This window comes from Raphanus sativus, chromosome 9 (assembly GCF_000801105.2).
Source record: "Raphanus sativus cultivar WK10039 chromosome 9, ASM80110v3, whole genome shotgun sequence".
In the NCBI taxonomy this organism is placed as follows: Eukaryota; Viridiplantae; Streptophyta; class Magnoliopsida; order Brassicales; family Brassicaceae; genus Raphanus; species Raphanus sativus.
Genome location: NC_079519.1, coordinates 36,683,988 through 36,813,214, shown reverse-complemented (window position 1 = coordinate 36,813,214; position 129,227 = coordinate 36,683,988). Strand labels below are relative to the sequence as shown.

The following is a 129,227-nucleotide window of genomic DNA, read 5'->3' as shown; positions in this document are numbered from 1 at the left end:
ATTTCGATTTCTCCTCTCCAAACCAAATCAAACCATGTTCATCCATGACCTGAACCAGAATAGATTTTGTACTTTTGGAAAAATTATCAAACGAGGAAGGAGATGGAGAAGAAGAAGAAGAGCATCAAGGTAAAAAATAAGTTTTTGTTACTTTGATTAAAACTACAAACGAAGTGGATCTACGAAGAAGTGCCCAAGAAGAAGAACAAAGAAGAATAACAGAGAACAAAATACAAAGAAGGAGGAAGAAGAAGAAACTTGATGTGCAAGAAACGGAAGTGTGAAGAAGAAGTGTGATAACAAGGAGGAAGAAGTCAAAAAAGACTATTATAAGATTATTATACAATTCTAATAAGAAAATTAAAGTTGGAGAAAGTAACCACTTAGACATACAAAAATTATCACGATCTGACCTTATTCAGTCATAAACGACATCAATTTAATGCCTTCTCACGGCCAGACTGTGTCCAAGAACAATGTATTCCTAAGACGTAAAAGTATCAATAACTACAATTTAGTATATTAGTTCCAATTTGTCAACCTAGTATAGTTTTTTTTTCCTTTCAAAACTGAATAGTTAAATAAGTTTGAATAATATAACAAGTTTAAGAATCTTAGATTTCAGACATTAAACACAACAAACACAGTTTTGTAGTCTACATATAATCATTTATTAAAGGTATAAAAGTTGAAAAACACAGAAGCGTTCACTGATCTGTCATCGAACAGAAAATATTCTTCCCTTTTAGAAAGTCAAAAACAAACACTGGCAAAGTAAGCAACAAAGCATCCGTAACCTCCTCTATTCCTATTGTTTTTCTCCTATTATTATGATCATACATATGTGTGATTCAAAAAAATTTAACAACTCTAAAAAACTATATGATCCTGAGATATGTAACAAACAATAATTAAAGTTGAGAATAATTATATTGCTCTAACAAATTGACCTGATCAAAAAATATCAATTCTAGAATTTGAAAGAGGATAAAAGAGAGTAGCAAAGTACCGATGCAAAACCTATCTTGAACTTCTGTTTGAAATCCACAATCTCTGTTTTTTTAGGGATCGAGAAGAAGCCTCCGCGTTAGAAGTTGAAACAGCCAGACTACGGCGTTAAGTTAATTGACGTCTTTTTTTTTAAAGCGATTTTCCTTTTCTTTTTTTTTTAAGTTTTACTTTTTTTTGATTAATCCTATGTAGTAGTTTAATTGGTGTATAGAGGTGAAGTGAATTAGAGGAATTCACCTCAGGGTTGAATGCAAGTATTGTTCAATTATAATCTGAATATGACAAAGTCTGGCAATGCACATTTCTGTTGAACTCAGAAATAATAATTTTTTATCTTCCTAAACAAAGTAAAACATTTATATTGATTTTATTTACAAGAAACCTAGAAAAGAACTACTGACGAAGTTATTTTTCAAAGAAAAACTACCAAAGAAGAAACCATGATATGTATTAAAAAGATCACCTGATAAGAGGCATGGTAAAAAACACTAAATAAAAGTTACTAAACTGGAAAAAGGGCAAATCTAAACTATTAAAACTGAAGTACAAAAAGAAAATAACCCAGATTTTTCCTCAATAATTACATCTCAATGCCACTTGATTTAAACTATGCCGTTTATCACATTTCCAAATCATTACTTCGCTTCTAATTAATACGCGCTATTGACGTTCTGTAGTCCAATAATTCATTGTGGGCTTGGTTTGCAAATTTATCTAATTCTCACTACGGTAATAACTTGCACACGTTATGTTTCATTAAAAAATCTGCATGTTCTCAAAAACACAAACGAAACCATCAAAATATTTACTTATTCAATACTAATGTTTGCACATAAAAGGATATTTTAATATATTAGTTGTAATGTCTTGCCATTAGGTTTTCCCTACTATTATATAAATCTGATTTGATCATAACATTAATACACTTACCATTTTGATATTAATTTTTAGGCCATTTGAGAACAATACAAGTAACTCAAAAGTTATATTACTCAATAATTAAATGACGTGAGATTATAAATAGAGATATATACTACACAATAATATGAAATATACTATGCTTTTACATATAATTACAACTATTAGCATTTGACAATACATTTTTGTATGATAGTCTAAACTACATTCTAGATGATAAGAAAAAAAATCATATATAGAAAATGTTTACATTTTAGTATGTAAATATATATATATATATATATATATATATATATTAAATTCAAGTCTATTTTTTCGAATTAAAATATGAAAGCAACCAAAATAAAGTTTAAATCAATTCAGAAAATTTAAGGTAAAATATGATCACAAATAAATTATATATAAATAATATATAAAATATTATTGATCAGAAATATAAAATCAAAAGTAGCGTTCTAAAAATGAAATAAAATTGATTTTAATATATGTGATTATTTATATGATAGTACGTATAATATACTATTCATTATATGTTTGCTCTGTTTTTAAAGGAAAAAAATAGATTGTGAGTTAGAGGTGGGTGTTCGGATATCCAATCGGGTTTGGTTTGGGTTTGTTTTGGTTTCAGATATGGGGTCAGAGATTTTAGTCACATTCGGATATTTCTAAATTTGCCTCGGATACGATTCGGATCTTTGCGGGTTTGTTTGGGTTCGGCTAACTCATTTAAATTATTTTTTTAATTTTGTTATACACTTTAAATTTCTCAAAATATATAAACAAAGTAATATATTACATATAAATTTGAATTACATATGTTAGAATACCTGAACTTAATATATAAATTGGTTTGATTTAAATATTTGGATAGAGAATCAATAAATATTTTAAGTATATTTGGTGTTTTGAGTATACTTTTGACTATTTTAGATATTTACATTTGACTATTTAAATATATTTTCAATTATTTAAACCAACTTAAAAATACTATATATATTCTGGATATTTTTATATATATTAAATCTAAAAATTAATATAAATAATTATATAAATCTATTTCAAATACATTCGAATATCTGAAATACTTCCGTTCGGATCGGATTCGGTTTCACTTCTCTAAATACCAAAATTTTGATATTTAATCAATATCAGTTTTGGTTTGGTACTTCTTTTTGGATCGGGACTGGTTCGATTTTTTGGATTGAGGTTCTTTGTCCCACTCTAATATTGACATAAAAAACAAAATATTTTATAAAAACATATCCGCACGGGCGTGCGGGTCAAAATCTAGTACAAATTTATTTCAGAATATACTGGTTGATATGAATATTATTTATTATTAAATAATATTATTTATTATTAAATAATATTCAAGGTCAATGCTCGAAGCCATGGCTGTTTCTGATTCTGATGTTTAATCAATCTTTCGTGTCTTACTTGTTCTTCAAGACTGTCGTGATTATTATTGCTTGACCCCGTAAACGAAGATGAGAAACTCCGGCGACCGGAATTTAAATTTCCGTCCATCATCTCTGGCAAAGAGTTCTTCTTATACTTCTTGTTCATTCTCATCAACTCACCACTGTAACTTGAAGGTCCAAGCGTTAGCTCGATCTCACTCTCGTCCATAATCTTTGTATTATTACCACCGGAATCTCTTCTCGCCGGCCGGTCATTCTCATGGTCAAATCTTCTGTTGAAAGTTTCTAGTCCTGAATTTATATTAGTTCCCTTGTTGATCTGCATGCTTTTCATCAAGATCTTCTGGACTTCATATAGCCTATGAAGTTCATTAACCTGAAAATGCATTTAAAAACCATATATTCATTTTCTTTTTTCATATATATGACGTTGGCTAAATAGATTAGAATCGACTAATGATCAGTAATTATGTTACCTGTTGCTTGAAAGTTTCTTCATGTTTGAGAATAGCCATTTTCATGTACTGCTTTTCGTACGGATTAAGAGGGTTCTCCATGTTCCAAGGAATATCAAGATCTCAAGAAGATTAACGAACTTGGAACTTCGCTTTGTAATAACCTGTGACAAAAAAAAACTGACTTTTGTCAGCTGGTACTTGATTTAGATTCTGCAATTTTTAGCCACTTATATTATAGATCTGAGCACACATGTACAAAAATATCATCTCTCTCTCTCTCTCTCTCTCTCTCTCTCTCTTTCTACACAGAAAAAATATTTTCATATCAACAAAATCTCACACACATTTATCGTACTTTCAATTGACCAAAAAAAAAAAAAAAAATTATCGTACTTTCAAAAATCAATTTGGTGGTTCATGTTCATTCCCTTACACGCATGTCAATCTTGTCTTTTCTTTAATATTATTCGCTCACATTCTTATGGATTTTTATGGCTTTAATCGTAAGAATTAATGTCAAGTTTGGTGAGAATAAACAACAGAGGTGTTCAATCAAAGTGAATTTAACTATTGACTTGTATACAACAAACTAAAGGAGAAATGACAACAAACAATATCATACTAAGAAATGATAATTAGGAGGACTATAATACTAACCTGATTAACAAGCTTTATGGTGAAGAACATTAAAAGGCTTCTGTTAGTGAAGAGAATAATGAGCTTGAAATCAAGCAGATGATCATGAAGCTTAGCGAAGAGATTTGAATTGATGAGTCACATTCTTCGTAATTATATATACTGGTTTTCAAAGAATGTGTACTAAATGATAATGTGTTACAAAAAGAATAATTTAAAAAGGTGTTACAAAAAAAGTGCTCTAAATGATTTTATAAAAAGGGTTTAAGTAATTGTTACAAACTCATGCCCGAATAAACAACAGTCTTTAGCCAACATAGCCTTCAAAGGTTCTTCTAAGAGACATGCCATTTACCACCTCCACCGACAGCTCCAGCAAAACCATGCTATATATATCATTTGATTCATTTTATTTACATATTTATACATGTAGCTATATATGGATGTCTACAGTCGTCGTAGACATAGATACATGCTTGACAGATGAGATAACTATTAGATTCAATTTCAGATCCACCGCACATCAACATGATCAAAATTTATCAAAATAATTTAAAAATATAACAATAATATTCATGACTTAAGGTTTATATATGTCTCTGAGTCGATAACTTATGTTTTTTTTATTATTATTGTTGGTCTCAAATTGTGTATTTTGTGACCATCTTAATATATCATGAATAGCTAATAATCGGAACTTGGTAGAGTTTCTTTTTGTTTTGTAAAATCCTCGCTTGTGTTTGTAAACATTGTCAAATAAATGTGAATAACCGGGCCTCGTGGTTTGGTGGTAAAGGAACTTCGGCTGAAGTGTCTGCCATCACGAGTTCGAGCCCCGGTCACAGCGGATTTAATATGGTTTTCGTTTGGTCTCCAGGATCTTCCTTGCCAGTTTCGGTTAGACGCGGTGGGATAGTCGGACTAAGTGAGAGGTCCGGATACCTGGATTATCAAAAAAAAAAGTGAATTTAGTGGTTGTTTGATACTTTCAAATTTTATATCTAATAAACCTTACAATAATATATAAAAGTATGATTCGATGATAATGCTGATTATGAAGTAACGCGGAACATCTTAAATCTTTCTGAGTTTGAAGCACATGCAACCCAGACTAACAAAATCAACAAACCCAGTTGTCTTAATATATTTATAATTATTCATTATACAAAGAAGTATGATTACTAATGTATAATCAATATGTAGGTATGCTAAAATAGTATGGGAAGAGAGATCTTAGCCGTTGGATTTGGTTGAGACACATAAAACTGTCCCAGCAGAATCTGATCTCCACCGTATCTACGAACACACACATAAAAGTGATCAAATAATTCTTCTATGTAATAATTACAATAATTGTTAGTATTATGTTATAAAAAGGTTTTCTTGTTAAATGTTCCTGGACTGACTTTTATTTCTCTGAAATCAAAAAGTAGTATCGCGTTGAGTTTCATGTTATGTCAAATTTTAGACGACATGGCTTTATAGTTGGCCTTTTTCGTGTTAACGTATCTTCTATATAAGTCAAATTCTTATGTGTGGTGTAATGAGAACGATCTTAAATCCTTTACAACTCAGTAATCATAATTAAATATTTTTCTGTTGATCTAGATATTCGACGAATCAAGTCCAACCGACTAATTTTTGGGTGTCTTAAGTCAGACACATTTCGTAAGGAAATTTAAATACCATGTCACCTGACTATACGATAGAGTAATCTGAAGACAAATTTCGAATCCACAACTTTTAGGAGCATTGCATCCGCGAGATGTACCACCCGACCACTATCGTGGTTATCATTAAAAATAATCAACGTGTATTATACAAACAAAAATTGTATGTATGATATAGCGTCTGGATGGATGAATGGTTTGGCTTTCATTTGCTTCATTAGATGAATTCAGATAGAGCTTTAAGGACTTGTTACTTGGAGTTCAAACTCCAAGCGAGTTTCCTATTTCGTAGGGGTTTCTCGCAACGTTACGTATGTTTTATTCTAAATTCAATTTACGTACTTATGTTCTCACATGAGTACATGTACGTGTTTGATAATGTATAAGCGCTAACAGTTCAGCAGTTGATGAGAAAAAGGAGAGGTATTTAGATATATATTTTGTTAAAATCAGATTCCAAACCTAGCCACTAACCCTCTTTCTTTTAATTTTGTTAACCAAACCACTCTCCATATAATAACTATATTGCTATTTAAAAATGTAACGACCTGTTATATATGTTACATATAGCATGTGACAGCTAGCTAATAATTTTAGTCCTATAACCACAATAAAGAAGAAACAAACGTGCTTACTAATGTGGGTTTCAACCACAATTGGAGAGACTGAGAGAGAGAGAGAAAGAGAACAAGAGGCACGCGTTGCCGGAGGAGGAGGGGCAATGACATGGAGCCGTGGGTCGATCGACGCCCACGTTCGTGGATTGTTCTCACGACTTCCTCGGAAGTTGTTGTTTACAATTATTTGAAATCAACTGTTTATATGTTTTATAAAAAATATTGTGGATCAACCCAACAAAACTAAAGATACTTGTACTCTTACGAAAGGAACGATCCAGAGTTGCGAAGAAGAGGAAGAGTGCCGTTCTTCGTAGGCTCTCGCAGCAAACGAGACACTGACTCCTGCAGTCATGTCTTGTCCCCCTATATATGCACGATCATGCGCTTTCGATAACTACCTTTAATTTGTTCAATATCAACTTTTCTTTTTCTAAAATAAGTCCTCACAAAATTCTCATTTTATATTATTAAATCAAAGCGCGACTTAGAAGGCTCTATATATATACACACACATCGTAAGAGTGTCTTTGTGTGCTTTGAGATTATTATTTATCGAACACTCTATATATATACAAACAACATGCATGTGAAATATTTCTCTATATTGCAAACTTGTAACGTTCGTTAACATATACAGTTTAGTTTAACTAAGTTTAGCTAAGTTTAACATATACAGTTTAGTTTTTTTTTTTAACTAAGTTTTGCAAAACTAAGTTTAGCTGAACAAAGTTCTTACTATTTTGCCTCCGTTTAGTTTCACATAATAAATAACACACATGTCTAAATCTAATGAAAGTAAAATGTGTGCGTAGTATTTTGTTGGTACGTATACATACACGTACGATAAAACTCAATCGAAACACTTTATGATTAAAACTGTACTCATGAAACATGGAGACTATTCTCGAAGATTGGGATTTGATCAATAATTTGTTTGTGCATAAAGATTAATAAATAATAATTACTTTTCATTTAATATATACTCCCTCCGTATCATATTAAGTGTCGTTGTAGAGATTTTTTTCGTTACAAAATAAGTGTCGTTTTAGCATTTCAATGCAAAATTTATTAATTTTATTCTGCATTTTATATTTTTATTGGTTGAGATGTATGAGTAATGATATTTTTGTATGAAATATGCAAAATTTAATGATTTCTTAATCCGTGTGCACAACTCTAAAACGACACTTATTAAGAAACAGAGGGAGTATATATCAGATATAACTTATATTTTGAAACAAGAAAATATATATATTTCTACTTATATTATAAAACAAAGAAAGTATATTACAATCAATATTTTTAATGAACCTTCACTAAATAAGGCTCTTTCTATATCTATTGAAAAATCTTCATCAAGGCTTTTTCTATCTATTTAAAAATATTATAATTACACACTACTAACACCTAAATCAATATTTTTTTCCAAAACAAACTGTATAATGTTAGGGAGTGTTTGTGGGAGCTATGCTTATAATGATTATAAGAATTTTAAATTTTTTTATGGTTATTGATTAATGGATTCTAATATTCTTAACTAAATTGAATTTTATTTGTTTGATGATTCTTTAATCATATATACAATCCATTGTTATTAAAAATGAATTTTATTAATTCTATCAAAATCTAGTGTTATTAGGATTTAAATTCTTTACATTTTAACTATGAAACAAAACTTTCAAAATATTACGTATATCGTCAAAAATTTTAAAATTATTGTAATATAATAATTTTTTAGAATTTTTAATATGAAAAACTCATTAGAATTCTTTATAAATTTAACAGATCTTTTGAGAACTCTACCGAAATTCATATTCCAATAATCCCTTCTTAATCACTCTTTCTACAATGGATAATCATTTATTAATAAATTTTACCGTTATTTTTTATTAAGGTATCAAGTATCGACAAAGATTATTATACTCATATGATCACAACATGTATGCCACTTTCACAAACTCTTGCAAGAAAACGTAAAAATTGATTTGATCTTGGCCATGAATTTTACTGTATTATTTGTAAACAAACAAAACTGTCCAATTTGCACCAAATTTTAGCAAAAAAAAAACTGTCCAATTATATTAGATGTGGACATGAATGAGAATCTTTTGGTTTCTGCTATGCACGAAGGTCACGTTTGAGTTTGTATCTTATCTTTTCTTAATTTTCCAAGTGTCAAATGTCTTGTCTCTTGTTGTCAAGGAACCTGTTAGACTCCATAACAAGAAAAAAAAATGTAAATATAACTTGTAAAAGAGTATTTATTTTTCAGTTGAAATTGCATAACCGTAAGAAGTACTTAATGTTAATGGGCCTAAATTCACAAAACAACGGAAGTCAACTTTAAAACAGAGAAAGAAGCCGGAAGAAGTAAAATACACGTACGTATACATTCTACAAAGTCAACGGTTAAAATGTCATTGGTTATACTAATTCAAAACCCCAAATTACTGCTAAGAAACTTGTCGACCATCACCAAGATCGTGGCTCCAAGTTATATAATATTCTCCGGCCCAGTTTGAAACTTTCTTTAAAATTATTTACATATTATTACAATAGAAGTATGATAAAGTCCGATTCACGATTACTATAAATACAATTCCATAGTTTCCACATTTTCATCAACTCAGACGTCATTTCTCGGAGTAAACACATAGCAACTTCTAATTCTCAGACGAAATGGCGCGGTTTGGTCTAGTTCTCGCCATGGCTCTTTGCCTCACAGTCTCTGTGTTTCCGGACACAACAACTGCTCAGCTCAAACCCAATTTCTACGGAAAGTCATGTCCAAATGTTGAAGCTATCGTGAGGAAAGTTGTCCAACAAAAAATCAAAGAGACATTCGTCACAATCCCAGCTACTCTCCGTCTCTTCTTCCATGATTGCTTCGTCAACGTAATGCTCAAAACTTTTGATTGCTTTCTCTACATTTGAAACCAATAATATTGACACTTATATGTATGTTTCTTGTTTGATATATAGGGATGTGATGCGTCGGTCATGATTCAGTCAACACCTAACAACAAGGCCGAGAAGGATCATCCAGACAACCTGTCTTTGGCCGGAGATGGATTTGATGTTGTGATCAAAGCCAAGAAAGCTATTGACGCAAACCCAGGCTGCAAAAACAAAGTTTCTTGTGCTGATATCCTAGCCTTAGCCACCCGTGATGTTATTGTCGCGGTAAGTTGTACAAAATTATTTATCGATCTTAAAAGAACTAGGTCAAAAATTCTGATAATTAAAGAAAACACAAGTTTAAGTGACAAAAAAAAAAAAAACACAAGTTTTACCATATATTATTAAAAATATTTAATGGATGTTATTTAGGCTAAAGGACCGTCGTACACAGTGGAACTCGGTAGGCGTGACGGTTTGGTATCGACCGCTGCTAGCGTCAACGGAAACTTGCCAGGTCCAAATGACAATGTTGACAAACTCAACAAGCTCTTTGCCAAAAACAAACTTACTCAAGAGGATATGATCGCCCTTTCAGGTAATTAATAATAACAACTTAATAAATTATAAGTTTCATGACTTTCGACTTCAAAACTAGTATTCCCTCCATTTCATAAAACCTAATTAGTTGAACAGTTTCCAATAAAGTTAAAGTAACTTTAAAATCTCAAAATTTCATTTAATTTGAAACAAAATTATCCTTCTAAAATATCATCTATTATGAAACGGAGGGAGTACATCATAATTATAAAAAAACTTATTTACTAATTAATAATATACCACAAAATTGCATTTACTAAATCTCCTCCAACCATGCAGGGGCTCACACCCTCGGGTTCGCTCACTGTAGCAAAGTAGCCAACAGAATCTACAACTTCAACCGCACACACCCTGTTGATCCAACCATAAACAAAGCCTACGTTAAAGAACTTCAAGCCGCTTGTCCCAAGAAAGTTGACCCAAGAATCGCTATTAACATGGACCCAGTCACTCCAAGAACGTTCGACAACGTTTACTACAAGAATCTGCAACAAGGCAAAGGACTCTTCACTTCCGACCAAGTTCTCTTCACCGACCGTCGCTCAAGACCCACCGTTGACGCTTGGGCAAATAGCTCGCCCGCTTTCAACGCCGCGTTTATAAAAGCTATGACCAAGCTCGGCCGCGTTGGCATTAAGGTTGGACGCAACGGTAACATCCGTCGTGACTGTGGAGCCTTTAACTAAAGAGGGAAAACGAAAAATTATAAACTCCGTTTTATGAACTTGTTTTTTGAGACGATTTAAAATTTTATTTTAATTGTTCTGTTTGTTTCTGCTTCCTGTGTTCTTGAAAAAACATTTAAATAATTGTTGTTTTTATTTCTCTTGGTTGTAATATTACCTTATTTCTTTTTATTGAAGTTGTTTAATAAATCAAACCTAACATACAAAATCAGCATAAGCAATTAAACACCAAGACATATATATACACACAAAAAACCTAAAAGATGTTGTCCAACTCAAACTCTGTCCTGGAAGAATCATAGTATCTATCTAGTTATATAGTTAGCTTGTCTGAAAATCTGGTGTAGCTAACCGGATCTTTTCAAGCTTTGTAGACCAGTCTTCTCCAAGTATCGACGGGTTTAACTCCATAGCTACTTGAAAATCCACCATAGATATTGAAGAAGAGCACACTTCCCCTCGGCTACTAGACCTCGAAGCAGCTAACTCTAAGCACGGTTTGATTAGTCTTTTCAAGAAGACATTGAGTCCAGCGTTCAACGAGCTAGCAAAACCAGCTGAAACCTCTAGTCCTTCTTCTTCCAGTTTCTTCTGTAAAGAAACAGAGTCAGGAAGCTCACCAGAGGAGTGACAAGTCCCTACGTGAGGTCTTCTCTCGATCACACCTCTAAGATTAACACCAAAGGGAGCTTCAATGGGTTGACTTCTCCAACATCGAGTCAACTGGTCAACTTCTTCACCGTCTTCCATTGACCATTGTTGTTTAAAACTAGAAGAAACAACCTCGGTGACTTGACTCTTCCCTTTGCTTCCATCACAATCCTTGTTAAACCTCCTCTGAGTCCTTCCTTTACGAGGCGATTTAGGAAGGTCGTTGCATAAAGATTTGACACCATTCAGTTGCTTCTTCTCTACTTCTTCAACACCATTCGATGATGATACATTCTTGATAATCCCTCTCAGCAATGCGTTGTGTAGGCTAATGTTCTCCTTCTTCACCGTGGCGACGATTAGCTTATCGAAATCGAGTTTGCTGATTTTCAAGCTCAAGAATCTAGACAAGAGGTGAAGGTAGCGCTCGGTTTTGGCCCGACCAATCTTCTTCTCGAGCTGAGACTTTAACTCCAAAGTATCTGTCCTAACGACATGATGCTGACCCGTTGGCATTTGGGTCCCTTCACAAAAAAAAAAACAGAACACAACTAAAAATAACGAATCTGGATCCGTACAAGTCAAAAAGGTCAACTCTTTGTTGCGATAAAACCAAAATTGAGATCGGAATTACGAAACCCAGATTGGGAATTGTGGAAGTAAGTAACTTTTTCAAGTTCGTTGAACTGATTCCGTTACTACACAGTACACACACAGACGATTGAACACTGAAACAGTAACCTATCACCAATAAAAAATCAAAACTTTATTTACCAGTTTCGAGTCCCGAGATCAACAGAAACTAAAACTCTAAAAAAGTTTCTCCAATCGCGCAATAATGAAGCACGCTACAAAATTTTACCAGATTCGGCAAAATTATAGTATAAAATTGATAAAATTTAACTAACCTCAGAAGAAGCGAATTGAGCTTTGAGATTGGACAGTAATCGCGACTTTGGAGTTGAGTGATTAACAGAAAAACAAAGGATGGATTTTTGGGGGAAAATTTTAGAGACGGATAGATCGCATATTCTTTTTGTTTGTGTTTTTTTTTTTCTTAAGAAGCTTCTGTTTTGTGAAAGTCAACGTTTAGTCAACGAGGCACGTGCTGAAAAACTACACAGCTGGATATTAGCTAACTGACCAATCATGTTACTTGGTTTTACAAAAAAGTAAAGTTTGAAAGTCAGCATATTCAGACACAAGTCACACAGCGAGTTGGGTCGGGTTAAAATCCCCAAAACTTTTCTATTACAGAATCAAGTCATCAACTACTTACATTTAAGTTCTAGTACTACTTAGCACTAATCCTAGATTAAAGAAGATAAACAAAGACAAAACACATCATTATCCATTTTAGGCTTGATTAATTAGTACCAAGCAGAAGTAAACAAAACACTATGTCCCTTCCATGTCAGCACTAAACTCTCTTCATTCCCCGGCCAGTGGCGTGTTCCTCTAGCATCATTTTAACGTCACTCGCCACCGTCTCGCTTAACCCCACTCCGGATAACGTAGCTTCTCTCATCCGCTCTAACCACAGGTCTTTGACTCCAATCTCTCGATCCTTTCCGCACTTTCTTTGGACACCATGTTATCTATTTTTCAACCCACCTCGTACCACCCGCCTTTTGCTCGCTACCACACGTCAAATATATGTGTCCACATGTAGTTAAAGATAGACCTTCACCTGGACATTTGATCTCACATTTTAGAATATTTACTCAAACATGTTTTACTTTGCATCGTAGAGATTTCACTTTTTTTTTGTAATATGAGCACTGCTGCATACAGAGCCGTGCCTCCATACTCCATTCACCAAAAAGAAACACTGGTTAAGGGCATCATTTTTCCAAAACAAATCTAATAACACTCTATATTTAACTTATTAGTAGTCTTAAGTAAAATATATACTTTCTTGCTATGTTTTTATTTTACATTTCTAGTTTTTATTAGCTGTAAGTTGTGATATTTTGGGATCTTTTTGGTCTCTTTTTCCAATGAAATATCAATGTAAAAAAGTAATAATATATACTTATATGGGTTTATTTTTAAACTTAATAATAATATTAGTAAGCAAGATATATGTTACAAAAAAAAAGAAGATATATGTTACAACAAAAAAGACATTTAATCCATATAATTTCACTACTAAAATTAGAATTCACGAAAATGTTTTCAGGCTTAAGATTTCATATTATCAAAGTAGCCTCATTTAATTTTCTCTTACAAATCAGTTTAATTAATGATTTTAGATTATTAGTTTTTTAACACATCTTTATATAAATGAGAACATATTTTTTATCGCTTATGATGCTATTATTGCTCGCCTGCATAGGAGCAAACTATCGTATGTTTTTTTTCCCAATGATCAAGAAAGCTATACGCTATTAATGATGCATTAAAATTCATGGGCTTTAAAACATTTGGGCTTCATTAATACATGTACACAGCTGAAAAATGAATTGATGTGCACTCCATTGGAATTAGAAATATCGGATGCTGTATTATTAATTTACAACAATTATTCGGTTCGCTTCAGAACTGATATTTCTATACTTCCGTGTATATGTCGTTAATTAAGTTGCATACGTAATATATATAGGATGCTAGAAGATTATTCAAAGCTAGCCAGTTTACAAAAAAAAAGATTATTCAAAGCTTTTTAACCCAAAAAAAAAAAAATTTATTAAAAGCTATCAATCCATTTGTAGGATTAAAGAGGCCAAGTTGGATATGAGTTCCGGCGATGCGGGAGACAGTCGGGTGACTATCACGTGTTCGCACACCGTTCCGTCATTGTCTCCATACCATGCATCGCTCCTATAGGTACCCGCTGGTCCCTAGTCCTCAGACTCTATACGCCAACCTGTCGCGTAACTTACCAAACTACCTCCGAAAAAACATCTTGATTGATGTTATGCCGTTACTTCGATTTTTATCCTTTCATTTCACGATTTTTATTTTATTAGTTCTGTCAGCTTATTTTACATATCAAGACAAAAACTCACATTAAGAAAACATCGAACCCACAGGTCTCAAGTCAATGGAACTATAAACCTTAAAACGTATATTATTAATTCCTTAGGTCAGATCCGACATGTGTGGAATCAATCAATAAACAAGTGATCAGTATTAGTTTAACGTTTATTGGGTAAACTATCTCTAGTGGTTTGATCAAAAAAAAAACTCTTGTGGATCTCCTTTGGAAATAGGAAGATCTTTGGCGCAAGAATAAAGGATTAATCCGTATCATCTTGACTTGGTTCTGATTTCTCTATTTTTTTAAGTTTAAGAAAAGAATACCGTTTCTCCTACCCGTATCGAATAGAACATGCTGAGTAAAATCTTCTTCATGTAAAACCGGCTTGATTTAGATCGGGAGAATCGTACGGTTTTATGAAACCATGTGCTATGGCTCGAATCCGTAGTCAATCCTATTTCCGATAGGAGTAGTTGACAATTGAATCCAACTTTTTCCATTATTTTCATTTCATACCCGTAATAGTGCGAAAGGAAAGCCCGGCTCCAATCCAAGTTGTTCAAGAATAGTGGCCTTGAGTTTCTCGACCCTTTGACTTAGGATTAGTCAGTTCTATTTCTTGATGGGGGAAGGGATATAACTCAGCGGTAGAGTGTCACCTTGACGTGGTGGAAGTCATCAGTTCGAGCCTGATTATCTCTAGTGGTTTGATCAAAAAAAAACTCTTGTGGATGACGTAAAACAAATTCAAAGTGCGTGGATTAGGAGATGAAAAGAGTTTAAGGGTACGACCAATAAAATCACTGAAGGGGCATATGTCTCTTGGACTCTCCCACGACGAAGGATTGCTTATTAATATTTTAAAAAAAAAAACTAATTAGTTTTCTTTTGCCTGTTCATGACGGGGAAAAACAACACTATCGAGATGGTTTGTCTTACAATCATCTCATACATTATAAAAACGATTAAAACCATAAAATCACATAAACACATGGAATTTCATCGAGAAGATGGTAGCCAAATACAAATGGTGTTACATAAGGAACAACAAGAAGATTCAGAAGACAAAATTCCTTCAGTTCTTACTCCGTGTGTTGTAATGATTTATAGTTTTAGTTTTGCATTTAATTGTAATTCTAGTATTTTATATGCTCTTGCTGTAAGTTTACTTTTTATTTAAATAAAAGTGGTTAAAAAGAAAAAAAACACATGCACACCCACAAAGTTAAACCAAATCACTTGTCTAACTCTAAACTCTTGTGTCTACCTTTCGATTTTGTTCAATTGTGATATTCTGATAACATTTTGATTAAAGCATATTTCCAGTATTGATTGAATGGATAAAGCTAAATGTTGTTAAGTCAGCAATGTGTGTTTGTAGACGTAAGATGAATGAAAAGGACTTAATGAGCCCTACCAGGTCCAATTACAGCTACGGCTTTTAACATCCACATCCAGCACGAGTCATTCTATACGTTTCTTAATATTATAGATCTGACCTCAATTTGTAACTTGAAACAAATCGTTAGTGATATCATCTTTGGATATGAGTCATGAAAAACTGAAACAAACCTTTTAAAAAAACTAACAAACCTTATTACTGTTGAATAGAACCTAGTGTTTTTTCTTTCCAGTTGTTATTTTTTAATGTTTAAATGTTTAGTATATATTTGTAACAACACGATGAACCAAGCCTCTCGAATCCTTAAAATCCCGAGCTTACTAAAATACGAATGTTTTTACTAAATTTGAGGTTGAATTCTAAATTCCAATTAATACATAAAAAAATTGTGGATAGTATGGAGGCAAGTCGTGATTGGGAATAATAAGTAAAATAAATTGTAAAAGAAGTCATAGATGTCAGAAAAAGCAAAGGAATATGACGTGAGACGTTGGCTTTGATTGCCATTGGATGGTTGGCAAAGAATATTTAAGGGTCCTACGTGACATTATTCTTTAGTGAGATCAGAAAACATTATCTAAAACGCCAAATTTCTCACAGGAGTCGAGTTATGAATTGTAACTTGTAAATTAATAGAGAGTATAACCTGAAAAGTAATCACAATGCACACGCACCTAAGAAATAATATCTAGCAAGTAATAAAATTCAAGAAAAGCGACAGCGAAGACACAGAGTACCATTGGATAATGGTTAGCATGCAGTAGTAATTGTTTGTATTATCTCAAAATGTATGACGTTAGATTGTTGAATGCACAATAATTATCACTTTGTGATCTATATCAAAAGAATGGCATATAATATGAAGTAGAGACTGTGTTTAGAATATGCTATGGGTGGCAGTGGATAATGGCTCTTTGAGTCGTCCAAAAGCTGCCTCTAAAACAAAGGGCTATGCGTCGGTGTGGCCTCCTCTCCAACCTTTTGGTCCAACCACATGCTGAGATATTGTATATCCATCTTTATTTATAGTACATGATATGGCACAACTACTTTAGTTGTTCCGATCGGTTTTGGTTGTTAAATGTGCTTCTTTTTTTTTTTTACAACGTTTGTTAAATATGCTATGATCGCCCCCACTACAATATATATACTGGTTGTTATTTGTTTTTGTTTTATAAGGACATGCTTGCTATGTAGTTTTAAACATAATGTTTATAAAGTTGAATATTCAACCAAAAAAATAACACACTGGAATTTGCATATTTATGCATTAGCATTGTGGTAAATAGCGTGATTATTTATAAAAAAATTCTGAAATAAATAGTAAACAAAATGCATGAGTCAATTTGTTGTGTAAAGTAGTATATAACTATTTCGAGTTTATTCCATATACCCAAACATTGGTTACTATTTTGTTATCATGTCACGAAGTGAGACAAACCATAGGGATAACTAAACACGGTCGAAATTTTAAATTTTCACTCAAATAAAAATTAACATTGGTTAACAAGTCTTTATCCAGTTGTTAACTTCCTGGTCTCAAATACTTGTTACCCACGAAAAAGGGAACGAAAATGTGTAAAAATACATTTCTGAACCCTAAACTAATTCAAAGAAAAAAACGACAGTTTCCTTAAACAAAAAGGTCAAGTAGCTTGCTTGTTTCTCCTCCTCCGTTACCGTATCGAGAACCAGATGCAGTGTTATCCCAAAACGTCGTTGTAGTCGTCACTGACTCCTCTGAGTTCATCGACGGTGTTACTGATCGCTGCCGTGTGGAAGAAGTCATTGTTTTCATGGGGAAAGTAGGGTTTACTGATATATCGAGCTCAGAAGATTGTCGCTTACGTTTTGTGGGAGAAGAATCTAGCATAGATCTTGACCTAGAGCTTGAGAATCTTGAATGATGGTACATGTTGCGATCTCTGGAACCATCGTTATTCTGCTGGAGCTTCAACATTTCCGTGCACATCTCAGATGCTTCTTCAGATGCAGACGGTGGAAACCCCGCGAATCCGCCGCCGTGAGTGAGAAGAATCTCAGGGACCGGTCTCAAAGAACCGCCGCGAAGCACCGTCTCAACAGCAGCTTGGCAGATTTTCCAGTTTCCAGTCCACAACATTCCTATTGCTCCGTTGACCGGATTCACTGTTCTTCCACAAGCCTCGTATAGCAGAGACTTAAACAAAGCTGCAAAATCACAAGAAACCAAAGATTAGAAAACAGGATAATATTCAAAATAAGTATTCGAAACAGTTGGGATATGGTTTAGTTTGGTTAATTACCGGGACGCTGAGATTCCGGTACGGCGGAGATAAAGGACATTAGACCGGCACGGCCGAAGAATTTAGCGACAAAGACGGTGGCGTGGCCTTGAGCATCGGCGGTTTCTATCCACTGAATACATGGCCTGAGTAAGCAGTTCTCGCTGCAACCTTTCCGGAGCACACGGCAACCATTGCAGCTCATTTTCTTCCAATTATATTTTTTTTTATAATTTATCTGATGAGTTTTGTGATTGTTATGTTTGTACTTCTTTGTCCCTGCTGGTTTGTTTGCTGAAGAAGAAGAAGATTTGCTTTAGGAGCAAGAAAGTGATTTTGTAGAGAAAGAAAGAGAGATTACATGTCTCTGAAGATAAGAAGACACACATATATAAATACATAAAATACTTAGTATTAAAATCCAAGCTGGGATTTAAAAAAAAAAATTATATTTGAACAATAAATTTAACTAAGAGAGACAAGGAACTATAGGATGGCAAGCTTGATACTCGCCGCCGTATAGAAGATTCTTATTACACGGTATATTTTTAAAATTAATAAAGGGCGATTTATTCAAAAAAAAAAAAAAAGGATCACTTCGTTTAAAACGCATTTACATTTTTATAATAATTTGTATGAATTTTTGTGACGTTTATGAAGTGTCCTTAGAGAGCGGCTCCGTTTCTCCGCGAAAAGTTGGGTCCTCTCTCAACCATTCATTTTTTTTTAAAGTATTTTTTACTTGCAATACTTATAATCTCTTTTTATTCTTTTGTAGAAATAGTTGCTCTAGTTTTTTATGCATATATGACTGTTTAAGGGTCCTTTTCTCAACGGATTCGGAATCCCCGAATCATTCAACATTATGTAGAGATTGAAGGTTTGTACTCAATGGAATTATGCATAAGAGTGTCAATAATTGCTTTACATATCTGGTAAATGAGTGGGTGAAATAATGTATAATCATGGTTTAGGCTTTATAATAATCTTATCCTTTTTCATGGAATGCTAATCATAACAACCATTTTTGGTATGATTTGTAAAAATGATCACATGCAATGCATTACAAGGGAGATAGAGAAGTAAATATTCGTTGTTGCCCCCTGATCTTCCACTACTCACCTATCTTGATCGTCATCAGCACACTACAAGATCTAAAAAGTAAAAAACTATGGGACAAAAATATAGTAATTTAGGGGACTAAGCTTTAAGTCGACCCCTGAAAGAAAGAAACGGTCGACCCTATACCATCCCTAAGAGACCTACCTATAAATAATGTACGATAAAAATATTAGTTTTGCAAGATAAGTCTTCTTCTATTGTCACTCTCCACAGTCCACACAGCTAAAATAAGGCTCTGCATAATTGGATGCAGCGATGTCATGGGTGACGCAGTGAACGTTTTCTTGTTCCCACGTACTACTAATAATTGCGAGATAAAAACCAATTCGATGATTTTTGGTACTCGATGATTTTGTAGGTTTAGCTATGTTAATGGGCTGAATCATCCTAAAATAGATGGGCTTATATTATTAATGGGCTATAATTTTCTAACAGGCCCAGTTGATCTAAAACAAGTTAGCTTAATAAAAAGCCTAATTAAGAAGCAAAAAAGAAAAGACTAAAAGTCAAGATGATGATCTTCTCCGGCGAGTCGACGGCGTTGATTTATCATCGACGGTGGTGGCCGAGCCAGGACTTTCGGAAGTAGATGAGCTACTAACATCTCCGACACCATCTCTGTCTTTACCAGTCCAAAGCTTCGAGAAAATGCGAGACATCGCAACTCCTTTATAAGCTTTAGTCTTCTCAGAACCACTTGTCTTCTCTCTCGTCGTGTCCTCCGTGGCCGTGACTGAGTCACACTCTTCTTCCGTCGTCGTCCTCGAGCTCCCGTGAGAGCCGCTAGGTGGAAGAGAAGGTTTTGAAGTGGCGCGAACCTGCTCGAAGAAGAGGATCTGCACAACGACACGTAAAGGTAACCGCTCGTTTTGCACGGCGTGAGCACATGCCTCTGGTGATAGTTTCCGGCAATCCATTAATCTGCATATCGATTTCTTGTCGCTCTTTGCCATTCCTGGATGTTCCTGTAAAACCATATAATATACATATTGAGGATAACAGTAACTAGCGGATATCCGAGGAACCAAAATTTTTGATTTTTGGTTATGGCTTTGAATTCGGTTTAGTTTTGAAATCTTTGAAAAATATTTTGGTTTCTCAGTTCGGTTTTTGGTGAGTTTGGTTTAAACAAAAAGTGGAAAACCAAAAAAAAACTGAAAATTATTTGATTATAACCGAAACTAATCGAAATAAAAATAATCAAAAACAACAGAATTTTATTGAAACAATCGAGTTTTTTTTAAATAATTAAAATTTAACCAAAATCCAAAAACAGTTATTTTAGAAAAATATAAAACCGGAAATAATATAAATCTAACTGATTTTCTCTTAGGTTTATTTTGTCGAACTGAATGAACCGAAACCGAAAATACTCAATATCCCGAATAAACCGAAACCGCAGGCCTATTAGTAACTATTTTTAAACGGAAGAACTTGGCTTCAGAGCAGAAGTTACCTTCAAGAACATGTCAATGGCACGATAAACTCCATCGTGTGATGATCTTGGGAAACACGAAACCTTTTCCGCAATCGCAATAAACTTCAAAGGAGAGAGATTCGGTTCGATTCTCGCTATTTCAGACAAGTATCCATCGACCAGCTTGGCGACAGCTGCTCTCGAGCTGTCCGAAACAATGACACTTCCTTGCTCGATGTCTGAACAACAAACCTCGTCTCTTTTCTCTGTTCGCGTAATAAACTCATCGATCAAACTCTCAACAATGTCAATGTCATAGACTGTCTCACATCCCTCATCTGAAGAACCTCTGATCAAGAGATCATCCACATTCGCTTCCTCAAGCTTCTCTCCTATTCTCCTACTCAGCTCTCTCCTCACGTCTTCTCCACACTCCAGAGAAACAGACGACTTCAACAGCTTGATCAAGAACCCGCAAGAAACACTCTGTTTCTCACCAGGCAACAACGAGATAAATGTCTCCACGTCACGATCATCCATTTGGACTCTCTTCGCCGCATACACCTCGAGAGCTTCTCCTATAACCTCAGGCGAAACCGAAACACCGCCTTTTCTTCTTATACTCGAAATAACTCTTTTGTATAAATCAATACTAAGCTCGGCGACATCCTCCACCCACCAGTCTCTAGGCACGCCGTTGTTGCTGTCGTTAACCTTTCTTCTGTTACACGTATAAGACCAATCTACTCTCGCTGGATCGGTTACAGCTCTCGAAGCGATGGACTCTAAACACCTTACGTCTATCTTCGCATCTCGAGACCACGGGTGAAACGATCTCGTCGTCTGGAGAACTATGATGGAGTCTTTCCAGCTTCTCAAAACGCTCGAGTTCAAGAAGACCTCGATCTTGTAAACAAGGTTCCCCGTTTCGATGGATTCGTACATCTCGAGATACTCGGCAGCGCAACGCGCGGATACGACGTTGTACGCGCTGAGTGTCACGGTCATTCCGTAGCAGAACTTGGCGCATATTTCGAACGCTGGAGGGCCTCCCGGGATGTCAGGAATGCTTATTTCATCATCATCTGGTTGTTCGTTGATCGTTGTAGCTATTAGTTTCTGGAGACGAGCGCTTTTGGACAGAAGAGGAAACTGTTTTTGAAAACAAAAGAACAAAACAAAGTAAAGCTAAAAGTCACACAACGGTGTATTTCTTGATTTCTTGATTTATGTTTTTTTGGGGGATTTTAATTTACCTTATGGAGATAGAACTTGACGTCTCCAACGTTTACTACAACATCTGTGGCTAAGTCAGATGCTACATACCTGTAAGCAGCCAGAAATGTAAAAGATTTAATATGAAAAGAACCATTCAGATCTTGGAAGACATTTTATTTATACCTTATGCAATCTTCATCAGACTGAAATGAATCAGGTTTGGATCCAAGCTTCATAAACTTCATTTTTTCCTTTAACCAGAAAGAGGTTTCTGAAAATTGTTGTGCTTTCTAATTTGTCTTAAGCTTTGATCTGTGGAATAGTTGTGGTAACCACAAGAGCCTTAAGGAATCAAAATTTTGAGATCCTTATTGGATGCAAAAGTATAAAACAAAAGAGTGTTGTTGAAGCAATAAGCTGTAGACTTTAAGACTTAAACTGAAAGAGAAGAAATCTATATATTGCTTTAAAGGTGGGAACATGAGCGAGAGATGCTCCACTTGTTTATAAAACCGACACGTTGTGTATTTCTTTATTACCCAAGTCTCTGTTTCTTTTTCAATGTTCTGTTCTTGTACAGAATCTTTTCAGAAAGCATCAAAGGAAGAAGAAACCAAAAACCCAGAACCCTAGAAAAAAGTGGGAATATGCGGTTTAAGAACAAAGCAGTGTTCTTGGTTAGTGTCTTGGAACAAAAGCACTAAAATTAAAAAAAAAAACAATGGAGAGATGCCAAAGGAGGAAAGAAAATGATTATGTTATGTTTTGTGAGATGTATCAATTCATCCAAAAACCTGTGGATTTTATAATCAGATCGACCCATTTATAGAAAATATGATATTTTCAAGATAGCAAAACATGTGTTTCAAGTTTCAAATCTACCAAAACCTAAGAACTAAGTGTATATATTATCAGTAGAGAAGTTTACTCTACAAACCTTTTTAAAAAATGACGTGATTTATACTGTTTTTACATGGACTTTAGAACAGGCAAGTAAAAGAACTGCAAGAAAATGAATAGAATTCATACCTTTGGTGGAAAGAGCCTTCTTTGTAATTATGGAGTGAAAAAAACACAAAGACAGGGGGGAAAAGTGTGAGCTGCTGTTTGTAGGCAGAGAACTCTAATCCAAGAGAGATCCGACAAAACACAAAACAGCAATCCAACAAAAAAAAATAAGTAAGAAACCCTTAAATGTTTTTTTTTTAAATACAGAGAGAATCAAAGAAGATGAGCTGTTTTCTTCAATCTTCTTCTTTCTCAACTTAGTGCAAATCTGAAACCCTCAGAATGTTCTGTTCCCTCTTTATTTACCCTCTCTTCTACCAATGTCCCACTCTCTGAATCAGCACCACCGCCTCCACCACTCAGCCTAACTTTATTTAAAGTTTGATTTTATATGAATAAAAACTGTTTTGATCAAAAAAAAAATATGAATAAAAACTGTTTTTTAAAAAAAATATTTACCCAGGATTTGTCTTAGTGATGCATTGCTTTTTTCTTTTATGTAATGGATACAAACTGAAACCAATGGTTTTAACTTTAAAAGTGTAGTAGTAGGAAGTAGCTACGATTTTAATGAGTTTATTTATAAACTCAGTCACGCTATATCTGACAAGTAAAAATGTAGACGGCTTCCTTTTATCAATATCCACATTCTGACTCCAAAGATAATTTTTCTAGTGAATATATTCATTCACCGATTTATGACAACTAGTTTGGTTTGATGTGTTGACCAAGGAAACCAAAGTTTTTTGGTCAAAGTAAACATGAATTCGTGAGGATAATAGTAACTATCTTTTATTTTTGACCAAAAAGATGAGAAAACACTATTATATCTTTTTCACTATTATATATTTTAGGAAATAAAAATTGATTTGATCTCTTCAATAAATGATAGGCCGATAAAACAAGTGAACCCGTCTTTTGCCCTAGTGGACAAACGGGGACCGCACGCAACATTAATTTTTCAGGCCAAAAAATATGCTCTACCATAAAATACCAAGTAACTACGTAAACAAACTATGTCTACACCACCAAACTGTTTAGCTTTCCTCTTCCTTTTGGTTCTTTCTACATACCCCAACACTGAAATCCAAAAGGATCCAATGTCAATAAAAAATAGTATGTTTCTGGACAAACATCATCATACTTAATATTTTAACATGGGCTTGTACCACGTCACCCTCGGGCGCATCCGAATGAATGTGCTTCACAAACTTTATAAGATATATCATTTAAAATTGTAAAAAGAATTGTTTATCTTCCTATATATAAAGAATCATACAGCCATCACCCTAGTTTGTAAGGCGACGTACTTAGATTAAACCTATACATGTTTTATATTGCGATTAAAGAAAAAGGTAAAGCAATTTATTTGCTTATAATGTGTTTTGTCATATCATTATGCACGATATATTTTTCCCAAAACTAATTGCCGGCTAGCTCTCCAATTATTTTTAAATGTAAAAGGCATTGATTGACATAGACAAAAACTTAAGAGGCTGAGGGTCACATGATTAAGAGTTTGGTCGGTTAGGGGAGCGCTGATGATTACTTCCAACAGTTTTGGTCAATGGACTTTAAGACTGAAAACTAGTACATGTCACATGTGCTTTGTAGATTTTTTCAACAAATATATACCAAGTCAGTAGTAGTTTATTTCCTCAATATGTTAATTTCTGCCAATTTGAATAGTGACGTTTTAGGTGCAAAACTAACAATGATAGATATAGATAACGTAGATGGAAAAAGACAGATGGGTAACATCTCTTAAAACTAGTTATGTAGAATATAACACACACAATGGTTAAAAACGTTTAATCCTGCTATGTGTTGTAGTACTTTCACTACAAGAAAACTGCTCGATTCCCAGGGAAGATATCCTCGGAATGTCGTCGGAATTCACGTATTCCGACGACAAACCCAGGAAATGATCCGTCGGAATAATATCGTCGGAATAACGTAAGTCGTCGGAATTCCCTCGGAAATTTGTGACGAAATTCCGACGGAGACTTTTTCCGAGGGAATTCCGAGGAACACCTACGGTGATCCCATTGTCGGAATATCCCTCGGAATTTTCCGAGGGAATGTCCCTCGGAAAACACTGTCGGAAAATTCCGAGGAACTCTCCCTCGGAATATTCCGAGGAACACTTCCCTCGGAAATTTCCGAGGGCCTTCGTTCCTCGGAATTTTCGTAAAATATAATTTATATTAATAAATAAATATTAATTTATTTCTTATTAATTAAATTGGAAAATTAATTATTAAATTCGAAAATTAATTATTAAATTGAAAATTAAAATAAAAAACATAATATAAATAGTTCAAAAGTAATATTCATACAAAACAGAAAATAAAAATAAAGTTTAAAACATAAATTAAAGTTAGAACTACTCGTCCTCGTCGACGTCGAAGTTCTGGTCCGGGAATTGCCTCATGAAGGCCGCCATCATCTTCTCACTCCGCCTCCTGTCTGCCTCTCTAGCTCTCTCTTGAGCCGCCATCTTCTCCTCCAACTGACGGATGCGTTCATCCTTATCCTTCAGTTGATCCATCAGAGTAGGATCAACTGGCACCTGAGACGTAGGAGGAACCGATTTGGATCGACGACCCAAACCGACCAAACGTCCCTTCTTCTTTGGAATCGCCTGAAAAAGAAAATTTAAAATCTTAATCATAGAAAAAAATTTTAAAATTAATAAGTAAATTGATATTTACAAAATATCTTACCGATTCAAGAAGCTCGTTGATTCGGACTTGAGAGAGGGCAGTGGACTCAGTAGATGTGGCGTCAAGATCGAGATCGGCCTGGATCTGGGAGAGACGGGCCTCCTCGTCTTGTGTCATACTGTCCACCAGGGAGACAACCTCCTGCGCAAGACCGTCATCAATCTGGCCCGTGGTCTTGTTGGTGTGGATCCTCTTGTACAAAGGGAAATCACCCACGGGCTCACCTTCATTTTCTTGCGCCTAGGAAAACACATAAATTCAAAAAAAACATTAGAAAGCAGAAAAATTAAAAATTTACAATTAAAAAGAAAAGGAGTTTGAACTTACCATCTTGTCTGCGAGAGTGGGAATAGACTGAGCACCCAAATTGTGCTTGTACATGCCCTTCCCGCCACGATCGCTCTTGCGGTTGGCGGAGTTGGTGTTAGAGACCTGCTTCGTCGAGTCCTTGTCCCAATGGACACACAACTCCTCCCAAGTGGTCATGTTGATCCACTTTGGGACCTTATAATGAAAAAAAATTTTTTAAAGTTAAATAGAATTAAAAAATATATTAATAAAGTTAAAAAAAAGAAAATACCTTATCCGCTAGCCACTTCTGCTTCCATTCATATATTTGCCCGGAATATGAATCCATACATTTGTGGATGAAGGCGTTGCGGATGAACGTCGTGTTATCCGGATGCCAGTTGAACTCTTGCTGGAAAAAACAAAACCTGATTAGTAGAAATAAAATTTCAAAGGAAAAAAATAGAAATTTTTAAAAGTTAGAATACTTACAGCAAACTGACGAAACCAGAGCTCCTGCTCATCCCTCGGCATCACTGTGAAGGTTGCGTATCCCTTCTTGAGGTCGGAATACATCATCCTGTTGATCCAAGCGCTGATCCCGTTATGGGATCGGTCGAACCTAATACATAGGAAACAACTTATTAAAAATGAATCTAATTTTTCAAATAAAGAAAATTAAACTTTCACTTACCAAGTCTGACCGGGTTCCCTAGGATACAGAGTGAGATAAGGGAGATGGTCACGACCTGGCTGTTGCACCAGCTGTGCAACAGTCATCACTCCTGGAGCGACATGAGGCTCGGGAATGTCTGGGAAGTCGTGAGGAAGATGAGGGGCCGCAGCGGGAGAAGGAGCCGCATGCTGAACCATAGCGGGACGGGGGCTCTGCGATGAGGATGACGAACCCCGAGACCGGCTAGACGAAACCCGAGAATCCGAAGGGGTCGTCGAAGTAGCGCGGCCTCGCGGTGGGGCCCGACGAGATCGAGCCCTCGCACTCTGGTCACTAGAATCCCTATAATTTTTTAAAAATAATGAATTAAAATTAATAAAATTTATTTTTTAAAATATATATTTATAAATTATAAAAACAGCTAAAATGATTTATAAATTAAAAAAATGTCTTAAGAATTATTAAATAACTTATAAATTATTTATAAATTTCAAAATATCTAAAAAAATATTAAATGACTTTTAAAATTATTTATAAATTATAAAATTTGCTAAAATAATTTTTAAATGACTTTTAAAATTATTTATAAATTATGAAATTTGCTAAAATAATTATAAAATGACTTTTTAAATTTTTAAAAATTTTGAAATTAACTAAAATAATTATTAAATGACTTATAAAATTTTTATAAATTATAAAGTAGCCAAAATAATTACTAAAAAATTGAAACCCTAAAATTAATCAAATCTAAAATCAAAACCTAATCAAACCCTAAAATCTAATCAAAACTTAACATCAAAACCCTAATCCTAATCAAAACCCTAATCCTAATCAAAACCCTAATCCTAATCAAACCTAATCAAACCCTAATTCTAATTAAAACCTAATCTACTCAAATTCCCTAAAATCTAACAAAATTCCCTAAAATCTAACCTAGAACTAATAAGAGAGGGGGAGAAGAGAACTTACATGGAGGAGGGAGAGATTAGGGGAGTGGGGGTGGAGGGGGAGCCCGAATATCAAGAGGGAGAGGAGGAGGAGCCGGAAATCGCCAAGGGAGAGGAGGAGGAGCCGGAAATCGCCAAGGGAAAAGAGAGAAAAGAGAGAAATGGGGAAGAAGATCCGCAGATCTGGTTTTACCCCGAAAATTCCGACGGAAAATGAAACCCTCGGAATTCTGTCGGAATTTTCGGTTTACGAACCGGTTTACCAGAATTCCGACGGAATTCCGAGGGATTCAGGAATTCCGTCGGAATTCCCTCGGAATTATGGGTTCCTCGGAATTTCCTGGGAAATTTCCCAGGAAATTCCTAGGAATCCTATGGTTCCTCAGAATTTCCTGGGAAAATTCCCAGGAAATTCCGAGGAACCATAGTTTAGGGGTTCGGATTAATGATTTACAAACTTTAGACCGTTCCTTGAACAATTTGGCAGTTTTCTCAAGACTTATATTGATAGTACATGACAAATAAACATTCAAATTACAAAATGATTGAATCGAGTATAAGTATTGTCGTTTAGGTTCATTAAAGTGTATAAGTGTTTATCTTGCATTGCTGTTTGGGGATCTCGGTGCAACAATCGGAAAAGTGGCCATTAATTGGTACAACACCAATGTCTTGTCCCATAATCAATTGAAGACACTTACTAAGGCTTACGTAAGTCTTCTGGGAACCGTAAATTGGTGTTTTCGATTCTAAATCCTTATTCCCTAGGAATTTCCTGGGAAAATTCCCAGGAAATTCCGACGAAATGCTGAATTCCTAGGAATTTCCTGGGAAAATTCCCAGGAATTTCCCACGAAATGCTGATATCCGTCGGAATTTCCTGGGAATTTTCCCAGGAAATTCCTAGGAATCTATACCCTAAAATCAAATCCCTAAAATCTGATTTTACAAGGTAAAATTCCGAGGAAATTCCGAGGAAACCCTCAAGATCCTCGGAATTTCCTCGGAATTCTGAAAAAAAAAAAAAAAAAAAAAAAAAACTATACTACTCTCCAATCTCTGGTTCATCCTCTGAACCCGAGTCACCATCATCACCACCAGATGAATCTGAATCTGGATCTTGGTGAAACTCTCCAATCTCTGGTTCATCTTCGACGTGAACAACGGCTTCGTCTCCAAAATCGGTGAAATCGATAACAAGATCAACTGCAGCTACATCTCCTGCTGCACTTAAGTTGCCGGATGTGTTTGGTTGGAGTGGGTCTTCCAACTCAGAACTTCCTTGAACTCGGCTTCTCGGGTTGAGTGCTGTAACAGTAACCCATGGATCATCTCTGTTCGTAACCCGGGGGTATTTGATATAACAAACCTGTAACATTTTTAAATTTGTTAATTAAGTATGAATGATGATGAAGCAAATATTGAAAATAATTGACATATATATTTTTAATTACCTGATCGGCCTGAGAAGCAAGAATGAAAGGATCATAATATGGCAGTTTTCGCCTCGAATGTACTGATGTGACACCAAATGCATCTGTTGTGACACCTCGATCCGGAGTGTTGTCGTACCAGTCACAATAGAAAACTGTGCACCGCAATCCAACCATGCCCGGATACACGATTTCCAAAATCTCGCGTATGTTTCCGTAGTATACATCATCTCCAGCTGCAGAGCAAACGCCAGCATTATAAGTCTTACTCGAACGTCTCCTCTTAGAAGTTGTGAATGCATATCCCCGAGAAGCAAATCTCGGATATGACTTCACAACATACTTTAGGCCCCAAATCATCTCGCGTAGCCAATCATTAATTGTTTCACCTCTGGCCATACCATCAGACACCTATTAATAAAACATATGTTAGTATAAAAATTTGGTAAATAGTATAAAAATTTATTTTCTGCACTCACATAAGTACGCATCCATCCAGCAAATTCTCTCATCTTCAGTGCTTCTAGTTCCTCCTCTGTGGCGTGTCTATATTCGAACCGCTTTTCCGCCATGAAAATCCTGTACATATTATGATAATATAAAAATTTGAACTTGCTAAAATAAATATTAAAAATAATATTTAAATTTTGTACCTCTCGTATTGAAAAACATCTTCGCAGTTGGTGAGCAAATATATTTGCAATTGACTGTGCTCCTCTTCAGTAAGTTGACGGTTCTTTGGTTTTCCGCTGAGTCGTCCAACATCTGTGAAGATGTCTGGAACCGTAACATAATATGTTGCCCTTTCGCCTCTATCATCATGCCGAGCGGGTTTTCTGCTTTTCGTCTGCACTTCTCCTGGAAAGTAGTGCTCCGCAAAGTTTGAAGTTTCTGCTCTGATAAACTGTGCCACTATAGAACCTTCTACCCTACTTAAATTTTTCACCATTTTCTTTAGATGAAACATATACCGCTCATACAGATACATCCATCTATACTGAACAGGACCACCAAGTTCCAATTCTCTTGGCAGGTGAATAACAAGATGCTCCATAACATCAAAAAATGAAGGAGGAAATATCTTCTCAAGGTTGCACTTAATCACGGCTATGTTAGTCTTCAAGTTTTCAATACATTCAGGAGTAACTGATCTCGTGCATAAATCTCGGAAGAAAGCACTTATCCCGGCAACTGCTTCATAAACATTCTTTGGTAATAGTTCCTTGAAGGCGAACGGAAGGAGGCGCTGCATCATTACATGGCAATCGTGACTCTTTAAGCCGGTAAACTTTCCTTCCCTTCTGTCGACACAGTTACCCAAATTAGATGCATAACCGTCTGGAAATTCCACATCCTTTGAAATCCAATCAAAGAACGCATCTTTGGCCGATGCATCAAGTCGGTATATGGGAAAAGGAGCCCTGCCATTCTCATCAACATGAAGTTCTTCACGAGCACATATATCGACTAAATCCAGTCTTGACTTCAAATTATCCTTGGTTTTACCTTGAACGTTAAGGATCGTGTTCATCAGGTTGTCGAAAAAGTTCTTCTCAATATGCATGACATCTAAATTATGCCTCAGCAGATGATCCTTCCAGTATGGCAGATCCCAGAAAATACTCTTTTTGTGCCAGTTATGTAGATCTCCAACAGCATCTACCGGATAATGCACATGTCCACCCACGTCTGGGGTCCTTTCTGCACCAAAATCTCTTAGTTGTGTCAACATTTCTCTCCCACTGATTTCCGGTGTTGGATCATCAAACACCCTCTTGTTCTTCGTAAATAAATTCCTACTCCTGCGATATGGATGATCTGGTGGTAGGAATCTCCTGTGACAGTCAAACCAACACGTTTTCCTTCCATGTTTTAGTTGGAAAGCATCAGTGTTATCTTGACAATATGGACATGATAGCCTTCCATGTGTTGTCCATCCAGATAACATACCATATGCTGGGAAATCACTTATTGTCCACATAAGTACTGCCCGCATTTGGAAGTTTTCTTTACATGAAACATCGTACGTTTCAGCACCTTGACCCCATAGCTGTTGCAACTCATATATTAGTGGCTGTAGAAATACATCAAGTGATCTCCTAGGATGCTCTGGTCCGGGAACAAGAATGGAGAGAAACAAAAACTCTCGACGCAAGCACAAGTTTGGCGGTAAGTTGTATGGTGTGAGAATGACTGGCCATAGAGAATATTGTCTCCCATGCTTCCCAAATGGGCTGAAACCATCCGTACATAATCCAAGGTAGACATTTCTTCTTTCATACGCAAATTCTGGATAGGTCGATTGAAAATGCTTCCAAGCTTTTGCATCTGAAGGATGTCTAATCTCACCATCCGTTGAATGCTCCGCATGCCATCTCATTGGTTGCGCTGTGCGTTCGGACAGATACAACCTCTGCAACCTTTCCGTCAATGGCAAATACCACATCCTTTTATATGGCACTGGAACTCTTCCACCCGTATCTTTATAACGAGCCTTTCCACAAAATTTGCATGCATCCAGCTGCTCATCCGCCCTCCAATAAATCATGCAGTTATCCCTGCATACATCTATTACCTGGTACGATAAACCAAGACCAGCTACCAGTTTCTGAACCTCGTAGTATGAACCAGGAGCAACATTATCCTCAGGTAGAACACCTTTTACAAAATCAGCAATCGCATCCACACAGTCTTCAGCCAAATTATAATCGGATTTAATGCTCATCAGTCTTGTTGCAGATGATAAAGCTGAATGACCATCTCTGCAACCTTCGTACAAAGGTTGCTTTCCAGCATCCAACATATCATAAAATCTCCTAGCTTGTGTATTGGGTAAATCTTCCCCTCTAAAATGATCATTTACCATCTGCTCAGTACCTACACCATAATCTACGTCCATTCTAATTGGTTCTTCTAACCTAACCGCAGGTTGAGGTTCGCTAGTACTACCATATTCATAATCAGTTTCCCCATGATGATACCAAATTTTGTAACTCCGTGTAAACCCTCGAGTATATAGATGAGTCCAAACATCTAACTGTTTTATAACCTTCCTATTTTTACAAGTAGAACAAGGACATCTTAACATACCTGATTTAGCTTCCGGTTGGTTGAGAGCTTTCCCCATGAATTCCTTTAGACCATTTTCGAACTCTGGCGTAAGCAATCTCGTGTTCGGATCCATATGAGGTCGATCTATCCAAGAGCGATGATAATTATAAGAAGACATGATTTTTTCAATCAGATTCGTGTGTGCAAAATAGAATGAGAGAGGATGAAGATATGTAGTGAATGAAGAGGATGAGGGGTGCTTGCATTTATAGATTAAATCTGCCGATATTTCCCACGACATTCCCAGGAAATTCCGACCAACTAGCCGTTGCCGTCGGAATTTCCTCGGAATAATCAACGGCTCTATTATCCCTCGGAATTTCCTCGGAAATTTCCGAGGGATCTACCAGTCCGTCGGAATTTCCTCGGAAAATTCCGAGGAAATTCCGAGGAAACACGAAAATTGTGTTTCCTCGGAATTTCCTCGGAATTTCGTGGGAATATTCCGACGGACACATAGTCCCTCGGAATTTCCCTCAGAATCCGGCAGTTTTCTAGTAGTGTTTTTTATGTTTTGTAGTATAACACGAATTAATTAGTAAAACAAGATAACATAGTTATGAGAAAGCACATGGGAGACGCAGATTCTCAAAGACAAACAAGATCGCATGCATGCATATTTGCTGATTCACCTCCGTGTGTGGGTAACATGTTCGAATCATTACGGTCAAATTAGCTCTAGTAATTTTCAATTTTACTCCCATATAACAGTTTTGCTTTATAAAAATACAACTTTGCTTTATTTTATTTCTCCTCGCTAAATTAATATTTGGGAGCAATACTATTCTCAATCATCTGATCAAGTCAAAAAAAAATCTGACCAAGTCAAATGTTAGGATCGAAATATATACATCTCTATTTCCATAGTTGGCCATTTAAGAAAAGGCCCAACAAGTAGTCATATTGGCATGTCAGACTGGTTTCGACCTTATATCACTAATTGGGTTTATATTTGAATGCTGAGGTAGTGGACGATGACGGTCCACAAAATTTGTTGTTTTATAAAATTTTTCTTTTGACCAGCTATTTTATAATCTTGTATCAGTACATGTTATATAGTTCTGTTGAATATGGTTTATATATATTTATCTATTTATATATACTAACTAAAGGGAATTATTCCAAAAATCTATTTAAAAATTGTTAATACACCTATTCATTAACTAATTAATCTTTTTTGGTCTTACCTAGGGGTGTCAAAATGGGTCATGACCCATTGGTTGACCCAATCCAAGTTGACCCATTAACCCAAATGAACTGTTTATTTTTGATTTAATGGGTTAATGGGTTAATAGGTTAATGGGTTAACAGGTTAATGGGTTAACAAGTTAATGGGTTAACAAGTTAAATAGGTCTATTGGGTTGGGTCAAATCTGACCCATTTAAAAAATTTTAATTAAAAAAAAAAATCAAAAAATCAAAAATCAAAAAACAAATTCTCAAAAAAACAGAAAAACAAAATTTTCCGCCACAACCAGAAATGCAATTTTGTCGGGAAATTGTTTTGGCGGGAAAACAATTGCGGTTTCCCGCCAAACAATTTTCCGCCAAAACCGAGAAATAGAATTTCCTGTCAAAAGCGGAAAAACGCAATTTCCCGCCAAAATCGGAAAAATGAAATTTCCCGCCAAAACCGTAAAACGCAACTTCCCGCCAAAATCGGAAAAACAATTTCCCGCCAAAACCGGGAAAAACAATTTTCCGCCAAAACCGAGAAAAACACAATTTCCCGCCAAAACCGGAAAACGCAATTTCCCGCCAAAACAGAAAAAATTGCAATTTTCCGCAAAAAACGAGAAATATAATTTCATGTCAAAACCGGAAAAACGCAATTTCCCGCCAAAACCGGAAAAATGCAATTTCCCGCCCAAACCGTAAACGCAATTTCTCACCAAAATAGGAAAAACAATTTCCCGCCAAAACCGGGAAAAACAATTTTCCGCCAGAACCGAGAAAACACAATTTCCCGCCAAAACCGAAAAACGCAATTTCCCGCCAAAACCGAAAAAACGTAATTTTCTTTCGAAAGCGGAAAAACACAATTTTCCAAAAAAGCAGAAAAATATTTTTTTTAATTCAATCAAATTGGTCTTAACTTAAAAATGATTCATTATAAAAATGTTGGGTTGATGGGTCAACCATTAATCCATCTGACCCATTCAATTTAATGGGTCATAGGTCAATCCAACCCATTTAATAAATGGATTGGGTTGACCCATGACCCTTTAACAGTCAACCCATTTGGGTTATGGGTTGGGTTGACCCATTTGACCCATTTTGACACCCCTAGTCTTACCCTATATTCTTCTAACTATTCGATGGTCTAACTAATTTAAATGATCTCATTTGAATTTAATATCATTTGATTCAGCCCGAATTATTCGTGGTTCCAATTTATTAAAATATTTCTTGCCAATATGTCACTTATCAATTCCACTACCAAAATGTGAATGATAAATCCCAAAATCAAAACGTGACTATTGAATCCCACAACAAAATTGATAGTGTTCTGTGGTGCCACCAATCCTTCGACAGTTTAATTCATCATTATCACTGATGAACTATTTTAGAAAATGAAAAATATTATGTGCTCGGCCATCCATTTTAGTTTTTACGATCTCTTACAACCAACGTTATACACCATATATATTAAACAATATTAAAGGTTTAATGTTCAGATACGGGTTATTCATCACAGCATTATATGAAATGAAACTAACATGTATTGTAAATCGTTTTCAATACTTTTATTAAAATAGAAATTAGTTTTTTCATTCAAATAAAATATTGAAAATGTGGTTGTTAAAACCAGAATCAAGTAAAAGATGTTCCAGATTTTAATTTAAAAATTACAAATTCATGCAAATTATGTGCTTTGAAATCACTGATCAAAATATAGTATTACATTACTAAGACTCAAAATAAACTAGGTGTTTGTTTGGTGTGTTATAAAACATGTTTTCTGTTTATTCGGATCGAATTTTGCTTATTGCTATCAAATTTAATAAGTGAGGATTTTACATTTTCGATAAAACCAGGATCAAGTCAGAGATGTTCGAAAGTTTAATTTACCCAGACTAAGAGTATCTCCAACCCCACTCCATAATTTACTCTAAAATTGAGAATGAAGTTGAAAATGGAGTGGAAAATGGAGGGATGACCAAAAAATAAAAGCATTACTCTATAAATGGAGTAATGCTTTTATTTTTTGGTCATCACTCCATTTTCCACTCTATTTCCAACTATATTCTTAATTTTGGAGTAAAATATGGAGTGTGGTTGGAGATGCCCTAATACGTGTCATGATAACATTGCAAATCATACTAAAATGTAAAAATATGACAGGTATTTATTGACTATTATTAATTAAGTATATACTAGATTTTGATCCGCGCTTTCAAAGCGCGAATTAGTTTTCTTACATGAGCCATAAATCTTATTATTTATTTATATGTTAAATATACTAAATTTAAAATAGTTAGAACAAAAGAAATATAATTCAATTATCGTATCGTATAAGAGTATATAAGTAGACAGAAAATACTTACATTTTCATATGCAAAGATGATTTCTATAGTTTCGTCTGACAACAAAATGTGTTGTTTACAAATGTATATGACTTTTACATGAACCAACCAATCTGATTCGAAAGGTTTCAAATCCTTATTTAAGCGCAGCGATTTTCTTATTAGGAGGCATTGGTAAATTTTTTTTATCGACTGAACATTTTGTCTAGAATGCGTTGGGCAAAGCTCTATTTATAATAACAAAAGAAAAAACATGTTTAGGTTAAGAGTATTTTTAGAGGTAAATATGCAGTATATTCGTAATCATTTAATTTGATAGATATTTTGTAACAAATAATAGTTGTTGTTATTTTTTTCCCATATTTTGTGGATCGTATACTAATGAGAAACTAATTCAGTGAGATAAGTTAGGAAACAATATTTTATTATTTTGTATTTTTGGATTGAGTTTTAAATGATTTTGAATGCTGCCCGAGTTAAAAAAAAACATGATTATGAACTAACTAAAAACTCAAGAATCCAACTAAAAGATATTCGTATGTAATATTTAAAGATATTCTGTAATTAAAAAGTTTGATTAGATATTTATTAGATATCATTTAATTTACAAACAGTATGTAAGAGACTAATTAGGAGATAATGATTGTTGCACAAGTTTGAAAATGGTGAATTAACAAAAAATATTTTTGAAAATAACTTAAAACTATGAATAATGTTAAAGCTTCACGTTATTCATAATAAATTGTAAACTGAATATTTTTGTAATGATATTTTCATTAATATGAGTTAGATTTTTGATTGCAAAACATTTAATGCACATTAATGTTGAAATAAGTTTAGGGAATAAATGATGCGTAAATTTAGGAAAAAATGTTCAATATGATTAGGCTATAAGTTATGGTCGTTTGGAGTTAATGATTTAATTTAAAAAGCAGTGACATACAAACTCTTTTTTCTGATTGGTTGAGTTAATGGAATCAAAAATTATTTAAAAAAGGAAAAATGACAATGGCAGAAGATCGTAAATAACTTGAAAATTTAAAGGCAGAATCCTAGTAGGGATTCTACTTTAATAGTATAGATCTAGTGTGAATGAACAGATCACTTGAAGCTGTGAGTAACAGAATTTAAGTGGCTCTCCTTTGCTTGCGGAGGCAAATGAAGTATAGTTTACAGAAAAATAAATAAATAAAAATTTCAGCATTACAGAACAGTCCACTATATAAATAACGTGTATGATCCAATCATCCATCTCTCTATTAATTTTTTAAGAAAATATTTCAATTGTTTCTTCTATCGAAAAACAAATAATAAACATATCTTAAAAACAATAATAATGCAACTGCAATTGCGCAAGTCCACTCCAATCATTTCTCATTACAGACTAAGTCAAGCTGAAGCAACTGGGAAAGAAACGGCCCTTGGTCTTGCGTCCACTATCCCTTCCCCATTCCTCGTTTGGAAGTTGACTTTTAATATAACCGAGTCAACGTTAAGTAATCACCACCGTGACTTGATCAGCCGGTAAATTTAAGTCAAATCCACGGTGGCCACCTATAGTAGCGCTTTGTTCTTCCGATGATCTTTCATCATCCACGTCGCTTACGTCACTACCACCGACGACTTCAACGCTGCTGTTGCTGCTACTGCCGTTACCGTTCCCGTTATTACCACCGTCGTAGTGACACCTTTTGTGTCCACCTAAGGCTTGACCAGACGAAAACGACTTGAAACATATAGAACAAGTGTGACTCTTCCCGCTCTGACTAATAACAACGGAACCGCCGTTACTGTTTCGGTGAGTATTATTATTAAACGGCTCTTGGTTACTAAGAACGTTGTCAGTGTTATTCACCGGTTTCCTGTGACTGGTCTTGTGTCCACCCAAGGCTTGGTACGAGGAAAACGACTTTCCACAGACCGTACACTTGTAACCACGGTGGGCGGATGACGGCAAGGACGGTGGAAGAGGAGATTGTACGGCGGAGCCACGAGCCAGCATGAGTAGACAAAGAGCGAGGTACTCTTCTTCGGAAGGAGTGGTTTCTTGATTGTGATGAGTCTGATCAAAACGTTGACGTTTGGTGCGTTTTCTTTTAGCCCACTGCTCGAGATTCTCCGGCTCCATTTCTTCGCGATACCGGAGAAAAGGCCGAGCGGTGGCGGTGGCTGAAGTAGGAGAATTGAGAGTCTCGAGAGCCATATATATATAAATGGTTTTGGAAGTCTGAGATGTGATCTTGAGGTATCTAAAGGAGAAAGAGGAAAGAGTGAAGTGTGTGATGTATTGAGAGCACGTCTTGTGTTTGTGTCTGTTGTGTGTTTTCGGAGCTGGTTTGATTTATATATATTTTTTGTTGAGAAATCTTTAGAATTTGGGGATTGAGAGTGGGAACGTGGGCTATGAGTGACCAAGTGGTGGTGCTCTTGCTTTCTTCAACCCATTAATTTCCTTTATTTTTATATTGTCATTAATTTTGGAATATTAATACCAAGTCCATGCATTGTTTTCTAGTTATAAATCGCCAAACTTACTGGGAAGTTTCTTAGAATAGTAGTATTAAGTTGAATCGTAGTAAAAAGATTACTATTCAGCAATGTGTATATTACGCTTTCGAGTAACCAGACTAGTTGTCATATACTCATTGACCGTTGATCCTATAAATCGTTATAGTGTAAAAATAATCAAAAATAAATTTAGGAAGACAGTTTTTTTCAGTGTCAGTCTTAGTCTTGGACCATGTTGAGTAAAAACATTTGTTATGAACTTCCAAAACTTTTGAGTAAAACTATATAGACAGAGATTTTTAAAAAGAAATTTAAACCTCCGAATTTATAAAAGAAAATTTTGTTGAAATCTTTACTAAATAGACTATAAACTTAGATTTTTTGGCTGATTCCTAGTTTTTTTTTAAATGAAGTGCTGTAATACCAGAGTTATATTTAAAGAAAAAAAAAATAAAAGATGATGCTTTTGCCAGATGGAGTATAATCTCTTTTTACGTTTTGTGATATGTGGGTGGCATTAGGCCGTTGCTTATCTGGTATTTTTCTCTGATTAGTTAAAGAAGCCTAGAGATACTTCTGGAGGCCAACGTGGCGTAATAGTAATGGTGGGACTTTTCGGTTGGATAGTTTAAAGCCGGTACGAGACTTTATGCTCAGACTACACGACGACGACAGTTCGTTGCACCACCGTCAACACTATCTACGTTTAGTTGATCGATCCTAAACTTCTATTGGTTACAACTCTCTTATAGCTTTTTATTTTAAAACAAAGAATACTTACACACTCGAATTCTCAAGAGGTGCATCATGCTTCATGCATAACTGAAAGTGATTTAAAAAACTTAGTTTATTATGCTGTGTGTGTTGTCTGTGAAACTTGTCCACTAGGGCAGTGGTCACCAACGATTGGGCTTCGTTGACGCTATAAAAAGAAAATGGAGTAAATGGCTCTTAGTCTTCGTCTTGTTGCATTATAAAGTGGGGTCGTCGTTGCTCATAAGAGCTTTGTCTACTTAGTCAACTCAACTGCCAAAACCACTTCAACTAATCTAAAAGCTGTCGTTTTAGAGTATTAGGGGATTTTTCTACTAGACTACAGCATATGGAAACAGTCTTATGAATATTCGCATAGCTAATAATTACAAAAAGAGAAAGTTAAGTTAGTGATCAATTGGTAAGACCTGCATGAACCAATAAAGCCCATCGATAATGACAAAACAGGAAGTACAGTTTTGATTAATCAACAAACATTGTACACAAAGAACAAGCAAAATCAGAGTGGCGCAGCGGAAGCGTGGTGGGCCCATAACCCACAGGTCCCAGGATCGAAACCTGGCTCTGATAATTTTTTTGCTTTCATGCAAAATAGTAGTGGGCTGAGTGATCTTGGGCTTAAATTAATAGGTGTTACTTTGATGTGGACTTATGAGGGTAAACGACCTATTTTCACACCATAACTATTATATAGTAACAGATCCACACAAACTTTCACCATCGTCCTAATTGAACACAATTCAACTATATCAACCTATTTCCCCCAAATTATAAAGTTCGAAACTCGTTTCTCCATAAACGAATATTGAGCTTGGTTTTCATGGTTTATAGCGTTAACCGATACAAAACCTGAGATATTGGTACAACCCGATCCAGATGAAAATCCAACTAAAAAGCGAATAAAACCCGACCCGGACCACTATTAATCTTCTCCAAATCGATTTTTTCTTTCTGGAACCCTAAAATCTTCTCCATCATTCCAATCAACAGGTACATTCATCCACAATTCCATTCTTAATTTCTGGAAAAAATAAGATGATGAACATGATTGCTAATGTATATATGCAATCGGAACCAGAAACAATAAACGAAGAAGAAGAGTGTTGAACTCACATTTTTCCTTCAGTTTCGAAGGCTACAACCACCAGACCAGGGATGACGTTTCTCAATCTTCGACTTTTATGGTGCTCGGTTGTATCGAAAGAGAGAGATATAGAGATTGGGGCTTTAGGAATTTTGATTTTATTTTGGGTTAATTGGTTTACTAAAACTGGTTTACTCTTTCTAATCGGGTTGTTAGGGTTCTAATCGGGTCATTTGGTATTAATTCGGTTAACCATTGGTTAACATTTTAAACAAAGGCTAGTTAACCAACAGTAAACCGTGCTATATTGATTTTAGTTCATATATCTTCGTCTATGGGGAAACGAGTTTCGAACGTTATAATTCGGGGGAAATAGGTTGATATAATTGAAATGTGTTCAATTACGACGAAGGTGAAAGTTTGTGTGGATCTGTTACTATATGATAGTTATGGTGTGGAAATAGGTCGTTCATACTTAAAGCCCTAACAAATACTAGGCCGGAACGTAGCAAAAAGTTGAAAACAACATAAAGGAAATAGAATTTTCATCCCTAGTAAATCTTGGCGAAAATTTCAAATCAGAACCAAACTGAATCTGATCCGATCTAATCCAAACAAAATTTTGCTAAATAACGAATTCAAAATTTTAATACTTAAAGAACTAAATTCGAATCCGATGCAAATCGAAATATTTTGAATATCTGTATATTTAATTTAGATTTATATACTTGAATATGTTAACTAGTTTTAGATTAATATAAAAAATATCCAAAATGCAAGATATTTTGAAATTTCCTAAACTATTTAAAAATATATACATAGTCAAAAGTAAATATCCAAAACATCTAAACAATACTCAATAAACAGAAAAAAAAAATATGTAATGATTTTTCATATAAATATTCAAAGCAAACCAATTTTTATGTTAAGTTTATATATTCTGGCATACATCATTCAAATATATATCTTATATATTATTTTAGATTTTAAGAAATTTAAATTATATAAGAATTTTAAAAATAATTTAATGGATTATCCAAATCCGCAAAATCCAAACCAAACTCAAACCAAAATTTTAAAATATACGAAAAATTTAAAATCTTTAACCACGAAAACCTGAAATCCGAATAAATTTGAACCAAATCCAATTGAAAATCCGAACGTTCAACCCTAGCCTCTAGTGTCGAACCCAAGAATCGTGCCATAAAAATAGAAAACACAAGTAATTAAATCATACATAGAAACTAAAGATTTTGAAGATATGAATCTGATTCATATATTTCGGAGTAGAGATGGTTGGACAGACTCTTCGGCGAAAGAGGCAAAAAAATCAGAGGTCATTTTTTAATCAAAATTCAGACACTAATAGACGGAAGTATTTTTCGGAGAATATGTTCGTATGATCATAATTTGGTCATGTTGGATGGGTAGCTGGCAAAAAAAAAAAAAAAACCACAAAAGCGTTTTCTTTGCCACGTGAAAGGTTGTGAGTGGGTTGTCACTAAAGAAAGCCACAGGCTGTTAATTATAGTGAAGAATATTCGCTATTTATTAAGCCTAATAAGTCGTATTTCTCTCTTTTTATCTAAACCGCTTGCTTCTCCTCCAAATCGTCGCCTCGCCTCGCCTCGCCGATCTCTCTCTGCATCTCCGATCAAAAACCATGAGCAAAGGTCCAGGTCTATTCGCTGATATCGGCAAGAAAGCCAAAGGTAACCTCATCGTAACGCATCTTCCTCTATAAATCTCGTCTCATCGTTTTGCTCCCGGTCGAAATCGCGCGAATATGATGCTGTTACCTGTTTGTTCATTGAGTGATAGTGTTTCGAATTTGATTAATCTGATTCCGTTTGTTGATTTGATGTTTCCTCTTCTTCGTGGTGTTTAGATCTGTTGACGAGAGACTACAACACCGATCAGAAATTCAGTATCTCCACCTACAGTGCTTCCGGCGTGGTACGTATTGCATCTATACTATTCTCAGATTCTCGATTTGATGCGCAGTTGGATCTATTGATTGATTATCAACGAGTGATGTGTCATTGTATATGTGTCGTTTGCATTTAGCTGCATTGAAAGGCATATGATGCCGTTCTGATCGATCTTATCTACTAGTTGTTATAACCAGTTTTATTAGTTATGGATTAGATCTTTAGTAACTGTATTAAGGATTAATGAGAGAGTAATTGGTAACTGTGTGTGACCAATTAGCTAATGGCATTTTTTGTTGCGTGACATTTCTGATTTTCTGGAAGCTAATGTAGCACAGCTTAACTCCATGAACGGATAAGCTTTATATTCTTTTGTCTCTGTGTTCGTTGTTGTTTTCAGGCACTTACGTCTACTGCTCTGAAGAAAGGAGGAGTGCATGCTGCTGATGTTACCTCCCAATACAAGTACAAGAATGCTGTCTTCGATGTCAAAGTCGACACTGATTCTACTGTAAGTGCTTTCAGTACACTGTTAGCACGTGTTTCACATCTAATAATGTTTTTGCTTTTGGCAGATTTTGACAACTGTCACATTCACCGAGATTCTCCCATCCACCAAAGCCATTGCCTCCTTCAAAGTCCCTGACAACAGCTCTGGCAAGGTTAAACAAAATAAATTAGTAACCTTTTCTGTAGCCTTTCGGTGCTTTTGAGAGCTTAACTTGATCATCTTTTTGAATTCCATTAACAGCTCGAGGTTCAATACTTCCACGACCACGCAACAGTTACCGCTGCTGCAGCTTTGAAGCAGAACCCGTTGATCGACATAACAGCCACTCTAGGCACACCAGTCATCTCATTTGGTGCTGAAGCTGGATACGATACCTCCTCCAAGACTTTCACCAAGTACAACGCTGGAATCAGTGTGACCAAACCTGATGCATGCGCTTCCATCATACTGTAAGAAGAATCTCTATTCTCAGATAAATTGATTACATCTGGTGGTGTGGTTCTGATCTGATTTTTTTTTTCTCTTACAGGGGAGACAAAGGAGACTCGATCAAAGCATCTTACCTTCACCACCTTGACGAATCCAAGAGAAGCGCAGCAGTTGGTGAGGTTTACAGGAAGTTCTCAACCAATGAAAACACGATAACGGTTGGTGGACTGTATGCGATTGATCGTACGACTACAGTGAAAGCTAAGCTGAACAACAATGGCAAACTCGGTGCTCTGCTTCAGCACGAGGTTGTGCCCAAATCACTAGTGACTGTTTCGAGTGAGATCGACACTAAGGCCTTAGACAAGCATCCAAGGTTTGGTCTTTCTCTTGTTCTCAAACCTTGAACGAGTCTCCCAAACCTTTCTCTCGTATTCTCTCACGGCAGAGGACCTCCCGAGAGTTTTCGTTTTACTATTTTGGAATAAATAGTTCCGCAGTGAAAATTGACGGTTAATTCTTTTTCGGTTATGTTTTTTTTTCTTTAACATTTTTTCACTAAGCAATATTCTTGGTACATTTTTTTTTAGCAAAGATGTCATTATCTCATCATCCTCCCATATCAAATTTGGAATTAAATTTTAACTAGGCAATATCCTCAACATATGCAACCAAGCTAAGGATTTTCTACTGTTTCTTGGCTTCCACTGGTCTGCATTTACATTATAGAAACAGAAGATCCATTTAAATATCTAATGCAGCGAATAAATCCACACGTTAATATACTCGTTTGTTTGTTATCAATTGATATTTATCCCTTAACCAATAAAACATAAACTCGCCAAACACACATTTGGACAATCTTTAAATATTGGATTAGTTGAATAAAGCTGACAAAGCCACCAATGTCGTTAACACTCGCGTCCATCATGGTTTCCACGACCACGAGCCACTAAAAACAACACATCGATTTATATAGTTTATAAAGCTGGAGAGAAACATGCTTCAGAGTCACCGTTGAGCATGTTCAATTAAATATTTGAAATCTCGAACTTTCTTTTGAACCTATTTTTCAAATTAAAATGCAGAAGAAATGTAAAAGATACAAGCATAAGCCTTAGTGTTTAGAGCCCAACCTTAGCCCAGTTAGAATGAAACAACACACATCAAGAACCCAAGAAGCCCAATAAGAAAAGCAAAAGAGAGAGGAATCGAAGAGTTGGTGATAGCAAAGACCGATGATCACGAGGTCTGCAGAGGCGATAGGAGAGAGGAGCGCAGCACTTATCAGTTGAACCAAGTCTGCATCAGTGAAGAGGAGAGCGCGGGGCTAGTGTCACGAAGCGAGAGAATTCTGTTCCTTATTTGTCTATCCAAAAGGCGGTAGATTGAATCCGGAGATCGAAAGATGTTGCGATGGATCCTTGCATTCCTCTCTGTCCAGGTCCAATACATACATCCTTGCCAACAGATTCTCAATAGTGTAGACTTCGGTGACTTTAGACCTAACGATTGCAATAGAGGCATAACTCTCGCCCACGATCTTTCAGGGATGAAACCGCAGCGCAAAGAGCAAGCTTCCCACAGATGCCAAGCAAAGGAGCAGTCAAAGAAGAGATGATTCCTGCTTTCAGCACTAGAGTTGCATAGAACACAAGACGGGTCTGTTTGCTTCTTGAGAGTGTTTGCTTTAGTCATTTTTGAGATATGGATATTGCGGCGGTGACGAGGTGTGTGGGAAGGTGCTATGTTTCGCCGTCGTTCGGAGCGTCCGAAACGCTCCGGTCATGGGAGCGGCAAAATATAAAGTTGCATGATTCCCGGATCTGGGAGAACGTCCGTAGTAGATGTTTGAAGTTTTGCGGGCGAAGTCAACGAAGACTAAGCTTCATCCGTCCGGTCATGGCGACAGATAAGTGAGTTCATCACGGTCCTCTGATTATGCAGGTAATTATCATAAAGTTCAAATATGTCTCTTTCTTCTGTTGTTATTTGGTTTGACTTAATCTCAGAACGTTACAAATGTCTTAGCATCGACGAACATACAGTATATCACTAAATGCATCTAATATTAGATTACCTTATAATTAACTAGATGAAACGCAGCATACCAACGAAACGCAGAAGAACGTCGTCTGGCATGCTTGTCGTCCCATCACTGAAAGCGACAGACAAGAACTGATAAAGCAAAAGGGTTGTGTGCCATCTGGATTACTGGCTTAAGTGGTTCAGGTTTAATTGCTTCTTAGTATGATTGATCTCTCTCTCTCCCTCGTAAAAAACAGGGCGATTTCGAAACGTTGGAAAATTTTGAAACATCAAGTTCAGCGACTCGGTAATAGTGTCCGAGAGAGTTTGGTAATTAGGGCGAACTCAGTTTAACCCAAATCCTTGATAAAATATTTTTTTTACCAAATAATTATAGAAAATCTAGAGATGAGATTTGCTACATACATAACGAGAGAGACAATGGCATGAAGAAAACACACTCTGCCTCCTAAAGTCAGAAAATGTTTGTTTGTGAATCCACAGTCTGATCTTGACTCTCTGTTCTTCCATATGCCTATCGTAAGTATCCCCGCTCCCGCAATTGCTACGACCCTGTTCTCCACCATCATCCAATCCACAAACACCACCACCATGTGTCAATTTCATAACCAAAGTTCAAGTAATACTCTGTATATGTAAAAAACATATATATATACTGTATGTGTTATATATAACAAATGTTAATGTGTTGTATATGCTCGCAAAATTTGAATCTTAAAACAATTAATGTGATGATTATGACATCTATTTTTACTTTTAGAGTATTATTATTTTAGTTACCAAGTGAGAGAAAGACAGGCCACGTGGATGCGTATCGTGGTCTTATGTTCGAATCCTGGGAGTGTATATGCATTGATCTTGGAGATAAAGCATCCTATCATAACGGCGATGAAATGAGCTGCTAACAGACATCCTAATGCTATTAACCCTAACACGAAAGCTTTTTTGCTTGGAGATTTACACTCGAGTGACCACACCCTCGTTTTCACCTGCATCATGGGCATAACATAAATGAAACAATCATCGTCATCATTAACATATAAGTACATATATATGTATGTACCTCTTGTTGGGCGACTTCGGCTTCCATTGCCACGAAACCACCGACGACATCTAATCCCACCATCAAAAATAAACAAAAAAAAAATATAAAAGTAAAGCAAATTTCATTTTTTTCCCAGTCTACCATTTTTATTATATTCAAGTTTAATCTTCAGTCTTCACTTTGAAAAAATTGGATTATTGTTGAAGTTGATAGTATTGTGTGAAGGGAGAAAGTACGGTACATCTTCTAAATAAATGGATTGATATATAAAGGCTAGAGTCTGGACTGAATCTTAGCTTACGTGGAAGGTAGCTGAGTGAGTAACTTTGTTCATTCCTATCTACATTAGTAGTCAAATAGGAATGTGCTTGTTTGACAAAAAAAAAAAAAGGAATGTGCTCATAGATAATATCAAATTAAATAATGATATTATCTTTTTGGTCAGAATTCAGAAACTTTTGTAGTCAATATTTTTTTTTTTTTTTTTTTTTTTGTAACTGATTGTAGTCAATATTTTTCTCACTTGTTTTTCCTTTTTGTTTTGGAATTCAATCAGCTTTGAGCCAAAATTTATAATTTCTTTAGACCATGAACAAGAATCGATTATTAAATCTTCTCTTTATAGTTATTTAAGAATTCAAATCTAACACTTCTACTTTTAAAGAATGTGACCAAATAAGAATCTATTGTAACATGCCTTAACCTTTGGAATGTGACCAAATAAGAATCACGTAATCAATTAGGTAGATGCAATTGACCTTGTCTATCTAATTAATAAATTAGTGCCACTCGTTCTCCACCTTTCTTCTCATGCGTTATTAAAACTTGGTTTTATAAAACGTATGACAAATACTTGTCACACTTATTACATACAAATGCTTGATATAATTAATATCATACTTACAATTCTTAAAATATTCTGTTTCACTGATTTTTTCACAAAAAAAAAGTAAATACAAAACAAAATCAGTGCATGTACACACTCAGCTCACGAGTCACCAGACTCACCACTATAAATTCACTTGTCGCATTTCTCCAGAAGATGTTGGATAAATCGTAAACCTAGCAAAACTCTTCCCTTTCTCTTGGAAAGCTTTAGCGAGGAAGAGCAGCACCGTAACCTTCATGAAAAGAGAGAGAGCAAGCATAGATGCCCAAAGCCGATACATCGAAGCCCTAAAGGGTTTACACTGGTTAGATAGGATGCTCGATAACGTGTCTTTCACGTAAAGACACTGTGTTAGGTTTTGAAGAGAAGGCAATATGTCCAGCATGCCTTGAGCTGAGTTGCTGTAAGCATAGACTCTTAGGTAAGCTGCTTCCGGAATGAATTTCCCGGTAATTCTGCAGGTTTCCGGTGGAACTTTGTCGTGGCATGTGAATCTTGAAAGAACCTAAGAACACAAAAGGAAGGTCTATATGTCTTTACGAATATAAATCTAACCAAACCTTAGTTTATACTAAGAAAGTCTCACATCGAAAGTTGGAATGACCTATTAATTTATCACCTATTAGTTTTACATTTTACAAATTTATCTAGCTTAATATGGTATTAGAATCCGATTCGATCTAGCTAAAATGGTATCTATCGATCTTTATTGGATATTCCTAAATAAATGGATTTAAATGACTTACATTTGGGAACTCGCCGATTGGAATGGCGCCATTGGAGCAGCTTTGTGGTGTGTAGCTGTTAATCTGTTGTCCAGCAAACGGATCACATACCAGTCCAGATTTCGGCACCAACGATGCAGTGTTACTCCGACCAGTCAACGCATAAGACCGCATTGAATCTGATACTTTCGAGTTTAACTGAAAGAAAAAAGACAAATACAAAATAAAAAAAAGTAGAGGATTTTATATCTTACAAACTTTGATCGATTTATTTTTTACCTCGGTGATGAAGTTACGGATCATTGAGCTGACTTCTATTAGAGTTCTATCAGAGTGAAGAGGATCCATACAAGGGGAAAGACTTGACAACGTATTCTTTTGTGGATTTTGTACAAAGCCACTGAAAGCTGAACAAAGGTCTTCTGCGAAGCTGCGTTTGAGGGTGTATAGAGGAGTAAGTGTCAAGAACAAATTGGCGTTCTTATTTTAGGGTTTGATTAACTTACGTGTGAAGGAAGAAATCAAAGCCAGTTAGAACCCAAGAAAGAGTGGTTAAGATCCAACACAAGAATATGACCCTTTTTAGAAACAACAAGAAAGAAAGAAAGAAAGAAAGGGAAACATGCATAAATAATAAATCTTTACAAAACTTAAGAAGAAAAATGTTTAATCGATCTTGATTGCTTACATGATGAATCCAGGGTGCCAATGAAGCAAGATAGGGCCTGAGATACAAAAAAAAGTCCATCGAAACCATAATTTGGCCCATAAAAGGAGATCAAGCTGTCATAACTTCGAAAAAAAAGTTGTCATACTTTTAGTGAATGTTAAATGATCTTACCAAAGGCCAGAAGCAGAACGAACAAGTTAGTTGATGCAATCATAAGATGAGTTACATACCTGAAAAACAAAAGAGCAGAATAATCAGAAACAGATGAGACCACAAAAACAAAAACAGAGAAGAAGCTATATATGTTACGAGATGTTGATGGCGAGATCAATGGTGGGACCGTTAGTGTGAACAAAGCTTTGAATAAGCAGAGATCCTTTTCTAAGTCGATGGCTAGTGACATTAAGAAGCTGAGTCGTTTTCTGATCGTACGGACGCAACAAGTACTGTATCCTCGTTAGCGATGTTATCACTGTACGTATGTTTATATCAACATCTTCTCCTGCTTTGTCTATGGTCTCTTTCATCTCCTCTGTTCTGTTCCTCGAGCTCTGGTTCGCTGCTATAACTATCCCTGACGCTGCCCTATTCCCATTTTTTACATTTATTATTAATATTGTAAACTAAGGCAGATCCAACGTAAACTAAATTAAACATGCATGTGCACAAAAGCTTACATGGAGAGAAACATGAAGAGGAGGAGAAGTAAGAAGAGAGGAAGATAGTAACGGTCCAGATATGGGCATCGCGTGGAAGAAACGCGACTTCTTTTGTCAGAGAAAGCTAGGTAAATTCCGAAACATACGCCGGCAATAAGTAACACTCCGGCGACGGCATAACCGTGTATTCCGGTAAATGCCGTAGCCTGATATAAATTATATTAACATTTTGTTAATATTGGTTGATTATGATATTACAACAAATATTACATATACCATATTTACAACCCACACCAAAAAAAAAAACTAACATATTAATCTTCTTATTAACTTAGATGTTAGTCATAAAATGAGATAGAAGAATGACTCACTGCCCAGTAATGTTTGTCTCTAACGTTGAAACTTCCGTCGTAATACGTAAAGCTGTTAAGAGGATCACGTCTTTTAAACCTCTCATGATCTCCGCCGTACGGAAAACTTGAAGCCGCTAAAATGGGAGAGATCACGGCCATTAAAAGGAGTTGAGACAGAACTCCGATGTTTCTTGGTTTTGTCATGGTGGAAAAGTTGATGAAAGAAAATCATGTTACTTATACTTATTTATTCCAAAAACTGTTATTATTATCGTTATTATGTCTTTCTTGTTCGTGTGTTTTGGCTTACTTAGTAAGGTAAGGATAGCTTGTGGCTAGATTGTTCTTAAAAGTTTTTTTTTTCTTTTTGTTAAATTGAAGAAAGGAGAGTGATTATAGAGTAACGTATCTGGGGGCGTTTTCTGTGGGCTTTTTATTTGACTCATTCTTTTTTTTTCTTTCTAAAAAGGTAAAAGATCAAAACTATACGCTATGCCTATACCTGATACTAAAGTATATATAGGTAATAAGTTATTGTTACCAAAAAAATATAGGTAATTTATATATAAAACCAAACTCCTGATTGGCGACCTGATGTGTATGAGCTTGGACCAAATGTGTATTACAAGATTCGACATACTTCTCAAATAAAAAGATGTTTTTGTATTGTACTCTCGCTCACATAATACTTGTACTACAAAAATCTTGGAGAATCTAAGAATATATGACACTGGTGTTGTCATGTGTTTGTAGACCTCTACCAACTCTTGGCATGACATTTGTTTCAGTGGATGATGAACCACGTTGAAACAGTTCTCTCACCACAATACACTTCGAATCTGGGAAATTTTCTGACTATTTATATTAGTTTACTTGTGGTTTAAATAGTTAAAAAAAACTGCTAGGAAGTGATTAGTGTTTTATATGACAATTGATTAGATAATCGTCTAAATTATTTTAGACTGCTTAAACTAATTTTTCTATAAAAATCGTTTTTAAAGTCATTTTTGTAGGCTAAACCTATTTTAATCATTTGTAAACAAAATTGAAAAAAATACAACTAGAATGGAACCTGGCCTCTAGACGTGAGTTGTATATTCTTCTTGTATAACCCATTATTATTGGGCTTGAAAACCCACATAACAAAACCCATCTATATTAGGCCATCTACATTAGTGAACCCCCCATATGGGGTTCATAAGGTATTTTTTTATTATTTTTTTATTCTGTGTGACTTTCTTTTCTAAAAAAAAAAAAAAAAAAATAAGAATCAAACTAATCGCGGGCCACCACGGGTCGTGGGGCCCGCAGAACAGTCATGGATCGGTTCAGTGGGAAGAGCTTCTCACGGCACAGGTTCAACAAATTCACTTATTTTATCCCCTTTCAATATTCTTCAATGCAGATGCCCTTACTAGCTGAAACGGAGCGTATACGTGCAGGCGTGCAGCTTCCAATCCCACTAACTACTCCAAATCCCCGCCGCCAATTTCAACCAGTAAGAAGATGGGATCAAAGTTGACTCTCGGACACACAAGCGTGTGCACGTCTGAAAGTTTCCTTCTTAAGTTCTTTTATATTTCTTTTTGTTTTGTTTTTATTTGGATGTAGCCGTTTCTTTTTTGGTTTTCGGGAAGTAGACGTTGTAACATTTCTACTTTAAAAGCTCGCTTCGAGACAAATTCACAACATCAGATGTCTCCATCAAGAAAATCAGTCTCTTTCCTTCCCAATTGCTCATATCCTAATTACAACCCGATAGAAAACAAGATCATGTTAGTAATCGGGAGCTATATCATGTACAACGACGCCGACGAAGCTCCAATCCATCGGTCGTAAGTCTTTCTTTCTCTGTTCTTTCTTAAAATGTTTTTGTTTTTATTTTCAAAAGCTTTTTTAAAAGGAGAGAGGAGAAGATTCTATGTTACCGGATTGGATTATAAGACACTTTGTAAACTCATGATGTGAAAACAAGTAGAACGGGCGTCCGGTTAGTTAGAGATCGTACCGTTTCATTTGCCTTTTTACACTTATGATTACTTAGTCCACTCATAAATAATCAATCCGCTAGTTATAATCGACTTCTCTCTCTGTTCTTTTTTTTTTATAAAAAAAATTGTCAAAAGCTTTTTTGGGGGGAAATGCTATATTACTGAATTTGATAGACACTAAAATTCATAATGTGTAAACAAATAGAATGTCGCTTCAGTCAATTTGTCCGTCAGTGATCACTAGTTTCATTTGCCTTTATTACACTTATGATCATTTAGTCACTCAAAATCAGTTCGTAAATTCTATATTTACTGGATTGATAGACACTAAATTCATAATGTGTAAGCAAATAGAACGCGTGTCCAGTCATATTTATTTGTCTGTTAGCGATCACTTGCCTTTATACTTATAATAATGATCATTTAGTCACTCAAAATCAGTTCGGCAATTAAGAGTTTCCCCCATTCGTATTTTCACGGTTTCTTTTTCAAATCTTTTGCTTGTTTGTTTGTTTGTTTGTTTGTGTGTTTCTTGTTTTCTTTTTTGGTGTTTGCTTGTTGGTCCAGTTAGAAATCAGTGACAGTTGTATTATGGAGAACTTTGACGTTTGAAGGCTTATCTGGATATGGGTTTTTAAAGAAGATGCTGTCGACACCTCTCTTCTCAATTTTACAAGAGAACAAGGTTAGCAACAACGCTAATAATAGCAAGGAATTTTTGTAAGTTGGATTTGGTCTTTACGGTTGGTTGGTTGATTGATTGATTGTTACCGCCACGCAAAGTGAATATGTGTGTAAACTAAAAACCAATCCTTTGTATTTTTGTTGTAGTTTGGCTACGATGATGTACTACTGTTTGAAACAGAGTGAAAAGAGATAGCAAAATGTAATAAAATGTTTGTTGATAGATGTACAATTTAATTGTTTAGTAGTTTGTCGTATGCTCTATACAGTGAAGACATGATTCCTACGGTGAGTCAGTCACTTCTCCCTATATGATGTTTGCTTGCTTTTTGGATTTTAATCGTATATAAGGGCTTGCTTGCTATCTATCTCTCTGTTATAGAATTTTCCCCATAATGGCTTCCTTGTGTTTTACCAAGTATGATTGATTACTACTGATCCTGAAATTCAGAGCTTTCATGGCTGACTTTGCATATATCTGAGCAGCTTCAGCTTCAGCTTCGGCTTCTGCTCTATCCGCCTCTTTTGCTGCTTCTTCAGCCTATGTGATTGCAAACTTTGCCTCTGCAACTGCTCTTGCAGCGGTTTCTGCAGCTTCTTGTGCTGTCATGCCTTTTTATCATGTATAACTCTCCGTCTGCTCTGGACTTGTTGGCGCCGTTCGTTCTCCTTGGGTTTTGGTAAGCCATTTTTGTTGTTTCCTTCTAAACAGAGTTGAGGTGTTGCTGCTGAGTTAGTAGAAAACCTGTACTTGTGCTTTATCTGAAAGTGAAGGAGTAAGTGTTTTGTGTTGATGAATCTTGAATCAAAAGCTGTTTGTGTTTGTTTACCTTGGGTAATGGTCCTCTAGATGATAGATGCTTTAGTCTTACAGCCACATGTCTTTTCATATTCGGTGGAGTCTTGAAGTTGTCCTGTTAAATTTATTTACAGCTATAAAAACCCCAGAAGAAACATAGAATCCCAAAGTTAATAGAGTTATTACCTCTATATACCATAAACATGGATGTTCTGTCAGAACCGCGTGGTTTCTTCAAGTTGGTAATAGCCTCCAAGATGATCTTGTCCAAACTACAAGAAGAAGCAAATTAGCTCCTCAAGATGTTATAATTTAATCAAATTAGAACAAAAAAAAAAAAAAAATCTTCATGAATCAGGAGGAGTTAGCATGAACCTTGTACCTTGTAATTGATTTCTTTGAAGCATGAGTTCGTGGCGATGTTGGATTTGTCCGTTCTTCTTCATTGGCCAAAGGGACAATGGTAAGAGCTCTAGTGTTGTTGTTGTTACCATCATGATCATGTTTAGGAGGTGGCAGTGCCCTTTTAAGTGCAAGTTTAGCCTTCTTCCTTTACACCCCATAACGCGGTCACACTTAATAAGATCAAGATAATTGTACCACTGGTCAATAAGTGTGTGTGAGTACTGACTAGTAAGAGTATAAACCAAAATTCATTATTCATACCCATGTTTTTATAATGGTTTTTGTTGCCTTTAATATTTGGGTTGGGGTTAGTTCAGATATAATAAAAAATAATAAAACTGGGAATATTAGAGAGTTTTTATATAATATAATACTAAGACTAATAGGATAAATATTAAATAGTTTGATGTCTGAATTGAAAGTTTCCCTGATTTTATTTTATTTTTAGTTAACTTTTCCCATTTCCCTTTCACCATTTTTCATAAAATCTTCTAACTGAAAATTGAAATTGAAGTTTCGAGATTCCTCAGGATGGCGCTTCGTGCTGCTACTCATCAAGGAACCAGCCGTATCGCGGCGACGCTACGGCGCGTCGCTCGGCCATTCTCAACAGACGCGGTGGTAGAGACGGGGGATTACAAGCGTGGGGAGATCGGCAAGGTCTCCGGAATCCCTGAGGAGCATCTCTCTCGCAAGGTAAAAAAAATGCTAAAAAGCATTATTCTATTGTTATGAGGTTTTTGTAATCGATGAATTAGGGTTTACCTACGGATTGAGATCATGTTGGAAGATTCAGTCTTTGTCTGAGAAATCGAGATTCAGTCTTTTGTCCTAAGAATTAATTAATTTTTAGTAGGTTGATGTTAATTGTCTGAGATGTTTTTGCAGGTGATAATATATTCACCAGCTAGAAGTGCTACACAGCAAGGATCTGGCAAACTTGGCAAATGGAAGATTAACTTCGTCTCCACCTTAAAGTATCCCTCAAACTTTCATTTCATTTCATTTCTTTTGTTTGTTTTGTAAAAGATTAGTTTGTGGATTTGCCTACATATACACTTGTTAATGTTATGTCCTCTTCGTTGTCTTATGATAGGTGGGAGAACCCGTTGATGGGATGGACTTCTACAGGTGACCCTTATGCCAATGTAGGCGACTCTGCTCTTTCTTTTGATTCTGAGCTTGCTGCCAAGTCCTTTGCTCAGCGTCACGGCTGGGATTATGTGGTATTACGCCTCCCTTGTTTTCTTCTTTGTTATAACCTATACACTATAATTCACTTTTTTTATGTTCCTATTCCACTCATGGCAGGTCAAGAAGCCCAAAACGCCCTTATTGAAGGTTAGTTGTCTATTCCTTTAGCTGAGAACGCCCACCTGTTTTAGCCGAAGCTGGAGTCCTTATCCCCCCCCCCCCCCCCCCTAATGTGTCTGCTCTCAATTAATAGTAACTATTTAATGTTTAAAGACTGGACTCTAGTTTAGGATTAGTTCTATTAACGGTCTACTTGAACGTTAACTCTTGTTCACTGTCTTTATACTACTCATCACGTGAATGTGTAATATGATGGGGCATGTCGTTTTCTCTCTCTGTTTCATTCTTCAGTTTGAAGTTTTCACCTATAACCTTATGATGGTTCTTCTACTATAACTGCAGCCTAAGTCTTACTCGGACAACTTCAAGTGGAAAGGCAAACCTCAACTAGATAACTGATCTTCTTCCATTTCTCGAGAAAAAAAAGGAGAAACTTCATCTGATAAATAAAAAGAAACCTCTCATGGTTTCTTTCTTGTTTTAGCATCTCTGAGCTTGTTCTCTGAACTATGTATTATACATGTTTGGATTTTATTTTTGTCTGTTTCCTTATTTTAACAATAATATGATATGATGGTAATGATAAACACTCTTATGAGGTTTCGTCAAAGCTTTCTGATCATTTACCGGTCTACTTCTTAATTGTTTGATGTCATCAAATTAAAAGACAGATGGTCAATGCTCGAGACAGTCAATAATCCATAAGATACCCTATGGTCTATGTATAATGAAGCTGAAAATGATTGCGCCGTTAATTACGTTACGTCTTGTTAACTGAACCATTGGCTTATTGACCTCATATATAGCTTATGATTGACGAAAGAGGCCGACCAAATGAGATGCCAAACATTTTTTTAAGCTAACAACCTTTTACAATTGAGATATCGAACATTTTGTGTGGCTTAACCATTCAATAATTACCGTTTGGTTAGTTGAGCGGTGGTTTACGCCTAACACCATATCATTGCATGTATCGAAAACTTTTTTGACATTAAGCAAATGATAAATCTCGTGTTCGAGAATACTTAGGCTTAAGAATCTCAAATATTTAAAACGTTAAATGTTTGTTGTAAATATTTATTGAGACTGGATCTTCAATAAAAGCATCTATGATAATAACAACATCGCTTTACATAATAACTTTTCAATGTTGTCGGATAGTGCTTTTAAAAATATCTATGCTTTCATAGAGTTCTCTCATGAGGATACAAACTCCGGAATGCTATGTAAAGCTGGCCTCCACCCACCACCTCTTCTGCTCCCCTGACTCCGCCTCGTTAACCCTTCTCCACCGTCTTCTCCGGCGACCTAATAATAACCGGTCGAGTTAATTCAAGCATCCGTAGGGACATAAATAGTTTAGCATGTCTTAGACTAAAACTAGGCATGTGAAAGATGTGCATTTGCATATGGTCATGTGGTCCGTAAAAGTCTTACACAAAATATTGCATGAGCCTAACTACAACATACATTATTTCAAATATTCTACATGACCTTATGATAATTTTACAACTACTGAACCATTCATTAAAAAATATAATGATCAAGGAAGAGCATGGACATGTGACTTACATTAGACCCGTCTTCTTTTGGATCCGGATCCGAATTCGGGTTGACCCGACCCTTTTCCTGATCCGTCTTCTTTCTATGTTTCTTCTTGTTCTTCAACTCAAACCCTCCTCCTTCTTTCAATAGCTTCCCAAGCTTCACACATTTCTTCGTCGCAAACTCGTTCAATACCTCTGCATATATATATTCATGAACACTTTTAATAAAAGATTTTAAGTATATTATTAAACACGAGGACAAAAAGAGGATCAAGTTTACAAAAAAAAAAAAAGAGAGATCAAATGTATGCGTACCTTCGAAGCTGACGAGACGGTAAACATGCCCGATGAGTAAAGTGTCATCAGGACGTAGGAGCTTGAGCTGCTTCAACGGCGATCCTTTCTCGTTCTTTAACGTCGGTGACGTCACCACCACTGCAACGTAATGACCGGGATTGGATCTCATGACGTCGCTTGCTTTCACCGACCAGTAAATCCTCTCCACCTTGTTCTCCGCCGGGTGATGGATCAAAACCGTCGCTGCCTCCGCCGCTTGACAATTCCCCATTTCTTGATGTTTTTACGTTATTTCTTTTGTTGTGTTCTTGTCTGAAAAAATGAAGTATATAAAGAAGAGACAAAAAGGGTTGTGTTGTGTTTTAATAAATAGTGACGTCAGAATTCTTGTCCTTTTGGAATTGTCAGGCTTGACAAAGAGGAAGAATATAAAAGAGAACAGAGATTATTTGTAAATTAAAGATGTCGACGAAGTGTTAAGCAAAGAGATTTAATAAATAAAGAGGTTGGAGGATGGTAGAAATATTTATTATATCTTCAATTCTAATGATACTGACAGATTAACTTATTTCTGTATGGGGGATTAATAAATGTTATTAAGGATCTTGCAAATCGTAACGAGTGATTTGATTGGTTAATTTTCTTGAATTATTAAGTTGACCAGAGTTTATGACATTATGGTATGCAGTTTAAAACTAAAGTTATTTGTAAATTTAATAACGAACCATGTTTTTTAGCTTTTTGCAAATGATATTCTAGAATTAGTTTTGTGATTTGATAATTAATCAGAAATATTTATTGAATATTCATGTGTAACAATCAAACTAAATGGTAAGAAGATGGTAACTAATTAATCGTGTTACTTTCACTAATATTTTGACTGTTAATTTTTAACGGTAATGCTATTTTTACTTGTTAAAATACAGTCAACAACATTGATGGTATGTCTATATATCTATGAGATGATATAGGCTCTTTACGTTACTTAAAGTACTTTCACTAATCCCCAGGTAATACTGAATATTGCAAATCTAGATATAGTAAATGCTGTTCCAGTTCTACAAAGGAAGCGTGTTGATTTGGAGTTAAGGTGAGACAGTGTGACAGTGGTATTCATGATGAGTCAAATCATATAGTTTTTTGACCGTTGGATTCACATAGGTTTCGTTATAGAGCGTCGGATTAAGAAACGATGCATCCATAGCTAAAAAGCCTGCCAACTCCTCAATGGACTCTCTATGTTTTTTGATAGATTCGTTCCGTTTTTTTTCTTTGGTAAAGACTACGAGCTGTTTCTCAGTCATTCTGTTTCGCAGATGTATTATTTTATATATCAAAAATGTCATTTTAATATTTTTCGCATATTAAATTTTTTATCGAAATGCATTTATATTCTTATTAAATATTATATTTAACCAATAGATACAAGATCAAAGTATTTTGTAATTATATTAAGTTCAAATTAAATACAAATTACATTTTTTTTGTCAACAATATAAATTACATTAATCTTTTTTTTTCCTAAATTGTAAATATCATTAACTGAATAATGAACGTTTGTGTCTTGTTCACCAACAAAGAAGAAAGTAATCTTAATCTTGTTTCCAACAGCTATAGAGATTGTCCTGAGTATACGTTCAGCTAAGGAAATGGCATAAAGGATTACACTTTATTTTAGGTTTATTAACTAAACAAAACGTGTAAAGCAAGGAAGTAACATCTACACAATGTTCTTCTCTATACACGATGTTCCTGTACCTGCAGTTGATAGCATCAATCTCGTGAAGAGTCACATAATGCACAACCTCTTTCCTCTTCTGCAACTCACCATCAGGGCACTGCACAAACTTAGTCTTCGCACCCATAGCATCATAATCCCTAGACCTAGAAAACTGTAATTTAACTCTCTCTCTGAGTTGATAATCCAGTTTGTCACGGCCCAATCATCTAAATACACATATGGGCTGTTCACAATGCACTCATGGACTCTGAACCAAGCCCATTTCTCTCATTTATATTGTATGAGCGTTTTTTGTGTTCTGGGCTGATCCGGGACCCATTGTCTAATATATATTTCAAATTATACACATTAAGAAAACATTATTTAAAATGAAACAAATGCCGGATGTTGTTATACTATGTGCTATATTCATCCAAAAGTATTTAGAATAACCCTACACAGCCTGTGCTTATGGTTATTAATCATGCGTAATATCACAATCAATCTTAACTTCACATGGATTAGTCTTTATTGCAAACACGTCAAAACATATCACAATCAATCTCAAATTCACATGGATTAGTCTTTATTGCAAACACGTCAAATCAAATGAAAACTCTTGCTGGTCCTTTTAAGTTTATTAGTTTGAGTGGAAAACTTATTTAAAGAAAGAAAACATCAACAGCATTGGAATCTTTCGTTGCTTATATAGTTGTGCTTTTGTTTTATCTGTGTTATCTATGGAAATTAAACTGAAATCAAGACAGTGTTATGTTACTCATTCAGTTCCATAGTATTCATCTCTATATAAACACAACTAGGGTCGACCCGCCCTACGGGCGAGATGTGGATTTTAAAATAATTTTAACAGTTAGAGTATATGTTTAATAAACATTGTTTATTTAATTTTTTATATTTTTTTACATTTGTTAAAAGCATGTATGATATCCTAATATATCATTTAATAAACATTGTTTGTTTAATTCTTTTATATTTTTACATTTTTTATTGTGAGACGTGTATGCGAGTTTGATATATCGTTTGATTTAGTTTGAAATTGGATAAGTAAGTGGTAGCTACACAATAGTTAAAACTATGAACTCTGAACACAGATAATAACTGTTTCATGTTTGCCGCCAAAAAAAACTGTTTCATGCTTCGTCTATACTGATAAATATATATTACTTTACCTTTTATGTTTTTATTCCTAAACATAAACCTGGTAAGAGGAATGTATTCATAAGAGTAATTTTTTTTCTGGTAAAAATAAAGTAACCCATATCTTGAACATTTTTTATGTTTTTCTAGATGGAAATAATCTAATTTCTTTTTTTTACTTAAAAAATAAAGCAAACAATAATATAATTTGCTATCTATAAGCAATATAATGGACAAACATCCGAACCTTAAAAAGTAGTAACATTTCTCTTAACAGAAAGTAAGTTAACCAATCTAGGTACGCATACAAATAAATATTACGATAACTGATTCACTACAATTTTCTTATATATAGAATTTTATATATACAAATAAATATAGATACCTGGATCTACAGCCAAAAGTACCGGAGTTAGCAACCGTACTTCAATCATACACATCTTCATTGATAAACATGAGAACTTATAGAAGCTTGTTTTCTTTTTTGCAGGGACTGTTTCGTCTCCGAGATCAAATGTTGCAGAGTATGAACATAACTATGTTGTGGTCTTTTAATACTTTAAACTAAACAATGACTTTCCAAATTAAGCAATGCTTATTGGCCGGAGAAAAATTCCACATTGCTAATTACACTCCTGTTAAGAGATCTAGTGTTTACACAAAACTAAAGAACCTTAGAACACAATTTTATTATTTTTATCTATGTACTGCGCAGTCTTCAGAACAAATTTAGATTAAGAGTATAAAACACTCGTTTCACTTTTATTTTAACAAAATAAATGCTCAATTCAGAAACACAAAGATATGAGTTTTAGCCTTTTAGGATATGAAATCTGCACATCTATCTATAAGGGAATCATCAAGGTTTGGATATGAAAGGACGGTGCTCTTTTGATTGAGGATCTACCTTAAGCGAGAGATTGTTACCATGAAGTAGATCGCAGATCTTTGAGTACATCAAGAACATGTGACAGGTCTCCTCCACCACCACTGCATTGTGATGCAATCCTTGAATTTTCCTTCAGCTCAACCTTCTGAAACATACACTGCTTCTCTGCCTCAGTTTGGTCAACCTCTGTTTCAGATAGTTACTTGCGCATTCCTCCTCAAACTTGTCCATTTCCGTAGTACATTCTTTACAACATCTCAGCCTCCCGTTATGCTTTGTTAGCTTTAAGCTGGAAGCCTCTGCTAGCTTTAGCTTCGCGATGCTCTCTAACTCGTCTATATCAGGTTTCTTCTTATGCCAGATCGATACTTGCAACATTTCTTTGTTTTGTATGCCTGTCCATTGAAAAAAAAATATCAGATTCCACATATGTCTCATATCCTCGTACTTCCAATAATCATGTGATGAACTCTTACACCTTCCACTCATCTAAATACAATATGTGTGAAAGAGAAAAGATTCAAAAACTGAGAAAGAATAAAGGATCTCATATGTAATCACACTCACCAGAGAAATTTGGAGAACCTCGGCCAAATACACAGACTCGCCCTTAATCCTTTGGTTAATCAATCTGAGGTGAGAAATAGTCTAGTGCTTGTTCATCCTCTGATACATGACCGTGAAACAAATTTTAATCAACAAAAGGTACACTTAAACTTAACAACAAAGAGAAAGTGTTAGCAACGAAGAACTCACTCAGACTTATACTTCTCTCTTGTTATGCGCAAGTGGGTATAATTTTTTTGAACAGAAAGTGAAGCTATTGGCAGACAATGGGAAAGTTAACATACAGATGTGATGAGATTATACCTGTATGTTCAATTACAGAATGTGCACGCACCTGAAACATGGTAGATGACCACATGCGCAATTGCAATCCAAAAGAAGCATAAAAAAAAACATCAAACAGGAAAATCATGAGATTATGCTCTAGACCGGATATAAAACAAATCCGTAAGATTGAAATACCCAATCAGATGGAGAATCAAATGCCAATATCATATGGGCCTTAGCTTTATTTCTGCGTCTACCAAGTGTTGAGACTTTTGAGCTTGTTGACACTGTCTTCAAGCATAACTAAAGGGACTGAAATCATCTTTTTCACCGGAAAGAATCAGATGCGGCTTCCGCCTAAGCAAACAAACAGCAGGAGAAGTCACCGGGAACTGCAACGGGGATGAAGACTTCACCGGAAAATTGTGCCAAATTGACGACGGGACATGGCGGAGGAGAAAGAGAGATCGTGGATATGGGTAGTTTTAATGATTATAATGAGAGTAAAGGCGTAGAAAACACAACGATTTCAGTTACAGAAACGGATTAGAATCTGGATCGTCGCCGTCTCAGCCGATCGAAGTGAAACGAAGAACACGAATCACCACGGGTTAGGGTTCGTGTAAAGTTACGTGGTCCCTGGGCTGCAAAACGAAGCGAGAGTGAAAGCCCAAGAGAAGCCCGTACGCAGCGTTTCATTAATTGAACACGTGTCAGCACGCCATGCAACGAATTTGTGAGGTGGCGGCTGATGTGTCGAGAGGAGAGAAACAACCATCTTTTATATAAATAGACTATTTGAACTTTATTATTTAAATTTTTTATTTGAATAGCAAGCACTTGCATTTCTGGCACAGGGCTGAACTCCAACAAAAACAGCACATGGGCTCAGATCTATGCTGACACTCCCATCAATTTTCGCTTATTATTATTAAAACTATCTTCATTTAGTAAATCTTTTAATCAAAACATTCAAACAATAGTTGTTTATTAGATATAATCTCGATAAAGGACGCTTGGAAGGATATAACTGGCGACAGGCCAGTCAAAGGCAAAATACTGAGACAGAGACACGATCGAGGCGTGGAGTCAAAGCAAACACTCTGTCTTTTGGTCAAAATGTCTAGCTGGAGCTTTTGCATGTAACGGGCCCCACATCCATAGTTCTTTCCTTTTTCTTTTTTTTCGTCTTTTCATAGTTTGGATATTTTTTCTACCTTTTTCAGTAATTATTGTTGTTAAAGGCTTATGATTTGTTTCATTTTCTTAACAATACAAAGACTCTAGATAAAAGAAAAGGAACACAAAGGTTGGATGAACAGGGAATAATAGCAATGATAATGATGCAAATACAGGGTTTACTCTCCCTCGTGGGTATCTATCTGGTGGTGGTAAGTGTGAGACTTGTAGCAGCTTTTTTGACTTACGTGCGGAGTTTTTTTAACTGCTCCAAATAGCAGTTTATCCTAAACTTTTTTTCATAATCACTCCAATTAATTTGAATAAATTCATTTATAAAATGGTAAATCCATAGATAAAATCTGAGCTTTGCACGTGTGGTGCACATGAGGCTGTGCATTTTTTTAGTTTAAACTTTGAAGAAAGGAAAAGAAAAAAGATTTCAACCCGAATCTTTAAGACAGAGAGAAAAAGAAAGTCTTTGGTCCAAACCAAAAGAAAACGTTTCCCTTTTTTATTTTGTCTATTTACTTCAATAATATCTTTTTTTTTTGTTTTCTCACGAAACACCAGACCAGATCCAATTCTTATCCTTCTCTTCCCATGTTCTCCAGCTCTGTCTCCCTCTTTAATTACTCTCTCTTTTCACACTCTTTCCATTTCACCGAAAATGCCAATGTTTCAACCGTTTAAAGGCGGTGGCTTCGACGGCCACGTCTTAGATCTACACACGGCGGTCAAAGACGGCGTCCACGGCGGAGGCGGAGAAGTCAAAACCTCGGCGGTGGAAACCGAACTAGATCTCAAAACGATGATCGAAGAGCTCGAATCACAAGAAACACCCTCTGTCTTCATCTGCCCGATCTCTCTAGAGCCGATGCAAGATCCGGTGACTCTCTGCACCGGTCAAACCTACGAGAGGTCGAACATTCTCAAATGGCTGAGCTTAGGACACCGCACTTGCCCCACCACGATGCAGGAGCTCTGGGACGATGCCGTCTTCACTCCGAACAAGACGCTCCACCAGCTGATCCACGCTTGGTTCTCGCAGAAGTACGTTTTGATGAAGAAACGGTCGGAGGACGTGGCGGGGAGAGTGATCGAGATCGTGGCGGCGTTGAGGAAGGCGAAAGGGAAAGGGAAACTTCACGCTTTGAGCGAGCTTAAAGGAGTGGTGACGTGTCACGAGATCGCTAGGAAGAGCGTTGTTGACGAAGGTGGAGTCTCTGTTATATCTTCTCTTCTGACTCCGTTCACTTCTCACGCCGTTGGATCAGAAGCTGTTGCGATTTTGGTTAACCTCGAGCTTGATTCTGTTTCGAGAGCTGGTCTGATGCAGCCGGCTAGGGTTTCGTTGATGGTCGACATGTTGAACGACGGTTCCATCGAGACGAAAATCAACTGCGCGAGGTTGATCGGGAGGTTAGTCGAGGAGAAAGGTTTTAGAGCAGAGCTCGTCTCTAGTCACAGTCTACTCGTCGGGTTGATGAGATTGGTCAAAGACAGACGGCGAAGAAACGGCGTCTCCCCAGCTTTAACGTTACTCAAATCTATCTCGGTTCATAGACAAGTGAGGAGCTTGATGGTTAGCGTCGAAGCGGTTCCTCAGTTAGTCGATGTGTTGCCTTGTCTAGGACCAGAGTGTTTGGAATCAGCTCTTTGCGTGTTGGACTCGTTGTGTTCTGACAGCGAAGGAGTAACGGCTTTGAGAGATTCTGTTAACACGATTCCTAACACCGTTAGGTTGCTGATGAGAGTGTCCGAGACGTGCACGGCTTACGCGGTTTCGATTCTTTGGTCGGTTTGCAGATTAGCTTCTCGAGAGTGTTCGTCTCTCGCGGTTGAGCTTGGTCTGGCTGCTAAGCTTTTGCTTGTGATACAGAGTGGATGTGATCCAGCTTTGAAGCAACGTTCGGCTGAGTTGTTGAAGCTGTGTAGTCTACATTATTCAGATACAATGTTTATTTCTAAATGTAAACTCACACCAACGATTCAGTAATGTTTGTTTTTTGACAAATTTTGCCTTTTTAAGTTTGTTTAACGAGATTAAATTCGTATTTTGTACATTGGAGGGGAGTTAAAGAAGTCTTTTCTCTTAACATGCATTTGGTCTGTTTTTTTTCTAATTGTGTGGATGATGAATGATCGAAAAAGAAAGAGATGATTTGACAAGCAAATCGTTTTCTTGACACTGTTAACTGTTTGTTTGTCCAATAATACACGTTTTATCCTGTTACTTCTTACGTTACGTCTGAAGGTGAACAATTCTCCGTGATCATTGAAACAAGTGATGTCACTGATGTGAGAGATATTGTCTCGAAATAAAATCTGAGCAGTTACCAATCTTTTTTTTTTTTTGGCTTAGTTGATCTCTTGTGAAATTGCACCCATTTAAAAAAAATGAAAAAGAGCTAAGTTTATGAGAGAACTAACAAACATCATGTCGGAACTCTTTAAATGGGCCCTAGTCGAACTAAACATAAAACCGAATGCATAACTCACGAAGTTAGTTGGACAAATACAAATGGGCTTTAAATGGGCTTATTACTTACTCGGTCCTTTCATCGCCACGTGTGTTCTTTTTCCATCTCATGTTTTCCTTTTTGTTGTGTTCCATCGTCGCCAAACTGCTTTGATCAGGTTTCTTGTCTGAACAATGGCAAGTCTCTCTGTACGAACGCCAAGTTCCATTCAGATTCTTCGTTCCTCTGTTTCTCCTATGTGCTCGAAACACTTGTTTCGATCATCATCAAACTTTTCATCTTCCATCGTTTCTACTCCTTTTGCCAGATCAAAATCCAATTCCCCGATCTCTAGACCTCGCGTTGTTCTCGCGAGAGCAGCTTCCACGGGAGTAGCTAATCCCGTCACTGAGTACAGAGAAGACATCGGTGAGATCCTCGGGGATGTCTCCATGTTTACTGCTTCAGGCCAGCCCGTGAAGTTCAGCAATCTCTTGGATCAGAACGATGTATATAATAGTTCTGTGCTAATTACTTGTTATCCAAGAAAACGAATCTGAGGATGCATATAACAACGAGTTCTTGTGATTTTTTTTAATTACACAGGGAGTTTCTGCTGTTGTGCTTTTGAGGCATTTCGGATGCGTTTGCTGGTAAATTAGTTTGAATACCGATGATTGGCAAAATCTTTTTCAAATCACCGGTGATCTTTTTGCTATATGTGAAAGTTGGGAGCTTGCCACTGCATTGAGAGAGGCGAAACCACGGTTTGATGCGGCTGGTGTTAAACTGGTTGCGGTTGGTGTTGGAACTCCTGATAAGGCTCGTATACTTGCATCTCGGGTAAACTTCTCTTCTCTTTGTTTCTGTTTCTCTGTTTTCTAGGAATATACACTGTCACTGTACCATATGGCTGCTGCTTTCTCTTTGGATGTATGTTACGTGTGTAATATTTATATGATAGATAAAAGAGATTGAAACATAAGATAGCTCACTAGAGCTTAACTACGTTCAAGAAGGTCAAAGTTACAATCAGTGGTTACAGAAAAATCCTAATCACAACTCATTATTAGTCAACTAACAGTGTTTGTTTTAATTGCTTTAGTTGCCTTTTCCAATGGAATGTCTTTACGCCGATCCTGAGCGCAAGGTAACGCAAATAAGAGAAAACAGAAACTCTACCTTGTTTTTTTTATCGACTTATCTTTGGTGTTAAGATGGTGTTTTTTTTCTCTCTTAAAAATATGCAGGCATATGATGTTCTTGGATTATACTACGGATTAGGCCGCACTTTCTTCAACCCCGCTAGCGTATGAACCGCCTCAGCGTTTTTACTGTTTGATTGTTTCTAAATACATTTACCTTGGAATATCTTAGCAGCTTTGTTTAATATACAGACTAAGGTCTTCTCAAGATTTGACGAGATACGAGAAGCTACGAAGAACTACACCATACAAGCCACTCCTGAAGACAGAAGCAGTGTGTTGCAACAGGTTTGTTTCTTCGCAACGACAAGATTTATAACAGATAAAGCATGTCTGCGCTTTGTTTGAACCTTTCTCTCCGTGTTCTTCTCAGGGAGGTACGTTTGTTTTCAGAGGCAAGAAGCTCTTGTATGGTCGAAAAGACGAAGGTACTGGTGATCACCCATCTCTAGATGATGTTCTCAATGTCTGCTGCACAACACAAGCCACTGTTGCTTGAACATTGGTTTAAAGTCTCTCTGGTTTGGTTTAATGCTTACATCACTGTATAATTGTAGCTATTAATATCTATCTTATTAAATCAGAAACATTCTGTTGGACCTAACATTTATTTTGTAAGTTTTTAAATTAAATACACATTTATACTTTATAGTTAAACATACATTAAGTCACTAATGTTCCTTTCTTTATACTACTATCCATGTTTCCAAACAATATACTTATTTCTTTATACTACTATATCAATGTTTCCAAACAATATATTTTTTTATACTACTATCCATGTTTTCCAATAATACAATAATTAATCTTAGTTATTTTATATCTATCATTTTCTCTTTTAAATTTTGTAGAAACGTCATAATTTCATAAATTGCAAAATAGTGAACTTTAAAATTTCGATTATAAGATTACAAATTATGAAACTATTACAATTTAAATCCAATTAGATTACATATCGGTCATCCATTAGTTCAATCGGTTAGTCTCGGGTGTTAGTGATTTTTTAATATGAATATTTTAAAAACATAAATTGAATTGTCAGATCTCCGGATTAACCGGTATAATCACAATCGGGTTGAATTTAAAAATACTGATTTAAATGCAAAAATATTTTAAATACACACTCTTTAAAAATAACCAAAATATTTGTTAAATTATTAGTGAAATTTTTCATCGTAAAATATTCCGCGCTTCAAAAGCGCGGGTCAAAATCTAGTATGTTTTAAAGATGATAATAAATTATAAATAGTATACATTTGAACCACACAAGTTTATAGTGTAAAGATAAGACAATAGTTTGGTATATAATTGGAGTTTGGTTGTCTTTTTTAGTAGTGCGTTTGTATTTATTTGAACTCTGAGTTACAAGTGAGTGAACTGTTAGCATCACATACATATAGAATAATTATATCATTTCAATCATGACCAACAAAATAAAAACATATACTTCAAGATATCTACATTATTTTTAGATGATTGGGATATCAATCTTCACATGATAAAAATATACTTCACTAAAGAAATCTTATATTTATTTATTTATTTAGGAAAAGACAGAGAGGCTTGTCGAATTAATACTGTAATACTCTACACGTCTCGTAAATATGGTCAAACAAATACAATTAAATTGCGAAATGCGGTGTGACATGACTAAGCAATGCATGAAACCTTGGTCTATATCCCCTACCTATAACGTTTTTAAATGCTTAAAAAGATGAAAACACACATTTTTGAAAGTGACTAGCGTGTATACGATAATGGTAATTAGATAAAATTATTGAGAAGATTAACCAATAGTCTCTAATTTACAAACAAACCATGTAATCTCATATTCTTATATATATATCAATTCTTTGTTAATTTAAGTATGCTAATAACAATTTAACAGTTGACTAAACACATAGTTAAATTAGTGTAATCTCTAAAATTTGATATTTATTCATTTTGGAAATACTTTAAAATAATTAATTTGTTCATTCATGTATTGTTTACTAATAGTATTCCTAAAATGATCCCCTAATAAATGGACAACTACTTACATATATAATCTCTATAGTGCGCACAGCCCGAAGTCATACTAACGTACGCATTAATACCCGGCCGAAAGACGATCACTCTCACAAGCAAAACAATATTTTTCCCAGCGATACGTTTTCAATCTCCTCTCTACTTTCTTTTTTGTTTTTCTTTAATATATTTTTGCTTAAACACTCACGTGAAAATCTTCATCCTTTTTTGAAAAAAAAATCCCTAACTCTAACAATGCCGGCGAATCACCACCGGTTTAGCAACCGGATAGTCTTACTCTTCCTCCTAACACTCGAAACAGCGCGGCGTCCAGCTTCCGGCGACTCAAACGACGCGGCGTGTCTCGCGAATCTCCACCAAACCCTAGAAGACCCCGCGAACAATCTCCACAACTGGACCAAACCCTTCTTCTCCAACCCCTGCCCCGCCGTCTCCGACTCCCACCTCCGCGGCGTCACCTGCAACAACGGCAGAGTCTACAAACTCTCCCTAACAAACCTCTCCCTCCGCGGCTCCATCTCCCCTCTCATCTCCAGCTGCACCAACCTCCAGTCCCTCGATCTCTCCTCCAACCAGATCTCCGGCGAGATCCCGCCGGAGATCCAGTCCCTATCCAACCTCGCCGTTCTCAACCTCTCCTCCAACCGTCTCTCCGGCGAGATCTCGCCTCAGCTCGCGCGGTGCTCTTTCCTCAACGTCATCGATCTCCACGGTAACGGACTCTCCGGCGCGATCCCGCAGCAGCTCGGGACTCTCGCGAGGCTATCGGCGTTCGACGTGTCGAATAACAGGTTGTCCGGTCAGATTCCGGCGAATCTGGGGATGATGCGTAGTGACGGAAACTCGGCGAGGTTCAATTCGAGCTCGTTCGCGGGGAATAAGAAGCTGTATGGGTATCCGTTGGAGGAGAGGGAGAGGAGCAAGGGGTTGTCGGTGATGGCGATCGTTGGGATTGGGCTTGGGAGTGGAGTCGCGAGTTTGGTGATTAGCTTCACGGGAGTGTGTATATGGTTGAAGGTCACGGAGAAGAAGATGGAGGAGGAAGAAGGAAAGATTAGTCACTCCATGCCTGTTTACTAATCCAATGTTATTATTAACAAACAAAACTAAAGATACAAAATAGGGAATTCATAAATGCGAATTTACTCTTGATAATTGCTCTAATCTTTGTTTAGATGTATTTATTTCTGTTCATCTTTTGGATTTTCTCTTTGTTTTAGTTAACTTATCCTAAAATAAATGTGATTTGTAATTGGGTATATATTAACAAGAAAAGGCAAGACTGGTTTGTGGAATACTACGCTGTCTTGTTTTACACTTGTACTATTCTTATCATGAAACTTTGATTTGTAAAATGTAATTTGGCTAAACTCCGAGTTAAGGGATTGGGACGGGGACCATTACGGGACACTTGACATGTACTGCTATGTTGGATATATGTTGGTGGATGGATAGTCTAGTCAAAGAACCGTCCGACATCTTGATGCCATCGATCAAAAGGCAAAGAATATAATTTAATTCTCTCTGTAACGTTAGAACTCTGCATAAGAATTTAGGTGGACCAGGTTTGGGGCCTTAAAAGTTGAGGGCCTGCTCTCTTATTAGTAAAACGAAACCTTCTGGAAGACCGTCATTACAAATCTCATGCATGTCCCATAGCACGGACCAGTTATCTATCGACTCTAATTGAGCTGCTTCATGGGTTCGTCATGACTCATGGCTCCAAATTACCTAATAGACCGCACGAGCAGTGATAAAAGCCCACCCAATAACCGATACAGGCCCAAACATACTTTTGAAACTTGCAAGTGTCGGCAAGAAGTCTATTATTGTTAGTTAAATGCGCAGAACAGAAACGAAGGCGTATTAAGAGTAGCACGCACTCTCCCTTCCTTTTCGCTTGACAAATAACACTGTGCTATAGGAAGCTCTCCTCCGCTTAGTAAAATTTTCTTTCTAGCTAAAAAAGCTTTCACACACGAACGTTCTCGGATCTGAGATCTTTGGATCCGAATTCGAAATCCGCTAATTCAAAGGTACGTTATACTTTTTCCTTTCATTGATTTGGTTTTCGGATTCTATCGAATTCTTCGTAGCAGTGTGAGCTCCGTGTTCCGTGGATCTAACTATATTGATTCGTTTATGTGGATATGTTAGGTAGATTAGGGGCTCTTATATATTAGAAACTCGCCGAGCATTGTGTATTCTCACAGTGCTGATTTATTGCTAAATTATATTTGTTGAAATGGTACCATTTTTTCATGGATCTGTAATTTTAATGATTGTTGTGCGTTAAATCGTGTAGATATTTGGTTTTGTGTGTTAATAATCTTTTTGAATGTTTTTTTTTCTTTGTTTTTTTCTTATGATTTTGAAAGGTGAAAGAAAAGATTTAAGCTATTTAGAGTGATGGCAAGAAGGCAAGTAGGTTCGACGAGGCGTGTAGGAGATAGTGGAAGCTTCCCTTTCGTAGGAGCTTTGCACTCTAAATCACGTTCCTCTCCTCTCTTATCTATTTGCCTTGTTCTCCTTGGAGCATGCCTTCTCATTGGTTATGCTTTCAGTGGTCCAGGTTTTTGTTTCTCTTCAAAGTTTGCTTCTGATTGATTACTACTTGAAAAGGCCTCTAATTTCAGATTCTTGTATTAATAATTAACAGGTATGTTTAAGAGTATCAGAGAGGTCAGCAAGATCACAGGTACTTCCTTGTGTTTCTCATCGACAGTGGCTCGACACGTGGCATTAACATGTCGAATGGATTTGTCTTTGTCTAACAACTTTTTTTTTCCAGGTGACTATTCATGCACATCAGAAGTTCAAAGAGCCATCCCTCTTCTCAAGACCGCTTACGGAGACAGCATGCGGAAAGTCTTGCACGTGGGTCCTGACACATGCGCGGTGGTCTCTACTCTGTTGAAGGAAGATGAGACCGAAGCGTGGGGTGTTGAACCGTACGATGTTGAGGATGCAGACTCCAGCTGCAAAAGTCTTTTGCGTAAAGGCTTGGTACGTGTGGCTGACATCAAGTTCCCTCTCCCTTACCGGGCAAAGTCGTTTTCTCTCGTCATCGTCTCGGATGCTCTGGATTACCTCTCCCCCAAGTATCTCAACAAGACCGTTCCTGAACTTGCACGTGTTGCTTCAGATGGTCTCCTTCTCTTTGCAGGTAACTAAAAACACACAGGCTTTTCAGGAAGCATCCAAAGAGATGTTGTGTAATCCATTCTAACTTTCATTAATTTATAGGTAATCCTGGTAAGCAAAAGGCCAAAGCTGCGGAACTATCCAAGTTTGGAAGACCTGTAAGTTCACCAGAACCCATGTCCTTCTGTACCTGTCCGGTTCAGGAACTTGATGCAATTTTTTTCGCTGTTTTTGCAGGCTAAAATGCGTAGCTCGTCGTGGTGGAACCGTTTCTTCTCACAGACGAATCTAGAGGAAAACGAAGCAGCGAGCAAGAAGTTCGAAAAAGCAGCTACCAAGGTTTCATACACACCAGCTTGTCAAATCTTCCACCTCAAGCCATTACATTAGAAACATTATTGTTATTACTGGGTCTTGAAAAGCATCAGAAGACCAGATATGTCTCTTCCTCTTATGTTATATGCCTTCTTCCCCTCTTATAGAAAGAAACAGAAAGTTCCACAGAGTTGTAACACAGTCTCAACAATTTGATTCATAATTTTACTATTTAATAAGTTAAGCTTGCATTTGTTTCATTTTAAGCTATGACATTATCAGATAATCAAGTTTATCAAAAACAATTATGAATAATGTTTTCTGACAAAAAAAACGAATATTATTATGTTTAGGAGATCATTATATTATATATATATATATATCAGTAACTGATACACTCCTAGATAGTAGAGAAGGCTAGGTGCAGCTCTACAAATCAAGAAGAGGCCTCCCTGGGTTCCCCTTGCTATTTGATTTGGTTATACAAACCAGGCCCAATATTAAAATCCATAATGTGTGATGTATGAGAATGACCCACGTTTCATTACGCCTACTCATATGAACGATAAATATCAGGTTTATCTGTTGACTTGAGCTGAAACAAAGCCTGGACATTTCACTATTTCAGGGCCGAGCCTGAACTACACATGCTAATCTTATGATATGCTATGTATTGCTGCCAAACTAATCATTTTCCATTTGTATAAAACTAATCTTTAGTAGGCTATAAAAGTTGAACTATTTGTCCAAAATACACAAAAAACGAACAAAAATACAACATGGGTTCTTATAAATATGGAAAAATGATATTAACAGTTAAGCAAAAAAAAAAAAAATATGGAAAACGAGAGGGGAGGGACAAACACAGACTGGTATAAAGACATAAACATAAGTTGACCTTAGTGTTTGTTAACTTGGTATCCAATGCAGGTGGGAGTTGTATTTTATCAAAGTTTTTATCTGAATTATTATTGGCCTTGATATATATATATCACATTTGTATAGACTATAGACAAAACTTTCATAAAACATGTAAAAACTAAAAAGTAACCACTATTCATGTTCTAGGAATTTTGTTTTATAACTCTTTTTTTTTTGCAAAAATGTTTTATAACTCTTACTCGCTTTCTTTTAGTGAATCACATTTTATATACCTATCATTGGCTACTCATACATTCAAAGATACAACCTCAATAGACGAGAGAGATCAGCTAGAATGAAGACTCAATCACCAAATCATTCAAGAAAATACAAAATAGAAAAAAATGCTTAATACATATCAGGGCTGAAGAGTGTTTAATGGGACCCGTTTTACAAATTTTGGAACATGAATAGTGGTTTTTAAGAAAAACAAAAATGGAAAAAACAAAGATCACGATGGTTGTCACAAAATGTTTTTGTTTGATTAATGGATTTGGGGTGGGTAGGGTCTTATAACCTACACTTTTCACATGCATTCTTAAACCCTATTTCTACTGCATCTCCATGTGCTTCCCCTCACGTCTCTACCTCCTCTCTATGATTTTATAAGACCATTTAGTAACAATACAAATGTATACATCATTTATTCTCTAATATCTTTAACTATCTATGATTTTTTTTAAAAAAATATTTCCATATACATACGGCTCAAACTCAACCACTTATGTTTTAAAACTATGATCGTTTATATTTATCAAAATTACAAAGTAGGATTTGTTTAGAAATAATTTACTGTACTTCTTTTGATTAAAATATGAATTATATCAGTTGCTATATAATTTCATAAGTTCTATCTTTATTTAGGTCCTTTTTATCTGTATCTATTTCCTTTCTTCTGATAACACATAAAATTGGGAATACAGCAACTCTACTTTTATGATAAAAGTTAAAAGAATACAAATGTGGTGTTCTATCTTGATCCTTCAAAATACAGAATCTAATTTTTTCTGTGGTATTAATTTATGTGTTGATATGATATCTTTTGGTTGTTTCAGAAAACGCAATCAAGGTGATGAATGCCGATATATATGGCTTCATCACCATCAATATGATGATTTCACATGCTATCTTCAATGAGTCGTTTTGCATTTTATCATTATTAAGGGTTGTTATTTGAGGACCCATTTTGATTGCGCAAGTCAAATCAATTTGAGCTTTTAATATATTGAAAAATAATCTGAGAAAATCACAACGTCTAAATAATTCTTTAAAAATCAAAATGGTGTATGAAATACAGAAATAGTATGGATTTTCTGACGTCAACTTTTATTATTTTAGAGGAACAATATACTACTAGACTATTATTACCTACCAAATAATATTCCAGTTAAGTTAGTTGGTAGTTGGAGTCAAACTTAAATCGGAAAATTTCGCCTAAAAATCTGGGGGCATAACTTATAAACCAACGGCTACCACCACTGACTTTGATTTCGTCCACCTGATTTTGTTGGTTAATATAACTCAACTGGGTTGATTAAATATGAAGGAAGTATATTAATCATTAACCTATGTCCGAACAGACAGATAATTCTTTTATTCTTCCATGTTTAAGAGAAATCTTTCAAAAATATGATAAAAGAATTCCATTCTGTTTTTGTTCTTCATATTTTAAAATTTTACATATTCAGAATGAAAATAGTTTCATAATTTCACACAACACATATATATATCATTCCAGTTAGTAGAACTTTTATTTTGTAATAGTCGTCTTATTTTCCCATGACTATCATCTGGAATCATCCAATTCATTGATTATCTTGTATGCGAATATAACTGGCTCAACAGGTAATAAAACTCCATGATCTTACTCCAATTGAGAATTTATTTGATCTTCACATTAGTACATATATCGAATATCGATCATTGTAATTAGTCTCTTAGTGATATTAAAACAACCATCATGGTACTTGGTAAGTGAAAACTTAAATTTGCATGAAAATGATCTCATTGAATAAATACGTTGTCGTAAATGAGTGGAGAATGAGGAAAAGGAAAATTAATGGCGGACCAACACATATGGGACTACTAGAGTTAGGGAGCACATACCATCTTTCGTATAAATAAAAGTATAAATGTATACATACGTATACAAGATCAATATAGTGAGCCAACAGAATTTCTTAAAGCGATTCGATGTCGGTATGGCATTACATTTGATCCCCACTTGTCAATCTTCCGTTGTTTTTCTTGTATTTCACTTTGCTTGTTTTCCAGTTTTACGTTTACCATTCTAATCTTATTTTATTAAATATTATATAAGTCAAAGTTACAGGTTCTGATAAGAAAATTTCGTATGATGTCACAACTTCTGCATAAATAATGATTTCTAATTGCCATATTTAGGCTCTAGATTAAAGGGGATATGGTCTAGTAATAAGGGACGGTCCGGCGGTGACGGAAACGCGTAAAGGCTAATCATTTAACGACACTAAAATACCATTATTTAATACGTCGACAACGATATTTTTCCTTTCTTATCCCGATTAATTTATAAAAACTGTTAGCTAAGTATACTCAAATCCTAGGAAACGAACAAATAAGCTCAAAATTTGTCATTCAATTTATTTGTATATATATAGAATTGGAAGTTTTTGAAAACATACAAATACTAAGATTTATTGATGAATGTGTGAATGCAAATAATAAATAGAATTGATTCAATGATGGATCACACATAGTATAAAGCGCTATTTGCAATGTATTCAATAATTAATAATTATTCTCATCAAATAATAGCTGATTGATAATTAGAGTCGTATTAAAATACAATAAAAAATAAGTTGCATCACATGTCTTAACGACATTTACTAAAACTACGTAAAAAGTCTCACAGTTTCTGATTCTGTTGTCATCTATATATATCTCTTAACATACCCGTTGCTTCTCAAAACATATCTCACTCTTCACCAGCTTAAGTCCTAAATTCAAAATCTTCTTTTCTCTCTATCTCACTCTCTTCTGACATTAATTCTCTCCTCGACCAAAATCTCGTAACCTAAAATCAGAAAAATGAAACAGCTTTCTACAAAAGTGACAAGCAATGGTCATGGACAAGACTCATCCTACTTCCTGGGATGGGAAGAGTACGAGAAGAATCCTTACGATGAGATGGAGAACCCTAATGGGATGATCCAGATGGGTCTTGCTGAAAACCAGCTATGTTTTGATCTCATCGAGTCATGGCTAGCTAAAAACCAGGACGCAGCTAGTCTCAAGAGGAAAGGTCAATCCATTTTCAGAGAGCTTGCTCTCTTTCAAGACTATCACGGCATGCCTGAATTCAAAAAAGTAAGTCAAAAGATATTAACCTATGACTTGTATCACAAGTAATAATAATTTTCTCAGTTCTCATGAACATATTCATTGTTATAGGCTATGGCTGAGTTCATGGAAGAGATACGAGGTAACAGAGTCACTTTCGATCCTAAAAAGATTGTTTTAGCCGCTGGTTCGACCTCGGCGAACGAGACTCTCATGTTCTGTCTCGCTGAGCCTGGCGATGCTTTCCTTTTGCCTACTCCTTACTATCCTGGGTAAGTTACATTTATAACCCTAATCTCACTTTACTTGGATCCCAAGCACATTCATTAAAACTCTCTGCTTACGTTTTGGCTTTTTGATGAATATTACAGATTTGATAGAGATCTTAAATGGAGAACCGGAGCCGAGATCGTGCCAATCCACTGCTCAAGCTCCAATGGCTTTCAAATCACGGAATCAGCCCTGCAACAAGCTTACCAACAAGCTCACAAACTTGATCTCAAAGTCAAAGGAGTTCTTGTCACGAACCCATCTAACCCACTTGGCACCGCGTTGACCAGACGTGAGCTTAATCTTCTCGTTGACTTCATCACTTCAAAGAACATTCATCTCATCAGCGACGAGATCTACTCTGGAACTATGTTCGGGTTTGAACAGTTCATAAGCGTAATGGATGTCTTGCAAGACAAGAAACTCGAAAACACCGAGGTTTCTAAAAGAGTCCACATCGTTTATAGCCTTTCTAAAGATCTAGGGCTTCCTGGCTTCCGCGTGGGAGCTATCTACTCCAACAACGAGATGGTCGTCTCCGCAGCTACAAAAATGTCCAGTTTCGGTCTTGTTTCTTCTCAGACTCAGTACCTTCTCTCGGCATTGCTCTCGGACAAGAAGTTCACAAGCCAGTACCTCGAGGAGAACCAGAAACGGCTCAGGTCCAGACAGAAACGCCTTGTGTCTGGTCTTGAGTCCTCGGGGATTACTTCCCTTAGAAGCAACGCGGGTTTGTTTTGTTGGATCGACATGAGACACCTCTTGGACACGAACACATTCGAAGCAGAGCTCGACCTTTGGAAAAAGATTGTTTACAACGTGAAGCTAAACATCTCTCCCGGTTCGTCTTGTCACTGCACTGAACCGGGTTGGTTTAGGGTTTGTTTCGCTAATATGAGTGAGGATACACTTGATTTGGCCTTGAAGAGGCTCAAAACGTTCGTAGAGTCTACAGACTGTGGACGGATGATATCAAGAAAAAGCCATGAAAGACTCAAGAGTTTAAGGAAGAAGACAGTCTCTAACTGGGTTTTCCGGGTTTCATGGTCAGACCGTGTACCTGATGAGCGATGAAACTATTCATCTCCCTGAGTTTGAGACTACAAATGGAACAAAATAAAAAAAAAACTTCAAGGTTTTTTCTTCTTCTTTAATTCCTTCATTTTTTTTTTTATATTTTGGAAGTATTTTCCGTTTCCAAGGTATCTATAATATCATTATATATGTGTAATTTTCATAAATGTTTGCGTGAGTTTTAATGCATTTTTTTCGGGTGTAACCTTGTTAAGTGTTGTTGTTTTTTTTTTTTGAAACTTTACTATAAGTGCTGTTATACGTGCCTAAAATGCACTCAGTCCGGATGTGGATTTGCAGTGGCTATATATATTCTCTCTGTTTTTTAAAGATACATATTCTAAATTTTTTACATATATTAATAAATCACATTAAAAATGCATTGATTTTTGTGAATAATAATTTTCCATAATCTTTAACCAATAAAAATCCAATAAACACAATTAATTTTCTTGAAGTTAACAAATTTTCATTAAATAATACATTGAAAAAATAAAAAATATATCTTTTTAAAACAATTTTTTTTTCTAGAACATGGATCTTTAAAAAACAGAGGGAGTACATTATTTCCCTTTGTAATTTTAATAAATGTTTGCATAATTGCATGTATTGTGTAATCCACTCCACTTAATATATATCATATTTGAATTTGTAAATATGTGTTTATCCATCGTTAAAAAAATGTGTTTCCTTAATTTGGGTTAATTTCTGAATCGGTTGCCATGCAATCACCTTTGGCTATAAGTCTATGATGATTGTTAACGTTAGTTAAGGACGTTAGTACATATATGATATTATCAATGAGGCCTATAATTTTGAACGTTATTTAGCTGGTTAATAAATCTTACTATCGCAATATGGCGAGAATTGGTCAACTGAGGAAGCAAATTAGGAAAGTCAAATGAGACGTCTTTACACTTCATCTCTTTGTTCAAGATGTTCCATGAAGACATATTGATAAATGAATTAAACAAACTGACAAATAAATCTTCAATAGTATAGATAGCAAGATGATATATAAATGGACAATCGATTTTTACTCCATTTAAAAACATAGTTTTGGATCGTTTTACAACTGTATATAATAATAGACTCTTACAGCGATGTTAACAAATATCATGGTCCAGTGATTACAATGATTAGAGATTTAAACATTTGCAACAATTCAATCATAGCTACCGAAATCAATAATTTTGTAAAACTAAAAGGCTCCAATCATTTAAAGAGAAAAGGCATTATATAACATTTTATTTATTTTGTGTAATTTATGTCCAGAGGGATAAAGTAGGATAATTGTCATATCAAAGCCTAATCATATAATGAGTGATACCGGTCAAAGGTTATGATGCTAATTCTATTATAGATACTTATCAAACAACAAAAAAATAAAAAAAAAACTGAAAATTCCATGAGCCTTGTTGGTACTACTAAAACTAGGAACTATATAAATACAACTTTACTAACCGAAACTTATTGGACTTGAGCATGATACGCGGCTATACTGGCCGTAGCGGCAAATGATGCTTGCATGTGAAGAGCATTAATTCGGTGGCTGAGTCCCCACAATATCTCTGAAATAATTAATATATAATTCGATTAAATATGTAATAGAGATAAGTATACTATAAATATACTTTGAGAAATGAGATTGAGAATTTGGTTGGATTTGAGAATCCGCAATCCGTAATGAGTAATACTGATTGAGTATTGTACTTAAAAGTCTTAATTGCATATGACCGACCGTAACAATACAAACGAGATATGTGTAGTCGTTGTACCAAAAAAAAATTCGTTGTTGGTACTACTTGCAAATATATTAAGCCGCATGGAATAATAACATGATATCATAAGAAATAAATCGGTTCGTCAACTTAGTTATATATTAATCATAAGGTTGGTGAATGTTAATTCCAAGATTAGTGTAAACCTAATGAAATTCCAAGTTACATTGCTAAGTACGCATAAAAGCCAATTATATGTTATGAAACTTAGTGAATTCCACTAACAAAGAATCAAAGTCAATGTCCTTTTTCTACATATTGAGTTTCTATGTATTAACGTATTGTAATTTGTAAACCATGTTAATCGGTGGTAAGCCGTAACATACGAACGATTCACCATTAGGAAATATCCAAATCAGATCATGTTGGGTGGTATGCTTTCGAGATAATTCAATCAATAGCACTAACTGCGTTCCTACGTAGACGGACCATATAGTCTATGGCTCTATCTAATTGGTTGACCAAAAGAGTGAGTGGAAATATCTAATTATTTTTTATTCTTTAAACTTGATACTATTTATAAAAAATAAGAATAATTAATTTTTTTTTATTCTTTAAATTTGATAGCATTTATAAGATTTTTTTTTTCAATATTTTTTCTCATTCCTTTTAATTTAAGGAATCAAATAATAATTATATTCTTTATAAAATCCGGGAAGAAACAATAAGAAACAATATTTCTATTATTCTTCCTTTTTTTTTTCTGGTCACTAGCTCGAGCCTATAAGATTTACTAAAAAAAACAAATAAAGGAAGAAAACTATCTTGAAACCCCATTAACCAAAAAAAAGAAGACTATATATATAACATGTCAAGTTTGAACTAAGCTTTGAGAATTGAGACTTTGAGTCACGTGACCTTCATGAGTAAGGCCATATAACTGCACATGCCATGACACATAATCATATAACATCACCTCCATACACACATATACATAACAAACATGAATTCTTAAATTTGTGTTTTCTCCATTTTTAACTTCGACCAATAGGACAAATCATTTGGATAACAAACACATACTATACGCGTGGCCCGTTAGCATGAGGGGACATCTACGCATGGCTTTGTTACTTACATGAGACAACCTGCATGAGTACGTATACACCTTTTTTAGAGGACAAAAATATGCCGCATACATACTGATGCACACATAAACATATAGTGTATAAATAATACGGAATCAAAACTTTATATATTATAATTAAGCTCTAGCCTCTAATAGGGATGAGGGTCACGTTAGTTTTTCTCGTACTTGATGCATAGCTTATGAGTCGGGAAGTCACTTGACCTTTTTCTTATAGGCGAGCATTTTTCCATTTTTTATTATTTAATTACCGTGGAACTTTAGTCAAGGTTGTGCTTCGTGTATATACATCCACTTAATATGAGTACAAGTAAGAAGATTCATCGCACATCTGTTACTTAGGAAACAAGAATCAAATCACACAGAGATTCGTTTCTTTGGCTTAGATGCACCGGCATGAATTATAATTAGTATCAAGTCGACTGATTAGTGCTCATGGAGTTTATCAATGTTCATCCTCTTCTTCCACCTTTTCAAACATTGTTTACTCTCAAATTAATCTCTTTGTTTAATTGATTTGTATTATTTGGATTTTTGTTAATTTTTTCTCCAAATAAGAAATTTAGTGGCTCTTCCTTCCTCCAAACCTAAGTAATTTAGTGACATATGATGCTTAATCCTCACTCCTCACATTAAAACCACCACTCCAGTATTTGCTTTAACTTGTGCTTTTTTGGTTTAATGCATTGGCCGTTCAAAAAAAAAAGTAAGTAATGGGCTTTTATGAGCCTTAAAACATACTGATCGTATCTAATAATGTACCAAATGGTTTTCATTTATACGGGCTTTCGTGGGCCTTACAAGCATTTTAAAGCGAAAGAAACAGTCTGATTGTTGCCCAAAAAAAAAAAAAAAGAAACAGTCTGATTTGAAGGTCATTTGCGGGATGTTTTGATCAGGATTTTATTAATAAAAGATAAATAATAGTAAACTAGATTTTGACCCGCACACCCGTGCGGGTGTATATTTCAGAAATATATTGCTATTTATTTTTCATGTCAATATCAAAGCTGGATAAAAAAATTCAAATCTGAAGAATCGAACCAATCACGATCCAAAAAAGTAATACCAAACCCTAACCAAAATTGATTAAATATCTAAACTATCAAAATTTTAATATTTAGACAACCGAAACCATAACCAATTCGAACCAAAGTATTTTGGATATTTGTTCTGTATCCGAAAAAGATTTATATACTTATATATATATATATATATATATATATATTAATTATTTTTAGTTTTAATGTATATAAAAAATATCCAGAATATATATGATACTTTTAGGTTGGTTTACATACTTGAAAATATATAAAAATAGTCAAATATAAATATCTAACATAGTGGAAGTACACTCAAAACAGTAAAAATATTTAAAATAATTTTTGATTTTTGATCCAAAATTTAAACTAAACCAATTTATATGTTAAGTTTAGGTATTCTGGCATATGTTATTCAAATTTATATACAATAAATTATTTTATTTATAGATTTTAAGAAATTCAAAATATATAGTGAATTTTAAAAAAAATTAAATGGGTTATCTGAACCCGAACTGAATCCGCAAAGATCCGAATGTAATTCAAACTGAAATTTAAAAATATATGAATGAGACTGATATTTTTGATCCCAGAAATCCAAAACTCAAACAGATCTGAAACGAACCCGAATGGATATCTGAACGCCCAGCCCTAGTGATAATTCGAACTGAAGTTTAGAAATATATGAACGGGGTTGAAATCTTTGACCCCGGAAATCCGAAACTCAAACAGATTTGAAACGAATGGAATGGATACCTGAACGCCCATCCCTAATCACTATTATGTATCCTATATATGTCATCATATAATTAATTGTATTGGTCCATCATATAAATAATCATATAATTAATAGTATTTTATATGTATAATCTTATAAATAATCATATATATTATATTCTTCAAGTTTAATGTCAAATATAAAAACTATAATTTAAGTTAGTATATGAAATTAATCTTTTTGTTGTATTTTTCTTATATATATTGAAAACATTTTTTAATAATGGTTATTGATTGTTTTGATTGTTTTTAATTTATAAAATCATTATAAATTTCTAAACCATTGGTAATTACTGTGTTTTATAAATGATTAAATGGATCGTTATTGATGACAATTTTGAATCTATATATCAACCCAAATGTTAATCTATTTGTGCAAGTATTACATTGTATATATAAAATATTCTGTAATGTAAATGCTATTATTAAAATTAAAAATATAAATGCGGTGACTCACTAACATTTGACAGGTGTTTTCTTAATGTCATGTGTATAATATATAAGATATAAAACTACAATGCACAGGATATTAAACGTACGTTTTAAGTTTTTGGTAAGTAATGTCAGAAAAAAAAAGTTTGGTAAGTAAATCATCCAGATTTGCGGTTAGATAATAATAGTAATTTAGATTAATTATTTGTTTTAAATGCAGTGGCAGTCCTTTGTAATATTTGAGCAACTTTAAGGGGATATAACTAAGTGTACTTCAGTTTTAATAGTTTAGATGTATTATGAAAATAATTAGTGGATTTTTAATTATTTATGTAAAGTAGCGGAAATTTCCCCGTATCTATCTTTTCACTATAAGTAGATAACAAGAAATAGCCAAATCTCGTGTAGTGATGGAAACAATATAATTAATTAATTAAAAGTACGTAGAAAACAATCAGAGGAGGCGACATCACTCCCATTAGCCATATAACCATTCCCACAAAAAAGGTTACACTATTTTATGTCAATAAAAACAAAATTCCTAACTTTTATACGGACTGAAAACAGAAACACAAAGTTGAAAAGATGACTATTATTATAAAAGGCAAAAAAATTAGTGAGTGTCAGCATCAGCTGCATTATATAAATTTTATAAATTGTCAAGTACGTTGGTTCCTTTTTGACAATGGTCCAACTTTAGTGGCTAAACAAAGAAAATAAAATTATAAAAATATACAACAAGGTTGTCGTGGGGCGAATTGTCGCAAGGCTAATCAAGGTTTCATATGGTGTTGTTTTACTTATCGTCTAGAGGTTTGACAGAATAGACCATTAATCAACTGATTAAATTATTAATCATAAGTGAGTCCGTATATTCATGCATCAATATTGTCTTTAATTCATATAACGTTTTGTTCCTTGAACTATTCTCAAAGATAATTATTCCTTTTTTCCTTCTTTTCATATATATTGCTTTATCTAGACCAATGAAGAGTATACATATATTACAATTAATGTATTCACGTTTATACGATTATATCCAAATATAATTATGTATATGCATAGTTGAATGAAATCCAGTTTTCGGTTCCATTATTCTTTTCTTTTTTTTAAAAAAAAGAAGAGAATAGTTGAATTGTTTAGTTAAATGTATATTATCAAAAAGAATAACACTAAAAATGTTATATGGCTAAGCTAAGTATAACATACATTACATGGCCATTACACGTCTTGCCATCCACTAATGAAAGTGTTTACATACATAACCTTCATCACTATCTCTAGAGTTCCTGCCTAGAGTACAATATTCTTTTATCTAATTATTTTTTATAGTTTGTATCATAATTTGGGATTTAATTTATATATTGATTAGATGTGGACAATTCCATATGATTTGTCGTTTTTCTGTTTGTAGAGAATGTTTGGAACATACAAAATGACTCGTCTTTCAGAGACTAGCTAGTTTTTCAACTATTTTTTGAGAACATACTTTTGTTGTCAAGTGTATGTATGTACAAAACTGAAATCAACAAAAATTCAATCATGTTAATTATCATGCATCGACGTAAAGTAATCATTAATCAATCAAGCACAGCGCAATACACCATAAGAATGTCATTTTCTATAATTTTCTTATAGACGTTTTGGGTGTAGCTGACTGTTAGATATTGTTTGGTTTACCTGGTAGTCATCTCATTAGCGCTTTCCTTATGTACAATTAGTGCATGTACATAAAAATATTAACGCATGTACATAAAAAAAATATTAATGCATGTACATAGCATAGTAAATTTCAAATTTTTGTTTTATAAAAATACAGTTCGGCATAACAACTATGTATCGTGAATTCATTTATACATATTTTTTTGATAGAATATATATATACATAAAGTTCAGTTGTTAATTAAAGCACACACAACGTACAGGACATTCTTGAATCATACATATAGTACATACATATAAATAAATTCCATATTTGCGTAGGTAAAGTGTGAACACTTAAAGAAGTTAAGTATGAACACCATCGATGATCAGGCCAGGTAAAAAGATATTTATCGCATGGCTGTAATTTTTTTTCTAATTTAAGAAAATTACATATATATATATATACGTGTGTGTGTGTGTGTATAAATGAATATGTATGAAATTTTAAGAACTGAAAATTTATCAAAAAAAAACAGCAATATTTTTTCTTCTAAAAACATACAAATGATTGTCATAAATAATATGTAAGATGTCATCTATATTTTTATTTCAGTGTGGTAAATTAAGAGAATGATATTATTTTGTTCACTCGAGACAAATTTTTTTTTCCTTTTTTAGGTTTGAACCGGCAAAGATATGTGCCAAACTCAAACAGAGAAAGAGAATTTTGGGTGACATCATTTGATTCTGCGATCTTCAAATCCAAACTGACTAGAGAGAGGGTTTCGAAGCTGTACGTACACCTTCGTTGAATCGGTAAGACAACTCTTTTTCATTTAGTTAAGTATTTGTTTATATAGTTAACTATATATTTGTTCATTCATTTATTAACAGTCTATAAAATTAAAAGAAGAAACATTCCATACATATGTACTTTTAATTATTGTTTAATATATTTATAATGTTTTTTATTTTTAAGCAAAGACATTAATGGTTGTTTCCAGGCACATTTTACGTTACAAAACGGAGAGATCCGAGTAGCACAAGTCGCATTACACTAGGGGAAAGGATATATTTTTATATTAATTATATCTGAAAATTAAAATACTAACTTTGAAAGAAAAATAAATGACAGCTAACACATATACTTATGCATACACACACTTATGTGTATTCGAGTGTTTGTCGGATCGGAGTATCTCTGATCAGACAAAGCCATATGGATCCAACCATGCATGCACGCTACAAACTACTTGTATGAACACGCACGCATTTATATGTGCATTACCACAAAAATATCACAAATTACTTAATAACATAGGTTACTTATTTCTGACCAGATCATAGTTAAGGTAGCTGTAATTAACCAAATGATAAAACACCTAGTTGTGAATTTCTTAGGAATGAGTTATACAATGTAGATTTTCTTTATTTCTTTTATGTAAATTTGTATGATCGTAGCACCTTAATAATATTTTAAATTTATCTCAGTAATATTATTGAAAGCATCCAACGTCATTCATGACTGAACTTATATATACAGGCTCTTGTGGAGTTGGATAGAAAACATGGCCGAAATTCATCCTTGGATTCTCCATCACTATAGGCACCTAACGATTACCCTGTTTAGTATATAAAAGAACTATAAATGTTGTAAAGATAATTAATAGTATTGAAGCACATTAAAATATATATGTATGAACTTTAATTTTATTAAGATATTGAAGAACTATGTATCCGTATAATGAGTAATTGGTGATCGATGATGGTGCGTCTAAAAGATAGTCCTCTTTTAGGCTCTCAGATTCATAGCTGTTTCCTTCTTTTTTTTTGTGTCAGAGGTAGTGTTATTTGGAAAGATTATAAAATATCTAAACATCTAAATAATTAGGGGGAAAAGAAGAACCTAAAAGGTAAAATCTCTTTCAACCTTCATATATAATGTTCGTGAATGGTGTTAAAAAAAAAAAAGGTTCGTACATAAAGCTAAGTTGAAACTAAACTAAACAAATCTCTGCATGAACATTAATCTCAATCCATATAATTAATCGCCCGACCCGCTAATGATACATAATTATACAAAATGAAACACCTCAAAAAGTCAAATGTTTATTGAAAAATGCACATAACTAATTTGGCCCATTGAAGTAACTTGCATCTTCTGAATTAACAAGAGAAGTTATGTCCTCCCAACTTATTGTGCTTTGATCTGCGGATGTACTCGTCGTTCCTCCGGCCAAAGCCGCCCCAGCGCCAGCTAATGATGAGTAGAATTTTGTGCCCTCGTTGGTCTCAAGATTCGCTATGTTGTTGTTTAAGAACATATCGCTGCTTGCTTCTGTCTGAAGATTACTACTCCCAAACCATTGAAAAATCTCTTGCTGCTGATGTTCATTTTGATCACCACTTGTGTTTGGTAATGGAGAATTTGTGCTGCTACTCATGATAGCAAAATCCCCTTCTCCTCCTCCTTCTCCTGATCCTAAGTAGTAATAAGGATCTAACAAAAGCTGAGAGAAGGAGACATCAAAAGGGTTTGTGATAGAATCTTGATGCTGATGATGATCAGGGTTTGTTCTCTCCGGTTCTTCTTCAATCTTGACCATGTTATTGAGAGCGATCGGTTGCTTTTGTTCTAGGTTGCAAGACGGTGACGTTTGGTAGTAGTTACAGTTTGTTGGTTCCATCATCACAAGAGGTACTTGATGAGGAGGAAGCTGTTGTAGTAATGGCCATGGTGATGATCCAAACATGTTTTTCAGATAAAGATCCGTACTACCATTTTGTCCTTGTTGTTGCCTCTTCATCATCACCATCTCTTGCTTCATTCGAGCTTCTTGGAACTCTTTCCTTTGTTTGCTTAGAAGCTTCTTCTTCAGCCTCGTGTTCCAGTAGTTCTTGATATCGTTGTCCGTTCTTCCCGGCAGTTGTGCAGCAATTATAGACCACCTTAAGGAAGTTAAGTGAACATATATTCAAGACCAGAGTCATAATTTGATAATATTCACCATCTGATATATAAGTATGTAGTACCTGCTACCAATAGTAACATAGAGGTTACAAATGATGTTGTCTTCTTCCTCAGAGAAGCCACCATGTTTGATGTTTGGTCTCAAATAGTTGAGCCACCTTAGCCTGCAACTCTTCCCACATCTCCTTAGACCTAAACCATGCACATACATAGACATTTATATATATATATCACTAAGCACATATATACACTTTAAGAACATACAAAACGTCTCAAATAATTTGAAAATTTAGTACGAATTTTAAACAAAATAGATTTAAGTGCATACCAATCTTCTGAGGTAAAGCGATCCAGTTGCCTCCTGTACCACTATTCTCGATGTAATCTTTGAGTTTGGCATCTTCCTCAGGAGACCAAGGCCCTTTCTTCACGTTGGCTTTGTCACAACAAGGTGCCCTTCCCATCGTATTGATTCTTGACTCTTGATCTTATTCTTATTGTATCTCTTTCTCAATTATGTTGATGTTGAAGAGGAGGAGGATGATGGTGTGTGATGGTGCGTGTGTGAGGTTATATATACATACGTTGAAGTGTGTGTAATGGAGAAAGTATATGATGTGAATGTAGAAAATAAAAAGGAGAGAGAGTATATAATAGCCTGGAGGAGATTGTCCTTCCTGTGATTGAAGATGTCAAAAAGTAACGGATTAAAATAAGAATGATTCAAAAAGTGACTATGAATTGAAAATTTTCGTGACATATATATACAATAAAAACACTATAAATTAATAAAGTTGAGACTTTGATATTTTATATATTTATAGAGTTATTAATTTACAGAAATTTTCTTTTTCAGATATATATATATATTTTTTCTTGTAACACTTATTTGTAACAGAGATTTATATATATTTTTTAAATGGCTTTCATGTATACATATGAAGAAGACTTCATTTTAGGGTATATGTATTGCTTAACTTTTATTGATACAAGTTTCATATTGTTTATATTTGATTATTTGGGGGTATATGGTAAATATAAATTCCTTTAAGTGTAAAACAACAAAATAACATTAGTATATTTAGAGAGAATAAGAAATAATAATGATAGATTTCACATGAATAAAAATAAACTATGTAATATATTGATTATATTTATATAGATGTTAGGAACACTGATTATTAATTTATGTTTATATTGGATAATATATTTACATAAGATTATTGATAAATTATTATTTTATCGAATTATGTCAAATTTTACAGAACTAATTCAGGACCAGTGAACTTTATTAATTTATAATTTTTTATTAATTTATAGAATATTAATTTATAGAGTTTCCGGTGGTAGAGAAGAGAGAAGAGAGAAGGGAGAGACTAATGTTTTTCTCTTTTTGTATCTGCTCCTCTATCAAAAACTAGAGATTCAATATCATTACTATTTAATTTTAAAGACATAAAGAATTTGTCCTTCACAAATTATTTATATACCAAAGACGCAGAATTTAAGGGCGAATATGAATGATCTTTAAATTTTTGTAATAAATGTAACGAAATTTTAAGTTGAAAAACAAGATAAAGATATAAAAATTATTTTGTAATATTGCATCAGCCGCATCTAATTCTAAATTTATACTTCATCCGCTTCGTATTAAGTGTCGTTGTAAAGAAAAATTTTCGTGTCAAAATAAGTGTCGTTTTAGAATTTCAATGCAGAATTTATTAATTTTATTTTCCTGTTTATTTTTCTATTAGTTGAAATATAAGTAAGTATATGGGTAGTAATATTTTTATATTGAAAATATACAAAATTAAATGATTTTTTAATCTGTGTGCGAAATTTACTTTTGACCTTTTATCCCTTTGTAAAATAGAGCCTAATGTTGAAACGTATCGTTATGTTATCATTTTTCTTTATTTGCGGTCAATTATCCTTTTATAATTTCCGCCATTCTATGTTTCTATTAAATGTATACGCTATGTATGATTTATTGTATTATATTACACGCAATAGGTTTCATCATGATTCATGTCCAATATAGCACGTAGAGGATTACTTTTTATATCATTTAGTTTTGATCATATCTCAGTTTAATTAGGATCGTATGATTAACTAACACTGTGGCATGCAAAGACTGAAAATACTTCAAATTCATCTATTGTGGAACGACATATGAATTAATTAGTATGCATAACAGTCGGAAGTATATATATATATATAGTTATTACGCAAGACTTGATCTGCTAGTAGTCTCCTTTATATCTTAGACAATCATTATTGGGAAGCTTTTAAAGCAGTTCTTAAGGAAGAAGGGAAGAGGACCGAGGAGAAAAAGCAAGGAAAAGCCCTTAAATAAGGACTATCTTTAAGCTTTCATGACAAAAAAAAAAAATTAAAGCTAAGGCTTTGTATACTGCCCTCCAATAATGATACTCTTATGTTACAAAAGAAAATTGGTAATTTGGTATAAAACTTAACACTTTTACCAAAAAAAGAAAAAAAGTTACGAAAGCTTTTGAAGGCCAGTTTACAAAAAAAAGTTACGAAGGCTTGAAGCCCCAATTGCATGGCAGCTTACGAAAAAAGAAGAAAGAAAGACCGATTATTTGTACTTTCACTGCATGTGATGGACTTGGTCAATAACAATAATAAAGCAATTCAACATTCTTCAAAACTTTGAGCCAATAAGTGATTGGATTAGACATGTATGTATTACGTACACATGTACATATAGTACAAAGGAGTGTATTATATGTTGTAGAAATGTAGACAGACACTTCGAATGTCTGGTGATAGGAATGTGTGATACAACTAAGAAAATTTGTAATTCATTTTATATACACAATCTCATATTGAGAAATATCTCACTGATCAATATATTAATATGAGAACAATCGATATTTTATGCACCATCTAATCGAAGTCTTATTTAATGGACCATCATACGTCTTTGTTGTATCCATTTAAAAGAAAAAGTCTTTTTTTTTAATAGAAAAAGTCTTTTCACATACGTTTGTTTAACAAAAGAGTAGTATCGTATTCGAATACATAACGTCTTAATTAGTCGCTAACTAAACAAAATATTCCTGGATAATAAAAATCCAAATTGTCCATAGTATCATCAAAATATTCAAGATAATTTTTCAAAAACGTCAACGAGTCCAGAAAATATCACTAATCATAGAATCACATTGGGTGGATGATGAATCACTTGCTATTTAATATGTATTATCTTTCTGAAAAGGATAGGAGTTAGTGATATGTACCAGATCAGAGATGAAATGAAAGGTTTGTGAGTGAATTCCGTTATGGTTGGTGAACAAAATTTTGCCAACCTTGGAACTTTTTTACCACTAACACATGTATGTATATTAATAGTTTTCTTGTTCATATATGATATAATCCATCAATCTCATAACACAAAATATTTTCTGTAGTACAAAAGGGATTCTATGATGACAAGTTTTCAAACTCACGGTGAGAATTAATAATGACTTTGATAGATAGATGGTTCCGTTTAATTCATTTAAAAAATGCAGCCACTTAATAATATGCAGTATTAAAATTTAACCTAACGACGCCTGTCCTATGGACTCAAATTATCAAAAATTTGATAGGGATATAATCTAACAAATTGATAGTTAAGAGTAAATTATTGATTACACTGGTTTTCCACGGCAGCTGAGATTAAGGAACAAGAAAAGTGGCGTCACAATCTATGGACCTAAAAAAAAATCTATGGACCTTCTTGTACGTATATAATTAAGAAATTTTTCCCTTTCTAAAGTTTCCTATGTCAAATAAAGGATAACTATTGGTCAATTTGGGTGCATTGTTTATTATAATTTAATGTTTTTTCCAAAACAAGAGAAATGCGATTGAATATACTTTGCTTAACATCGTTATTAGCCTATAAATCATAGGCAAATTGAAAACAAATAATTATTGGAGCTGTAAATTTGTATTGGTTCATTTGCAAGTTTGAATGAGGCTTCTAGAGGAAACAAAAAGGTTGACTTGACTTGTTGATGGTTAAAGGGATAAAAGTCAAAACACTTTGAAAATCAAATATGTAAAGTCCTCAAATTATTGGGGGTATTGTTCACTGTGTTTATCATATGCTTTTGTGAATAAAATATATATCGTGATTGGATAAAGTTATCATTATTCTAAAGATTTTAAAAGTGTGTTCTACTTCTTTGATCTAACTTTTTATTTAACTTTCTTTTGTTACACTAATATAAAAATAATTCGATAGTACTACATAAAATATGTTACCATGTCGTAATCATGAGATAATCATGACATCCCTTTTTCATGAGTTACACGTCTCCTCTTGTCGCCAGAAGCTTAATGGTTTATATTAAGATCTTCCTCAGAATATAGCACCTAAAATTATACTCCAAATAAATTTCAAAAAAGAAAAAACTTATACGATTGGATTATTTGATTGACTTCAAACATTAGGGATTTAGGAGGGAAATGTGTCGGTCAAAAGACAAAAACAGTTTACCAGCTTTAAGAAAAAAAGACAAAAACAGTGGGGTTTACATTATATTTATGGGTTAGCTAAATAGGGATTAGTATATATTAAAACATATAGACGTCAAGTTAGAAAGTAAATAATTAAGCTGTCACTCATTAAGCTTAAAACCCCACAAATCAATGCCGATTTTTTCACCCATTTCACACGCAATTTGTTTCCATCTCCACCACAGCTTTCTGATGTTAGCACTTCCCATAGCCAGTTAGCCACATCATTGTTCATACATTTTATAGATAAAATAATCCCAAAAAACAATAAAAGAGATCTTTATTATTATTGCACTATATAGGCTAACAAGATTCAAGTTAAAATGGACTAAACCTAAAATTTTATAGATTCAAAGTTCTTGAATCCTTACGAAGCATGAAATTTGAACATCTTCTGCATCTACACAAATAATATCTTTTAAGGCATCAAATTTTATGAATGTAATGGTTTATGAGTAAAATTATTTTGTGTGTTTAGAACCGGGGCCTATATATTGGTATCCAATTTGCTTGGATCTAGCTCCATTGAACTGTCCAGTTCATGTTATCCTTGCTCAAATCGATTGGCAGGGTTGTTTTGTCTCCAGTCGGAAGTATCACTTACAAAACCCATAAGTAAAACCTTTTATAAATACACTCGAAGCTATAACAATTAACAGCTAATTATTTAAAATTTTGAAAGGGTATTTGAATGCCCATAAAATTTTGGGCTATAATAGAAAGTAACCCTAAAACCTGGGCCGGGCCAGCCCATTTTCGTAGCGGGAAATAGCTAATGTGACAGGCAGAGTAGAGACGTGCTAATGAGCTAAAAAGACATCATAAACAGAAAGACCAAACAAATGAAAACACTGAAACTGAATTCAACCGTCTTGAAAGACATATGATGTTCTCAGACACACGATGCAGCACACGAGAAACCAACAAATCATACTCCCTCTTCCTATCTACTTTACATACCAACACTCTACTCACTTCAACAGAGTTTTTAAAAACCAATCAAATCCATTTACATACTCAAATCTTTTCTAAAAACAAACCAAAAAGGATCCATAGAGTTCCTGCATCAACAAACAAGAATCAAGAACTCTTGTTAGTGTAGTTTGATGAACTTTCTCTCAAGTGTTGGCTTGTTTGGTGAAGAATGAGACGTACCTTATATGCCTATGTCTTCTTCCTAAAATGGTTATCAATCATTCCTCAATCTGATTCATGTTACAATACCACCATCCTCAGAATCCTTCTCCTCTCTCTTATCAGATTCAGCTTCTTTCCGAGTCACTGTTTCAGAGGCCTACAGCAAAAGACAAGAGTTTGTCCCTTATGAAGTTTGCTGAAAAAGTAATGAGAAACATTTTGCTTTTGAGAAGGTGTGTGAGTGAAACCTACCTGATTGCAATCACTACCTTGTTTCTTCTCCTCCTCTACCATCTTTGTTCCTGCTTCAGAGCAATCAATGTTTGTCACTTTGTTGATGACCTCCGTCTCACACGTTACTGTTGTGACCTTCACGGTTTCACTAATGACTACCATTCCACTTGGTGTCTCGGTTTGGCTTGGTGGCAGTTCATGTTTGTCCTCAGGAACATTTCGAGGGCTTGAGATTACACTGCGAACAATGATTAAAGCTTTGCTTTAATAATAAGTAAAAAAAAAAATGTTATCGAGTAAATCCGATTCTACCTCTCGGGATCAGCATCAGGAGATTTTTGGGTATCATCATGTTTCCTCTTCTTGTTACTGCTTGGTCCATCAGATGCGTTACCTCTTCGCTTCCTTCCGGCTTCAAGTCTTTCAACTGCTATAGACAACCCCTCGGTGTAAGCCTTTTCTTCTCTTTTCGATGACTCTAACTTCACCTTTTCTGAAGGCAATCCTCTTTCGTCTTCATGCATTGGGGGTGATTTCTCTGGAGACTCTGGAGAAGTCTTGAATATCCGATTAGTGTATCGTTTTATCCATGATAACGGAGCTGCGGACGAAGGGCTTGCGCCGTTTTGTCTTTCCATCGAAGAGTTGTTATAACCATCGTCGCTGTTACTCACAGTGCTGACTCCATTTTGCAACTCCACCTTCTGCTTCATAGCAGAAACCTTCTCCCAGCTACGCTCTAAATTGGACAGCTGCATTTTAGCCATAGACATATCATCTAACGCAACTTTCAGATTCTCCAACTTCTTCAGTTCTTCAATCTCGTGTCGGATTTCTTCTCTTTCAGATCGAAGCATATGCCTTTGCTTCTCTAGTTTCTCTCTTTGAACCTTTAGCTCCTCAACCGAATCCTTCAACTCAGCCCACTCTCTCTCCCTCCTTTCACGGTCCAGATTGATCTCCAGTCTCTCGGCATCCAACCTCTTCAGCTCCACTTGGACATGTTCAAATTCTTTCTTTGCTGATTCCTTGAGGGACTGTATACGCTCCTCTTCCAACTTCTTCTCTTGCTCAAAAGCCTTCTCTCTCTCCCTCGAAGCATTCTCCAACTCTTCTCGTTTGTTTTCAATACAATACTCCAGCTCTCGTTTCTGCATCTCGATACCCAACAAGAAGTCGGCACGTTCACGCTGTATCTTGCTAAGCCACTCTGAATGCTCCTCCACCATTTTATTCATGAACTCTTCACGCTCTCGGTTAAGCGCCTCCACATCGTTTTTGTGCTGGTTCCTCAACGCATCCCTTTCCTCCCTGATGTTATCACGCTCGTCCTTGAGATACATTGAGAAAGCCTCCCTTTGACGAGTTATGTACTCCGCTTCTTTTCTCAACTCTTCCCTTTTCACATCAATGTGTTCCCACTCAGCTTCAAATTTAGCTTTCTCCACCTTCAATCTATCTGCTTCGACCAGCAGTTCATGCTTTTGACCCCTCAGATCATCCAACTCCTCCTTGAGGTTCAGCTCCAGAATGGATAATTCGCTCGTCTCGCTCTTCAACGCTTCGAGTTTTTCTGTTGCTGAGTCAACGCGTTTTCTCTTCTCTTCCAGCGATATCAAAGATTGCTTCAAATCCAAGTCTAATTTTCTTAGCCTTTCCTTCTCACTCTCCAGCAGAGTTGTCTTACGGTTATTATCTTCCTCTGTAGCGTTCAAACGCTTCTCTTTCTCGTCGAGATTATAAGACCTCTCTGTTATGTCCTTTTCTTTCTCTGCCAATGCTCTTGACTGAACTTCCAAGTCATGCTCCTTTTCAACAACTAGGTCTTCCCTCTGCCTGATATCAACCTCTCTTAGTTCCCAAGCCCGTCTCTTGCTCTCGATTTCATCTTCCACAGCTTTGTACTTGCTTTCCAACTCAGCTTCCACATCGGATTTTCTTTTCCTCAGGATAACCTCTTGGTTCGCTAAGACCTTCTGAATCAGCTCCTGTATTGATAGTTTAAAAGCATTTTTAACTCTTGCGAACTAAAAGCATGAATGATAACTAGAAGGTTCGTTGGAATGAACAAGTAAACTCACGGATTCCTTGGTGGCGATTTTTTCTTCAGCAACAAGCAGCTCTTGCTCTTTCTTAAGTAGTGAAGACTCCCTTTCGTAGACAGCCTGTTATTGCAATGATATAAAACATGATTTAATACCGTGATGTATGCTATAAGTTTTTTGGTCGACGTGTTAAACAAAAGCAGAAACAACAGGTACTTAGGTGTATACAAACCTCTTCTCTTTTAGCAAGCGAAGCTAACTCGATCTCCAAATTGGATTTTCTATCCTCAAAGGCTATACGTTCCTCCTCAAATGTGCTCTTTGCAGATGCCAGCTTCTTTTCAAGCTCAGCCAGTTCTTGGGATCTGTTAAAAATGTGATCTTCTCGCTGGTTTAGTGAAGCTTGTGCGTCCAGTAATCTTTCATGCTCCTGCTGCAAGCTCTTTCGTCTCTCACTTAAAGTCTGTCGCTCAATAACGATCTCGCTCTCTCTTGTTTCAGACCTAAACCATAAACGAATGAACAACCACAAGAGCTTAATACCACAAATGTCTTATAGTCCAGTTAACATAGAGAGATAGAAGACTTACTCAGACTTGAAAGATGCAAGACGCCGAGCAAGATCATCTTCACGGCTCTCAACTTCCTTCAGTTTTCTCTCTGCAATCCGGTGATACCGGTTAGCTTCTGCTTGTAAAGCCTCAGCTGCGCGCATTTTTGCTTCAGCATCTGCAAATTTCTTGAGAGCATCCTCAATCATACTATGACCTTCAGACAATTTACTCTCAGCCGAAACTTTCGTCTCCGCACATTCTGCACGAATCTCATGCACAGTCTTCTCCAACTGAGGGAAAAAAAAAAGAAGACTAAATCAACAAAAACGAGACAGAAATAACCAAATTTTGCTAGCTCTCAAAAGATAAGGGACTTACACTAGAGATACACTCTTTAGCAACCCCAACATCCTTCTTCAAACTCTCCTCTCGTTTCTTGGCTTCAGCCAAGGCGGAGACATACGCAGATAGGTCTCTCCTGTGTGCTAACTCGGCTTCATCCACAGAGGACTTAACCTCCTCGTACTTGGAGGACAAGTCGTCTTTCTCCATGATTAGAAGGCCCATGTTGTGCTGATAATCATACACCTACATCCAAAATTACAAAATCAACATAAATCGTAATAGAATCAAAGCTGAAAAGAGAAACAAAAATCGAGACTTTAAAGACTTCAAAAAAGCAAAAAGCAATAACTCTCAGCAAAATCAATTCCATCCCATAAATGGTCAATAACGGTGCACAGTATGACGAACGGTCGTGTAGTTACTCCACACTCCCTCCCCCGGGAAAAATCAAATTCATATGAACTCAGAACTGAACTTTTAGGGCACAAACTAATCACAGTGATTCAAACAGCCAAAGCACTACCTAAAAGCCTTAAAACTTTTGTGTAATTCTACAGGAGATTCGTCTGGAGAAAAAAGAAGAATTAAAAAAGTGAACCTCAGATTCGAGCTTGGCGATATAGGCGATTAAGGAGGCTTTATCCCTGTTTTTGATGGATTGTTCGTCGAATCCAGCTTCCTTGAGACGCTTCCACATGATTTCTTCACTGAGAGGGCTTTTCAAAACCCTAGACCCTGGCGTAATCGCTAATCTGGTAGCAGTAGCAGCCGGTGTTCTCGGGACTCGCTCCGAGCTAGAAGAAGTCGCCATCGCCGTTACTAATCGAACCGATCTAGGATCAGAATCACGACTCTAGTCTCTTCTGCTTCTCTCTCTCTATCTCTATCTGGAGAAGAAGAAGAAGAAGAAGAAGATACTCGGTCGCAGAGTAGTCTAGTCTCTCTTTATTTTTTTTTTTTAGGTCAAAAGTATTTTCTGTTCCACTTGTCGAAAGTATCAACCATAGTAGCGTTTTAATTTAAAGGCTTTCTTCACATATTCGTTTTAAGCGGCTAAATCCAATTTTATTTCAATTTATTATGAAGTGTAAAAGAGGTGATTAAATATGGTAATTAAGATTATTCGACTCTTTTCATGACTGTATATATTAATTAGAATTTTTCTTGATTCACTCTGATCATTTGAATGTTTCATACTATGCTGTCTTTCACTTAAACGATAAGTATAATGTATTTGATACTAAAATATTGAAAGAATGATTCTTGAAGATCTCGTTTAGTAACTTGACAGGTGTGTTTTTGTGTATAGCCAGCCCATATTTCTTGTTTGTTGAGTATTATATAACTTTTAACCCAAAATAAGAATGATTTATCAGACACTTTTCTTGAAATATTCTAAGATTTATGATAATATTGAGAGTTTACATGGATTTTATTCAAATCAGATGCACTAAACTACTTATTTATATTTATTTTTTTCGAGTTATCAAGGGCTCAAGCTGTTATTTCTGTTACAACGGATCATCTAAGGGTGGGCAGGGGTGATGGGCTCACGTTGAAGAGCCTTGTGAAGAAGATCGGTTTTCTCCTTACAGACTAGGCGTGAGATCCTCTGGAATCGCTCTTTCCTCTACACCCCAAGGATCAAGCTTTTTTAGCCTTCATGTGACCAATTAACCTGGTAAGCTCGAACAAGCAACAAGACTCATCAACAATGTTAGGATCAGTTTCCCGAGCTCTTTGTAGCTCCTCTAGATACATGTTGCTTGTTCCATTTATGAAGCTATCAGCAAGGAGCAGCAGAGTCTGCCTTTGAAATGAGCAGTGCAGAGTATATTAACGTTTCGCCTTTCATATTCGGCAAGTCCAACATAGAAACTCAAAGTTTAGTTCGTGCTCTGTTTATTACAAAACCATATAAATAAAGACAGACACTCTCTCACTTGAAATCTATCTAGAAACCAAACATAAGATTAAATTACCAACATAACATAGTAACAGCTCAAAGGATCAGATCATCCGGTATAACCAAAGACCCGAGCTTCCTTCTTGTACCGCACTGAATCAGTGCTGAGACCACTGTATGTTCTTGATATCAATACCTTCTTTAACCATCTCATAAAGCGGACTCATCTCCCTCAACTTCTCAACCTGTCTAACCGTAAGCTCCACCGCCTTATCAATCTCCTCCTCCGTGGTAAACCTACCAATCCCAAACCTAATCGAAGTGTGAGCCATGTCCTCATCCACACCCAAAGCTCTCAACACATAAGACGGCTCCAAACTCGCACTCGTGCAAGCACTTCCACTAGACACCGCAACCTCCTTCAAACCCATCAGCAAACTCTCCCCTTCAACATAAGCAAACGACAGATTCAAATTCCCAGCGTACCGACTCTCCAACGAACCGTTCACCACAACCCCATCAAGCTTCTCCCTAACCCCATTCAGCAACCTCTCCTGCAACTTCTTAACCCACTTCTCATCATACTCCATCTCCTTCATCGCCAGCTCACAAGCAACCCCGAACCCAACAACTTGCTGCGTAGCCAACGTCCCGCTCCTAAGCCCCCTCTCCTGACCTCCACCGTTCATCAACGGCTCGAGTCTCACCCTCGGCCTCCTCCTAACGTACATAGCACCAACACCTTTCGGTCCGTAGATCTTGTGCCCACTCATCGACATGAAACTAACGTTCCACTTCTCAACATCAACAGGAATCTTCCCAATAGCCTGAGCAGCGTCCGTATGAAACGGAACCTTATGCTCTTTACAAATCCTACCAATCTCCTCCATAGGTTGAACCACGCCAATCTCATTATTCACAGCCATAACCGAAACTAAACCGGTATCCGGTCTAATCGCCTCTTTTAACATCTCCAAATCAACTAAACCGTCGGTTTTAACCGGTAAGTAAGTCACCTCGAAGCCTTCCTGCTGGAGATGCCTGCAGGAATCGAGGACGCACTTGTGCTCCGTCTGCGTGGTGATCACGTGCCTCTTCTTATCCTTGTAGAAGTGCATCACGCCCTTTACCACAGTGTTGTTCGCCTCCGTGGCGCCGGATAAGAACACGATCTCTTTGGGGGAGGCGCCGATGAGGTTCGCGACCTGAATCCGAGCCGCCTCGACGGCGTTCTCCGCCTCCCAGCCGTAGAGGTGCGTGCGCGAGTGGGGGTTGCCGTAGTCGTAGATGGACGAGGCGTTCATCGCGTCGAAGACTCGGGGATCGAGAGGGGTCGTCGACTGCATATCGAGGTAGAGAGGACGGCCTGAGATTCGGACTCCTTTCATCACGATCGCGGAGTCGTCTGCGTACGATTCGGACGCCGTCGCGGCGGCGGCGGAGGAGGTAGAGAAATGGTGGCGTCGGGAAACGGCGGCGGCGTGTGGTTTCGTTAGGGATCGCCGGAGTGTGGAGAAGATAGCCTTAGACGCCATCGGATTGCGTGTTTTTTTCCAATTGTTTGTTGTTTCTCTTCGCTTCGATTTGCTTCTATGCTTATCAAAACGATAGCGTCACTGGCGGTTTCGTGACAGAGGCGACGTGGTCGTCTCTGGAGCCCTAAATTGAACACAGTGTTGCAGAAGAAGGCCTCGTTGATATCTCATGGGCCAAATGTAACTTCTCAATACCATATTCTTCGGCCTAATGTAACATCTCAATACCATATTGGCATATTCTTTGGCCCGGGAGTTTTTATAGTTTGTAAAAGAAAAACATCAGTCTTTCCAACATTAATTTATACCTCCAAAAAGATTTATGTTTTAGAAAAGTTATTTGTCTTTAAAAAACACATTTTTATTTTCAATGAATGGTAAATTGTGTAAACTTCAAAAAAAAAAAATTGATACTTATTTATAATTGATAATAAATCGTTTATCTAAATTTGAACTCAATTTTTACAAGAATCTTTAATAAGATTATTGGACCAAAGGAAGCTTTCATATCTTTGGATTAACTTCAATATATCTTTTGATTTGTTAAAGATAAAACGAGCAAGAGTAGAAGGTATTAACAATTCAGAGACATTAGCCTTTGTCTTAAATGTAAGTCTTGGAATAAACTTGAACATAAATCCCTCTTGAAGCAAAAGCAAAAACACTACTGATGGTGATGCAAAAAGTTTTTGGGAGCATGAGTTACACACTTACACCAATGTTTATTCGAAGATGATTGGTACATGGATCTGCTTCATATGTTAGTTTATTGAGAACATCAGCAATGATACTTTTAGACTATTAAATTTAGTTTGCAAAATCTTATAGATTAGTCGATGCTTCTCAATCTTAAACTCAAAATGAAAGAAATAATTAGCTGTTTAACCTTTTTAATTAGTTTTCTAATAGTCCATCTATCAATTAAGTAACAATGCTAATATTAAAATAAAGTGTCTCACTCAAGTGACTTCTTCTCTTTGAGCAACTCCACTACTTTCCTCATGGTCGGTCTATTAATCGGAAACGATGACGTGCAAAGCAACGCAATCTCCAGAACTTTCTCTACCTCTTCATATTCCCTCGTAGAAAGTTCCATCTTTGGATCCACAAGCTTGCTAAGATCTCTAAAGTTTCCAGCTGAATCTTGATTCATAGCTTTGTCTTCAGGTGATGGAGAAGAGTAACACAAAGCTGACTCCATTGCATACTTAACAATGTCTTTATTCTCCCCAAACGACGAATCATTTGGCCTTTTACCGGTGATCAACTCGAGTAACACGACACCAAAACTATACACATCGCTCTTCTCATTCACTCTCGACGTATAACCATATTCTGCATGTGCAATCACCACAACAAAATAAAAATAACATTCATAAATATTTGGTTTTCCGGTTTATTTCGGTTTAGCACTAGAATTCGAACCTGGAGCAATGTAGCCGTAGGATCCAGCAACACAAGACATGGGAGAAACATCAGAGACACCATTATTGTTCTCTCTTTTCAACGGTTTAGCTAAACCAAAATCAGCAACACGTGGCTTCATCTCATGGTCCAACAATATATTATTGCTTTTGACGTCACGGTGAACAATCGCCGGAACAGAGTCATGATGTAGATAAGCAAGTCCCTGAGCTGCACCAAGCGCGATCGAGAACCGCGTCGTCCAATCAAGCGCAGAAACGGCACGATGTTCTTTCTCCGAATGCAAAACGTCACCCAAGCTGCCGTTTTCCATGAACTCGTACACTAAAAACCGAAACTCTTCGCCGTTGCAACACATGAGAAGCTTCACTATGTTTCCATGTCTGACCCGACCCAGAATCTCTACCTCGGATCTGAAAACAGATTCAGATTCGGGTTTTCGACCCGGTCCTCCCGAGAGTTTCTTCACCGCGAGCGTTTGGCCTGACTTGAGTGTCACTCTGTAAACCAAACCCGACCCGCCAGACCCGATTATGTTATCCTCTGTTAATTGCGGATATATATCTTCCTCAGTGAACCCGACTCGCTGGAAAATAGTTACTTTATCGGTCCGGTTCGGTTTTCTCAGGAATAACGGCTTGGTTTTGATAAAAAGCCAAACCAAAGCTCCGATCAGTGCAGCGATGCAAAAGGCAGAGATCACCAGGACGAGCCGCGGCTCGGGTTTGGATCGGCAAGGTCGAATCGGATCCATATCCGGAGCACAGAGATCCGGGTTACCCAAAAAACTCGGTAGAAAAACATTTTGTTGAAAACCAGTAGGGATCTTACCGGAGAGTCTGTTATCGGAGACGTTGAATTGATTCAGCTTCAGCTTCAACAACTCGGCCGGAATCTCACCGGTGAGCTGATTATCGGAAAGATCCAAATAGTTCAAAACCGGTAACTCACCAAGCTCCGGTGGAATTCCGCCGCGGAGACGGTTATCGGAGAGATTCAACTCGGTTAATTTGGCGCACGAACTCACTGAACTCGGAATCTCGCCGTCGAGCGCGTTCTCCTGCATCTCCACTCTCTCCAGATTCTTCAAACGGTTAATGCAAGACGGAATAGATCCCGAGAAACGGTTACGGCTGAGATCGACGACCCTGAGTTCTCCGAGATCACAGATTCTCGCCGGAATCGTACCGGAGAAGTTGTTCCCGGAGATCTCGAGCTGAGAGAGATCACGAGCTTTAAATATCGACGGAGGAATCGAACCTTGTAACTGATTGTTGGATAGCTCGAGACGAGTAAGAGGAAGCTCCCAAAACTTAACCGGAACTTCACCAGAGAGTTTGTTATCCGCCATACGAATATAATTAAGTGAGTCACACTCACCGTACGACTCCGGAATCTCGCCGCTTAACTGATTACCGAAACTGATTAGCCCTTCAAGTTTCTTACCGTAGCAAAGATACGGCGGTAAATCGCCTGAGAAATTATTCGTCGAGACGTCAAATTCAGTTAAACCGGAGAATTTACCGAAGTTCGTAGGTAACGTCCCCGTGAAGCTGTTGTTGAATATCATGAAATCAACGAGATTAGGATTCAAAGCTATGACACGTGGCAACTCTCCGGTGAAGAAGTTATCATTGAGATGGAAAGAAACGAGCTGGAGAGAAGCGATCTTCTCCGTTACCTCACCGTTAAGATTATTCTGCGAAACGTCGAAATTCCTCATCGCCGTTAAGTTCCCGATGCTCTCCGGCAACTTTCCCGATAGCTTGTTTAGGAAAAGCTCCAACTGATAAATCGATTTGAGCTTTCCGATGCTCTCCGGTATCTCTCCGGAGAGACCATTCATAGCTAAATCGAGATTCACTAGCGAAACCAGATCCCCGATCGAATCGGGAATCTCTCCGACGAGGTTCGAGTTAGTTAGCCGGAGGTTACTCAGCTTCGTCAAGCTCCCGAACGTCGAAGGGATCGGACCAGGCTCGAAGCCGACGTACGCGAGCTCGAGACGAGTCAGCTCGGTTAAGTTACCAAGAAACGCCGGAACGATTCCGGCGAGCGAGTTGCCGTTGAGATTCAAAACTCTTAGAGATGAGAGCTCTCCGTAGCTTTCTGGAATCTCGCCGGTGAACAGGTTGGATTCCAGCTCGAGAACGCGGAGGTTACGAAACTCCGGCGAGAATTCCGGTAACTTACCGGAGAAGCTGTTCTCCGTGAGGATCAGGACGTGGATCCGGGAGCATAGGGAGAGAGGAGCTGAATCCATTGTACCGTTGAGGTCGTTTTTAGAGAGAGTGATGTTGACGAGGGTGCGTATACGGCAGAATCCGTACGGAAACCCACCGGAGATTCCGTAGCCGGAGAGATCTATGGCCGTTACGGCGCCGTTTTTGGAGTCGCATGTGATTCCTGTCCAGTTACAGGGACTCCGGTTATCTCCGGTTATGGCCCAGTCATTTAATTTTCCATCCGGGTCGATAAGCCGGCTACTTTTGACTCGGCTAAGTATCTCAGCGTCTCCGTTGGAAGAAACTTGGAGAGCACATGAAATAACAAGTAACAAGAAGAGAGAAGTAGTAATGGTGGTCATCGTTTTGGGGAGGAGGGATAAGAATGTGAGAGAATCTGTTTCATGAAATTTTCATGGCGTTTTTGATGGGATAGGGAGTTAAGTAACGTTTAAAGATTTGTAATCGTTTATTTAAAGATGAAGGGATTAAAGGTTTTTGCTAATGACATTTACTTCTTTTGCTTTCTTTCTCTTTGGATTCACATGGGAAGTAGGGTTAGTCTAGTGACAGTTTTTTTTTTGTTGGGCTTTCAAGTGGCTGGAGTCCAAACATATGTTGAAAAGGAATCTAGGAAACTATTAATAAAACATAATTTGGTGGACCTAACATAAATTATATAGTGAAATGGACTAATGTAGAAAGATAATTTGATCATACGTTTACTATAAAACTGGTTTTTATTGGTCATCAGATTTCTTATTGAAAATGAAACCGTGAGTTTTACAAAAGTTCCAAAAAAATAAAGAAGTAAAGCCGGCGAAAAAAAAATGAGAAAATTGTTTTTTTAACCCAAAAAAACAGCAACTATGTCATCTTAGTCTAATCTCTCTTGCTTTATATCTTATTAGGCTATTTTTTTCTAAATGACAATACTAACCTTAAATTTCAATTAAAAATTATAATTAAAAATTAATTTTGAATATTAAAATATAATATTTTACTAAAAATGTTAAAAGATAAAAAATAAAAATCTCAATTAATTTTTAGCTCCAAAAAACGAATTTCCTTTTTTTAAAGATTTTCTATTTTTTAGATTTTTTTTTAATATTTTTTACTAAAAGATTTTTTTTTTTTAAAAGAATTTACTAAAGTATTTTTTTAAAAAAAAATCTTTTTTACTAAAAGTGTTATCTAAAAAAAATAAAAGTTTTTTTCTTTTTTTTTAAATCAATTTTTATTAATAAATAAGAAAACAAAATATTCTCAAATATTCTCTTTTAATATTATCCTTATCCGTAGAACATGTATTCTAAAATAGGTAGAATACAGTAAACATGTAAGAAATTGACTTCTACTAGTTTTAGATTTATAGTAATATGTAGATTCTGATTTCTATCGGTTTTACATTTATAATAATGTATAGATTTTGATTTCTACAGATTTTAGAATTATAGGTTAAGCGTAGAATGTGTTTTCCAAATATTTAGATTACTATTATTTACGTAGAACACGCATTTTAAACATAATAGATTCAATGAAAAAAGTAGATTACACTTTCTACTATGTAGAATGTCAATTCTACATTTTAAAAAAAAAACAAAATATAAAATTATGATTTAAATATTTTTTAACTGAAAAAATATATCAATAAGTTGATATATGTATTTTATCAGTATTTACTATTTTTTGATTTTTTGTTTGTTTGTAAAACTATTTATTTAATTTATTTTAGAAAATAATAAAGGGTATTAGAGAAAAAATGGTACAAAAGAGAAATTAGACTAATAAGACATAGTTGTTGTTTTTTTGACCTAAAAACAATTTTCCCAAAAAAGATTTATAGAGATGAAGCCAACGGAAAAACTATTTTTTGTCGAAATCAAAACTCCATGGGCAGGAAACAAATATGCATCTAAAACAAACTTCTTATATATGTATATTTTGATGGATAATGAATTATTGTCATTATTTAAGAGATATGATTATTTGAAACATGTGTTTCAAAAAAAAATTATTAGAAACATAACGGCAAAATTGTGAAGAAAGCGAAGTGCGAGCAAAGCATGAGCTCAAATGTCAAAATCTCCTTTTGGGTAACGGACAAGAGAAGGTGGAGGGAAAGAATGTGAGTTTAAGTATGCGGTTTACAAAAAAAAAAAAAAAAATGTGTTTAAATCTACTTTATGTTTTTCTTTTTCCCACCACAGAAACAGAAGAAAAAAAACGACATATGGAGTAAACCGAAAGTACGTATACAATAATACAAACACGCGAGTTTTCACCAAGAACCTAAAAAGAGATCATATTGTAACGTGGACGTAAACTAATCATGACCAATTGTTTTTAGTCGTAGTAATTTTCAAAATCAGAGTTGGGTTCTCCTACTAGATATGTACATGTTTTAGCCTTCTATTGTTTGTTTTACCACGATTAGAATTGTGTTTACATATCAAAATGTTTTTACTTCATAAGAATCCACAACGTTCACACTTGGCATTTCCTTTTTGTATTTTGCAAAACAATTCATTGAGGTGCTTATACAATACAATTGTAAAATGTTCTCAATGACTTAAAACATTTGTGGTTTATTCAAATGAGAAAACCATTATATTAAGCCTAACTATATATTTAAAATAAAAACATAAAACCGAATAGCTTATAGTAGCATTGACTTTAGGGTTAGGGATGGTAAGTGTCTCTTAGATAGTTTAGTTAGATAGGTAAATGAATGCATGGATAACGGAGAATGTTAGGTGATGTGTGTAGACTTTGTGATCAACTCTTCTTTGGTGGTCTTCAGTTAGGCACAGTTAATGTCTAATCTTAAGATAAATAATTTAACAGTGTAACGAGACTTTTTGCAATTTGTTCCATCTCTCAACTACTCAAGGCGAAACTAGAACCAGATTGACATAGGATTCCTCGGAATTTGAGGCTTTTTTTTTAGGCTTCTTCTTAATTGGCATTCAATTATAAATTCTAAACTACCTCCTATTCATCTGATTATTTTCGCTTTGGAATATGCAATCGCCGTGAAGACTCTTCTGTCTGAATCTAGTGTTCTGCGTTTCTCTTTCCCAAAAACAAAATTTAAAATTTATAAGAAATAAACAAACAATTACTAGTAGATGGTGCACTATTTAACAATAAAATTTTATTATCATATACTGGATTCTGTTGAATGCGCAAGAATAAACTTTGTTGGTAAAAAGGTTGTGGTGCCAATAAAAAATGAAAAACAATTGTAAACTGAATTTTAAAAATTTGAAGAGAACATAATAAGAACGTATAGTTTGTGGTGTAGTAATGTAGTGGTAAATTGTTGACAAAAAATGTATAGTTTGTGGCCTCTAGGGGTATCTAAGTATAAGAACATAACTTTAGATGGTTGTTGAACTGCTCGATTTTGTCTCTTTTCTCACCTTCTTATCCACCACACTCCTTCTACTTGTGTGTTGTGTTGCTTTTTATGCAAATTATTTTACGAGAAATGATGCGTTTCTTCTCTCTAACAACGTTACTATATATAATACTAGTATATCTAGTTATGAATTAATTATTGTCATAAACATATGTACCAAAAAAACTCGATTATTTACCCCAGAAGAAAATATAATAATTTTAAAATAATAGCCGAACAGAACACCTTTATCATTTGTGGTGGAACACTCACATCACATTCCTTTTTTTTCACATAATTTCCATTAAACTAAAAAAATAGAGAAAGAGTCCAAAGATGACCCAACTCTTGAAGTCCATTACAAAGATAAAAAGGTTTGAAGAACCTTTTTGCTAAAATATCAACTAAAGCATTTTTTGAGAAATTGCCGAAGGAGATTGATGCAAATCCAGAGGAGATCGGTCGTATATCTTTCACCACGACGATTTCTTTAGACTGGAGGCTGCTGGAGATAGCTCTCACGAGCGTTGAAGTGTTGGAGAAAATCTTGAGTGTTGAGAACTCTAAGATTAGCACCAAGATTAGGGCTGATGTCTCTGCGATTACTGGTGATCTGATGTAGTTTTGCCTCAGGGATCCATGGATCGGAAATTCCAGAGCTTGGCCTGAGAAGACCCATCCTAACGCTGATGTCTTCCTGTCTTTATTCCACACCGCATCAGTCTTACCAATGATCAAGCTGCTGTCTTGATGATTCCCTTGTCTGGTCCAATTCGGAGATATTTGAGGTAGTTTGCTTGTTTTCTTGATTTTTCCTTGTGATATGGACCCAGACCGAGGAAATTGTGGTAGGAGACCACAAGAGATTACTTTTGTGTTCGGGGAAGGAGAATACACAAGAGGGAGACAGCTAGGTGAACCGTTTTTAAAAGGACGCAAAGGCATTAGATAAATTTATTGTTGTACATTCTCAGCCTTGAAATTGGGCTTTTTGAGACTTGGTCCAAGACTCCCTCCTGATACTAAAGCCCATATCCTAGAAAGGCCCACTAATCTCTCGATTAGGGTTTCACTGGATATGGAGACTTTTTGTGCGCAGCCGTCAACCACACTCTCGCCGGTGCGAACAGAGGTCCGGTGAGGCTCGTCGGTCGGGATTAGTACGGAGAGTTCGGTGAGTTGAGCGCTCTGGAACGGTGGCACAGGAGGTGGGAACATGCAGAGGATACGTAGGTGTAGAGGTAGGTGGTGGCGGAGCTCGGGGAACTTGTTGTGTCGTGGTGGAGGATGCTTCTTGGTCGCAGGGGGAGATCCGGTGAGAGAGGCCATCGTCCATGGGGGCGAAAGGGGTATGTATCGTGTTTGGAGCCTCGAAGCTCGCCGGAATAGGAGCATTGTTGATAGATGTGAAGCTCTGAAGAAGCGTCTGTTGGGGATTGTACCCGAGATGCAGCAAGCAGTGGTAACTGGAAGGGCCAGTGGTTTCAGCGACAAGAGGAAGTACACCAAGAGAAGCTCTAACGAAAGGCATCTCCGTCGTGGGCACATGGAACCACGTCGCGAAGTAGATCTGAGCAGAAACAGGAGCCGAAGAACGAAGAACATGGCGTTTACGAAGATGAGAGTGACAATATTAGTGGGCAACAGGTCCCGACGCCGGCGAGCTCGAACTCCTCCGGCACCGGAGAGAGGTGGAAACGAAGAGACTTCGATATTCGAGCTTAACACAGGTTACTATTCGAGGTCTCACATCACATTCCTAAGACTGACAGGATGACACTCTGAAGACCGAGGAGGTTTTCACCATTTTACCTGCTCGTTTTATTGAGTTCCGTCTTTGAAAAGTATTGCCCAATAGTTATCTAGTGATATTTCTCCCACGGTCCAATCCATGTGGTTCGTTGTCCTAAGAGCATCTCCAACCCCACTCTATTTTTCACTCTAAAATAGAGTTTAGAATAAAAAATGCTCCAATGATACTCTGTTTCTCACTCTATAATAGAGTGAAAAATAGTTTTACTCCAAATATAGAATAAGTTGTTGTTTTTTTTGTTCATCACTCTATTTTCCACTCTAAAATAGAGTACCATTGGAGAAAACTCCATCTTTATTATAGAATTATTTTATTTTAAAGTAGAAAATAGAGTGAATCCTTGGAGATGCTCTAATAACACAAACATTAACGCGACACTTCCAAACACCTTCAATGTTAAAACAAAAAATATCTGATAGATTACTGATTTACTTCTTACTAGCTGCATCAACTTTATTTGGCCCAGCATTTTGGGGGTAGTGGCAAGTACCAGAGATTCATGTTATTCATCTCATGAACCTCTTTTTCTGCTCCGTATATAACTTTCTAAATGGATTGTGTTTATATGTTTGTTTGCAGGGTATTTAAGAATAGTGTAATCAGAGGATATTTACCAGAGGACTAGGTTGCTGAGAAAACTCTGGCATTTCACTATTTTGTTATCACATTCATTTTCTTTTTCATTATCCAACGTCATAAAATTAGATGGTTACTGTAAAGTGTAAACTATATTTGTTTGCAAACAAATAAAATTGTGTTGTAGTTACTGTCGAATTTTAAAGTAAATAAATGTGAAAAGGAAGGTAGTGGATTGGGGAAAGGGAGCATGACAATAACAGGTGGTAAACACACGCATGGGAAGCAAAAGATCTGGCCATTGGATTCGTATAGCAGGAGGCATGAATCCATCCATCCCGAGTTTCTTTGACGGTCACAAGTCATCACTCTTCCGTACCACTCATATTTTATTTCATTTTATCTTTAACACTTTATTTTCTTTTTGTGAAAGATACTAATTAAAAAACCATAAATTAAAATATCAAAACATTTATCATTATTTATGCACGAAGTGAATGTAAAATAACCTTATGCGCCATCAAAAGTATAAAAAATAGAGGAAAATGATCAGTTATTTCTTTACTATCCTCCATAAAAGCGGTACAAGGCTAATTAAATAGTGATTGATTGAGGAATCATGGACATAAGATTGAGGAATCTATAAAACAGGATCTTCGGGATGTTTTTGGGATTCAAAATTTGGGGGGTATGAGATCTTATTTAGGAATTCCAGAAAACCTAGGTGGCCCAAAAACACAGGTGTTTGGTTTTGTCCAGGACCGCTTAAATAATCGGATAAATGGATGGATTTTTAAAATTTTCACCAAAGGAGGAAAAAAGGTTATAATAAAATCAGTAGCGACGGCCTTACCAAATCATGTAATGTCCTATTTTCGTATTCCGAAAACAATTATAAAGAAGCTTACAAATGCAGTAGCTCAATTTTGGTGGAGTCCTTCAGGTAACACAAGTGGAATGCATTGGCAATCATTGGATAAAGTGTGTAGCCCCAAGGAGGATGGCGGCTTGGGATTTAAGGATTTTACGGATTTTAATACGGCTATGTTGAGGAAACAATTATGGAGATTAATAGAGAAACCAAATTCTTTATTCTCTCGTGTTTTCAAGGGACGGTATTGTCTCTGCTAAATCTATGGTTAGCAAATGACTAATCAAAAGGGTGGGAACATGATCTTCTATATCTGTATGGAACGATCTGTGGCTTCCATCCACTCGCCCGAGACCAGCAAATAAAAATAATCACACTCTTTATCCAGAACTCACGGTGGATGTTCTTATTGATGCAACATCGAGAACCTGGAATGTTCAGGCTATACGGACACTGGTGGATCCCCTTGATGCAAAAATAATTGAGACTTTGCCACTGAGCAGATCAAGGTTGGATGATAGAGATGGTTGGCACTTTACTATGAATGAAAAGTACACGGTTAAATCGGGTTATCAAGTAGAACAGGTTTACCCGGACATAGATAGAACACTACCAATTTATGGTCCCTCGATCTCTACTTTGAAGGCATTCTGTTGGAAAATAAAGTGCCCACCAAAGATGAAACATTTCTTATGGCAATTGCTTTCAGGATGTATAGCGGTTAAAAAGAATCTAAAGGCACGAGGTTTGAAGGGAGATATAATTTGTGATAGGTGTGGGGCGCCCGAAGAATCGATAAATCATGTTTTCTTCGAGTGTCCACCGGCAATTCAAATATGGGTTTTGTCAAAAATCCCAACAAATCCGGAGATTTTTCCAGCACATGCATGTTTACAAATATGGATCATTTGTTCTGGAGAGTCCAACCGGCACTGGAAAATCATCAGTTTGCATGGATCTTGTGGTATATATGGAAAGCACGAAATAATAAAGTGTTTAGTAATATGGACATTGATCCACTAGAGACCCTTAAATTGGCGGAACGAGAGGCATTATTATGGGCTGAGACACAAGTTTCTCTGACTAAAGGTACATATAGTACTATAGCACAACCCCAGGTGACAATCCCAACCAATCCGGGTAGATGGTGCTTCACGGATGGTTCATGGAAAGATCAGGATAATTTCTCAGGGCAAAGATGGTATAGTACTTTGGCAGGATTTGATGGACTTATGGGAGCCAGGAATACAAGAGCAACTACTTCTCTATTACATTCGGAAATGGAAGCCCTTATTTGGGCGATGGAATGTATGAGGAATTTACGATAATTTTCAATCACGTTTGCAACGGATTGTTCTCAGTTGGTGAAGATGGTTTCGGAACCAGAAGAGTGACCAGCCTTTGCAAGTTACTTAGAGGATATTAGATCCTTGAGAAGAAGTTTTACTAGTTCAGAGCTCCTTCATATACCTCGGACACAAAATAAAAGGGCGGATAGCTTAGCACGAAGTGCAAGGAAGCAAGCGTTTTTTGTCGTCCATATGGATGCGGTGCTACCAGTTTGGTTTACAGAGTTTATATGAGTCTGTTGTTGCTGACAAAAAAAAAATAGTGATTAGTAAAAGAGCACAATAACAATACTGATAAATTAATACAAAAAAGGAAAAAGTAAACATAACATCAAACGAGCAGTTCCAGTACGAATAATGCGGTTTGAGACAAGACAATGAGACCCACAGTGCTTTTTTCCTTCACGCTTGTTTTTATTAGTCTTTTATTAATAATTAAACTAGATTTCGATCGGCACAACCGTGCGGATTTTATTTTCAATTTTATAAACATATATAAAATTTTATATATCATTATTAGTATATAATTTTAATTTTAATCATATATTTAAATATTTATAAAGTTATTTCAAATACAACAACATATAGTTTGCATGTTATAAATAATCAGCTGTTTAAACTATTGTACGTATTTTTTGCTTCTTATTATATATTTATTTTATTGTATTTACATTTAGTTATTAACATGTGCATGAAAACATATTTGACAATTATTTTTTATTTAATTTATGTTAAATTTTTACCCGTCTTTCAAAACTGAATTTCTTTTAGCAGTATTTTCTATGTTTATTCATTTTACATAATATATTATTATATTTACAGAAGTGAAAGATATGTTAATTTTTATACATGTAGTATAGAGTCTGTTAATGTTAAGCTGCTTTGTCGTCATATTATATTTTTAAGATAAATATTATATTTTTATAAAATAAAAAAATAAAAATTTATCAATTTAATATAATTTTATCATATTAAGTTCAATATGATAAAAGTTAACATGATTAATTGTGATTATATAATAGATCAAAATAAAATATAATATTTTATTTTTCACTTTTTAAAAGACAACCGAATATATTAATGTATGATAATATTTCAAAACTAATTTCGGAATTAGTTAAAAAATTATATATAATTTTGAAAATTAAGATCTTGTTAACATCTTTTTAATAGATTTTTCGAAATTTAAAATGTATATATTTAAATTTTAAATGAAAAGATATCAAAATATATTATGATTAAAATGTTAGAATATGTGTATGTTAATCAATCCTGAATTTTAGGATTAACATATTAGAAACAATATATTATTGAACCATATGTTTAGTAATTAATGAATGGTAAGTCATCTATCTTATTAAAACAGAAACATTCTGTTGGACCTAACATTTATTTTGTAAGTTTTTAAATTAAATACACCTTTATACTTTATAGTTAAACATACATTAAGTCACTAATGTTCCTTTCTTTATACTACTATCCATGTTTCCAAACAATATACTTATTTCTTTATACTACTATCAATGTTTCCAAACAATATATTTTTTATACTACTATCAATGTTTCCAAATAATACAATAATTAATCTTAGTTATTTTATATCTATCATTTTCTCTTTAAAATTTTGTAGAAACGTCATAATTTCATAAATTGCAAAATAGTGAACTTTAAAATTTCGACTATAAGATTACAAATTATGAAATTATTACAATTTAAATCCAATTAGATTACATATCGGTCATCCATCAGTTCAATCGGTTAGTCTCGGATTTTAGTGATTTTTTAATATGAATATTTTAAAAACATAAATTGAATTGTCAGGTCTCCGGATTAACCGGTATAATCACAATCGGGTTGAATTTAAAAATACTGATTTAAATGCAAAAATATTTTAAATACACACTCTTTAAAAATAACCAAAATATTTGTTAAATTATTAGTGAAATTTTTCATCGTAAAATATCCCGCGTTTCAAAAGCGCGGGTCAAAATCTAGTTTCTTGTTAAGGGTCCACTTTTAAAAATATCACACGTGAATCAAAGTTGTGACTTCTGTTTTAAATTTTAGTATAATAGATACTTACGGCTAATTAAACTAATTTTCTATTTAATTGATTAATAACTGTTACTTGGGCCCAGACTTGCGTAACACAAGCATATAAAGTATAACTACCATGAGGCCTTGTTTTCATTACTCACAGATTAGGCCCATAAATTATTTCCTTATTAATGGCCAAGGCCACCGAGCCCATCTATTTAGTATGCTTGACTCCCGGTACGTAATTCAGTAAGATATCTCTTCGTTAGCCAAGTCAATGTTGATTATTATTTTTTTTACATGACCCTTTGGTTGGATAATTGTTTAGCGATATAATCAATAAACGAGTATTTAAATATGTATCATATTGTTATATGTTTTATCGCCTTATAATACGGTTAAACACTAAGCTCTTTAAATCGGATATACACAATAAAATAAAAAGTTAGTTTGGGAGTTGTTATAAAACAATGCAAGTATGCAACAGGGCGTGATCATGAATGTATGAGAGCACCGTTAGAGTAGTTTTAACCAAAGTCAGACACACCTTCGAGTCTTCACATATAAATCTCCAGTAATAAATTATAGATATGTATAGCTGTAAATGAACTGGACCGCAGAGAAAATAAATTGTTTGTATACCTGTATTAGCGTTATATACCTATCGCATTGGGTCTTAGTCTACATCAACATGGTCCCATATACCATACAGCTTAGTTTTACTTGCGCAGTAGGCTTGGGTTTTCTATCAAATAAATGCTTACCAATTAAATAATTTTTATATAATCAAAATCTTTATGCTTCTAGAATTGATTAAAAAGTCGCTAAATATATATCTTTGATTAGATTGGAGTTAAAAAGGATTAAACTGTCGTTACACATACATATATGGTTTTAAACGTGTTATGGAATTTTATCTTGATAGGTGAGTCGAATGTAAGTTGGTTTTGGTGGATACATACTCATTGATTTTGAAAGACACGGCGGTGACTAGTTCAAGACCCATCTAAAGTTCTGACACAAAGGCACTAGTAGCAATTCTGCTTCTAGCTTTCGAGTATATCTGTGACTGTGAGTCTGTAACTTTCGAGTATACACTTTATGGTATGATTATATTAGTATGATATTGGAATCCAAATGATAAACGTAAAAATGCAAATAGATGGGTGTTACTTTCATTACAGCCATTTACAAAGAAAAAAAGAAAAAGTGGTGGCACCATTGATTGAATGCTTTAGTTCTCATCCAATTCATGAAACGTTTTAGCCTCCGAGAATTTTATGTAAGAAAACGATCTCCAACAGTTTTTGGGGGCGTGAAATCTGGGAGACCTAGCTTGAAAAACGCACACAAAAATTGTAGACAAACTTATTTTTTGGCGTTATCTACGATTAATTAAAAACGCAAAAACAAACAAAATACAGTTATGAAAAATAGAAGTCAGAATTAAAGTAAGAGTTTTGTCAAATTCGAGTTCCGCACGGCAGCTACTATTTTGTTTTTATTAGATTGTATAGCAGCCGTGATATCTAACTTAATTTTGACTTAATACTAGTATGTACGGTTTACTGATACTGTCCCATGTGACAGCTGTTTAATTATTGTTATCTCATGGTGTTTTATATATCGTTACGTTCATATAAACTACGAGTACATACACGTCAAAACATTATAAAAATAATACATAAAACAAGCTATTCCATGATCATATCTTATCATGGATCTCTGTACTTTCAGTTGGTGTGTCATTTTAAATCTAGTCCTTGTCCCTTAGGAACTCAAAAGGCCACACGACCAAATCTAGAAACACTCAGGTCCATTCTCGTAATTTCAAAAAAAAAGTGTGGTAGTTTCGTGACGTAAGTTTTTTTTGCAATATTTTTATTTATTTCGTATTAAAATATCACATCCGTTCTCTAGTAATTTTAAAAAAAAATCAAACTGACAAATTACAGAAAAGGTGACACGAACTGCCTGCAAAAGTCCCAAACATTTGACGTATGTTTCATATTCCGGAAGTTTTTTAGTGACTAGTTAGTTCAATATATTACAATTTGCGGCCGTAATATTCAAAATATCTCACCTAATATTATGGGTTTTATTGTTGGATTGGAGCAAAACTTATTTTTAATATACTTTTCTCCGAATTCTATGATAATCAATGAATAAACCACGTTAATACAATATCTTAATCCTTCAAATTTTGATCAGTTAGATGTTTATCTCCTGATTATAAGTTATTACAACCATATCTTTGTCGATCTTTGGAGATGATTGGTTGCGACTCTAAATGTTTTAGACATCCAAAATTTAGTTTAAAACAATATATGTCAATCAATCCAATTTTTTTTCTTTAAAAACCCACAACAAAAAAAATCTCCATATAATCAAAATATACAGCAAATAAATTTACAGATTAATTTCTACAGCCAAAATATGAATCTACGATTTATTTCAATTATCTCTTTAATCAATCAAAATATCGCTCTTTGTTGTTTTGTTATGTTCAATATACAATTCAAGTTTTGGCGTTCAAAAAAAATGTTTTGGGTTTTTTATTCAAAAGATCTCACCTGTATAATTATATTATGGTTTTGTTATGGTTTGGACTTTGGAGTATTTACTAAATTTTAAAATTTTAAATACTTTTGCTCCGGATTCTATGTTATAGAGCCCTAATGGATTAACCCTCGAAATTTTGATCACTAGATGTTTATCTCCTGACTACAAGCTACTTGTACAACCATATCTTGTCTTATCTTAATCAATCAAAATATCCCCTTTGTTTTAGGAATATGAAAATCAAATTCCTCTGTTAAAATTATTATTAGATTAAATTAAATCCGTGATGAGAGACTTGGACAATCAAGAGAAGCGTATACTTGCGAAGGTAGCATAATTGAGTGTTATGTGGGGACTGGTTTGTCCCGGGACGGTTTAGGAACTTAGCACAATTCGTAGATTCCACATTATCGGTTTATGATGTTCAACAGCTTCTATTATAAAAAGTTATTACAATATCCTTCTCTTTTTGAAAATAAGAACACACAGATTTAGTTTTTTTCTTATAAGCAGCGAATAGATAAACAAAAGGACGTACGTACGAGCAAGGAGTACTTAGACCAAGTGCAATGGCAAATTCTTAACAAGATCCTTAGAGAAAAAAAATATTAAAGTATTGAATCTGTTGGAAAACGTGACAGATTAAATCCAAAAACCCCTTGCATAAGGATTGATCCTCTGCCAATTTCTTCACTGTGCGCGGGCTCCACCGCCGTGTGAGATCCCGTGATTGGCCAATTTTTTTTTTTTTTTTTTTTAATTCGAACGAAAAAAGAAAAAATAATAAAATATTCTAAAAATTATTATTAAGGATTTGCATCTAAGGGTACACCATTGCACTTGCTCTAACTTCTCTTCCAATCGTTACAATATGGCCCCAATATGGGTGTGTCTGTTAATACGCGCCCACAAAAATTAATGGACATGGCCATCCATATGACTGGTACTGTTTCAAAAGAATGGTACTGTTTCGTTTTCATTGAGTGTGAAGTTTGCTACATCACACACACACGCATCTTCACTGCAATATACGAATTTGAATCAAAGTAGTACCATCGTTACCAACACAAATTGATTTATTACGAGTCTTGGCTATGTTCTCAATTTTTGTGCTACCAACAATCTACTATGATTTGCGTACACAATATACATTACGAATAAATTAATTTTTATTTGACCAAACCTTTTATAAAATACGAAAGAGCATACAAATTAATTTTCATCTGACCAACCTTTTATAAAATACTAAAGGGCATACAAGATACATTTTATACCTTGGGAAGTCAGAATATCAGAATCATGGAAATCGTTAAAGAAAACAAATTGATCTAATAGAGACAAATCATGCGATAATTGTTTTGATTTGGTAGCATGATTCGTAACCAGCATATACTTTTCATCGCATTTGAAAACGCCAAAAACTAAAAAAAACGCCAAAAACTATGTTATAATAATGTATAAAATGTAAAAGGTCACTGAAAACATTATAGAGTATCGTCGATAAAGATTGACGAGCTAACATTTATTCCTTACAGGTAAACAAACAATATTATGATATTTCGTTTGTCATCACTACTAAATTTACATAAACAAGAATATGTAAATTAGAAAAATTATTTCAAATAAATTTAATATTTTAAATTATTTTTAAAAATAAAGATATAGTGACAGTACCACTAAATAAACAAATTTAGTTTCTAATCGTATTTGTATATTTTATTTTTCATTTTTAGACTAAAACTGCATTACTATTTATTTAAACAACACTATTTTAAATCAAATCCGCATTTATGCTATAAACCATATAACCAAAGTTGAACCGTATCCCATTTCAACTATGCGCCGCTTATACGATTGCCATTAGGAACCTAAATGTTAAGGAATATTTCAGTTTGGGTTTAATACAGAGGAGAGCCTAAAATTGAGCTTTCTTGAAGTGTATAAACAATAAATATTCGCATAAAAAACAAAGCATAAGTTAGTAGTGTATATGGTAAGAGTAGCTAGTGGAGATAAGAATATGATTAAGGATAAATAATGAAGATTAGGTAACAACGGCGAAACAGTATTAAAAAATGTTATCATGGTGGACCTCAGAGCCCACGTCTTCCCGTACAGACAGCGGCTTTCTCATCTTTCCATGTACATTTTCCACTCTCTCTCCTCTTTTTCACTCTTCACTTATACACCGATTGGACTAAGCTGAATTTAATCATGTAATTAATCATGGACAAAAAAACAGTTGATTAATTTATAAGCTCGCATTAAAAAACAGAGGCAACAAACTAGAATATGACGTTTTATGTAAATAACATATATTCTCTCTATTGCATAATATATATATATATATAAGTAGATTATCTTTTATTTTAAAATAGAAATATATTATCTGTACATAATTAAACAATAATTAGCTTTATATTTATATTTATTTAATATACCAAATATTAAAAAGTAATATTTTTTTTTAGTTTACAAAAAAAAAATTAGTTCCTATCTTGGATTGGTTAGACTTATATATCGAATGATACTTTTAAAAAGTAATATTTTTTTAGTATTTATATTAAAATACTTATATTTTGAAACAGAATAAGTAATATTTATCATAAAATCGATTATATAGATAATATATTTATTATTTGTCATTTTACAGACTAGAAAACATAATTATTTGTAACCGAGTTTTGTTATTAATTATGTTGTTCTAGCCTTCCAGGCCACTACTATTAGGTTGTCCTATCTTTTAAAAATTGTTAATCAAAATATTTTCACCTTATCTTTTATTTTGTTGAGTTCCACTTTATGTTTCAGTATTTGTAACTTCAAAAACAGCTTAAGGAGTCTGTCTTCGTTTTTTTTGTGAAAGAATCTTACATATTATTCCTATCAACATCTCCAAGGAACAAAACTTTGCTAAGTTATCATCGTGGAATTAGATATTTCACTTCAAAAAACAGTTTTTCCCACTTAGTGAAACTTACTTTCCTGTACAAAAAAAATATTTTTAAAAATTTAATCACTGCGTAGTAAAATGATAAATAGAAATGATTCAACAAAGTCAAGAAACATAATCCTTGTATTTTGAAAAGAATCCACCCTTTGATGATATAATAATTAAGGGGAATAAGTTTATCAAAGTTGAAAAGAAAAGGGACAACTTTATTGTCCAGCATATTTGCTTTTTGTACTGAGAAAAGATTTTTAACAGTTGTAAAATAAATAAATAAATTTCTAAAAACAATTAAAAATAAAAGTTCTCTTTATAAATAAACGCTCCATATCTCCTCTGGCTTCCCAGTACCCTGTCCTCTCCATACTCACAAACTCTCTCTATTTCTTCTCTCTGTTTATCTCTCTAACACATGAGAGAGAAAAATCTTCTGACAATCTCAGTCGTTGATAATTTCGCCACCGTAGATGGAGAACACTCAAGAATACTCGCCGCCGCACATGGACGCTTCTCGACCGTCACTAGGATTCCCTCTAGGCACGGCTCTGCTTCTCATAATCATTTTCAGTCTCTCGGGAATATTCTCTTGCTGTTACCATTGGGACAAACATCGCTCTCTCCGCCGCTCTTTGGCCAATGCCTCCGGTCATCCCTCCGCCGCCTCTGGTGACATAGAGTCCTCTCCGTTCAAACCTAGACTCCCTTTTCCGGTAAGCTCTCATCTCCTAGTTCTTGATTTTTTTTACATTATCTTAAAATATTAAAAAAAACACAGTAACTTATGAGCTTGATAAATTACGATTTTACCAGTAAAAAGAACACAATCTTACCAAAAATAATATTTATCATGGAGGGATACAAAACAAATATTTTTTTTAATTAATTAGCAAAGAAAAATTACTTCGCTTACAACAAGTGCTATATATCCGGTCATTTGAGAAAAAATTACTTACTATAAGTAAATATAAACATTTGCTTATTATAAGTATCTTAAAAAGTAAAGAAGTAATTGAAATAACATTACTATTTTGATGGAAATTCTATTTTTTTTGGGATTATAAGTTGGGGAAACTGGGAATATTAGACATTTTAGAAAACCTTAAGGAGCCAGTACAATGAGTTGTTATTAGCTAAACATGACTATTATGAACAGGATTTGAAGAAAAACAAGAATCTGAGCGTTACAGTGTTGATGCCTGGAGATAATACGCCGAAGTTTATAGCATTGCCGTGTCCTTGTGCACCGCCTCGTCCGGAAAAGCTTACCGTCGATGTTCAAAGTCCGCCGCACTCACCTCCTGTCAAGCCGCCGCGTTTTCCTGTTCCTCTGTATTAGATTTAATTTAGCTAAAAGATAACAAAAATCTTGGTTTGATGTACATATGGATCATAAATTTTCATTTAAATTTTATTCACTGATTATTCATTTTTTGTATTCAGTTGGTAACATATTATGGAGTGGTTTGATTGTGAGAAAACAAAATATGTAGAGAATGGCACTGTTATTAAACAAAATAAATTATGAAATTATATGTTTAACTTTTTAAAGCGTAATTGTTTGATTCATTAAAAACTTCTGTCAATTTGCATGTTATTTTATTTTTGTTCTTAACATTGTTCATCGATTTGAGCTATTACCTATGAATGATGTATGCAACAACAAAACACATGGCACGTTGCGTCAGACGATATTTCGATGTTGATGTCCTGATTCAAATGATAGGCGAAACTGGAAAAAAAGTTTAAAAGCTTTTCCTTTGCATGTTATTTTTACCAAATTGATATAGATTTACTACCTATTTAGGACATCTGGAGATCTACATCTACTTGAAATGTGCTACAAATAGCTAATAGCTAACGCAGATAGCCTTTTTCTTCATATTTCCAGTTTTATTAGTAATTTAGTATGCAACCACGTTTGATGCTTTAATTGGAAATACAAGCAAATCAATTAAATTTCTATATTGTGCGTTACAACAAGAAGCTCATGAGTAAATAATTGAACTTAGTAAGCATTTCGAAATATATATGACAATTGTTATTTGAGTTTGATAAGAAAAAATATACTATCATCATTATGTTCACAGTAACTTTTCTTCCATCAATAGATATTTAGCTCCTTGGATGGGTTAAAACTTAAAAAGGATAATAAAACCAAATGTTTTAGAACTCTTAAAAAACGAGACATACTTGTTTTATGGAACTACTGAAGGGACGTCTAACCAGTGCCGGTCCGGACTAATATGACACCTAAAGCGAACAAAAAAAATACTACCCCTAACTAGAATTTTTTTACAATCATCTTTAAATTGTTTTAAAAAATCTAAAATTTGATCAAAAGACATAAATCATTAACAATCCTACAACAAAAGAAGAAAACTATAAATTATAAAAAAATAAAAAAACAACATATATAATATATAATATAAAAACATCAGTTTTAGTTTCTATATCTTTAAAGTTTGAGTGTATATCACCTTAAGCCAATTTCATATTTTTGAGTTTAAAAAAAAAAGAAAAACTTAAAGAAGATAGAAAAACAATAGACATGATAAATAATTTTACATAGAAACTTAGAAGAGAAGAATGGAAAATATATAATTTTTTGTAACAAAGATTAACAAAAAATGAAAAAAATAACTGACAATTGCTAAGATAAAGAAAATAATTAGTTTTGTTTAATTCCCTTGTTTATTTTATATATAATATCATTGACTATAATACATATATAGAGAAATAAAGTTGCTAAAGGTAATCAATTTTTTTGTTACATTCCTTATCAAAACAAAATAAAAAATAGTTATTTTACCTTTGTAAGTTTGTAATTTATATCCTATATTTTATTACATATATAAAACGAACATAAATTTTCTTTTAGGAAATATCAAATATTTATGATCAAATCTTTTAGTTATTACTATTAGCAAAGAGGAAAGAAAATTAATTAGTTTGTTTATTTTATAACTTAATATCATTTACTATAAGTCTATATAATCCGTAGATAAAAGAAAACTAAAGTTGTTAGAAAAGGTAGTAGAATCTTTGATGATTAAATAGTTTTATTTGTTACCAGTAAAAAGAAAAAAAAATAAAGAAAGTACAGTCAATGTTGGGGAGATCGAATCCATCACATACATGCAAAAGAACACTATGCATAAGCCACTACACTAAATTGATCTACTATGATTTGGCGCCCCTATAAATTATATAATCCTGGCGTCTAAAGCCATGGTTTTATGGGCTTTAGTCCAGGGCCGGGCCTGCGTCTAACCACCAACAATGGTTTAATTTTTTAAATACGAATTAGACATCAAATAGCTCTTCGTTAATTAGGATTACATTTCCATTATCTTCTTCTAATATTTGGGACCCTCAAAATATAAAAGCTTTATAATTTGGGAACTAAAGTTTCCAGTTGAGAATTGACGTCAGTAATAAGTTTAATACACATCCCCACCACTTGGACCCCTCCAGTCTAACAATCAACTTCATGACCTAATTTCACTGTTTATATATATTTTATTCTTATACTTTGCTGGTTTGTCGTTTTGAAAATAGAATTTTCAGTTTATGATAGTTCATTGGTTGATCCCAGTATACTAGTCCAAATAATCTCGAATCTGATCGATAGAGATTTATCTTTTACTCAAGTCCACTAATTACGAATTATGCACCCGAAAAAGAAGAATATTATGTTAATAAATTGTCGAAGTTCGAATCAAAATCTCTTCTTATCAAATCAAGTTTCAAATTTCCAACGTATCACAACGACATGAAACAAGAGTACCAGAAAAATGTCAGAAATAAACTAATTTCATCCAATAGAATAAGTAATAAAATGCTTCTAAAGAATTTTATATATAGTGGGTTTTTAGTGAGTTTTAACAAAAAAAATCAAGGTAAAAATGTCGTTGCAAGTGCGTCCTACACTGCAAAGTACAAATTGACTGTACATAACTTTTTTTTTTGGTTAAAGACTGTACATAATTTTGATGACGTTATTTATGCAATGCTTCTATTTTGGTGGATTTATGGTTCCTCCGCGCGACCGATTTTTGGTGGAACTTATTATGTTGGTATGTTTTTGGTCGGCATTTTGTTGGTATTTAAATAGAAATATAACTCATATAATACTAAAATTGCTTCAATATACTATTATATATATATATATATATATATATATTTATACACACGCTAAGAAATCTATAAGCGATTAGATTACCAAAAAAAAAAAGAATCTATAAGCGATTATGAAGACAGCAGCTAAATGGAAACAGCTTACATATATCAGTTTGTGAATCAGTTTTTAATGTCTCGAAGCTCATGGTCGAGTGGTAATAGAACGGGTTTGAGACTTAAATACGTTTCGCTTTAATTCATCTCACATTATTTATGGAACATTTACACAGATATAAGTCTGCTCATAGTATTCTCAAAAAAAAGTCTGCTTATAGTTTATTTGCACACTCTAAAAAATATACTCCATCTGTTTCATTATAACTGTCGTTTTAGATTTGTACACACAGATTAAGAAAGCATTTAATTTTGTATATTTTCAATATAAAAACATCATTACCGATACAATTCAACCAATAGAAAAATAGAATGGAGAATAAAGTTAATAAATTTTGCATTGAAACTCTAAAACGACACTTATTTTGCAACGAAAAAAATTCTCTACAACGACACTTAATATGAAACGGAGGGAGTATATCTCTAGATTATCTCTTTTTGAAAATTAATCTTAACTACTGTATGCACCCAAAATAATTCCAGTAATAAAATACTGTTATAGAATTTATCTAGCCGGTCTAATTGAATAAACTGAGAAAAAACGCATAACTGACTTCATTTGCTGTCAGAAAAGGAGCAGATTATTCTTTTTTTTTTGTCAAAAAGATTGCAATACCATTAAAAGAAAAGATTGCAGTACCATTTATTTAAATATGTAACAATATCGTGAAAAAGAAAAACCATGTGAGGGCACCGCAATCACCGCTGAAACCTAGGGATCGTGCCAGTTTATCTCTTAAAATGTTTTTAGCTTACAAAATAAACTTGAAACATGTATTTCTCAAATTCATTGCGGTACAATAATTAAAAAAAAATTCTCATGAAATCGGGATTTGTCATTTATTCGAAATACAAACCTCAATAACTGTTTAAGCTCATTTTTTTGTATATTTATTGAATTAAGAAAATATCCACAATACTTTATGATTATTGACAGTTAACTGTTTGAAAAACATCCGAGAGAGCACTAGGTACAGTCAGTGGCGGAACCAGCCTAATTGTTTACAGGGATCAAGCTTAGGATTAACATTATTATTATAGGGGTCAACCAGCTAATTCTGCAATATTTTCCCAGCTTTTTCATAAGAAATACAAGTAAATTTAAGAAAAAATAAAAACCACATGGATCATATGACCACCCTCTCACAAGGATAGCTCCGCCACTGTGTACAGTCCTTGATATTACTCAACAATCAATAGTCAAATTTAAAATTAAAATATGTACTTATAATTTAAATAAAATTAAATAAAATAGAAAATGAATGTAAAAAGGGAATATAAATTTACTTCGTTGCTTAGGAATTATTTTTCTCTTTCTAGACTTTTTCTCTGCCTTCTCTCTTCAATTCCTCCTCTTTGCGACTTCGTCTCCGGCCGGCGGTTCCGGCTTTTCTAGCCGCCGCCGGTCCGGCCTCAGCTTTAAATTTTTTTTTTCTTTGTCTTGTCTTTAGTTTGCGGCCATGTCCCCTCTTCTTAGATGGTAGTCCGTCGTCGGTTTCCCGGGACACGGAGGCTCACACTCCATTTGTCGCCGGCGTATGCCTCTGGGGCCGTACCGTTCCTATCTTTGGTATTGGTCGCCGGCTTCTGTCTCCCAAGGATGTGTTCGGGCTGAGAGTGGGGTGATTTGTTCTGGTGGTTGGGGGCTGAATTCGGAGGAGTTCTCGGCGGTGCCGGTGGAAACTCTCTGAAGATCGAGCCTATGTCGCATGCCGATGATTCTTTTACCTCTAATATTTATCGTTGGAGGTGGAATCGGAGGCCTTTGGTATTCTCCCGGTGATTCCGGTGGTTGGTTCCGTTTACGTCAGTGTCGATCTCCGTTGGGATGGAGTTGGTGACTTGAAAATCCGGTGAAAGTGCGGTTACGACCCCGACAGCAAGCTCTCGCCGATCGAAACGACAAGGCTCCAGCGTCTGACACGCGTCTCCCCGCGGTTCTGTGGTTTTTCCACGTAGGGGATGAGATGGGCTGACCGGTGGTTGTTGGGCTCGGATTTTTTCTTTTGGGCTTGAGCTTTGCTTTGTTTTGTGGGCTAGTAATATCGTTTATTTGGGCCTGGTTTTGGGCTTTATAATTTACACTTGTTTAATATATATATTTCAGATGGCAGAAAAAAAAAAGAATATAATGTTAAACGTACGGATGTAAGCAAGACAAGAGTGCGGGCCGGAGATTGAAGAAAGATCACATGGGGGAAACATTTCCAAGTGCTTCTCTTATCCCTCCTTCGTTATTTCCTGACGTCAACTTTTCATTTTCTTTTGTTTTTTATTCTGTTTTTTCTTTAACTTATTTCCAGGTTATTAAAGATATCGTTAATTTCAATTTCGTATAGGAACAAAAATATTTGTTTGATTTTTTTGTATATATAGAGGTGTAGTGGAAATCCCTATAAAATGTTAGGTACGTGTAGTTTTAATAATATTAAATTCAACAAGGGACTAATATATACCCCAACCCCTGCTTTTATTTTGCTGTAAAGCACACAGTTTGCTTATAATTTTATAAACCTTAGCCAAATAATTAAAGTATCATTCATAATTTAGATAATGCAAGTTAATATAATTTGTGGACCGTAACCTCTCGGAGGTTATTATCCATCATAATTTTGCATGACACTAATTAGATTATTCACGTGTTAGTGTTATCGAATATTATCGCGAGCAATATTGTGTAATCTAAGATCAAAATGATTTAAAATTATTTTTGATGAATGATTCGTTATTTAAATTATCATAGTTTACCAAACTAAATTTCACCATCATCCTGTCCCATTATATTCTATTTTCGACTTTATTGGTTTGTAATATCTGTCAGGTATGAATGAGAAAAGGGCTGGTACACAACTTGCTGGGGGATCCCAATTCAAAAAAGGATTCATCATTACTTTCCAATATGTAGATAATGTTAAAACAGGGATGTGGACAACATTGTAGTATAATACACGTGTGTATATATATGCTTTGCAAGTGCATTACTAAGATTGCTGTTAGACCTGACTAATATTATCATTTATGAAATTTGCTACTTCAAGCTAGTTTTATGTTCAATGGGATATTGTTCTCGTTATTGCTTTGCCTTTTATATAGATTTATTATTTGTGTTTGCCTAGTTTTGTAGTCATTGACTGGTCAAGTCTAACTAAATCAATTTGAAGGCCTTTTTTCTGTCTCCGGAGGACTGGATAATGTGTAGCCTTCTTTTAGTTGTGCGCAAGTAGAGTTCTTTCTTAATTTTAAAAATAATATTGTGTATGTGTGTACTTTCCTTTTTTTCTTGAAAACTTAACTTCATTCTATATAGGGCTGGGCGTTCGGGTACCCATTCGGGTTTCGGTTCAGTCCATTCGGGTTTCGGGTTTTCGGGGTTAAAGATTTCAGCCCCATTCGGATATTTCTAAATTTTGGTTCGGGTTCGGTTCGAATCTTTGCGGGTTCGGTTCGGGTTTGGATAACCCATTTAAAATGTTTTTAAATTTTCAAAATTCATTATATACTTTAAATTTTCAAAATCTATAAGAAAGATAATATATTACATATAAATTTTCATAACATATATGTCAAAATACCTTAATTTAACATATAAATTGGTTTTCTTTGAATATTTGGATAAAAAATCAATAGATATTTAACTATTTTGGTGTTTTCAGTATACTTTAGCTATTTTAAACATTCACTTTTGACTATTTGCATATATTTTCCGAGTACTTTGGAAAACTTAAAGGTATCTTATATACTTTTAATGTTTTTAATATACATTATATATAAAAACAATGTATATATTTAACTATATAAATTTATTTCGGATACATTCGGGTACCCAAAATATTTCGGTTCGGATCGGGTTCGGTTTCGGTTCTTTAAATACCGAAATTTTGAACCCGTTCGGATATTTAATCAATTTCGGTTCGGGTTCGGTGCTACTTTTTCGGATCGGGTTCGGTTCGGTTTTTCGGGTTTGGTTTTTTTGCCCAGCCCTAATTCTATATATGTGATGATCCTCAGTCCAGTATAGGACAACAATTCTGAAAACAACAATTTTCTTTTTTTTAATAGTAGAATTAATTTAAATGAATAAAAAGAAACTGCAGGCCGGGTTTTGTAGAAATAAATATATATTGTGCCCCGGGTTTTGTAGAAATAAATATATATTGTGCCCCGACTAATTTAATGCCTTAAGTAGAATACATGTCCATAGTACTTGGCCATGGGTATCTGGTCGATTAAAAATACTGTACGTGGAATGTTGTAATAGCCATAGACGGTCTACATTGTTATCGTCTTTTTAATTGTCGTAGACCCATCACCAGCCCAGCATACACTTGCGTAGGCTTTAGGCTACTTCCTAAACAAAGCCAAACTAAACACTAGTGGGCATCCACGGATCAGCTCTTCTCTTTTTTTCTTTTTATTTTTCGTGATTAGTTTCACAAGTTCCCAATTCTAGTTCTCGTGTTTTTATTATGATCTAGACCGAACTCATATGAACAAAATGTAAAACCGTTAATGCAAATGAGGGTCAAATCACAGCTCGAGGTGGTATATGCTTCGCTACAACGTTTGATAACGATGTAACATTTGATAGATCTTTGATGAAACTGCAACTTCTACCTTGAGTCATGTCTTTTTCTCGCTTTAACAACAAAAATTATATAAATTAATCTTAAATTTATTTAGTGGGGAGATAATATAAATTTGTTATTAGTTTTTGTATCTATATTTCTAGTGGGGGAGACAATATATTCAGTGAATAGTCTTAACGTTTAACTGGGGTGTACGATTGAAATATCGTCAACTAAGCAGTTAACAACAGGATAGCTAGAATGATTAAACTAGAATTTTGGTAGGCATCCTCTGTTTTTTCATTTTTTGGTCATAGGATACCTAGAATGTTTAAACTTTTGTATTAAACAAACAATCTCATATTTTAATGAAATTCATATAATTTTCGAAAGAAAAAACAATAGACATTAGCTGGATTTTTCTTCTGAAAGCTAAAAATAAAAAAACGAATAATATATATCACATGATTTGATTTTTTTTCTATAAATTTGGTAGGGATAAGTTACATTTTCATCAATTTCAAATAAACACATTTGACCATTTTCTACTTTTGTTAAAATATCACATTGTCATCTGTACTATTATTACACAAGGTACACAAGGTTAATAGACAAAAAAATGTAGTTAGACCATTGATTCTCGTTTGTAAAGTACCTCAAAGAGAGGAAAGAAAAAACAATGTGGGTTTCGTTGAGTCCAATATTCTTTTCAACTCAGAGGGTCGTTGTCACTACCCACAACTGTAACGAGAGTGTAACACGTACAGCTCCCGGAGTCATCTGGGGCTGGAAAGATTGAATCAACACGTCCTTGCTCCGATAAGAGATAAACAGCTGCAGGATTAGTTGCATTTGAGATAATCATTGAAGTTTTACATCAAAGGAAATCATCTGAGTTGAAAAGAGATATAAACTCATTAAATAAAGAAACCCTCATCGTCTTCTTTGTATACTTGTATCTCCCTCTCTCTTAATTATTCAAGGAACATAGCATATATAGTACATAGTCAAAAAAAGTTGTAGCTTGAAGAAACTGACAGCAAAACCAACAGAGTTGCCGATTAAGGATAACAAATGAATAACTCGCATGTGAATAAGGGGACCCACCTCTGCATGGACAAATGATAATTGAAGATTATTGTACCTATCAAAGACTTAGGTGGGATATAAAAGGTGCATTACCATTTAAGAATGAATGTTACATGGAATTAGAAAGCTACTTGTAAGATCTATAGACATAGGAAAGCTAAACCGTTCAGACGTAAAATTGAGTTATGTGGATTTAGGTTTTAACTTTTAAATTCCAGAGGGGCTATTCAAAACAAGTAAGGATTGAACGGTTGTAATACTGTAAGATAACAAACACTAATGCACAAGATATATTTTGGTATAAACATGATTTTCTGGGAGAAAGTCAATAAAATTTGTAGAAAAGGTAACTGTAACCCGAAATTATTCACCTCGAGAGTTTCAAGCCCAAGAAGAAGACTAGTATCATAAAACATAGCATTGCAAATATAAAGCATAGACTAAACTCTCTTTCTCATGGAGAGTATCCTCTATTCCTCTTCAACGGTTACTTCAGCCGCTTTGAGTCTTTCCATCATTGCCAAAGGCACATCCAACCTATCACATAGCTTCATGTCGCTCTGGACAGATGAGTCTCTGAATCTTCGACCAATCAATCTCTTTGCATTTGTCACAATTAAACAAATAGAAAAACAAAAGAGTTTATTCACACATTCCAAGCAATTCAGAAAAGCATAATAAACATCAAAGATCTAAGATCAGAATATACATGAAATCAAAATTACAACCCTAACATATCTAAAATAACAATACTCCGACGTAAGACAGAGTCGTCCTGTTGCTGACAGGACCAAGTTTTCATACTCCGACGCTCGAGTAGGTCGTACCCAGGTCGATACCGATCTCTGGACGTTCTCTTTTACCAGCAGACATTATCACAAACTAAGCGAAGAATGGATGAATAAGCTTTCGGCAGCGATGAGCGAATTAGGTTTTGAGTTTAAGGTGTGAGGAAAAGAGAGAGAGCTTGAGGTTTTGTTATATACACACATTGCCTTGATGTTTCCTGGATGTTCTAAGCAGATTTGATGTCTTTCTTCCTTTGTTTTTACTTTTTTCTTTTTTTAACAACCTTTCTTCCTTTTCTTTTTTTTTCTATTACACATTTATAAAGAATTTCTAATCTCTATCTCTATATGTGCTGTAAAAAAATTAAAATATTTTTTAACAGATAAA

General features: G+C 35.0%; 23 protein-coding genes, 2 long non-coding RNA genes, 1 other non-coding gene and 1 pseudogene across 32 annotated transcripts; 11 read left to right on the top strand and 16 right to left on the bottom strand.

Annotated features, from left to right (window-relative positions):
* Nucleotides 1-3,113: 3,113 nt before the first annotated feature.
* Nucleotides 3,114-4,809, bottom strand: LOC108823881 (uncharacterized). 2 transcript variants are annotated; one of them, XM_018597176.2, is made up of 3 exons: nt 4,466-4,809; nt 3,827-3,969; nt 3,114-3,726 (listed from the first exon to the last, which is right to left on the bottom strand). In XM_018597176.2, exons 2-3 carry the CDS (start codon nt 3,905-3,907, stop codon nt 3,289-3,291), a joined length of 519 nt encoding a protein of 172 aa, XP_018452678.1. In that variant the 5' UTR covers nt 3,908-3,969; nt 4,466-4,809; the 3' UTR covers nt 3,114-3,288. The 2 variants fall into 2 exon arrangements, with proteins under 2 accessions (XP_018452678.1, XP_018452677.1); XM_018597175.2 differs by lacking the exon at nt 4,466-4,809 and having other exon boundaries at nt 3,827-4,105.
* A 4,534-nt stretch (nt 4,810-9,343) lies between these two features.
* On the top strand, nt 9,344-11,056 carry LOC108823880 (peroxidase 73). Its single transcript, XM_018597173.2, has 4 exons — nt 9,344-9,629; nt 9,717-9,917; nt 10,065-10,230; nt 10,512-11,056. Exons 1-4 carry the CDS (start codon nt 9,414-9,416, stop codon nt 10,916-10,918), a joined length of 990 nt encoding a protein of 329 aa, XP_018452675.1. The 5' UTR covers nt 9,344-9,413; the 3' UTR covers nt 10,919-11,056.
* A 78-nt stretch (nt 11,057-11,134) lies between these two features.
* LOC108823882 (uncharacterized) lies at nt 11,135-12,632 on the bottom strand. Of its 2 annotated transcripts, none has more exons than XM_018597177.2 (2): nt 12,478-12,632; nt 11,135-12,093 (listed from the first exon to the last, which is right to left on the bottom strand). In XM_018597177.2, the coding sequence occupies exon 2, from the start codon at nt 12,083-12,085 to the stop codon at nt 11,240-11,242; it is 846 nt and encodes a 281-aa protein (XP_018452679.1). In that variant the 5' UTR covers nt 12,086-12,093; nt 12,478-12,632; the 3' UTR covers nt 11,135-11,239. The 2 variants fall into 2 exon arrangements, with proteins under 2 accessions (XP_018452679.1, XP_056851433.1); XM_056995453.1 differs by having other exon boundaries at nt 11,135-12,310; nt 12,478-12,607.
* A 4,779-nt stretch (nt 12,633-17,411) lies between these two features.
* Nucleotides 17,412-18,629, bottom strand: LOC108825717 (LOB domain-containing protein 37). Its single transcript, XM_018599063.2, has 2 exons — nt 18,240-18,629; nt 17,412-18,144 (listed from the first exon to the last, which is right to left on the bottom strand). The coding sequence occupies exons 1-2, from the start codon at nt 18,421-18,423 to the stop codon at nt 17,588-17,590; spliced, it is 741 nt and encodes a 246-aa protein (XP_018454565.1). The 5' UTR covers nt 18,424-18,629; the 3' UTR covers nt 17,412-17,587.
* Nucleotides 18,630-19,725: 1,096 nt separating this feature from the next.
* On the bottom strand, nt 19,726-23,529 carry LOC108823906 (BTB/POZ domain-containing protein NPY3). Of its 3 annotated transcripts, none has more exons than XM_056995235.1 (6): nt 23,443-23,529; nt 23,005-23,351; nt 22,159-22,287; nt 22,014-22,083; nt 20,797-21,909; nt 19,726-20,305 (listed from the first exon to the last, which is right to left on the bottom strand). In XM_056995235.1, the coding sequence occupies exons 3-6, from the start codon at nt 22,218-22,220 to the stop codon at nt 19,847-19,849; spliced, it is 1,704 nt and encodes a 567-aa protein (XP_056851215.1). In that variant the 5' UTR covers nt 22,221-22,287; nt 23,005-23,351; nt 23,443-23,529; the 3' UTR covers nt 19,726-19,846. The 3 variants fall into 3 exon arrangements, with proteins under 3 accessions (XP_056851215.1, XP_018452719.1, XP_056851216.1); XM_018597217.2 differs by having other exon boundaries at nt 23,005-23,347; nt 23,443-23,528; XM_056995236.1 differs by lacking the exon at nt 23,443-23,529 and having other exon boundaries at nt 23,005-23,098; nt 23,290-23,307.
* Nucleotides 23,530-25,240: 1,711 nt separating this feature from the next.
* On the bottom strand, nt 25,241-32,162 carry LOC130500429 (uncharacterized). 2 transcript variants are annotated; one of them, XM_056995508.1, is made up of 7 exons: nt 32,144-32,162; nt 26,692-27,015; nt 26,490-26,619; nt 26,290-26,409; nt 26,037-26,213; nt 25,710-25,949; nt 25,241-25,627 (listed from the first exon to the last, which is right to left on the bottom strand). In XM_056995508.1, the coding sequence occupies exons 2-7, from the start codon at nt 26,868-26,870 to the stop codon at nt 25,370-25,372; spliced, it is 1,104 nt and encodes a 367-aa protein (XP_056851488.1). In that variant the 5' UTR covers nt 26,871-27,015; nt 32,144-32,162; the 3' UTR covers nt 25,241-25,369. The 2 variants fall into 2 exon arrangements, with proteins under 2 accessions (XP_056851488.1, XP_056851487.1); XM_056995507.1 differs by lacking the exon at nt 32,144-32,162 and adding an exon at nt 27,643-27,978.
* Nucleotides 28,617-31,087, bottom strand: LOC130500256 (uncharacterized). The gene is made up of 4 exons (XM_056995032.1): nt 29,707-31,087; nt 29,533-29,632; nt 29,075-29,464; nt 28,617-28,989 (listed from the first exon to the last, which is right to left on the bottom strand). The coding sequence occupies exons 1-4, from the start codon at nt 31,047-31,049 to the stop codon at nt 28,666-28,668; spliced, it is 2,157 nt and encodes a 718-aa protein (XP_056851012.1). The 5' UTR covers nt 31,050-31,087; the 3' UTR covers nt 28,617-28,665.
* Nucleotides 32,163-36,842: 4,680 nt separating the features above from the next.
* Nucleotides 36,843-38,188, bottom strand: LOC108825852 (zinc finger protein AZF1-like). Its single transcript, XM_018599207.2, has one exon. It carries the CDS (start codon nt 37,892-37,894, stop codon nt 37,184-37,186), a length of 711 nt encoding a protein of 236 aa, XP_018454709.1. The 5' UTR covers nt 37,895-38,188; the 3' UTR covers nt 36,843-37,183.
* A 1,283-nt stretch (nt 38,189-39,471) lies between these two features.
* Nucleotides 39,472-39,543, top strand: TRNAM-CAU (transfer RNA methionine (anticodon CAU)). Its single transcript has one exon. It is a non-coding gene; the product is annotated as a tRNA-Met (tRNA).
* Nucleotides 39,544-41,607: 2,064 nt separating this feature from the next.
* LOC108823739 (mitochondrial outer membrane protein porin 2) lies at nt 41,608-43,537 on the top strand. Its single transcript, XM_018597015.2, has 6 exons — nt 41,608-41,769; nt 41,946-42,013; nt 42,389-42,499; nt 42,564-42,650; nt 42,740-42,948; nt 43,029-43,537. Exons 1-6 carry the CDS (start codon nt 41,721-41,723, stop codon nt 43,333-43,335), a joined length of 831 nt encoding a protein of 276 aa, XP_018452517.1. The 5' UTR covers nt 41,608-41,720; the 3' UTR covers nt 43,336-43,537.
* A 538-nt stretch (nt 43,538-44,075) lies between these two features.
* Nucleotides 44,076-44,601, top strand: LOC108825978 (uncharacterized). The gene is made up of 2 exons (XR_008938911.1): nt 44,076-44,372; nt 44,479-44,601. It is a non-coding gene; the product is annotated as an uncharacterized LOC108825978 (long non-coding RNA).
* A 735-nt stretch (nt 44,602-45,336) lies between these two features.
* Nucleotides 45,337-46,245, bottom strand: LOC108835582 (protein DESIGUAL 4). Its single transcript, XM_018608816.2, has 3 exons — nt 46,041-46,245; nt 45,758-45,966; nt 45,337-45,529 (listed from the first exon to the last, which is right to left on the bottom strand). The coding sequence occupies exons 1-3, from the start codon at nt 46,164-46,166 to the stop codon at nt 45,337-45,339; spliced, it is 528 nt and encodes a 175-aa protein (XP_018464318.1). The 5' UTR covers nt 46,167-46,245.
* A 595-nt stretch (nt 46,246-46,840) lies between these two features.
* Nucleotides 46,841-49,539, bottom strand: LOC108835581 (uncharacterized). Its single transcript, XM_018608814.2, has 9 exons — nt 49,337-49,539; nt 48,984-49,171; nt 48,616-48,891; nt 48,478-48,536; nt 48,325-48,361; nt 48,143-48,214; nt 47,916-48,066; nt 47,658-47,834; nt 46,841-47,416 (listed from the first exon to the last, which is right to left on the bottom strand). The coding sequence occupies exons 1-9, from the start codon at nt 49,520-49,522 to the stop codon at nt 47,033-47,035; spliced, it is 1,530 nt and encodes a 509-aa protein (XP_018464316.1). The 5' UTR covers nt 49,523-49,539; the 3' UTR covers nt 46,841-47,032.
* Nucleotides 49,540-51,825: 2,286 nt separating this feature from the next.
* On the bottom strand, nt 51,826-53,673 carry LOC108835559 (telomere repeat-binding factor 2-like; annotated as a pseudogene).
* On the top strand, nt 53,618-55,121 carry LOC108835561 (NADH dehydrogenase [ubiquinone] iron-sulfur protein 4, mitochondrial). Its single transcript, XM_018608795.2, has 5 exons — nt 53,618-53,893; nt 54,086-54,174; nt 54,294-54,423; nt 54,509-54,538; nt 54,854-55,121. The coding sequence occupies exons 1-5, from the start codon at nt 53,729-53,731 to the stop codon at nt 54,908-54,910; spliced, it is 471 nt and encodes a 156-aa protein (XP_018464297.1). The 5' UTR covers nt 53,618-53,728; the 3' UTR covers nt 54,911-55,121.
* Nucleotides 55,122-55,558: 437 nt separating this feature from the next.
* LOC130499390 (uncharacterized) lies at nt 55,559-56,779 on the bottom strand. Its single transcript, XM_056993375.1, has 3 exons — nt 56,374-56,779; nt 56,084-56,253; nt 55,559-55,819 (listed from the first exon to the last, which is right to left on the bottom strand). The coding sequence occupies exons 1-3, from the start codon at nt 56,624-56,626 to the stop codon at nt 55,709-55,711; spliced, it is 534 nt and encodes a 177-aa protein (XP_056849355.1). The 5' UTR covers nt 56,627-56,779; the 3' UTR covers nt 55,559-55,708.
* Nucleotides 56,780-59,961: 3,182 nt separating this feature from the next.
* LOC108836154 (uncharacterized) lies at nt 59,962-61,736 on the bottom strand. Of its 2 annotated transcripts, none has more exons than XR_008938325.1 (4): nt 61,152-61,736; nt 60,879-60,942; nt 60,690-60,788; nt 59,962-60,517 (listed from the first exon to the last, which is right to left on the bottom strand). It is a non-coding gene; the product is annotated as an uncharacterized LOC108836154 (long non-coding RNA). The 2 variants fall into 2 exon arrangements; XR_001947075.2 differs by having other exon boundaries at nt 61,024-61,734.
* Nucleotides 61,737-62,618: 882 nt separating this feature from the next.
* Nucleotides 62,619-64,234, top strand: LOC108824013 (U-box domain-containing protein 31). Its single transcript, XM_018597343.2, has one exon. The coding sequence runs from the start codon at nt 62,806-62,808 to the stop codon at nt 64,132-64,134; it is 1,329 nt and encodes a 442-aa protein (XP_018452845.1). The 5' UTR covers nt 62,619-62,805; the 3' UTR covers nt 64,135-64,234.
* Nucleotides 64,235-64,749: 515 nt separating this feature from the next.
* Nucleotides 64,750-67,191, top strand: LOC108827981 (thioredoxin-like protein AAED1, chloroplastic). Its single transcript, XM_018601512.2, has 8 exons — nt 64,750-65,106; nt 65,204-65,250; nt 65,326-65,440; nt 65,703-65,747; nt 65,848-65,907; nt 65,995-66,090; nt 66,176-66,307; nt 67,024-67,191. The coding sequence occupies exons 1-7, from the start codon at nt 64,792-64,794 to the stop codon at nt 66,299-66,301; spliced, it is 804 nt and encodes a 267-aa protein (XP_018457014.1). The 5' UTR covers nt 64,750-64,791; the 3' UTR covers nt 66,302-66,307; nt 67,024-67,191.
* Nucleotides 67,192-67,875: 684 nt separating this feature from the next.
* On the top strand, nt 67,876-69,134 carry LOC108824160 (receptor-like protein 57). The gene has a single exon (XM_018597531.2). The coding sequence runs from the start codon at nt 68,065-68,067 to the stop codon at nt 68,908-68,910; it is 846 nt and encodes a 281-aa protein (XP_018453033.1). The 5' UTR covers nt 67,876-68,064; the 3' UTR covers nt 68,911-69,134.
* A 571-nt stretch (nt 69,135-69,705) lies between these two features.
* Nucleotides 69,706-71,533, top strand: LOC108827982 (probable pectin methylesterase CGR3). Its single transcript, XM_018601513.2, has 6 exons — nt 69,706-69,866; nt 70,209-70,402; nt 70,490-70,528; nt 70,622-70,996; nt 71,077-71,132; nt 71,212-71,533. The coding sequence occupies exons 2-6, from the start codon at nt 70,240-70,242 to the stop codon at nt 71,362-71,364; spliced, it is 786 nt and encodes a 261-aa protein (XP_018457015.1). The 5' UTR covers nt 69,706-69,866; nt 70,209-70,239; the 3' UTR covers nt 71,365-71,533.
* A 3,640-nt stretch (nt 71,534-75,173) lies between these two features.
* On the top strand, nt 75,174-77,219 carry LOC108827978 (1-aminocyclopropane-1-carboxylate synthase 5-like). The gene is made up of 3 exons (XM_018601509.2): nt 75,174-75,558; nt 75,643-75,803; nt 75,903-77,219. The coding sequence occupies exons 1-3, from the start codon at nt 75,280-75,282 to the stop codon at nt 76,873-76,875; spliced, it is 1,413 nt and encodes a 470-aa protein (XP_018457011.1). The 5' UTR covers nt 75,174-75,279; the 3' UTR covers nt 76,876-77,219.
* An 8,325-nt stretch (nt 77,220-85,544) lies between these two features.
* Nucleotides 85,545-87,290, bottom strand: LOC108826788 (transcription factor RAX3). Its single transcript, XM_018600144.2, has 3 exons — nt 86,933-87,290; nt 86,667-86,796; nt 85,545-86,582 (listed from the first exon to the last, which is right to left on the bottom strand). The coding sequence occupies exons 1-3, from the start codon at nt 87,066-87,068 to the stop codon at nt 85,763-85,765; spliced, it is 1,086 nt and encodes a 361-aa protein (XP_018455646.1). The 5' UTR covers nt 87,069-87,290; the 3' UTR covers nt 85,545-85,762.
* A 4,679-nt stretch (nt 87,291-91,969) lies between these two features.
* Nucleotides 91,970-96,447, bottom strand: LOC108827327 (protein CROWDED NUCLEI 4). The gene is made up of 9 exons (XM_018600700.2): nt 96,051-96,447; nt 95,486-95,695; nt 95,144-95,397; nt 94,786-95,056; nt 94,590-94,673; nt 92,821-94,496; nt 92,527-92,746; nt 92,293-92,431; nt 91,970-92,198 (listed from the first exon to the last, which is right to left on the bottom strand). Exons 1-8 carry the CDS (start codon nt 96,261-96,263, stop codon nt 92,348-92,350), a joined length of 3,012 nt encoding a protein of 1,003 aa, XP_018456202.1. The 5' UTR covers nt 96,264-96,447; the 3' UTR covers nt 91,970-92,198; nt 92,293-92,347.
* Nucleotides 96,448-97,284: 837 nt separating this feature from the next.
* LOC108827328 (cysteine desulfurase, mitochondrial) lies at nt 97,285-99,016 on the bottom strand. Its single transcript, XM_018600702.2, has one exon. The coding sequence runs from the start codon at nt 98,891-98,893 to the stop codon at nt 97,517-97,519; it is 1,377 nt and encodes a 458-aa protein (XP_018456204.1). The 5' UTR covers nt 98,894-99,016; the 3' UTR covers nt 97,285-97,516.
* A 738-nt stretch (nt 99,017-99,754) lies between these two features.
* Nucleotides 99,755-103,051, bottom strand: LOC108828730 (LRR receptor-like serine/threonine-protein kinase HSL2). Its single transcript, XM_018602493.2, has 2 exons — nt 100,319-103,051; nt 99,755-100,228 (listed from the first exon to the last, which is right to left on the bottom strand). Exons 1-2 carry the CDS (start codon nt 102,903-102,905, stop codon nt 99,849-99,851), a joined length of 2,967 nt encoding a protein of 988 aa, XP_018457995.1. The 5' UTR covers nt 102,906-103,051; the 3' UTR covers nt 99,755-99,848.
* A 15,380-nt stretch (nt 103,052-118,431) lies between these two features.
* LOC108824314 (uncharacterized protein At5g65660) lies at nt 118,432-119,645 on the top strand. Its single transcript, XM_018597717.2, has 2 exons — nt 118,432-118,814; nt 119,258-119,645. Exons 1-2 carry the CDS (start codon nt 118,572-118,574, stop codon nt 119,438-119,440), a joined length of 426 nt encoding a protein of 141 aa, XP_018453219.1. The 5' UTR covers nt 118,432-118,571; the 3' UTR covers nt 119,441-119,645.
* Nucleotides 119,646-129,227: the final 9,582 nt, after the last annotated feature.

What these genes read in the sequence shown, in the direction of transcription:
- LOC108823881 (XM_018597176.2), bottom strand. Translation starts at nt 3,907, where the DNA reads ATGGAGAACCCTCTTAATCCGTACGAAAAGCAGTACATGAAAATGGCT. An exon ending in AAGAAACTTTCAAGCAACAG is followed by an intron (nt 3,727 to 3,826) that starts GTAACATAATTA and finishes ATGCATTTTCAG; the next exon opens with GTTAATGAACTTCATAGGCT.
- LOC108823880 (XM_018597173.2), top strand. Translation starts at nt 9,414, where the DNA reads ATGGCGCGGTTTGGTCTAGTTCTCGCCATGGCTCTTTGCCTCACAGTC. An exon ending in CCCGTGATGTTATTGTCGCG is followed by an intron (nt 9,918 to 10,064) that starts GTAAGTTGTACA and finishes GATGTTATTTAG; the next exon opens with GCTAAAGGACCGTCGTACAC. An exon ending in GGATATGATCGCCCTTTCAG is followed by an intron (nt 10,231 to 10,511) that starts GTAATTAATAAT and finishes CCAACCATGCAG; the next exon opens with GGGCTCACACCCTCGGGTTC.
- LOC108823882 (XM_018597177.2), bottom strand. Translation starts at nt 12,085, where the DNA reads ATGCCAACGGGTCAGCATCATGTCGTTAGGACAGATACTTTGGAGTTA.
- LOC108825717 (XM_018599063.2), bottom strand. Translation starts at nt 18,423, where the DNA reads ATGAGCTGCAATGGTTGCCGTGTGCTCCGGAAAGGTTGCAGCGAGAAC. An exon ending in ACCGGAATCTCAGCGTCCCG is followed by an intron (nt 18,145 to 18,239) that starts GTAATTAACCAA and finishes GTGATTTTGCAG; the next exon opens with CTTTGTTTAAGTCTCTGCTA.
- LOC108823906 (XM_056995235.1), bottom strand. Translation starts at nt 22,220, where the DNA reads ATGAAGTTTATGAAGCTTGGATCCAAACCTGATTCATTTCAGTCTGAT. An exon ending in TCTGATGAAGATTGCATAAG is followed by an intron (nt 22,084 to 22,158) that starts GTATAAATAAAA and finishes GGCTGCTTACAG; the next exon opens with GTATGTAGCATCTGACTTAG. An exon ending in TCAAGTTCTATCTCCATAAG is followed by an intron (nt 21,910 to 22,013) that starts GTAAATTAAAAT and finishes TTTCAAAAACAG; the next exon opens with TTTCCTCTTCTGTCCAAAAG.
- LOC130500429 (XM_056995507.1), bottom strand. An exon ending in TCTGGTTTCGTCAGTTTGCT is followed by an intron (nt 26,410 to 26,489) that starts GTAAGTATTCTA and finishes TGTTTTTTCCAG; the next exon opens with CAAGAGTTCAACTGGCATCC. An exon ending in AGAAGTGGCTAGCGGATAAG is followed by an intron (nt 26,214 to 26,289) that starts GTATTTTCTTTT and finishes TTTCATTATAAG; the next exon opens with GTCCCAAAGTGGATCAACAT.
- LOC130500256 (XM_056995032.1), bottom strand. Translation starts at nt 31,049, where the DNA reads ATGCGGGCAGTACTTATGTGGACAATAAGTGATTTCCCAGCATATGGT. An exon ending in GATGTTTTTCAATACGAGAG is followed by an intron (nt 29,633 to 29,706) that starts GTACAAAATTTA and finishes TAATATGTACAG; the next exon opens with GATTTTCATGGCGGAAAAGC. An exon ending in TTGCTTCTCAGGCCGATCAG is followed by an intron (nt 28,990 to 29,074) that starts GTAATTAAAAAT and finishes AAAATGTTACAG; the next exon opens with GTTTGTTATATCAAATACCC.
- LOC108825852 (XM_018599207.2), bottom strand. Translation starts at nt 37,894, where the DNA reads ATGGCTCTCGAGACTCTCAATTCTCCTACTTCAGCCACCGCCACCGCT.
- LOC108823739 (XM_018597015.2), top strand. Translation starts at nt 41,721, where the DNA reads ATGAGCAAAGGTCCAGGTCTATTCGCTGATATCGGCAAGAAAGCCAAA. An exon ending in CCTACAGTGCTTCCGGCGTG is followed by an intron (nt 42,014 to 42,388) that starts GTACGTATTGCA and finishes TGTTGTTTTCAG; the next exon opens with GCACTTACGTCTACTGCTCT. An exon ending in CTGACAACAGCTCTGGCAAG is followed by an intron (nt 42,651 to 42,739) that starts GTTAAACAAAAT and finishes TTCCATTAACAG; the next exon opens with CTCGAGGTTCAATACTTCCA.
- LOC108835582 (XM_018608816.2), bottom strand. Translation starts at nt 46,166, where the DNA reads ATGGTAGACTGGGAAAAAAATGAAATTTGCTTTACTTTTATATTTTTT. An exon ending in CCGAAGTCGCCCAACAAGAG is followed by an intron (nt 45,967 to 46,040) that starts GTACATACATAT and finishes CCCATGATGCAG; the next exon opens with GTGAAAACGAGGGTGTGGTC. An exon ending in GCCTGTCTTTCTCTCACTTG is followed by an intron (nt 45,530 to 45,757) that starts GTAACTAAAATA and finishes GGTGGAGAACAG; the next exon opens with GGTCGTAGCAATTGCGGGAG.
- LOC108835581 (XM_018608814.2), bottom strand. Translation starts at nt 49,522, where the DNA reads ATGACAAAACCAAGAAACATCGGAGTTCTGTCTCAACTCCTTTTAATG. An exon ending in GATCTCGCCATCAACATCTC is followed by an intron (nt 48,537 to 48,615) that starts GTAACATATATA and finishes TTTGTTTTTCAG; the next exon opens with GTATGTAACTCATCTTATGA. An exon ending in TGGCACCCTGGATTCATCAT is followed by an intron (nt 48,215 to 48,324) that starts GTAAGCAATCAA and finishes GTTTCTAAAAAG; the next exon opens with GGTCATATTCTTGTGTTGGA.
- LOC108835561 (XM_018608795.2), top strand. Translation starts at nt 53,729, where the DNA reads ATGGCGCTTCGTGCTGCTACTCATCAAGGAACCAGCCGTATCGCGGCG. An exon ending in AACTTCGTCTCCACCTTAAA is followed by an intron (nt 54,175 to 54,293) that starts GTATCCCTCAAA and finishes GTCTTATGATAG; the next exon opens with GTGGGAGAACCCGTTGATGG. An exon ending in CCAAAACGCCCTTATTGAAG is followed by an intron (nt 54,539 to 54,853) that starts GTTAGTTGTCTA and finishes CTATAACTGCAG; the next exon opens with CCTAAGTCTTACTCGGACAA.
- LOC130499390 (XM_056993375.1), bottom strand. Translation starts at nt 56,626, where the DNA reads ATGGGGAATTGTCAAGCGGCGGAGGCAGCGACGGTTTTGATCCATCAC. An exon ending in CCGTCTCGTCAGCTTCGAAG is followed by an intron (nt 56,254 to 56,373) that starts GTACGCATACAT and finishes ATATATATGCAG; the next exon opens with AGGTATTGAACGAGTTTGCG. An exon ending in CAAAAGAAGACGGGTCTAAT is followed by an intron (nt 55,820 to 56,083) that starts GTAAGTCACATG and finishes GGTTATTATTAG; the next exon opens with GTCGCCGGAGAAGACGGTGG.
- LOC108824013 (XM_018597343.2), top strand. Translation starts at nt 62,806, where the DNA reads ATGCCAATGTTTCAACCGTTTAAAGGCGGTGGCTTCGACGGCCACGTC.
- LOC108827981 (XM_018601512.2), top strand. Translation starts at nt 64,792, where the DNA reads ATGGCAAGTCTCTCTGTACGAACGCCAAGTTCCATTCAGATTCTTCGT. An exon ending in ATCTCTTGGATCAGAACGAT is followed by an intron (nt 65,107 to 65,203) that starts GTATATAATAGT and finishes TTAATTACACAG; the next exon opens with GGAGTTTCTGCTGTTGTGCT. An exon ending in GAAGCAGTGTGTTGCAACAG is followed by an intron (nt 66,091 to 66,175) that starts GTTTGTTTCTTC and finishes TGTTCTTCTCAG; the next exon opens with GGAGGTACGTTTGTTTTCAG.
- LOC108824160 (XM_018597531.2), top strand. Translation starts at nt 68,065, where the DNA reads ATGCCGGCGAATCACCACCGGTTTAGCAACCGGATAGTCTTACTCTTC.
- LOC108827982 (XM_018601513.2), top strand. Translation starts at nt 70,240, where the DNA reads ATGGCAAGAAGGCAAGTAGGTTCGACGAGGCGTGTAGGAGATAGTGGA. An exon ending in TTATGCTTTCAGTGGTCCAG is followed by an intron (nt 70,403 to 70,489) that starts GTTTTTGTTTCT and finishes AATAATTAACAG; the next exon opens with GTATGTTTAAGAGTATCAGA. An exon ending in AGAGGTCAGCAAGATCACAG is followed by an intron (nt 70,529 to 70,621) that starts GTACTTCCTTGT and finishes TTTTTTTTCCAG; the next exon opens with GTGACTATTCATGCACATCA.
- LOC108827978 (XM_018601509.2), top strand. Translation starts at nt 75,280, where the DNA reads ATGAAACAGCTTTCTACAAAAGTGACAAGCAATGGTCATGGACAAGAC. An exon ending in GCATGCCTGAATTCAAAAAA is followed by an intron (nt 75,559 to 75,642) that starts GTAAGTCAAAAG and finishes TCATTGTTATAG; the next exon opens with GCTATGGCTGAGTTCATGGA. An exon ending in CCTACTCCTTACTATCCTGG is followed by an intron (nt 75,804 to 75,902) that starts GTAAGTTACATT and finishes TGAATATTACAG; the next exon opens with ATTTGATAGAGATCTTAAAT.
- LOC108826788 (XM_018600144.2), bottom strand. Translation starts at nt 87,068, where the DNA reads ATGGGAAGGGCACCTTGTTGTGACAAAGCCAACGTGAAGAAAGGGCCT. An exon ending in CGCTTTACCTCAGAAGATTG is followed by an intron (nt 86,797 to 86,932) that starts GTATGCACTTAA and finishes TGCATGGTTTAG; the next exon opens with GTCTAAGGAGATGTGGGAAG. An exon ending in TATGTTACTATTGGTAGCAG is followed by an intron (nt 86,583 to 86,666) that starts GTACTACATACT and finishes AACTTCCTTAAG; the next exon opens with GTGGTCTATAATTGCTGCAC.
- LOC108827327 (XM_018600700.2), bottom strand. Translation starts at nt 96,263, where the DNA reads ATGGCGACTTCTTCTAGCTCGGAGCGAGTCCCGAGAACACCGGCTGCT. An exon ending in TCGCCAAGCTCGAATCTGAG is followed by an intron (nt 95,696 to 96,050) that starts GTTCACTTTTTT and finishes TTTTGGATGTAG; the next exon opens with GTGTATGATTATCAGCACAA. An exon ending in CTAAAGAGTGTATCTCTAGT is followed by an intron (nt 95,398 to 95,485) that starts GTAAGTCCCTTA and finishes TTTTTCCCTCAG; the next exon opens with TTGGAGAAGACTGTGCATGA.
- LOC108827328 (XM_018600702.2), bottom strand. Translation starts at nt 98,893, where the DNA reads ATGGCGTCTAAGGCTATCTTCTCCACACTCCGGCGATCCCTAACGAAA.
- LOC108828730 (XM_018602493.2), bottom strand. Translation starts at nt 102,905, where the DNA reads ATGACCACCATTACTACTTCTCTCTTCTTGTTACTTGTTATTTCATGT. An exon ending in CTACGGCTACATTGCTCCAG is followed by an intron (nt 100,229 to 100,318) that starts GTTCGAATTCTA and finishes TTGCACATGCAG; the next exon opens with AATATGGTTATACGTCGAGA.
- LOC108824314 (XM_018597717.2), top strand. Translation starts at nt 118,572, where the DNA reads ATGGAGAACACTCAAGAATACTCGCCGCCGCACATGGACGCTTCTCGA. An exon ending in AACCTAGACTCCCTTTTCCG is followed by an intron (nt 118,815 to 119,257) that starts GTAAGCTCTCAT and finishes TATTATGAACAG; the next exon opens with GATTTGAAGAAAAACAAGAA.